The sequence below is a fragment of the Thunnus maccoyii genome, chromosome 9, assembly GCF_910596095.1.
Source record: "Thunnus maccoyii chromosome 9, fThuMac1.1, whole genome shotgun sequence".
Classification (NCBI taxonomy): Eukaryota; Metazoa; Chordata; class Actinopteri; order Scombriformes; family Scombridae; genus Thunnus; species Thunnus maccoyii.
Window position 1 is genome coordinate 17,117,528 of NC_056541.1, and position 107,563 is coordinate 17,225,090.

Consider the following 107,563-nt stretch of genomic DNA (forward strand, 5'->3'; position numbering starts at 1 on the left):
ACAAGGTAATAAAAAGCTTAATGTCTGTCTTTGCAAGCAGGTTGTTATTCGGTGCCACAAAAGTTTTGACGCCACCCATCTGTGCTCTGCTGGTGGGTGAGACACACACACACGCACACACAGACCAGAGAGAACTTGTACAGTCATACAGTGCGTGGTGGAAATTATCATAGTGAGTCATGATGGTAATGATGATGATGAAATGATTTCTCTCTGAATGTGGACCAGTCTGTCGTGATACAATGTAATTAATAAAAAGTGTTATGTCACATCAAAGCTCCTCCAACTGAATATACTGAATGGTTAAGCATAAGTGTGTGTTTGTGTGTGTGTGTGAGTGTGTGTTTGTGTATAAACCGATGAAGTGCTCAGGCATGCTCAGGGCGGTGTGAGAAACAGACAAATATGCTAAATTGAATTGAGTGATAAAATTGGAGTGCTTGAGTGATGCTACGTCTCTCCCATTCTATTAATACCAATATAAATCCAGTGTCTTTTAAGGTGGGAAAAAAAAAAAAAAAAAAAACACTTGCTTGGTTTGCAGATTAGGAGCAGGCTGAGGGGTTTTGCGGGGAACTGTACGAGCAAATTGGACAGGAGAGTACGCCTAAATCCCTGATGTAATTAAGCAACAGCTGAATTAATAAGTTCTTTTTAAACAGAGCTCTGTCTACAATTTATCTTTTAATAAAAACGTCACTGGAAAGGAAATGAGAAATGCACATTGCGGCACAAAATTCACCTTGGTGTAAGAGTGTGTGTTAGAGTGTGTGTGTGTGTGTTTGTTTGTGTGGGTGTGTGGAAGAAGGGAAAGTAACTAGACTCAGCATATACTGTATGTGTGTTTGTGTTTGTATGTGTAAGAGTGAACAGAAAGTGAGTAGTAGTAGTTGTGCCCTTCTTGGTGTACAGTGGAGAATTCCTGTACTCAGCACTTCAACCTCATAAATAACACTGTTAATCAACTGACACACACACACACACACACACACACACACACACACACACACACACACACACACAGTTGTAAGGATGAGGGAGGCTATAAAAGCTGATCTACAGTATGGTGTGTCATGACAGGAAACAAACATAGACGAACCGCTTTCACTCTTGTAAGACTGAGGGGCATCTTGGCGTTTCATCTGGGGAAGTTTTAAATCCAGCTTTGTGACATCACCTCCTTTCCTCTCTGCCTGAAGACAATACCCAACGCCCTTGATCTTAATTAATACATGCTTAACCTCAATATTTGTGGTCTAAAACTGTATTTCAGAAAGAAAAAAAAAGCAGGCCAGCACTTACTGTGTAGTAGGCCCCGACAACCAGAGGACACCACAAAATACAGTATATAAGTAATGTCCTGGAGTCGTATTAATTAAGTGGAACTAATTTGCTTTTTGAGCAATAGTAATTTGCTTTTTTGGCAAGTTGTTCTGGCAGCTTGTAAAGGGTGAGTTTGGGGTTTAGAGAGCCTGTGCTTGACTTAAGTTAACGTCAAAGCTCACTTTACAGTAATTCTGACACTTCAAAACATGGACATACATCTATTTTGCATAACATTTTAAACAAATATATTGTAAAACTTATTGGAGGCATTTCCTCCCTGTCATTTCTTAATTGCATCTGTTAAGACGTCAAGTTTATTCATAAAGCACTTAATCAAGTGTAAATGCAATCGCAACTTACATCCTTTATAGGAAGAGTTGATGCACTCCTACGAAGTCTTATCATAGAAAAGACAGAACAGACCTTCACTGACAGGGATCCCACCTTCAGGATGGTCAACAGCAGGAAAAGAAGGAATAAACATTTACATCTGAAGGAAACAAACCAAACACACAGAATAAACACAATGGCAATGCCCAGTTGGACATCATCAACGCTGACTCGGTCAATATTGTCGTCAACAAGGCCATCACAGGGATGTGAACTCAGCTGGTGCAGAGACATCCAAGAGAGGGATGAAAGGTTATCACAAAGGATGCTGACAATGCTTCACCTGATATGATAGCTGGAGAAAATATTGAAGAAGCAAAAAGCAGACATCATGTTTACTGTAAATGATCTTGGTTGAAGGTGATGCACAGGAGGAAAGGAAACTGTGTGATGCAATACCGGCAGTTAAAGTCCCCCTCCACTCAAAAATGTGTTTTTCTTCTTGGTACTTCAGTTGGATGTTTGAACTTCATTGTGTAGAATGATGTATGTGCAGAATTTGATGTTAGAAGGCTGTTTTCACATTTATCTGCTGAAGGGGGTAAGTTTCTCTGTGCTCATTAAAAATCAAGATTTTTGGAGGCGGGCCTATGAGCAGGATTTGTGACATCATGACTAGTTTGGAGCCAGTTATGGTCCAACACTGAGAAGGGACTTTACAGTAAAGTAGGAGACATCTTGTGTCCAACATTTAAACTTTTGTAATATTCATCAATTTTGGATTTTTCAATGAGGAGATTCATTTTAAGGACTTTAATGAGGTAATTTGGCTTTTTTTTGTACAAAAAACATATAAGACACAAAGTATTATTCCAAGCAGAATATTTTTATATATTTTAAAACATGTGTGGAGGAGATGTTTAATCAATGTGGCCAATCAGTGCACTGATAAGCAGCAGTGACTTTAATCAAAATGTGATCACTGGCAGCCAAGATATTGTCCAATATACTGTAGGCTGAAAAAGGGCAAAAACTGCGGAAAATTTTGAGAAAAAATATTAGGCAGAAATTTCTAATTTTGTCACTGAAATCTAATAGTTCTTTCTTTTAGCTGTGTATTCTGACAACAAAAAGCTTGAAAATGGTACCTTGAGAAGAAGTTCAAAGCCAGACAAAGCCTATCCGATGATTGGTGAAACATCCTAAAGGCTACATACAAAGTCGAGTTACTTTACTGCTGTAAGACATCAGCTGACCATGATGACTGAAACCCTAAGACCCTGACACCTTTCAACATTTTCCAGCCAAGGAAAAACCAAGCCAAGGCTCTATCAAGCATGCCGTACATCAAAGCCTCAATGATGCTGTTACTAACTATAGCCTGTCTCTGCCTTAATACTATATTATTTGCAGTGGCCTCATCCCCAAAGATCCAGAAGCAGCAGAGAAGAGCAAATGTTGCTTGGAGGAAATGTGTGATTATTACAGAAACACAGGCTTACAGAGAAAACACACAACAGAACAATGATTCAGTGGAGACAAAGACGTGGCGAGCCAAAGCTGCTTTGTAATGACGTGGACCAATTAGAGATTTTTAAAGGAATGACAGCCAGTCATTAGTGGTTAATCCCTCGCTGCTGCACCTGGGTGGTGACATCATCACCACCAAAAGAAGGATGTGTTTCCCTATGAATGCGTGCATGTACATGTGAGTGAATTATGGTTGTTTTCAGCTACAAATAGCATTAACAAGCATAATGATGTGCTTTAAATGAACCTTTGTTCCCTTTAAATAGTATTATTTTGTTTTAAAAGAACCCTTACGTTTACTACTCTAACGTGAAAGTGTAAATACATTAAGCGAGAAATGTAATACCACCGGACTATATTTAATCAATGAGGAAAAGTTTTTGATGGACGCATTTGCAAAACATTGACTGACAATGGTTTAACCAACAATATCTACTAGTAGAAAGTGATTAATGGTTTTTATGGTTATGTTTATGCACTTAGTTAAGGACGATGGAGTCTAAAATCTTTCTCTGTTGCTAACCTCAACAAATATTGTTATGCACTTCCAATCCATGTCTTCTTATTGAATGAAGGTTTAAATGAAACCAGATTTTTTTCCTAACCTGAATCAAGTGCTAACGACATGCTGGACTCAGGATGCGAACCAGGATCAAAGGCTAGCAGTGTGTACCCACCATCCATTCAGACCACCTCCCTACTACTAAAAACACAGCACTTCCTTCATTTGAAAAAACAATGCAGCTGAACATAATCATGGCAGTAATTACGTTTACTGCAAAACATCTTTGGCAAGACTTTTGTGAACGATTATTTATTATTATTTAAGTTTTAACAGTACATAACAGAATGCAAACATGAGAGATAAAGTGGAAATTGACAAATAAATTAATAAAAGAAAAGAATCCAAATTGAATAACAGACGCATATCATAAGAAACAGAAATATACAACCAAAAGAAGCAAATAAATAAACAGTAAAAATGTTCTTTGTGAGGAAAGCATGTGTTGGTAATTAAAAAAGTAAAGACCAATTAATTGAAGTACAATTGTCTTAATTTTCCTTGACACACAGCTGCAGTTCGAACATTTTGGGCATTTTTACACTGACACACTGAAAAACACAATTTCCACTGTAATGGACCTTTAAGAAAAAGTGGAAAGAAAAAAAGAAAAAAACACAGCTATTAAAGTAAGAGCTGTATGTTAGTACAACCTAGGAATATAAGCAATAGCATGAGACCAGGTGGATAATGTCTCAAGTTTTGCACCATTAACCTTGGCTGATATCATAGAAGAAGTGCAGCCCAGACTCTATTCAAAGCAATACTCGGTTCAAACCCTTTTGAAACTTTTAACAATAGTCTTTTTGCAGCTGTTGAGGCAGCAAGAATTATTCGTTTCACTACATATGATAATGTAATGTTTGGGTTATGACCAAAAAGCCAGAAGGAATAGAAGATATTTATCAAGTAAATTTACTCACGGTTCAACAACAGAGAGATTTCATGGTTACAGAATCCTAAAACATATGCTTAAAGATTAGGAACACCTGTTGCATAGATCACTATCAGTAAGTTTCATTCTAAATCTGCACTCCAGTGTAAAGTAGACTGATGAGCAACGTTCTTGGAGGAGGAGAAAACATTACTCCATATCTTAGGCCAATCCATTTCAAATCTGAGCTCGTCAAGGTCTCTATCCCAGACCGATGTAACAGGTAGGGGGTTTAATGTTGTGTCTTGAAATCTACCATAGATGAAGGATACAAACCCAGACATAAAAGCAGAGTGAAAAAGTTTTACAATGGGTGGATGCGAAACAGTGGGAGAGTCCCAAGGTACTCCATACGTCTTGAGGGCAGCACAAAGTTCGAGGTAGAAGAACCACAAGGAGCCTGGTAAAGAATAATACTCTTAAGCATCTGCAGAGCTGGATAGGACAGAGTCAACTGATTCAGATGTATACTGGAAAGAGTTTTCTGAAAGAACGCCATCAGCAGAAGATGTTTTCAGCTTCTTATCATCCTCAATTGAAGTGGGCGATGGAGTGGAATTTCATCTTATTTTTGTTTCTTTTAGTCGAGGTATACATTTGATTTCATGTCAGTGCCTTTAAAAAACATAACTCAAGAAACACTGTAGACTGTGTTGTAAAAGTTTGCAGAAGCAAGAGCTGAACTCCTGCTCCACCATGCTGCTCAGTGACATAGATGTTTCTAGTTGGCAAAACTAATTAGAAGTATATAAATATAATTTTGAAGAGACAGTGTTGTTTGCTGTCGGTGCCATATTAGAGAAAAGTTTGCTTTTTCACAGGTTTTGTGTTGGATAGTTTATTTACAGGTTCACGCATGAGGTTGTTGGAAAGCGACAAGACATAATGGCTCTCTTAAGAAAAAAACAAATCTGATTAGAAACAGTTACAAATATTTGGAGCAAATACAAATACAATATTTGGACTAATACAAATGCAGATATGATTACAAACACCTCTGCAGATCCCTCGGATTAATTTCTGTGTATATAATGAGCGGAAAAGCTGCTTTTAATACGCAAGAATGTTCTCTCCCAGAGGACACCATCAAAACAGCAAACACAGAAAAACAGGACAACCTTGTGAACAAGAGCCATATTCCTCATCTTCTGTCTCCTGCTGCTCCTGCAAGAGTTTCCTGTTCCACCGAAACGGAACAGCCAGTGGCTTTATCAAGATTTATGAGCTAAATCATCATTGGAAATATAAGACACTTGTTGGGGCACAAGGGGAGATGGGAGAGGAGGGGGAGCAGGTGTAGAGAGAGCGAGATGGTGCCGGCTGGAGAAGGCGAAGGGAAAATAAAGGAAAGAGGAGACAGAATGAGTAAAAACAAGACAGATAGACAAAGACAAAGAGAGAAAGACAAACACAGAGAGATAGGAGGATTTTGGTAAGAACAGATGTCTAGACTTGATCCAAAAACCATCCTCAGTACTATCTTTTATGCTCCTGCTGTTTTCCTCTCTAAATGTGCTGACATCCCATTTGAAAGCTGTTATCGAGTGAAACACTCTAAAAACAAGCAGAAGTGCAGCAGAGATAAAGGACTGGAGACAAATGGAAAATGAGGTGAATCTCAAAGTCCATCAGCCACAGTTGTTATATTAAACCACCCCTTCAGGTGATGCTCTTATTTGTCTTACTTCAGATATTTTTTTTTTTTCTTCTGCAGGGAGAGAACAATAACACACATGAAAGACAGAGAGCTCAGACAGTAAATAGCACATAAATCATATAGGCTCTATTACACGTTTAGTTGGGTCAAAAGGCTCAGGAGCAGGAGTAAATTAAGCTTTTCAAATGTAGTGCGGCCTGGTATAAGGACTGGAAACTGCTAGCCTGGCTCTGTCTGCAGGAATATAAAAACAACAATTTTTGATTCTAGAGGGAGATATGTGTTACAGATTACAAAAACAGAATTTATTGTGTCACTTTATGAGCATTGAAGCTGTTCGTAGGCAACTTTGGACAGCACCAGGAGAGCTTTTATCGCTGTCAAACTGTGTGTTCAGAGAGAACGCAAATTTTAGAGGCAGTGCGATTGCAATCCGTAAATGGAAAGACGCAAATTCGTCCGAGGTGGCACAAACTGATGCAAATACGTTTTCAAAAAATGTGTGTGTATGGTGCGGCTTTAAGAACCTGCTTCATAAATGTACAGAGGGGAAAAGAAAGAACCGAAGTTTCTGGTGAGTGCAGAGTTCAGTTTCAGTCAAACGGTCCAGGGTGGCGAACATTCACTTCCCTTTCTGTCTGAAGACGCAGTAAGTCTTCATGCTAAGCTAGGCTAACGGCGTCCTGACTCCAACCCTGAACTGAAACAACAACTTACTTACAACTTCTTACCTTGCTGCACTCATGTAGAAGTGTACTCCAGGTTGTGGTCAGTACTCTTTCCATCTGCTAATAATACTCCCCTCCCATCCACAGTGCTCCGTCCTCCACCACATGATCGAGGTCATCAATCGCCATCATCGAGGATTTTCCAATCTCTTAAACGTGTCTCACAGCAGACAAGGAGCGAGGTGAGAGTAACTTCCAGGAGAGCTTAGAGCGAAGAACCACAGGTGTATGCACAAGTTTTTTACCAGTATAACAGCACCAACAATGTAAAAAGTATTCCTTTGAGGTATTATGTACAACAAAGATACAATTTATACATAAAGCACAGACAGTTAACCAAACTCATTTCATCTAATTTGTCAAAATTAACTAATATTTGGGCAGTGCAGTCTGTTTCCATCCCTCATTTAAACCTTAAATCCTAAACCATCTGTCCTATAGGGATTTGCTGAACATTCAATTGAAATGATGTGGAAAAAAAAAACTTTAATCAAAATTCAAACTGTGAAGTGCTTGATAAATGCCAGCCCTCATTATTTTGCAGCCTGTCCCACCTTTAATGAGTTTAGCATCTGTCCACTGAACAACACTATAAAATGACTGCTGAGCTGTGTGCTTCTGCAAATTAGATCAAGTATGTCTGCAACTTAGTTTAGTTTCAGTTAATTCTCAAATCAATTAAAATATAAGTACAATCGTATAAGATATAGTGGAGATATGTGAAATGGGACACCCTGATAAGCTATCTGAAGCTTGAGAATAGGGCCCCAGACACTAAGCAGATAGTATTTAAAATATATGTTTACTAGATCTTAAAAAGTGCATGTATCATACAGTAACATTTACAATAAGTGGAAAGTGGAAAAAACAGTAGAATTTAAATGGATTTCAGTAAGTCTTCAGTACAGTAACTAGTTTAGAAGACCCTTGTTATTAAAGGTATTCAAGCTTTAACATATTCTAGTGGCAACTGCTGCCTTAAGCTCTTTTTGAACACAGATGCAGATAATGACATTTTTATAGTGTTATCAAACTCATTCCACATCTGTGGACCTCTGCAAAACACACTAAAGCTCACACATTTAAGTTTATGTTTCTTACCCTTTGTAAGATCCTTTTTTTCTAGTCTTATATGTATATGAGGGAAGGTAAGTTGGAAAACTTAGAACTGCCTGATTTTCATGTGATTGACTAATGAATTTATGTTAGTGACGCAAACTAAACGAAATCAGTTTCATTTACCCTTTCTGAGATTTTAATGATAACTGCTTATATATTTCCTGTTGTACACAGAGACATGGGATTTTAGAGGTGGCGTAGGATGGCGGTGGTGACAAGGAGAAAGAGATTGTGGGTGGTAACTAAAAAAATGTAAGTAAATCATTTGCTTATAGGTTACAATAAATATACCGATGACAGAAGGACAAAAAAGGGGCAACAAAGAGAGAGAGAGGATGATCAGTCAAATAAAGGACAAATAGCAAAAGAGCAATAATAAGCAGAATGAAACAATGGGTTCAAACCAGGTGCAGACAGTGCAATTGAGCATCAGGAGACAACAAGAGAAAACACTTGGGAGCATGATGCAGAGAGAGCGATTGAGCCAGCAGCAGAAGAGAGCCAGTGAACGAGGGATGGGCTTTTGATGGAGTCTCATCTGGAGTGTTTATGACGAGGCAGCGCCAGCAACGTAATGAGTTGACTGATCAATCTCTCCTCCTTGCCCCGCTGGATCAATAGCACTGTTTTGACATCCTACATTAAGCTCTAACTAATTGCCAGATTGCTAAATGCTTTTAAGAAGGAGGGAAAAAAAACATATCCAGGGCAATCAATAACGCAATCACACCAGTGACTCTCCTGTACTGGCAAGGGAGGAGGGAGGTGCTGGTGTGTGTGTGTGTGTGTCTGTGTGTGTGTTTGTGTGTTAAAGGCCAAACTGTTACCTGGTTCATGAATTGTAGGACGTGTAGATGTATTTTATTTGGTTGTGTGTGGGTGTAATGGTGTTGGGGCAGCTGGGAGTTGTGGTCAGGTGATAAGAGCAGAGCAAAGCGGTGGTGTATTTGGGGTTCGAACCTCGGCGGCCTCAGTGGGACAGTTAGTTGGCTTGGCTCACAGCTCCGTGGCTAAACCGCCAAGACTTTAAACAGTGCTTATTGACAGGGAGATATGAGCGTTAATGGCTTTATCTAATGAAGGCTTTGTGTGAATACATACTGAACAATCTTCAATCTTTACAAAGAAAAACTGTCAAACTACAGAGATATTTTTAGAATTTTACTTAAATAAGCGATCATAACTAGTTTCTGTGGCTCAATGCAATCTCTCATTGAGGGATTCATTCATTTTCCTACTATTTCTACTATGCATATTATAAGATAAATGAGCATCTACAACTGCATTTTCTATTAGAATTAGATCCGTGATTGTATTAGCTTACAAAACAGCTCCCATTACATTTACCAGCACAGCAGTGATTAAAAATATGTTGCTACAAGATATCCACGAACACTCTCCTCTAATGTCATCTTTCCAACTTTTTAGTTTTTGTCTCTTCTGTCTAAAAATGTCTCCCTGATCTGTGATTGTTACATCCATGTTTGGGTTAGCCACAGCTGAACTGGTTGACCAACAAATGTCTTGGGTTTGCAGGAAATGTTCTTAGTTAAAGGGGAACTCCACCCTGATTTTACACATCAAAGTCTGTTTACAGGTGTTGATTTGTACAATTGCATATGTGAAAAAAAAAATTGCATAAATTTGTGGCTGTGCAAAGTCTGATAAATTGCCTCAAGTAACATCGCTGGAGTCAGCATCAGTTGAGGTTTAAGACTACAAGTTTGAAAATGAAAATAATCTGGGAGTATGGAGTTAGAAAGACGTGATATTACCAGACCTTTACAGAAGCCCGCTCCTCATCTTTGCTTGAGGCTAGCAGTTCAAGGCTACATTAGCCATTAGCTAGCAATAATACACCCAAATCTGTAAAGTCGAGTGAATCAAGATGAGTTGCATTGTGGCTAATGCAGGTGCAAGGTTTTGACAAGCAAGAGGAATGTGTGCGATAAAAAACAGAATATCTCTGGTTCTGCTGCATCGATTATCATCTTTAAAAAACAAAAAAAACCCAAAAAGAAACAGCAGTCATGAACTTGACAGTGTTATTATAGGAGCATAATGCTAAATTGGTGCAATATTCTTTTATTGCAGCTAGAAACATCAAATAATCTCTCACTCTACTGGACAACTGCAGCAAGTCAAGGTCAAAATTAACCAGGAAAGTCTTCAAACAGTTAGATTTTTGGATGGATGGATGGTTTGGATAATAATTTTACCATTCACCTTTGTTTTCCCTTCCAAATCAATTTGACCAACGTGGAGGTTTGTTTAAAACCTGTCTGAGCTGTCTGACATCTTTTTGTTGTGTTTCCAAATCAGAGCAATTAACTTGGTGAATACAATTTTACCTTTAGTGATAGACAACATGGCCCAAACTACGAAAATAAATGTTCACGCCCAAAAGACATACATCTCTTCTCCCTTCTCTCTTTGTTTTTAGGACGACTACATGAGGAGTTGATAACACAGAGAGCAATGGGGTGAATCAGCACACAGTTTCTTTTGGCTATGTTTATACATACCTGTATGTGTGTGTGTGTGTGTGTGCTTAAAGGCTGTTTTTGTCCAGGACTAAAGGGGTCAGGGATGCACCGGTTGACGACACTGGATGCCAATATCCTCTTCTTATCCTCCTCCACAAAACAACGGGGGATAAAAACCTTTTTCATGAATTTTTCAGAGAAGCGGTGCTTCTCAGACTGGAGAGCCTCTCCTGTACAGTCGGTTCATGCATTTTTAACAAGGAGAAACACACCGGACAAAATGCCACAGATTTAAAGTGCAGGTATAAGGGTGGCTGACCTGGTGTCTAACTATTTTCACAATTCACATAATCCTTCTCACACAGCCTGTCTGAGGAGCCATTAATCATGAGAGGAATTCAAATGGAAGCCCGAAAGACGAGAACAAAGGACAAAACTGAGGATGCATACATACAGTATGTTCTATTCAGTATAAACAGCTATGAAGGATAAAAGATAATGATCAAAATAGCTATTTGAGAGCATATTGGTTTGGTAAAATTACACGGAAACAGCCAGTGCCTGTAATGATTTCCATGCACTCCCCGACTTGAACTTTAAGCCATGTTGACATTAATTTCAGGGGTGCTGATTGTCAAATACTGAAGCAGATGCTAATTGCATGCAGATGATATCATGATGACAGCGTGATTAGGCACCATGGCTCTAATTGCTAAACAACTTAGTTTGATTTTTTAAATATCACTAATGAAGCGAATCCAAATTTCTATGCCAAAGAATGTATACTGATACATATGCATATAGAGCAGAAACAATTAGTTTATAAACTGATTACTTGACTGAAATCTTGATTTTCAAGCAAAAACACAGACCTTTCACTTGTTCCACCTTCTCCAAAGTAATGGTTTTCTGCTTTTGTCTGTTTTAAATAATTGTAAACTGAATATTTTGGGGTCTTGACAAAACAAGATGTATGGACAAGTCACCATCATTAACTATTATCTGACATTTTATAGACCAAACAATTCAATCTAGTAGCTGAGAAAATAATTTGCAGACTATTCAATAATGAAATGATTCATAAGTTTTAGTCAGATGCATTATTTACCTAAACTTCATATTTTTTAAAATCATTTTTGTGATGTCTTCAGCTCATGTTTTTGCTGCTGCTCTGAGGCAAATTATATTCTTTTGACTGAGAATCAATCACAAATTTTCTCACAACTCCCAGCAGTGAAGCAGCTCCACTGAAACGCCTGAGGGAGAAGTGACTTGCTCAAGGGAACATCAGCGGCAGATGTTGTAAAAGGGATTATAATTTGTCTCTCATCGTCTCCATCCAGAGTTTAAGTCTGGGGATTTCTTTCAGCCTCCACAGGCTCATTTTTATTCTGCGCTCACTCCTCATCTACTCCCTGTTCTTCTTCTCCTTCTCCATTACGTCATCTCCATTTATCCCTCTTCCTCCTCCTCCTCCTCCTCCTCTGGCTCCACCCCTTTCCCTGACTATTCATCACCTCCCCTGCTTCCATATCTCTGCTATTAAAACAACTAAATTATTAAACCTATAGTGATAATCAATCGATACCACTCTTTCTTAGAGGGATAGACCGCTTAATAATTGACTATTCCTGAGGGGACCTCTGCCCTCCGTGAGTGTGTGTGTGTCTTTGTGAGTACGCATGCGTACACCCGGTGAACGGCCCTTTCCATTTGCATTTGTGTGCACCTGCATGTGCTTATTGTTCCCTTTGATTGAGACGAGTGTTATTGAGGTAGACTGGCTCTGATGAGGGTCATGGTGGACTAATTAAACCCTTAACTCTCATTTCTGGAGAAGCAGGAGAAGAAAGCCATCAATGGATATAATTAGAATGACTAAGCCACAGGTGCAAAAGGGCAAACAAACACACTGCATGCTACATCACACGACTCCAGTAGACTCTTATGGAAACAGTTTGGTGATTCATACAGTATATCTTTAAATCATCAAACTTTTATTTCACATATGTAGTATGAGTATGAAGGAATAAAGGAATCCCCGCAGGCATGCACGTCTCTCTGGATATTCCTGCTCTCTTCCTCTGTCTCTCCATCCAAAACTGTTTCTACTGTATATCAACCTCCAACAACACTGTCCTTATTTGACATGTTAGTATGGAAACACAAATCTGACCTGCTTATTAAAGATTGCGCAAGCTACATCTGTTAAGTGAAAACAAACTTTCCAGATCTTGACCCATGACAGATGGAAGTCCTTTATGTGATGGAACTGATTGTATAATTTATCACTGATTGTATCATTTATTTTAATGTGCTGTTTCATTTGCAGCATGTGGTTTTATTGCCTGAGTTTGACCTGTTGAGAGATGAACAACTTTTTTTTTCAGGTGAATAGTTGCTGAGATTTATAGCTTATAAAACTAACTTTTACTTGGCACTTTTGTTGATAAACAACATGCATTCTCATGCTGTTACTATATTTTTTATGGACCTTTCAAATAAACTAAATAAATAAATAATAAATTTTATTATTGTGGACCAAAACTTTCATGTGCAATGGCTTGTAAATAAAGTAATTAAATTATGATCCAACTCTATGGAGACTTAAAATATTCAAAACTAAATGATTCCATAAGAATGTATGAGATAAAAATAAATTAAAAAATCAAAATTTTAATTAAATACAAAAACACCATACAACTGTGAAATAAAACAATACAATACTATAAACTCTGCTCATTATCGTGAATGTCATCCTGCTAATTTTAACAATAACAGAGTTTGTTGCAGGTGATTTTTAGTTCATTAAACCAGTTTTTTATTTCAAAATGTCCCTTTTCCAAAGTCTGTTTCGATTTCACAAAGCCATTTTTCACAACAATCTTTTTATCACATTACGCTACTTATCACTAATCAGTCTTTTTCTTTCAGCCAAGACAAACAGCACCTAAAAACTGTTAGAATTAAAGCTGGAGTGCGGGACTTTTGTCCCCCCCGCCTTTGTCAGTGAGAGTAATTATAAAAACACTGCCGACACGTGATTACGTCATAGGCTCCACAGTAGCCTTCTCCATCGCTACTGTTGCAGCTGTAAAATTGTGGATAAATTGTTTTGAGTGTCACACAGAAATCATTTCACTATCAGAAATTGATCCATTTAGTCCGATGACATTTGGGAATTTTGGAAGTGCTGCATTATTAAATTATTTCATCCACATTCAAGTTAGCAGAGAGCTAAGTGGCCATCACGGGAATGTCAAACCCAACACCAGATTAAAAACTCCAGTATACTGTGAGATACAGAGAGATTTATCTGGCTGTGATAGGTTTAATCAGCATTGTGTGAACTTGTCTGGCAAGGGCTTGAATGTAACAGATGTTCATTTATATGTATAAGTTCCACACTGCAGGTTTAAATGAAAATGAACAATGTTATTGTGAATTTAATAACTATGAGCTGAGTTTTAAAAATGTTGTGAGATTATTTAACACACATTTTATGGTTACATCACATATTTTGTCTGTATTCATTCATATGATTATTTATTTCATGTCTTATTTATTCAACATTGAACATTTTAGGCTTCCATACAGCTCTGGGTGTGTTGTTGTCAGGTTCATGTATTGTATTTCATGTTCAGTGGAGCTTGCTGTATGACACACACCCTGATGTATTTTGGCTACTGAGAGTCTTTGCTCTTAACATTCCAAAGAGCTTTGAAGCCAAGCTCTTTCAGTCAGGAATTCACCCCTCATCCCATCTCTGCCTTCTGCATCGATAACAACTCTCCTGTCAATTGCAACAGCCAAGTACCAGCTGCCTGTCCCAATCCTTAAATTACCTTCTAAATCTTGGAGGAGGGTCACACAACCACTCTTTCTTTGCTGATGGAATTGGAGACTACCTATTACCTTGACACGTGGCTCAACATTCGCTCAGTCAACTTTCGGGGTCATGCAGGAGGTCACATATTTTAGCCTTTGGTGGATTGTAGATGTTTTGATTGGCAGCTAATCGGAGAAGACATAGCATTAGCAGAAATGATATCATGTATCCCCATTGTTTGAAGAAAAACACAGGAGGAAACCATAATGTAACTACAGAACACCCACGTTAAAAAATCTGAAGAAAAAAAAAAACATGTGTTAAGACTTTGAAAAGCTGTTTTTGATTGATGTCAGGTCAGGGATGCTCAGGTCTTAAATAAGCCTGTCTGTCACCTGTCACACACCTGAATTGCCAGCAGTCTCCTTGTTGCAGCCTAACTATTGCCTGTTTAAGATTCCTACATTATCCATCTCTCCTTTGATAATTACCTATGTCAATTGAAGTAAGAGATGCATGTGTGTGCAAAAAAGGCAAAGGATGTTGTGAAAAGTACAATTCTAGGTTGTTTTTTTTTAATTGTTTGCACTAATAATCGACAGTTGACTGTGTTTATACTCAAGATCAAGTAATCATTAATCATTTATGAAATGCAGCGGTTATTCCTCCATAATATAATTTTGTCTAGTGATATGCTGCAAAATCATTCAGAGTATAGAGAACAGATTAAGTAAACACCAAGTTACTTGAATTATAAATTAAATAGCACAAAATAAGGACTCATTTAAAATTTCGGAGGTCTCGTCTGTCACTATTCAGGCATTGGCTTGACAAAATCAATATTATTAAACAATAAACAGCTGCACAACTTAAAGCTTCATTAGAGGATATAAATCAAATCAGACTAGATATGTTGGATATATCAAACAAAAGCGTTGCAGCCTTCAACGGTATAATAATCTGTAATAGTGTCAAGTAAATATAAAACAGGTCAAACCAATCTCCCCAATGGACTTCAGTCTTACTGGTTTTATATAAAATAATACATACACCTTATCTACATGATGGGATAATGTGCGTTGACTATAGCTAATGCTAGTCCAGCTACTGGAAACAGCTGCCCAGCTGGGATAGATGTCCCATGGATGCACAAATCTCTTCTCCTGTGTTCTCCTTTGAGAAAAAATCAGAAACCAAAAGGGAGAAATTTAGATTTTAAATTCTTTGATTTCATGAATGTACCCCCTAGTTTTACATTATTTAAATTAAATACTGTTCTGTCGTGCTGACGTAGCTGGAGTCCTTATTTCAATACAGTGATAACGTGGCGTTCAATCAGCGGCAGAGCAAACAGTCACACTGAGCCTGATAGCATCCTGCTACCCAACACAAGAGCCAGCACATTAAACAGCATGTAAACGTACCTCAAAATGGCACTTTGGTCCAGTTAGATGCTGGTTTGGTTGTTGCTTTTCAAAATCCTGTTAGTGACACATTGTCTGTCCATGACTTGTGGAAATACCTTAAACATGCATTCTCTCTAATGGCCAGCAGGGGGCGACCCCAATGGTTGGAAAAAGAAGTTAGATTGTATGGAAGTCTATGAGAAAATTATGCTACTTCTCACTTGATTTATTACCTCGGTAAAAACTTTCCTAATGAGTTTATGGTCTCAAACACTAGTTTCAAGCCTTCTTTGATACAGCATGATGTTCATTTCGTAAATTATGGTCCCATTTAGAGTAAAATAGACAATAAAGCAGGGTGTGCTTTAGGGCGTGGCTACCTCGTGATTGACAAGTCACTACCACAGCAAAGTTAATTACGTAAAGTAACTGTGGTGTAACTCCAGATTCACAGAGTATAGGCGTAGTTGTCACTATTTTCAAATTCAAGATGGCAACGGTCAAATCGCCAAACTCAAGGCTTCAAAACAGCAGTCCACAAACCAATGAGTGATGTTACAGTGACCACATCCATGTTTATTTTTTTTTACAGTTTATGCTTGTAGCTATAGCAGTATGTTTACTTTGTCTCTGTTCTGTACAATGTAACACCAGTAGCCTGCCAGCTAACTGCAATCAAACAAGACTCCAATATGCCCCCCTCCAGCTGGCTAAGACAAAATTCTGATATTTCCCCGAAGACCTTTTTTCTTCCTTCTAATAATACAGAACTTAACAAAAAGCCTGCATTTAAAAAAACATGATATTTTTGACTGCAAAGAGAGACGATTAAATGTGATTTCAGTTGGACTTGTACATGTGCACAATAGAGAGATGCATACAGTAAAGAGGTAAAACCTCTACACTCATTTCTATGGTGGACGTACATTAACTTACATATTAATTACACTCCTGAGACAGTGTGTGTGCCAGTCTGTCTGTGTGTTTCTCTCTCTAGATCTATCATCACTACTCACTCTCTGTTTCACCACGTTCATTATGTGTACTACTCTGTCTCTCCTCTGGCATCCCGTGAATTCATGAACATGCTGCTTGTCTTTTTATATTGAGTGTGTGTGTGTTTTACGCATTTATCCAAATAGCTTATGTGTATGTGTGTAGTGTGTGTAGTAGGTCAATGTGTTAACCTGAAGGTTATAGGCTGTTCCTGACCTTCCTGGCGTCCATCCATTGACGTCGCCTTGGTCTGGGGTCTGACTGGACGCTGACACAGGACTATCAGAGCTCAGTGTCTCTTCGTCTTTCTTTCCTTTAGTCTTCTCTCTCTTTGACAGAAAGCTGACACAATAGAACTCCTGTCGTTGTTCCCCATTCAACCTTCTAAATGTCCGATTCTTTATCTTCCCATTATTCCCACTCTTTCCTCTCCACATTTTTTTCTGATATTTTTACACATGGATCTCTCTTTTATCCTCTTGTGTTTGTGTAATCAATCTTGCTATATTTTCTTCTGTTGTGCCATTAATTTTCAACAAAATTCTCAAGATTTAAATTAACAGTTGGGTCTTCAATGTGTGTTTGGCACAACACTACGGTTTACTATTGGGAGAGAGAAACATATTTCTTTGAACACACACTAAATTATTGAAAAGACTTTTGCAAGCTGGTCCTACATTTTATATATATTTCCACACTGTACAGAACAGTATGTTTGTTTGTTTTTTTCCATAGTTTGAATTAGAGATGTAATTATCACTGAGGTATTGCATTTCATTCAATCCTGTGTCTTTTTACCTCTGAATCTGATTCTCTCTATAATTGATATGCTGCTCTGGAGCTCCGACATACTTCTCTTTGCAGGAAGACAACACTTGTGCTCCAAAACAGAGAGAGCATTTGATCATCTATCTCCAGAGTTCTGTCTATGGGGCAATATATACTTCCTGTTTCCTGCTTTGTTGGCCAATGATAACCTGATACACCCTGGAGAGGACTGTGGGGGCGGCAAGGGGGGCATTGGGGAAAGGGTTAGATTGGAAAGGAGGGAAGGACGGAAAGAAGTGGACAGGGACAGGGAAATGAAGCAATGCTGTTTTGGGGTTTCAAGTAAAGAAAAGAGTCAACCTATACAGATGAAATCATTAAAACAGTCTCTACTGTGCTGATAAAACACACACATAAGCAGGAGCTAATTTCCACCACAAGAAAAGAAACTAATTTAGATTTTTAGATCCCTTGCTTCACTGTCAGAAGTAAATTATACAGGCATTGTAACTGCTTAGATGTTGTGTCAGTGGGTCTCAGCCACTATCTGTGTCCAACTGCGGAGGACACAATGCTGTTCGTTATTCAATTCTTTTTAATTGGTTTCAAGTCTGCCTCGTTTGCATATGCATGCTAAGAGGGCATCTTATTGGTGGAGAGGTGGGAATGGAAATGGGTTGAAAAGCACCCAGAGAGAGAAGGAGAGCGTTGTATAAAGAACGGCTAAAAGGAGGAATGAATGAACAAACAAAGTGAATAACAGACGGGATGTGAGTAAGTGCTTCTAGAAAAATCAGTCTCTCTGGTTACCATGGCAACGAGAGGTGCAAGTTGGCTTTGCTCCCTACGTAACCAATTATGTGTGTGTGTGTGTGTGTGTGTGTGTGTGTGTGTGTGTGTTAGTGAGTGTGTATCTACTATCTGGCTCTATTGATATGCAAAAGAGAAAGTGGGTCCATGCGAGCTTCTGTGAAATGTTTGCAGGGCATTTGATTTGAACATAGTGTGTTTGCATCTGTTATTTGTGTCAAGCATTGACTGTATATAAAGATGAACGACGCGTCTCCACGTCCTACCACTGTGCAAGTGAAGCCAAAATATCTTGTTTCCAGGAGCTGCCATCTTGCTTGTGTGATGTCATTTGGAGCCAGTCTGTGCAGTAGAGTCGGGTGGTGGGATGTCGAGAAAGGTCTTTCTGCAGTCTTGCAGACCTACACGATACACCCCCCCATGTTGTCACCATAAGGGCATGCTACACGACACACACCCCTGACCCCTAACCATAGACTGTAAAAAATATGGACATAGTCACCGTGAAGTCAACCATTGGTCTATGAACTGCCGTTTTAAAGCCTTGAGTTTAGCCATTTGACCATCACCATCTTAGATTTGACCATCTCCATGTTTGATTTTTGGAGCCAGAAGTGACCATATTTGGACAAGACCATATTTGTCCCATCCGCTAACATGGAGAGAGCAGGATTTATGACCTATACTGCAGCCAGCCACTAGGGGGGGCGATCATGATATTTTGGCTTCACTTTTGGGGATCTGTGATGTTGTCCACCTCAGATAAAGTCAATGGTGTCAAACTGTCTTCTGTCAGTTTATCACCGGCCATAATTTCTGTCTTCTGCACGCACGCACACACACACACACACACACACACACACACACACACACACACACACACACACACACACAGCGAAGAAAATGTTGTGTTCACACTGTTGTGTTCATAGATTGTTTATAAAAACCTGCATGCAGGGGATTTACAGGAACACAATCAGTGGTGGTTATAGTGACAGATACCTGTTACCTTGAAGTTATAGATTTTTATTCCAACCAGTGTCAATTTCTGCATTAATTACAGTGCAGCTAGGCAGAAAGCATTGATTAAAAACACCAGGAATTAGTTGGATCATTGAATGTTTTGATCAGCCATGCTCACCCTGCCATCGACAGGCATTTGACTCCTTTAATGAGAGTAATTGTTAAGTTAAATACATATTAACATATCACATAACTGCCATTTTAGCCTCTTTGCAATTGTTTCCAGTTGATTTTAGAATTGATTTTAAGGCTTTGTTGAAACTTATCTTACTACCTCAGTGATCTCCTTTGAATCTTAACTATATCTTCGCTCTTTATTAATTATATATCATTTTGCCGTTTTTCGTCGTCTAACTAGTCCTAAACAATTTGTCGTATCAACTTCATTTCAATGTCAAATTGTACATCCCCATAAGGAGATGTATGCGATTACTTTTCTCAGCTCTAACATGTTCCATTGATTTTATATATTTTTTAAAGCATTAAAATGTATAATGAAAAGTCAATGGGAGCAATGTTTGAAGGCTCATATCTCAAAAACTAAAAGAGCTAAAGTCTTCAAACTTGATTGACTGGTGGCCAATGTGGAAATACATAACATATTTCAAAATGGGACCTATAGCGCCACCATGTGGTCAGTTATTACGTGTTTTACGTTTTGGCTTATAACTCATAAACCGTGAGGCCTATCCAAACAATTTTTGCACAGTGTATTCCTTGGGTTGTACCAAGTAGACTGATATAGGCCACGCCCATTTGCGCCTAGAATATTTTCTGCTATTTTGAATTTTTTCAAAAACACATTTTTTGCTTCTTTCTTTTGGCACATTTCATCCAATCTTCACCAAACTTGGTACATACTATGTTTAGATGATCCTGAACAGAGCTTTTATCTTCATTTTTTGGTATCACTTACCGCTTGTCTGTAATTGGTTACCAAACTTTTAAGGCGTGGCCCGATGCATTTAACGAGCCATAACGTTTCAATGCTGAATCGAATCGACACCAAATTTGAGAATCTTGCACATATAATGACAGTGCACCATTATGTAAAATTTGATACAATTCTACACACAGGGGGCGCTACTGTAATATTATAACATGATATTTCTACAGTTCTGTAGTCTTCAGTGAAATGAAACTTGGTACACAAGTTCTCCATGTCAATGTGTACAAAATAGTGAAACACGGTGCTAATAGCTCCACCTTGTGGCCATTAGTGAAACACCACCATACTACTTATTAAGTTAAATATCTTTTAAATTCAACAATCCATGGTGACCAAATTCAGCAAAATTATACAAACGGGGATGTTTAAGAAGTGTGTGGTATTTGATACAATTTCACCTGTAGGTGGCACTAAAAAAAATTGAATAATAACTGCTGAAGCAGAAATTTGCAGCAACAGTAGCAATAACAGGAGTGGCAGCAGCCGGCAGCTGGCAGCGGCAGCGGTTTGCAGCTCCCACACGCAATTTCTTTAGAAATTGCAGACTTTTCTAGTATAAACTATTATTGTGGTCTTTCCAAGCATTGTCTCTTTTAACTTTATTGTTTAATTTGTGTCAATTGAACCGCTTCTTTGCTTTGTCCCAATAACATCTTTTATTATATTATTTTGACATATGGTTTTGGGGAGTTGGGTGAAAAAAGCTTTTAAATACAATGAACAGAAGTATTAGCCAGAGATTTTGGTGAATGTAAGTCATTCGTAGTTAGATGTTTTCTAAATTTATTTAGAAACTCATTTATGCATCTTAACTAGATATTGTCTGCACTCTTTTGTAGCATGTGGCAGTTATATTAGTCTTTTTATATTGTTTATGTTTATGTATGTTATGTTGTATTTATTGTTGTAGCTGAAAAAAGAGATTTTAATCTCAATGAGACTTTTAAATGGTTAATTATGAAGGGGAAAATTAAAAAAGAGAGAATGTTTTCTGGTAAAGCACTTTATAACTTAGTTTTGAAACATGCTATACAAACACAGCTTATTATAAGGAAAAACATATTTTAGGATTAGATGAAAATAAATACTGTGGTGGTTGTTGGGGTGAAATACCATGTGTGGGTTTGAATTTGGTACCTTCAGTGTTAGTGGCACCGTTTTTAACCATTCAACCATCTTCAGAACCACTTCTCCCAAAATCAAAATGTGTAACAGCTTATATTGCTTAACCCTTTATCGAGGACTTTTGATGATAAATGACAATGAGATCAAGCACACACACACAGGGTTACTCCAGCCTTGTGTGCTGCTGTGACATGCAGCCTATACACACACGTCTTTGTCAGGCCGTTCTTTGTGGACTTGTACCTTTTCAGAGGAGCCATTCTGTCCCTCAGTGGGACCACCAGTGAGTTAGACAAGCAGCCAAGTCGGACTCTGGCACTAATTGGCTACGCTATTAGAGGCCCACACAGCCACACTTAGACTACAGAAATAAGAGTCAGTGTGAGGATGGAAGCTGGGCACGGTGCCTGCGTGAATGCGTGAGACACAGAGAGACACACAGAGAGAGACGGAGAGAGATTCTAATTAGGGGTCTCTGATGAACATGAGAAACCTACAGAAGCAGTTCAAAACCCTTCACCCTGCAACACACACACAAACACACACACACACACACACACTTTCTGACCAGAGCAGTTAATTGGTTGGTTGGTGCTGGTGTTTGTGGTGGTGGTTGGAGGTGTGTGTGTGTGTGTGTGTTGAGGGTTGTGGGGGGTGGGGTGGGGGGGTTGTCTTTTGTCTGATGCACTTCAGCTGATTGACAGTGGGGACAGGAAGTGAGGGCGTGGGGCTTAGAGAGGAAAAGAGCTTTTCTCAGCGCTGCCTTCCTCAGATTAACATTCTCCTCCACATCTGCAAATTCTTCTCCTCTGCTTTTCTTCCGCTCTTTTTATTCCCTGCCATGTCTTACTCTCCTCCTCCTCCTCCTCCTCCTCTGCATCCTTCTGTCCATTTATATCCATTCAGCATCATACAATATTTCTTTCAAAGACATTTGCGCTGGCTTTTTGTTGCCCCCTTCTCGCCTTGTTCATTTCCTCAGTTGCAAAAGATTAGGTTACATGGGGCACTCAAGCAACAGAGGTACATTGCTAAACAAATGCTTATACAACTGTGCCACTGACATGAGGTGATTGAGTGTCTACTTATGCTCTATTAGCCCAGAAATAAATCAAATCAAACTCAGTGGTTTTTTGGGGTTTTTTTTTACACTTAACCAGGTAGTGGTGCTGATAACGGAGATGTTGCACAGTGTTTCCAGGCCAAATTAACCTGGCTGTTGTAAGGTTCGTGTCATAGTGTTGATAGAAACTCAAAGAAGATAGATTTACCACTACTGATGTCTTCTGTGACAAAAATGCAATCATTTTTTTTAGCCCGCAAGACTTATTAGATTGAGAGCTGCTGCACTTCAAGAGGTTGATTGAGGACAGACTTCCTCAGATTTTTAAGCTTCTCAAACTGTTGTATATATTTAAAACACTTCTTAAAACACAGTGCAGTAGTTTTCCACATCTATATAAGAGGAACCTCTGGTGTTACTTCATGCATTTCCACATACATGATAACATCTAGATAGATAGATAACAGCAAGATAACATCTCGCAGCCTGACAAATCTAATCTGCGGTGAGTCGGTCATAAACAAGCCGTGTCATAGTAACAGTCAGGGATGGGCTGTAAAACTGGCTGCAGCAGGAATATCATTTGTTGTTGCCCACCACAGATCTGAGAACTGATAGGCAGGCAAATAGGTGGAGTCCTTCAAGGCTGCCAGGAGAGGATTACCTGAATAAGTGTACTCTAAAATGACTATAGGCTTTGTTCACATCTTTTAACACTAAAGTTTAAGCACCAGCTGATAAAGGTTTTAGAGAAGAATAAGAATAAAACAAAACAATAAACATTATAATAATAAAAGAATCGCGGCACAATAGAAGAGGAGAGGTGGGTCTTCAGCAGCAGCTTAAAAGTTTCTAGGGTCTGAACAGTTCTTATATGAATAGGTAAGCTGTTCTACAGATTAGAGGCAGCCACCACAAAGACCTGGTCGCCTCTATTTTTGTGCCTGGATCTCAGAACATCAAAGAGCATCTGACTGGACAACCTCAGCGCTTAACTTAAGTATGATGATGCAAGAGTTTTGCTAGATAAGGTGGCGCCAGCCCATTTAAAACCTTAAAAACAAGCAATAAAATCTTAAAATCAATCCTGAAACGGACAGGAAGCCAGTGGAGAGAGGCCAATACCGGTGTTGTGATCATGTTTTCATCTTCCAGTTAGAAGACGAGCAGCTGCATTTTGTACGAACTGCAGACGACATACAAAGAATTACAATAGTCTAACCGAGAAGTTATAAAAGCATGAATCACTCTCAAAATCTTTTGGAGAGAGACAGGGCGTTATCTTGGCTAAAAGTCTTAACTGAAAATCTAGTTTTGAACTGAACTAATCCATTTATCAAATTAGAAGGAGCTGTCAAAAATCACACCAAGATTCTTCACAAAAGATTGGCTAAAGGGCCAAGATAACCATCAGACTCATCCAATAAGTCAGGTCATCCAAACATAATGATCTCAGTCTTATTTTCATTAAGTTTAAATCCATCCAAGTTTTGATATCTTTTACGCAGTTCAGCCAAGGCTCCATTGAATCTTTTTGTTTTTATAGGCAGATAAATTTGTACATCATCAGCAAAACAATGAAAAGTAATATGATGATTCTTGAAAATAAACCCCAAGAGCAGCATATAAAATGAAGAGGAATGTGTTCAAGAAGTGTGTTCAATGTTGATCTAGGAATAAAAAGTTAAAAAGCAAGAAATAATGACAGACATGTTTCTTACTCCCTTCATCTCACTTACACTCTTCCCAGTTATATTTTTCTCACAAGATTACACGGCAACTACAGCCTTAGAATATGAGCAATCAGGGTTTAACCTCAACCCAATTATCTAACATCTAGCATCTAGAAGGGAAATTGAAGGTGAAAAGAAATAAGACTGCTTACAGTTACTAGAGAAGGTTGAGAGGAAAGGTCTTCATGAGGACAAACATGGGCTGCATTTAATGTACAAGCGGTCAAGACTTATTGCAGTCTAAGTGTGACAAAGCACATAATCTCCTGTACTCTACAGTGCAGGTAAAAAACAAACAAACAAACAAACAAAAACAACTACAGCAGACAGTTTACCACATTCACATTTTATTTCCTTTATCTTCACTCTTAGCTTCAATTCTCAGCGTTACAATCAACTTAAAATGGGTTTCTATCTCTGCTTGTTTGCCCCCAAACAAAAATAAAACATAAGTAGCCCAGCATTGTGTTGACATTAACTGCTACGGACTAACATAGATACAACCACAACCACACACACACACTTCTCATATGGTATGGACATTATTTCACATACATTACACACATGTGCCCAGTACAGTGACCTCCCTGGGTTTTTAAGATGTTCATGAGTGACATTTAAAAGGAAGCAGAACCAAGAGAAAGATAGAAAAAGTGTGAATGAAAGAGGTTTTAGAGAGAAGGAGAAAGAGAGAGAAATGATTGGGGAGAGTGAAAGAGAGTGAGAGGGGATAATCAAATTTGAAAGAAGGAGCACACTGTAAGAGCATTAGCTGAGCTGAATAATGGAATAACTTAAACTTGTGCACGCACGCACACACACACACACACACACACCCATACACACACTTGCCTCATATACAAACTGGTTGCATCCCAGAAACAATACTTAATAAATTACAAAATAAAAAAGCCATGCGCTAGCTGCACAAATGCAACAGAAATGTACCATCTCTATAACCAGAGAAAGAAAATAGTTACTCTCAATACAAAGCACCATCTGTTTTTTTTTTTTAATGCATGGGTCTCTTCTAAGCAAATCCACAAAACGTACACACAGACTGGAGAATAAAAAGGAAAAAAGAAAAAGAAAAAAAAATTCCAGTATAATTTTTTAAAACATCACAGCAACATCACCATCAGCTTTGGGCTGGGCTCTGAGAACTTTAAAACTAATGAGGTGATTTAAGTTGAGGTTTGCAAACTGTGACATATAGTGATGTTTCTCTTTGTTTTGTGTGTATAGTGTATATCCAAAGTGCAAAAAGAGTTTTCTGCTCTCTGCAGCTCATGCTTTTTTTTGTTCATCACTGCTATACTTGCTAACATTATAATACTGTCTATCATTAAAAACAATGAAAACACCGACAGTGCGTGTGGATATTTTACATTCCATCTTTATGTTTTACTGCCGCACGTGACCCAAGAAACTCAAACCGGACTGTGTTAGTTTGTGGTGTGTTTATAACTGCATGTCATGTAGTGTACGCGGTTTGTCTTTATAAAGACGTGAACATTCTATATTTATGTGATATAAATAGTTTTGGATAAAGCAAGGCAAACAGCACTTGGACAGACTGGCCATGTGCACTACGGCCGAAGACAGAGGGGTTACAGAGTAGAGGAAGAGAGGTTATAACTCAAATGTAGTTAAATCTGAGGTTGCACTACATAGGATGCTTTGGGTGACCGATGTTAACCCACAGCTGATATAAGATAAGGACATATCTGGTCATCCTGGCATCCCATGTAGACACCACTATCTTGGCTTGTCAGAAAGAAGGAAGGAGGCAGGGAAGGCCCAAAATGACAACAAAAGGAGTAAAAAGTTAAAGTGCAGCACAAGACTAGAGAAAGGGAAGAAAGGAAATATGAAGGCAGGTTGGTTAGATCTTTAAGTTGGTCATTTTGGGAGATCCAGTTTCCCTCAGGCCCCAAAATTTATTAGGGAAAACAGTACCTACACAGGCCACTAGCTCTAACACACTACCACAGCCTAGTCAGATAGCTGTGAAAGATGAGCAAGTGGGCGAGGGTTCAAGTTAAGGATCGGCGGTGCCTGCTGTTTGCTGCTCTGGCTAGCTATGTGAATCTCAGAGGCTATATGGTGTCTGAGGTCAAGGGTTACAGTTCATAGTTCATGAAGGTTATTGTGTGACAGTGATTTTTAGGTGAAAACATTCATTGAATTCCAATCTGTTTCTTACTGAAGGCTTATTTCTGAAGTGAAAGGAGGCAGGTGGAGTATGCACCTTCAGGGGCAGCACAGATGGCTCCAGTGGGCCAACAAAATCAATTTATCTGGGAAAAAAAGCACCCGAATGGTGCCATTTAAGCTACATACCATCATTTAGTGTGTATTTGATAGATTCAGGTGTATCTCTAAGCTATTTACTCACCAGTCTGAGTGAGAAGTGTAGGCTCTAAATGTTTACTATTTCACTGATTTTTTTTTTTAAAATTTAGGATCAGGTAGCAATTCAAGCATTGGCTGATTATATGCTCAAACTGCCTGATATGTACGAGATAAAGACCTCCGCTGTTAGTCCCTGTGATTTGTCTCAGAGTCAGACAGCTGCTCGAGGTGATCAGGATTCTCATGGACTTCGCCGCTGTGCTCGTTCTCAGGTTCGGCGTCCTCATCGTTGCTCTCTGCACTGTAGTCTATTGCCTCCAGAAAGGACGGCTCATCCTCCTCCATCACATAGGTGGTGCAGCAGCTGCTGGATAACAAAATAGAGTATCATTAACATGGGAACCATGGATGACGGACATTTCTCTGTAAGTCAATGATGTGAATAAGGCTGTCACAGCAAAGACTGTGCATCTCCATTAAAGGACAGGTTCACAATTTTTCCAATCTGTCCTAAAACAATATTCAGGTGCATGAGGAATTCATACAAAATGTAGGATTTAGAGCTGCAACGATTAGTTGATAATAGGTGATCGACAGAAAATTAATCTGCAACTATTTTGGCAATTGAATAATCATTTGTCATTTTTTAAGCAAAAATGCCAAAAGCCAGTTTCTCAAATGTGATGATTTCATGCTTTTCTTTGTCATACATGATGGTAAACTGAATATCTTTGAGTTTTTTGGACAGGTGGTCAGACAAAAACAGGGACATCTGAAGATGTCACCTTTGAATTTGTAACAATCATGTTTCACCATTTTATAGACCAAACAATTAATCAAAGAAATAATTGGCAGATTAATTCATATTGAAAATAATTGTTAATTGCAGCCATAGTAGGATTATTATTATTATTATTATTATTATTATTATTATCATCATTGTATTTATTTGGATTCTATATTTGGTTACTTTTTTGATCTGGTGTTTAGATTTAAATGACAAGTTTGTAGTATTGCAATCTGCCATGTTTTGTGTAACTTGAATGTTATAATAGCAAAATGCACAAAACATTTTCTAGATTAAAAATATAATATTTTAAAATCATAATCAAATAGCAGCTGCAATCAAATAGTGATTTTGTGCTCTGACTGGTGAGGCTGTTTTTTTTCCTGTGGGTCTTAATGGTTAAATGGTTGCTGGTTCTTTGAGGTTTTAGTGGCTTTAGTGGGTTTTTAATGGTGTTAATGGTCTGAAATGTGATCCCAGGGAGACAGTCGATCAGGGGGGCTCAGACAATGATCTCCCACCAAGCTCTCCAGTGTGTGAGTGCAAGAAAGAGAGAGAGAGAGAGAGAGAGAGAGAGATTGTGCATCAGTATATGTACAGTAAATGTGTATGTGTGTGATAATGTTTCTGTGTGTGTGTGTGTGTAATGATCTGGATGGACAGACTGTTGTCCAAACAGATAATGAGAGTTGTGAGTAAACGATTACAAGCCATTACAGAAATATCCCATCTCCCCTTTCTTTGGGTTACATTTTCTGTTCCCAACTACTGCAGTCATCTGTACCAATCCACACACAGTATGTACATCAAAACACTGACATTCACATATAGATAAACCTCCACTTCTCCAACCCTTACATAAACACCATCCCTCTCTGTCTTTCCTACACACACACACACACACACACAAATGCACCCATGTCCGTATCCACCCTTTTACACACTCCGAGACACTCACTTATTTGCAGACGCCTCCCAATGGCCACAATATCATTGTTGTGATGACCTATTAAATGGTAAGTGGTACCATACCAAGCCCCACGCATAAAACCATAAACCCTGGATGAGAGCAATCTCAAAGGATGCTCTCGCAAACACAAGCACCAGAACACTTTTGGAGTCCCTTAATGATCAAAGACATGAATGATGAATGAATATATCAATATGAGAGTAGAGCAGGTTATAGTAGGAGAGAGACCAGTAGAGACAGGGAGAGTAAGACACAGACAGAGGTGAGCATTAAGTGGTTTTGAGTATAAAGCCATTCTTCCTAATCAGCTGCTTTAACAAATCTTCGGAGGAAAGAACGCTGATGTTAAAAAAAAAGAAGAAAAAAAAAAGAAAGAAAAACAACTTTGGTGGTCACAGCTTGGGTTTGGCCAAGTTTAATCATTTATTTGCGGTGTTGAAGTGAAGTACAGTGTAATCTGTGTGGACCTCATATATCTGAACAGGGAATTTTAATAGAGGTGATTAAAGCCATGTGGCCATTTGTTAGGATGTAGAAGAGAATAGAGCTGGCTCATGGTTTGAAGCCATTTCTTAAATTATGAAGAATAAAGTCTCAAAATTGACTTCAGTGCCACTACCATTTTTTGAGTAAGTCTTTATTCTAATTTGGTTCAGGACTTTTGAGTTGAAAACCTCCTTATCATCATCCTTTAACTGTTACGTATGTTCAAGGTCCTGGTGATCAGAGGCTTGCTTTCACTGGAAAAGAGGCGGGTGATGACTTCACTACTTTTCCATTTATTGGATTCTTATAAGGTCAGAAGAAAATGAAAAACATATTTGAAGAAGGGCTTAAAAATGAGGAACTTATTAAAAAAAAAAAAAAAAAACCTTATAAAAAAATGTAATAGTCTGATCTAATAGTTTAATTGTTTCGTCTGTAAGTGTCAGAAAATAGGGAAAAATGTTGATCACAATTTCCCAACGCCCAAGAGGACGTCTTCAAATGTCTTATCTTATCCAAACCACAGTCTGAAACACCAAAATATTCAATCTACAGTCATACAAACCAAAGAAAAGCAGCAAATCCTCGTATCGGAGAAGCTAAAAGATTAACACATCAGCACTAATTTAGAAAGGGAAACATTGGCTGATTTTGCAGTTATTATTATTTTTACATATATAGCACAGGGGTCTGTTGGACCCCAACAATGAGGAAATAAATATAAAGTTAATTTTGGTTAGAGTGGGAGTTGTTTATGTGAATGCCAATACAGAGAAAACAGAGAGAGAGAGCAGAGCATTAAGTTGTGAACTCCAAGACAATAATCAAAGTGAAAGCAGTAATGAATCACAGCTGATAGTCTTGGACAAAGCAAAAGATGGGACAGGAAACAAAACGGGGACTATAAACACTGATAAAACTATAGTACTGGTTTAGCTAGGAGCAAGTCCAGTGAGATTTGGGTTTTTCACAGCTTAACAGATTCATGTCTGCCATTTCTTCTCTTCTTTCTCTGATATATTAAAGCTACAAGCGACTGTGCAGAATGGCACTAATCTGTAGGTTTCATGTGCAGTCAAGCCACACGGTACCGTCCTGTACCATCGACTGCACACTGTGGCGCTGAAAAGCCCCACCGTGCAGGTGTAAGCAGTTTCAACAAAAACAGAAATCTTCTGGCTATTTTACGCTCCATCTTAGAGAAATAATGACACTGCTGACAATTATTCATACCCATTCTTCCCTCACTCCAGAGCTTTCATTATATTCATCACACATGATCATTGATAGAATTTCAATGATGCTCGCGGCAGCCCTGCATAAACGCCGGCCTTTATTTGTTTCTTGAGTAGTGCTTCACAGGAGGGCCAGAGTGACAGTCACACCGTTAAGTATTAGTTCCAAAGGGGCATCGTATCTGGCAGTAATGAGGTTGTTTTGTGCAGATAAAAAAAAGAAAAACAAAGTCTGTAACAATTTTACTAATTTCCTGAATAGAATAGAAATTTGTTGAAAGTTGAAAAAACAGATATATGACAGCTGTAGTGTTAGCCTGGCTTCTTGTTTCTATGAGATCACAGACTATATTCCTTAACTGTGCACTGAGGTTTGTTTATGAGCTGTGTTTCTGTAGAGATCACTCTAAAGCAACACTCTCCAATCTCTTCTAAATATGTGTGTTTCTAACCTGGCCACTTTAGTATGTGTCCCAATGATATCGCTCTCCAGATCCAGCAGGTGTTGGTGGTTGCGGAGCCCCGTCAGCCTCTTCAGCCTCAGCAGGGCCACACAGAACTGGGCTCCCATCTCTTCTAGCTCTCTGGTGCCAATCTGAAGACCCTGGAGAGAGCATGGGCAAGGGCATGAAAGAGAAATAAAAAGGGTTTAGCAGAAGAAACTGTCACACATAAAAATGTTCATGACAGCTCAACTTGTATCACAAATACATGTATGAGAGCTCTTCCAATATACAGATATATTCAAAAAAAAAAAATTTTCAAAAGGCCAACATAAACTTTAAAATGGCTGCTGTGGTTTTTTTTTATAGCTGCTCTGGAGCCTGGGGATGGAGCTGCTGTCCATCTTCAAACGCCCCAATTCTCAATGCTGGAAAGCACTTACTGACGAAACATTTCATGTAGGAAGAGGATAATGTATTTCATTTGCAGGAAGCACATATTCAAACACATATGCAATCTCATATGCAACCCTGACAATGTCTCCACAGCACTGTTCAATCATGAAAGTAAATGAACAATTGTGCAAAGACTCTCATACACAGCCGACCCTGACCCCGACCCAATCAAAAAAAAACTTTCTTGTTCCTTTTTCCCCTGAGCAGAGCTAGGAACATCTAAGCTTGGCCTAGCCGCAGCGATATGCAGCCACAATTCAGTAGACATTAGTTCCTGCACATATGGACAAATACTTTTCCACAAATCAGTGGGGGAGCTGTTCAGTGCCAAAATGGCATCACAAGACTGCCTCTGGATTTGTTAGATGTTGATATTGGCAGAATTTAGGAGAAAGGAAATCAGATGGGGTGAAATGACAGAGAGAGAAGAAGAAAGGGAGGTAATGGGGTCAATAGAGAGGATGGGAAAGACAGAGGCAAAGCAAAAGGAGAGAGATGAAAGGACTGCTGTGCCACCTGGTGGACATTTGGAGATCTATGGGGGCACCTCCCTCTCACTTACAGGGGGGTGGACACAATAAAAACATAATATAATGAAATCAGACACATCAAGCAATAAGTGAATGCATCATTTGTGAAGCATAGTGCATAATGTGACTTGTTTGTTGAGATTCTGACGGAAAATAAATTTCTTCTGTTCGAATTTTGGCCCTTTTCTTCGACCCAATTACCTATAACACAAATTATGGCTTATCAGATGTGAACGATAAACACTGTCTTGACTCAATCTCAACAAAAGAACTAACATTAGAAGCTCCACAAAAGGTAGCATTTGATTGCAGGGCATGTTTTTTTGTTTGTCCACACCCTGTAAAAACACACACCTTATATTTGCCCTGGTCACAGCCACAGAGTGTGCTCTCCATTGTATAGCTGCGTTGTACTCCGATCTCTCTCCAAACAACCACGCGGGCGGTAGACTCTTTGGAGCGCTCCACAACAAAACTGCAGCTGCCCATGCTGAAGGCTGGGGCAATCTGGGAGAGGATCTTAGGAAGCGCCTGAAAAACAAGGAAAATGTTTAGGATGTCTGAGGGTGTGCGTGCAGTGCATCGGGAGTGGGGGGGTGGACGACAAAGAACATTTTGTAGTAGGGACAAATAATTGTGTCCAACAAAGACTCACTTATGTATAGAGCAGTTGCTTGGTAAAGCTGCGGTATTGACTGCTGTAATCCAAACTGTTTGCTGAGGGCTTGTAGCCCGAAGCTATGTGTCCACTAGGATACTCTGTATTTCACTGGCCTCTTTATTAGCATTCCTCTCAGAGAAAACTTTTTTTTTTTTTTCATTCCCAAATGCAGAGAGAAACAACACACTGATCTTCACCTGACAAGCTCGACTGATGAATGGAGATAAAAAGGTTTTCTACCACTGTTAAGTAAAATTCAAGGTGAATTATTGAAATTAAAGTCAAACATATATGAGCATGTTTTTCAAATAATCTGTTATTAGGCGAGGAGCAGGAATTGAATTTCAATGCGTATACTGGATACACGCGTACTGATATAACCTGCAATCTCTTGACTGAGGCTTTCCGCCTGAGTATAATTTAATAAAGGTGATCTCATTGAATTCAATGCAATTAATATTCACTGATGTGAGAATAGTAATTTAAAACATAGGAGAAGACAGAGAGTAGTAAGGAGGAGAGTCTGTTCATTTACTTATGTGTGTGTTACAGGCACAGTTTGTGTGTGTGTGCTCACCCTGTATCCAAGGTCCTCCTGTAGGTCACTGGATGTAGCACTGATACTAGACTGCCAGACAGTCTCCTTCACGCTGCAGCCGTACATGAACACATTCTTCTTTCTGGAATGACCGTGGTAGTCGCAAAACACCTGTGTATTCACACACAAAACACAGACACACAAACACAAACGCACACAATTACGTACATAGAAAGTAAGTAGAGGGAGAAAGGAAAGCGTTTATGATGTATTCTGAAAATTTGCCCTCTCTCCTTTTCCAAACTGGTTTACTGAAGCAGTAAATATAATCAATAAAAAATAATATGCTAAAATAATAAATACATAAAATACAATCAGGAGACACTTATCAGGAACAGTTAAAGTGGCTCCAATCAGTTTGTTCATGCCATCATCAATTACAACTAAAATTGTTGAATTTAATATTTAATTGCTGTAATAAATGACACAGTGTCGTGATGACTGTCTGATAGACTCGTGTCAGCGGAAGTATTCCTCAAAAGACATTTTCTGTGTGAACTTTAGGTCTGTTTGCAGAGGAAGACTTGCTGCCTCACTCTGCTTTGTGCCTTTAAGCTGTCACCCTTTTGCACAGTAAACAAATCTTCCACAAAAGGAATATCCCATTATATTAACTTGCTGACACAGTGTAGTACAGAGGCCAGCAGAGGCCGTTGTTTATTGTAACTGCGTTAATGTGTTAAATCTAATGTAGTGATTTATTGACGTGAAATTTAGTGGACTGTGGTGAACATGCAGTCAAATATAATGTGCAGCTGAAAAGGCAAAAATGGAGCCAGCATTAACAAGAAGTTAGGAAAAGATTCTATAGATTTTCTAAATGATGAAGCGTAAGTTATTGATGTCCAGTTAATTAGAGGTCATACCAGTGGTGCCCTTTGTATGTGTGCAAGGTACTGCAGCAGGCTCTTAGTGTGGAAGATGGTGGGGTGGAGCTCAGGATTGGGGTTCTGCCACTGGCGATTCAAATCCTCTCCACTCAGAGAACAACGATGACTACAGCAGAAAGGAGAAGGCGGAGGAGGGGAAGGATACAGAGAAGAGGAGAACAGAGCTAGAGAATCAAGAGTGTGTTTTAATACATGTAAAGCTGTGACCATCGTGCAGGCCCACATTTAGCTGATGTGTAGTCGAAAGCTGTGAATGTGTGTGTTTTCATTTCTGCCCATCTCTCGACTCTTTTTACTCACCTTCCATTTATAACTCCGTCAGGGTTGAGCATGGGGACTATCTTGAAGATGTAGGCCTCTCTAAGGCTGGCTGCCAGTGGACTGGTGCCCATCAGAAACTCCAGTGTGCCCTTCATTACCCAGCTGGCGTTGGTCTCCCCTGGGTGCACTCTGGCCGACAGGAAGATCAATGGACGATTCCCTAAAGAGGGAGAGTACAGTGCCAACGCAAATACAAGAAAAAAAATACAAGAAAAAAAAAGATTCTTCAATTTAAAGTTTTTCACAGTTGAGAAGCAGCATCAGTGAACTACAGAGAACTGTAAACCTATTTAGGAAGAACTGGCATGTCCTGATCCCCCAGGGTTGTTTTCATGTTGTACTATTCTCCTTAATGTTCTTGTGAATATAAGCGAAGAAGACTGTGGATGCAGTTGAAAGCTCTGAAAAGACTATATTAACCTTTAATCTTAAGATTATTTTGTTACATTTAGAGCTACCAAAGGTCAAGAATGAACTTCCAAGATCAAAACAAGATTAGATTTGTCAGGAAGTCTGTTTGTCTAAGATGACAACACACCCGGCTGAAAGCTGCCAGCTGTTTTTAAAAACACATTTTGACACCTACGTGAGTTTTCATAACAATGTGATCATGATTTTGTTGCACAGTCACCAATTTTTCAGGACAACTGAAAGTTTTCTAGGACATTTAAGCCAATTTTGTATAATTTTCATCATTTTCCTCTTAGTTCCAGTACTGATTTAAAGGGAGTCCTCGGTATATAACAAACAAAACATATCAAGCAGTAATAGTATTCTGTCAATCAGTTGTACTATTGTTCAGATTTTAGTTTAAATTTAAAAGCCTGAAGATTAGTTTGTTCCCTTGTAGACATGTCCAGCTGATTCCAGATGGTGGCACCATGATTGGAGAAGCTCAATCAATATTTTTTCCATTTTTTCAAGATGTATGAGAACCCCACAGATGAGACTGTTCTGTGCCAATATGAGCAAAAAAGATATATGCAGACAAACATTAAGGTATACTTACTAAACTGACAGATATGATCATTGGAGTTGGACTCTGGCATGGCGGTGATGGTGAGAAGGGGGCAGCTGTTTCCCCCCAGAGTTTCACACAAAATGTCCTGTCTCAGGTAGATCTGAGGGGTCCTCAGAGCCTCCAGCTTAGACAGGTGCATCTAAGGGGACAATGACAATGACTTCCATTTGAGCCCCATTCCTCTTGAGTTCTCAATACATTATTGTTGCATTGTTATACTGGCTGCTTACTAGGTCACTTGTGACTGAGTAATTCAGACATTGGCCTTTCCTATTGTTGCCTGTATTATAAACAATTTCTGCATAGTCACTCGAGATAAAGGGAGACAAAATGTAATTAGAATAATATAACTATTGACTTTATGAGTGTATAAAAGTTTGAGAGCACAGTAGATATCAGAGCTCATATAGATTACAAAACAGTGGAGTTAATCAAGAGGCAGGTGTCTCTGGGGTCACACTGGGGGTGTGGGAGGTGTAGCAATAGGAGAATAGAGTAATTATTACTGCAGGAACGCATGCAAACGTACAGGATGAAGTACTGCAGCACCAAAACAACAGTTAAACATTCTGTTTAAGAGCATAATAAAAATATTATTACTACATAGTGGGTATCATGAGAATTTATAGGACAGAACAAAAGCACAAAAACTAGACAACATGGTCAAGAGAGTGGATAAAATCTAGAAAAATGTACATTACTAAATGCTAATATTGTCTAGAGCAGTGGTTCTCAAATTTTTTCCACATCAAGGACCCCTAAACTGACACAAATTAGTCGTGCATCTGAAAAGATATTTGCTTTTAGATCTTTCAATACAGAAAGTGTATGAATCCCATGACCAAAATTGTTAAACATTCTGTCACTGTGTCACTTATGGATGGAATTATAGTAAAAATAAATTATTCCTCGTTTTGCTGGGGACCCCTGGAACCCCACTATGAGAACCACTGATCTAAACGACAACAACCCGTGATAATGTAATACTACCTTAAGAGAAGAGTATGTATATGGGTAGTGGTAGGCAAAGTAGCAGACATCATCCTTATGGCTGAAGTTTGTACTGAAGGTCAGTGTATAATAGGACTTCCCTTTCTGACCACCAGCTGCAATGGAGCTCCTGGCAAAATGGTTCCTGTGAGGAAGGACGAACACTTCATGAGAACATGCTTTTTTTTTTTTTTTTAAACTTTTGGTGTTGTTATGTGTCACCCTTTCTCCCATAAAGAATGCTTTTAAAAAAATCGAACAGTGCTAAGTACATTAATGTGATCTCAAAACCACTTCACTTCGGTGGAGCAATCTGTAAAGTACTTTGTAGAGAGTACTTGTCTTATATGTCTTTTACATTTAAACTCCTTCAACTGTAGCTGTAACACACATTCAAATTGTTAATCATGCTTTTCCCATTAATATATCCCCCAGGTGCGGTGCAATCTGAGAACTGGTGAGTCTACTTACTTGTAGTAACAGATGTCTGTTCCTGTTCTGACCCAGCGAGGCCTGCCACTGATCGCTTCCTGCACAGAGTACATCAGCACCTGCATGCCTGCACATAGACACACAGACACACACAGACACACACAGACACACACAAACACACACAAACACACACACAAATGCTAAGAATGTTTGAGACTTTGTCTAATTTAATGTAATAGTTACAAAAAATACAAATTTTCTGTAGCTCAGACAGAGAATGAAAAACTGTGGGTCTTTCTTTTGGTTTTCATCTGATGTTCTGTAATCTCACCGTAGTTGAACTGGCTGTTGGACTTCTCACAGTTGATGATGTTGAAACGATAGGACGTTCCCACACGCATGCCGCTCACTTCAAAGTAGAACCACTGGTGGTAGTGATTACTGTTAATGTCCGAGTTCAGCACGAGGTCATACTCATATCTGGAAAAATACCACAATACCACAACTTTTTATCTTATTTCTAATTTAGGTAAGAGGTTGGTTAAATCTTGCAAGACTACTTCACTACAGCCTTAACTGTTGATACAATTAAAGCTGTTTTATTACAACTCTACATCTAATTTTGGAGCATCTATTAATTCCAGTGCAACTGATGTGACAATAAATGCTTACTTTCTAACTTGAACTGCCTTTCTGAGGTTGCCAGACTCGAACTGAGAGTTGAACTTCAGTGATTCGCCATCATCTTCAATTACAGGACAACTGAAACGCAACACAAAATACAATATTTAGGAGGGACAAATAAGTCATTGCCATTTACGTAAATGCTGAATAATATGAATGATGAGTTGAGCTAATCTGCTTTGCGAATGTCACAGCTTTCAACATTTTCAGAAAAAGGACAAACTATAGTTTTGGTCATTGGGGTAGCACTTTAACAAAAATGCTGAATCACCAGTGAGGGCTTCTTCCTGATAAATGCAATGCTTTACATTAGTAGATCTGATCAGAAGGACTCACCTGGGAATGTCCAGATCATAAACTACTTTATCCAAGATGTCGTTAGGGTGAATCAGCCTCTCAATATCCTGGAATATCTTAGACCTGCGAGGTTAGAAGTGCAGGACAAGCTAATGGTTAACACAAAGGATGGAAAAGATGGTTGACAAATGGAAGTTTTTCCTCCCACCCTGTAGATCACATTCTGTGGCCAAGGCTCACCGACTGCATAGTGACTTTTGATTGTCATGCAGCACTCCAGAATGAGACCACATGATAGCAATTTGTAAATTTATGCAAATAATGCCTGACAATTCTAAAACCTACTTATTAAAAAGGTCTGTCTGGAGCCCTGAAAGTCAAGTTTTAAATAGTGCAGCTAAAAAATCTTGTACAGCTTCAAACTATTCCAAATACAAAATATTTTCACTAAATCTTGTTATATATATATTTTCTGGCATGGAAAAAATGGTAATACATTGTAGTTTATTCCCTTTTTCAGTTTTATTCTCTTCCTTTTAAAGGTTCTATATATAAGAATTGTGAAGCAATTTACATGTATTAATTGTTTTTTTATTGCCAGTGAGTGAACGGGTAACATAACTTAAAAAATGACACCTTCCCCGACTTTCTCAGTTGCCTATATCAGCCTGTGGAATGATTTCTATGTGAGGGACTCTGGACTTTTTGTTCATGAAAATCCAAAGGATGTGAAGTTTTTGCATGCTCCCGAGTGCCTTGCCTCTCTCCCGCTAATGTCAACAAACGACTGGCAACCACAACAAAAACTGTGTTAACTTATCCGACTAGAAACACCCTGCAGATATTGGCTCTCCAGCTCTGTTACCCACCAGGTTGGCTGGTGGCTAGCCGCCTAACCATGCCAGCTACAGTACCTTGTTTTTTTGGAAGTTGAGATGGCTCGCTGCCTCCGTCGACCACCACACATTTCACAACAAAATGGCAGCGTGTTGCTCCCTGGGCCACAGCATGCTGAGCCTACCGGTGCTTAGTAAACACAGTTGGTGGTTTGTGGGTCAGGTCTGAGTGGTTGATTAACGCATATTTTTGCAGGTTGGGTGGTGCGGATTGGCTCTCATAATGCGTCGGGTGGGTGCGGGTATTAAAAAACCCTGACCGCATCACTACTGGCCAGTGGCCACAGCACAGCAGGAGCCTCTGTGTGAGTGTTGGTGTGTGAGCCAGTGTGTGCACGTACAGCAGGGGGGAGGGACTGACTGGTACATTTTTACTCAGAAAAATCATGTTACCATGTGCATCACTAATAATAATAATAATTATGACTCTTATATATAGAACCTTTAAATGCATGATTGCTGATTTACAGCTAACATTACTATAATCTGTATATCTTTTTCAATTTGCACACTTTAAATGGCTTTTGCTAAGAATGTCTCACCTCTGTACACCATAAACTCTCTCAAGAAGGTGTTCTCTAAATGTTGGGGCCACATGGCCAAAGTAATCTGGGTAAGCCACTTCAGCATACTGGGGTACAGAATGTGTTCCCTTCACCATCTCCACGTAAAGGTCAGGGTCATGCAGCGGGAGGAGCAGGGCCGTGTCTGGTACCTCCAAAACTGCTCCTTCCCCTCCCTCATCCTCAGGACCCTCCGAACCACAATCTGAACCCCAGGTACTGCTGCCTCCTCCTCCTCCCACACGACGGTTAGCGATACCTCCCAAAAGCAGAGGAGACTGTATGTGTCTTGTAGCATTGACTGGAGATCCTTCTTGTTTGACTCCTTTTACTTCTTCTGCATTTAGAGGTCCCTCCCCTTCTAGAGAGACACACTCCAACACATGTGCTAGTTCCTGATCTATCCTCTGCCCTTGGGGAGGAGGCCTGCCGAGGGAGGACAAGGTCGAATGTGTTTCTGGGGAAGGAATGTGGGCCTCCTCTTTTTTGTCTTGGTCCTTGGTGAGGTGGATTGTGTCCAGTTCTAAAGGTGTTAGAGGAGCAGGGGGAGTAGGAGGAGTAGGAGCTGGAGCAGAGGGAGGCGGCTGCGTTTGTTGTCCTTTGGTTGGTTTGCAATCCTCCTGAGAGCTTGGTGTGGGGACATGCTTTGGGGACAGGGCTTGAGCTGTGGGCACTATGATTGGCCGAGTGGATCGAGTTGAGGCTGATGATGAGGAGAAGGATGATGATGAGGATGTGGTGGAGGCACTCCTAGAGCATTCAAAGTTATACCCCTGTAAGAATCAGATACACTGATGTAAGATACGTCGATAGTTTTTCTTTTACATGTGGTCGTGTTGTAGACAATGTCTGTTTCATACTTATTTATTCTTACACACAGACACACAAGAATACTGATTGTGCCAAAAAGATTTTATCAGTACACACTATATGTTACCACTTCTTATGCTTATGCTGATAATGAACCAATAGGCTGTAGTCAGCTTGAATTCATATTGGTTTAAATGGATGTTTTGGTACATTTTTCAACAGAAAAATCATGTTACCATGTGCTCAAAATGCTGACCTGGAAGTCTTCAGATAGCTCCAAGAAGAATCGCTCATAGACCCTCAACTCCTCAAAAGGACGGCTAGGGCTCTTTTTGGGATGCAGCTTGTTTAAGTCTGTCTCTATGTCATCATTCTGATGGAAAGGACACAAAGGAGCAAACACATTTGTTTAAATGCAAACTTCAGACAGTGTGTTCTGTGGTTCTGCTCAAGTCTGCTGGTCTGATGATTTTAAGATGGAGGATAAAAGGAAAAAAGAACTACAGCTAATGAGAAAATTGTAAATCTTGTGTAAAAAAAAACCCACCAAAACACACTTATTTTGCATGACTTGAAATCAGCATCAGTATTTTGTGTTTATTCTGGGGGGGATTTTGTAAACCCTGAAAATTTCCTGAGCGGAAAAGTCCCTTTCTTACTCATAATCTGTTCGGACAGAACAGTGTTTTGATTATATCAGTAATGGCCTCGTGTCAGACACTGTTGGCGTGTTTGGCATAGTGTTTGTTTGGCACTAGTTGGTGGTTTGTGGTTGGTGAGTTATGACTGCCCTCTGTTGGAAAGTTAGAGTAGTGCAACTGGACTATATCAATATCAGCTCCAGATAAAATCCTGACACATATAAGTTCAATCATTAAATGACAATCTCTGGAGATTCAATCTTGTATAATGAAAAAGCCCTCAAATATCAGTAACAGAAACATAACGGCTGAGGTTTTTCAACAAATGGTCTACTAATGAATTAATGTCCTTTAGCCGATTAGGGACAATTACATTACGTATATATCACAACTCTGAGTTTGATCTTAAATCTATACTCTTCACTGTTTCTGTTTAACACCTACAACAACGTACAGAGAAAAGACACTCAACATTTTAAAGTTTTTTAAGTAAGTTCAACCCATAATGCATTACCGCAGCGCAATGGTCCTTTTCATCCTCTTCATTCTCAGTGTCATTCTCTGTGTCTGCCTCCATCTCCTCGTTATCGTCACTGTCATCCACCACATCATCCACTGGGTACACACACACACACACACAACTTATTAGGTGAACTGTCCTTAAAACTGACATACCTTACATTTGGCTTTTTTGTCACCCACAAATGTATTATTTCTGTGTAGAACTGACAGATAACCAGTTTAATAGAACTCAGCTGATTTTGCTCACTGAGTTTCATTTCTGTGCCGGGAACAGAGAAAATGTTAACAAAAAGATGTGAGCAGCCATGATCAAGAGATGAGTGAGAGATTTAGAGGACAGAAGAAATGTTGAGTATATTTCTTCAAATACACTGAGCTGGTGATCTCACCGACAAGTTGATGTAACAGCAGTAGCTTACAACGTTTCGCTGTTGTGCACGGCTAGGTTCACTGACACCACTGATATTTTTTGGAAATAATAATAGATTCAGCAATAGGACATTGTGCTGAGGCTGAGGCAGTTACTGGCCAATTATAGCTGTCAAAAAATTATATGCTATATATCACTATGATTTGCTATGATTTTGCACTCCGAAAAAACACAAAGGGGGGAAAATCAATAAACTAAAATATGTGGACACCTACACCATCAAGCAGGATCCCCTGAGCATAGTGCTACATGAACAAGATTTTGATTGGACATTTTTAGTTTCAGATACGATTCAGTGAGGACAAAAGGTGTTATTTCACCAGACTGCCTGTGGACACAATGTAGGAAGCAAATTAGTCGAGTACAGTGCAAGTACACAAGTCTACTAGTGAGCAAGCAAGCACTACATGATGTACACTACACATCGTCAATCCAATGATGTGTTAGTTTAGTGACAGTAGAGTATGAGAGCGAGGCGAATGAGAAAGCAGTACGGAGTGAGTCTATGTATTCTGAGCATGGAGTCGTGTCTTACGTACGTCTTACCCTTCTTTAAGGGCTTGTTGCAGAGCTGATGACTTGGTCTTCCTGTAAGGCACATTGTGTGTAGCAGTGTCAAAAGCATCGCCATTAACAATTTAGTCCGTCTAGCGATTATAAGCACTACTTGTGTGTGTCTGTGTGTGTGTGTATGCAGGATTGGATTTGTATGTTTGTGTCTGTCTACGCTGTGTAATAATCGATGAAGGACGTGCACATACACAGTGATCAGCTGGGGCACACTCTAGTGATGTGTGTGTGTGTGTGTGTGTGTGTGTGTTTCTGTGTATATGTCTGTGTTCTCACCCCCAGGAGGCTGGCTATACAGTTGTGCCACAGGCCCTACAGCAGGAACATGTGGCAGCTGGTAATGGAAGGCTGATTTGATGGTGGGCAGAGGCAGACGGTTCTTAGGAAAACACTTCCTCATGATTAGACTTGAAGTGTTGACCAGAGGATCCAGAGTTCGCACAGGGAGGCACTCCTATGGAGAAAAAAAAAAAAAAAAACACAAGTGGAAAGTAGAGTGTAGGCGAGATTGTGTTTGTGCCTGTGTGCTTTAATTGCTTATCATGTGCATGTAACATTCTCACTCACGGTGGATGAGTTGTAGAGGATCCTCATGCCATCAGCCTCTACGAATGCTTTCCTGCCGAGCTTGATGTTGGTGATGTTCCTGAGGCAGACCAGCAGCCCTTTGCGAATGAGCATGTGGCGATGCCGCGTGTCATTGCGATGCCAATCCAGGTACAGTGCTAATAAGATGGGCACATGGCCGCCATCCACTGCACGGCGAGCGTTAGTTTCTGCATGTGGGAGTGGAAGAAGGAGCAGAGAAAGCAATGAGAAAGAGCATCTTACACCTGTAGCCTTGAATGAGGAGAAGCATGGGAGAGGTAAAAAAGGAAAGCAAAGTATAGCAAGGGGTATGTTGGGGGTCAGGTAATTTGAAATCCATGTTGAATGATCAATTACTGTCTTTTCTTCCAAGGCAGAACAGAAAATCAGTCAGACAGACAAGGGGTTAATAATGATGGAGGTGAGATGAGGCAGAAAGGAGCTTTCCTGCATGGACGATCACTATGCTACACTACATAAGAGTCAAAAGTCAATGCTACAAAGCAAATTACTCACTGGATTTGAGCAATGCTCCCAGTGCGTCCAGAGCTACCCTGTTGATTTAGACACAAGGCAAATGGGTTACATGGTCTGCTGAACAAACGTCAATGACAAATGTTAAAAAAAAACTCTGTCAAAAAGAGATCAAGGAGATATAGCTTGTAGATGTCACTAGTTTGTTATTACACAACATTCATGCTGACCCATTAACGGAGTCAACTGCTTACTTGAGTAGGCTGGTGTTCTTCTTGCTGTACGGCGCAACAATCTTGAGCATAAGTTCCACCACTCCATTCTTGCCCATTGAAATAGCATTCACCGCTTTACAGACAAATAAATGAGGAGATATCAGGCAAAAGTAAAAAAATAAACATCCAATATCACCTACTGGGTAACAACACCAGTATATATTTACAGGATTTTTACCAATTTGCTGTCTGCAGTACCATTAAAATAGTATTTTTGGATAATGACCTGCTTGAACTCAAAGAGAGAAAGGTGACATTTTGAGAAGTATAGAGTATTTCAAAGTTTAAAATGACTTACAGTTGGCAGAGTAAACCCTGAGAACCTGCAGACAGGGCAGAAGCAGCTTGGCATTTTGTAGGTTCTGTTTTACTAAGTTGACTGTGACGTTCAGAGCCCCGCTCAGACGTGCCTTCACTCCAAACTTTCTGTCTGAAAACACAGAGGTTCAAAGGTCAGTATGATTTCCAACCTTTTTTTTTGCAAAACATCAAATAACAATGCAGTTTTATCAACATAGACCTGACTTAATCTGATATTCTGAACATATAACATAGCAAAACAATTAGAAAAGACATGAAAGCAAACATACATACAGACATTAAATCTACCTTTTGGGCCAACTTTGGCCAGCAGTGAATGAAGCTGCAGCATGAGTTCCTCACTGGGAGGCAAATCTTTACTGGCAGTGATCAGAATCTGGAATAATATTCCCGTTCCTCCTTTGGACACAAATACTCCCACCCTTCGACCTCTGCCTAACACAGAAAACAACCAATAAAAAAAACATTAGATGTGAGAAAACATAGATGAAATGGGGTCAGAATAACTGGGTCAGTAGAAAGTATGGGTAGCCAGGAATTTGCAATGGAAATTAGAGAAAACACAAACAGTAACATATTGCTACATTATCAGTCCCACCTGAAGTTATTATTTATTTCACATCACTATTAACTAGAATTGCAAATTGAGTCACACAAGCCATTAGAATATGTTTACCACTCCTCTACAGTGGTTAAATTAGCAAATGACAAGTGCCCACCAGGTGATTATCCAGCAAAGGAGTAAATATTGCAATCAGCTCTCAAAATCAGGATATGACATTCTACTCACCCACAGTCATCAGTTCACTGAGAATGCACAGGATGTTCAGGGTCGTCTGGACATCTCGGGTATTCTGTCAAAGTCACACACAATACAATTAACAATATACATTGTTGGTTACAAAATGTGTGCAGTTGCCTCACAATCAAACACACTGATCAATCTGACATCAGTAGCAGCTGTTCATACAAATGCTTTTTCTATTTCTTTGCATGCCATGTGAAACAAAGAGCTTATTCTGGCAAAGCTCGCAACATGGATGTCTATATGATCAAGAAGACGCCTCAAAGGGAAGGAAATACATCTTATAAAGAACTGACTGTTTCATATTTTGTGCAAATTATCCTAAAAATACAAAGTAGATACAAAATCCTAATAATTACAGCACATGCATGCAATGATTTGAGTGCCTTTTTGCCCTCAGATGAGCCTCTTAGGCTGTTCACTGCCCTCAAAAAGCTCCACCTGGAGTTTGACTGTCTCCAGATGAGTTAGGAAAAATACTGTGTGGGTTTTAAGCGTTGCTATGTACAGAACTGCACCACCATGGAAAGTTGTGTTGATGAGTGGGCTCACCTCCAGTGAAGCCAGGATAACCTCCATGCCACTGGAGCCTTTGGACATCACCTCCTTTCCACTCTTCTCTGTAACACATGAGGTAAAAGCATCAGAAATGTGAAGATAAACATGCATCTGTGCAGAACTTCTCACACAAGCGTAGTGAGGTCTGTTCTTGGTACTGCAAGTTGTCCTGCACTGTCCACTGTGCATGGCTGTCTGTATCTATTGCATCAGAGGAACACATTGTTACATTGTGTCAAACGTTAGTTTCTGCACATATGAGCTTTGCCATTCTCCTCTTGCAAACTGTCCTTGTCAACAACATGTGAAGTAAAAAGATTTCTCTACAACCTATTCTGCCTGTTTTAGCTTCCTTTCAACACTTCCGCACTTCTTTAAACCATACCCTTTGTTTGCCCTGTAATTTAGGAGCTGACAGATTCCTGTCCTCTTTGAAGAGGTGTCAGTGAGTGGTCCTGTCCTGTACTTCCATGAAGCAAATGCAACCTCTCCAAACACAAACACAAACACAAGATGGGAACAGACACTGAATTCCTTCAACCTTTTCAAAAATGTCCTCTTGAGACCAACAGCAAAGTTTATAGATAAGAGGACAAAAAATATTTTCTAAAAAAATAAACAAAATCTAGAAAGGCCAGATAGAAATACAAACACACTGTCAGATATTTTCCATGGCAAGAAACTCCTGCAATGTGCTCAGTTCATATCAAATAACCTAGCTGGAAAGTTGCATCACTTGAAGTTGATCTTACACACGTATAGGTTTTGAGTGTCTGGCGTTACTGATTAGGGGCACACTTTGACGGTGCAGGTGCAGGTGAATATGGAAGTGAAAAGTTTTAAGTATTGATTCTTCACGATTTCTGAACTTTCACCGTAAAAGCATGCGAAAGTTCAATTATAGACCAGAAACACAACTGATGTGTGTACACACGCCCACATTTTCCACAAACACACTCGCACAACTATGTGCATGGGTGTGTGAACACATACACACATGTCAGAGACTTGGAGAGCAGTAAACCTGTAACACATTTCTGTCATGCCAGACTTTTTAAAGCTCTTCAAAACAGAATGGCATTTCAACACTAATCATCAAAAACAAAACAAGGAGAGGATACCCAAAGAAGCATTACTGAAAAATATTTAATAATAATGATAAGTAATGATTATTTGCTGCAATTCTAACCATTTTCATATTGGGCATTTAGAGTGTGCATGAATAGTGCTTAAAAAATTACAGCTTAATTCAGAGTGACAAAAAAGTAGAAATCACCATTCAAAAGTTAAGAAGATCTGCACAATAACCATTAGATTGTAATAACTGTAGTGATAATTTAACTCATTACCCATCACTTATTACTTTTCTTGTGATTGCAGCTATTAGTCAACTAAGGCTGATTGCTAAAAAGGGCTGCACATAAATAACAGAGCTGTAGCATAGAGCTGTTCTAATTTCCACTCCCAGTCCTCACCTGACCCGAGGAAAATAAAATATCTGAAATATTTAAAACAAAAAGTGCCCCTTGAATTTGCATGGATTTTCACAAAAAAGCATTATCTCTATTTTCGACAAGTTAAATATAGCCTACCTCAAGCTATTCTTGTATCTTTCATCATTTTGAATCCTACCTGGTGAGTCCGGGTAGACCACAGATTGAGAGTATTTCCTGGTGTAGCGGTGCTCCATTTCATAGGTAAATAACTCAAAGTTTATCAGAGCCTTTTTTCCAAATTCCCAACTTCTTTGCCTTTGGAGACCCAAAACTGTGCAATGATTGTCTGCAGTGTGAATCTAAACGTTTGACTGTTTGATAATCTACATGAAACCAAAAGGCAAATCACTCTCAAATATTTCACTGGTATTCCTCTGTCCTTCTGAGACTAGTTCATCTACTCCATCTTCCAGCTCCAAAACACTGAGCTACGAGGGCAGGACTCTATGAACCTAGTAATCAGCACCTCCCCTAGCACGCCACCAGAAACTAAACCACCAAACTGATAACTGTATACCTCTCATGCCTGCTCTGCTCTTTCTCTTGCCTCTCCCTTTCTCCTACACAGCACTGGGTGGAAAAACTAGAGCTGCCATACTCCAAAATGAAAACCGACACTGAATTTCTGATAGCACATGAGAGTGAAAAAAAGAGAAACGCTGCCTCTAAAACTGAACTGATTCTCCACTAAACTAAGCCAAAACACAATTCTTTTGTATCTTTTATTTTATCTTTTCATCAGATGAAGATCCACCCACAACTCGTGACTTTCCTTTCTTTCCATCATCCTTGTTCTTTCTCTTGATATCCCTCGACTGCCCACTAACCTCCAAAGACTCTGAACATGAGACAGTACAGCAAAGCCCCTCCTGGGGTGTAAAATTACTGCGAAGGGTCATAGACCCCCCGCTTCAGCCTAAACGTCAAACTCATACACATCTCAAGTTGAGGCTGCAGACAGAGTGTGACATACAGCCGAGCAGCTGATGAGAGAGGAACAGCTGATATATCATGATTGAAAGGGTCACAGACAGAAGCCTTTCCACTGTGCCCATCAGTCATGATGGATTAACCGCTAGTTTCCTTTGAAGGGGGAGGAAGGAATGGATTGTAGGAAGAGGAATGACGAAATTCAGGAAAAGTGAGAGGGAAGCAATTCAAAGCACAATGTTTAGGATGCCTCTAGGCTCAAAATACAACGTAATTATTCAACAGAATTCTTCATTCACACTGTAGCTTCCACTACAGATTGACTCAAGTGATTATAAGTGCCCTTTAAAAAAATCCACACTGAAAATGCTTTAGTGCCACTACCTTGAGTCTAAGTTCATCTATGAGCGACAACTATAAGTATGGAGTTTGTAGTTTAACATCCTCATGGGGAAACATACAGTTCTTGTAGCAAACATTTTCCTGCTGAATAACTGCTGAGTTCCAGCAGTTATTCTTCCTTTGAGTAAAAAATAACTACTCAATGGACTTTGATTAATGAGTAAGTCTGTAACTAACAATTACTTTCATTACTGATTATTCTGTCAATTATTTGATTATTCTTTCCATTAACCCTTCCAGTTCCAGCCTAACGTCGACATGTGTCTCACAATCTGTCAACATATCAATAGTTATGATCCTTATGAGCAAAATTAGCTATCATACTTGGTTGTGATTCCTCCCGTATTGTTATTGGATCCAAGCAACAAATATGCATAACAGTTTGGTTGTGTCCCATTCTCATTAATGGGGGCTTTAAAGAGTTTACTAAACAGTGCCTGTGTTATTTTATTGGTTATAATGCTTTAGTAAGTTATTCACATCATAGGTGTTGAGCCTTGAGCCCTGTGAAGTCAAAGAGATTACTGTAGTGACATGGATTGACTTGAGTAAAAGTTACTCTGAGTAAATGTTTGTTATTGTACTTTTACAGCTATGAGCCTGTTCTGAGCCCATCATTTCTTTTAGCTACACCAACAAGCTTGCATATTTCCCTGATTAGTTGGATTACTGTTCTGCAAATGAGCCATCATATTTGACACTTCAAGAATTCTAAGAATATGCATTTTTATCAAAGAATGTAATGCAGTTTTTGGCCTGAGATTGAAAGGAGTAATTAATCAATGAATAAAATAGTAAAAACGCGAAGTAACAATGTCCCACAGTACAAGGTGACATATTTAAATTGTTTGTTTTGTCTGACCAACAATCCAGAACCCAAAGATTTTCAATTTACAATTATAATAACCTGAGAAAAGCAGCAACCTCACATTTCATAGGTTGGGACCAGAGAAAGTTTTGTATTTTTCCTCGACTATTTACTTAAAAGATTCTCAAAAGTGTTAAAAATTTTCAGTCAGTTGACTAATCAATTAATTGACTAACTGATCTAGCACTAGATGTCACTTGTATCAAAGATTTTTAATCATCCCAGCAGAGAGGCACCCTGTTAACACACTCATGTTTCAGTCTGTTCTACACAGTGATGCGAAACAATGCCTTCTTCTGCTATGAGATCTTCTTGTTCGCTCTCCTTTCAAAAGAGTAATCAGAGAACCAGTTCAGGGGACACTCTGTCAATCCATCCACACGTTGACTACCGGTGCTCTGACCCATCTCTATTTACACAGCAACTGCACTGGACACGTTTTCAGTAAGCCCCTCCAGCAAACTACGATTGCAAATTCTACCAATCTCTACAATATTTGCAGGCTTGCAATTTTGCAAAATTCCTGCAATTTCTCTGCATTAAAAGGTGATACTAGAAGATGCTGACATTCAGTTCAATTCAATTCAGTTTTATTTATATAGCGCCAAATCATAACAAAAGTCATCTCAGAGCAGGTCTAGACCATACTCTTAAATTTACTGAAACCCAACAATTCCCCCGTGAGCAAGCACTTGGCAACAGCAGCAAGGAAAAACTCCCCTTTAACGGGAAGAAACCTCAAGCAGAACCGGGCTCTAGGTGGGCAGCCATCTGCTTTGACCGGTTGGGTTGAGAGAGAAAGAAAGAGGGGGAGGGCATCAATATATCATTATAAATTTAATGTCCATACCTTGTGATGAGAATGAAAGACAATTGCAATGAGTCCATCAATATCCTCTATTTTCTATTGATATTGTGTGCAACCAGGTCGGATTCACAGAGATTTGTTTAAGCCATTACGGCACAAAGTAAGCCTTTCCAAACAAAACTTGCTTTATTAACTCCTCATTTACAGTTAGGAAGGCTCTTCAACCTCTCCTCTCATCATCAAAACAAACTCCAAGCCATTGACTGGAAAAAACGGCAAAACAGGAAGCGGTGGGGTTTATGGGAAATTTGGCCTTATCATGAGAATCAGGCTACCAAAGGGGGGAAAAAAATTGCAACTTTTTTATGCATAAGTTTACGGCTTAATTACATTTTAACAGGCAAATTATTTTAAAAAATTCATCTCCCATACACTTGTCATGAAAGGGGAGATTAGCTACAGAGACCAAAACTGTTTTTTGTACCAGGCTGTAAACATGTTTATTTCTGCTGTAAAGTTGGGTGTTTTAACATGGGAGTCTACGGGGATTGACTCGCTTTTGGAGCCTCAAGTGGCCATTCAAGAAACTGCATATAAATTATAAATTAATATAAATCATATAAAACTTTGCATCACAATTTTTGAGAAAAGCCACTGCAAAATCAAGCATTTTTGATCGCAACAATCACAAAGAAACTCTGCAAAATCCTGGAGGGACTGTTCAGTTTATTAATCAACTCGACCAGACTAGCTTAAGCTTTGCACCAAGACACTTTAAATCAACATGCTGACTATGTGTAAGTTTTTGTGCTGAATGCCAGTTAGGTTAGCCAATAATATAAATCACAAGACCTGAAATGATTATTGCTTTGACCAAACACTGTGATGGAGTATATGGGTGCTGGTCATGCCACATTTATTGGAGATGTGTGGAGGTGAAGTTTTAGTGTCTATCTAACTTTCTATTGTATTATATATTGCATATATGATGGCAAAACAAACCAAGAGAGCCTTTTTATCCATAAATCCACCTTATTGTTTTAGAAAATGTATTATAATCCATGAGCATAATGCAGAAATTGTATCACACTTAGTTAAAGATATCACTGCTTTGTCTATGGACAAATAATTCATTAACTTAGGCTAATGTCTATTGTTGCAGTTTGAAAACAGGAGATTGCAGGTTATTTTGTGCGTGTGTGTCGGTGGTTTGCTCTCACCTTGTGTCTGTATGAGATGAAGTATCTTTGCAGTGACCTGTCGTGCCATCTCAGCATCCCTCCCCATGGCCTCTCCATTCATCCTCTCCAGTTGACCCAGGAGCATGAGTACCCTGGAGTTACTGGGGACACTGGCAACACATATACAGACACACATGGTACCTTTAGAGAGAATTTATGTAACAGGATGATTTTAATTCTAAATGAATTCCTGTATAGGTATTTGGACAAAGGATAATAAATAAGGAAGTTGCACATTTAAGTCCATGTGGAGGGAACGGAGATCAGTCTGAGCAACATGATGCATCATTTACAATACAATGAGTGGATGCTATAACGCATGAGCTACAAAACATGTGCTCTTTGTCTAGGACTGTAAGAGAACAATGAGTCAGTGTTATCATACAAGTGTTTCAAAGTAGTTCAGACTGAGAGACAAACATATAGCACGTGCTAAGAAGTCATATTTAGTCAAATGTTTTATTTATAGAAACATCCAACAAAAAAAAACAGTCCTCTCTGTAAAAAAGCACACTGTTAAGATGATGGCAGACCATGTTTAAACACAGCTGAAGTTCCCCTTTATGAACTCTGTTCCATTATTCATTACAAAACTGACTGTTAAGGCTGTCTCCTTCTGCTTCACTACTTGTGGGATAGTGACCCATCCTATAAAATTAGCTCAGTGGCGGTCAGCTGGAAACACGAGGTTAGAGGTCAGTTGTTGGTACAGCAACGGCAAACATGGGGGGAAGAGAATGAAAACTCTGTGATTGTACCCAGTGGAGCGGAGTTTCTCCTATGTCCTTATAAAGACACATAAATAAGGAGAGAGGGGAGGCCAAGGAGAGACAGAAAAAGAAAAACGGAAAAATGTAAAGAATGATGAAAAAAGTGATGCAAGCATGAACAAAGTAAAACACTGAGAGAGAGGTACAGCCTAAACAAACACATTGCATCAGTCACATAGATGAACAGAGATTAACTACAGAATGAACAAAGTATAAATATTGACAGTTGATAGGACAAATACACTGAGAGGTTTTTCCAAGTCTATTGGCTCTGCATTTATGACAAGTGTTATTACTTTAGTCATCATGACAAGTACTTAAGGATGTTTTAAGCAAGACGATGTAATTATCTGCACACAGTGCTGTGTTGCAGGAACACATTCTCTCAACAGAAACACTAGTGCAAAGGGAGTTAAAAGTTAAAATATTGCAAGAGCATAATCCCTTCAAAGAGGGTGGAGAGAGAGAGAGAGAGAGAGAGAGAGAGAGAGAGAGAGAGAGAGAGAGAGAGAGAGAGAGAGAGAGAGAGAATTATTGTATATTTGCATTGCAAAATATTGTTAACATGGTTGTTGTTTTTGAACTATAATGTTAACATAATGCTTTATTGTTTGTATGTTAAAACCTGTTTGCCCTGATTGTATTACCTTATACAATGTGCTTTGGCAATACTGTACTTCAATATGGTCATGCCAATAAAGCCTCATTGAATTGAGAGAGAGAGAAAGAGAGAGAGAGAGACCAGATGGTTGTGACAGAGGACATCCTGCATGTGTCTGTATGCATATGAAATTGCATTTGTTTTCTGCTGAATGGTAAATCAACTCACCCTTTCTCTGTGGCCATTTTGGGTTTGTTCATTTTTACTACATCAACATTTCATGTCGTCTGCAAGAGAGAGAAAATAAAGACAAAAAAAAAAAGCACAAGCGTAAACATGCTGTACAATTTTAGAAATGAGTATAATCAACCTTTGCTCTGTGTGCCAAATGAAATCCAAGTGAACTCACTCTGTTTTAGTCTCAGGCTTTAGTCAGCCCTGCAGCTATGCCAAAATCAGATGTCAAGAAATCCAAACTAGCTGTGAATGTGTGGGTCTGCCCATCTGTGTAAGCCAGGGTGTACCCTGCCCAGCAGTGGGTGCTGAGATAGACTGCAGCAACAGATAAATGGCTCATATCCACTGTACCAGGACACAACTACAATCAGATACCTCCTGACTGATTTAAAGAAAACAAAGGGGGCTACCCTACATGTTGTAGATCTCAGATGTCTAGAAACAAAAGAGCTGCATACAAGGTAATTTGAACACGAGGTTTAGAAAGGAATACAGCAGCATTCAGCAAGAAAGCGCAGCAAGTGACATAAGCAACAGTTTAATGCATTACATAATTACATGTCTTCCAACAGTTTTAGATTAGGTCAGACAAGTGAATACAGGAGCATTTATGAGCTGAGGTAAAGAGAAATAAAAGCAAAAACACAGCAGTCATATTTAAAGCTATCAATTCAGTACACAGCTACTAGCACCAGATAAAAAAATACAAGTTTGTTTATATAGCATTTTTACAATGATAAAATTTTATAATGAAAGTGATGATATTAAAACGATTTAACCCAAAAATAAAAAATAAAAAAAACGCTAGAAACAGCACCTCACAACAGAAAGATGTTTCCAATTTAAAATAAAGCTTTCAATTAAGCAATTTAAATCTGAGCTTAGCTGCTCAGTAAAGCTTTTCCAAAACCCTGCAGGCTCTCCCTAGACAGGTACAACCAGATGACCGCATCTGAGGAATTTAAGGTAACGCCGTAGATAAGATGTCAGACCACAATGAGCCTTCATTGTGTTAGGAATAATCTATTTGATGTTATCTTCAAAACTGTAAATTGCCAGGGGTCATGTTGTGGAGGCCAGCTTAAACAGGACAGATGGTAAGTTAGCCTGTCTCCTTCCACAAACCACAATCCTAAATCCATTTAAGAAAGGCGGCAGCTACAGTCATAACGGGAATTTAGTGTATGCTATTGTTAGCTAAGTAAAAAGCAAGCCAAGACTATTTTATTTGCTAAGTTAGGTAACCTAGCTGAGGCTGGTGCCCGCTGCACCTGCTGGACTAGTCACTCATTAGTTAACGGCCGCCTGTCTGCGACAAGAGCAGGCTAGCTAAGGGCTAACAGTGCAGCTAAATAAAGAGTAACTAGGTGACGTTAGCTACAGCAGACGGTCTCTATAATACTTACAAGACAGAGGATTTTGCAAACCTGCATGGAAAGGAGCTGTCGTCCTGTTTAGGGTGGACCAAATTCTGGGTAAGGGGGTCTGCTACTGTCTGAAACGCCCTGATGATGTTGTGATGAGATCAGCCCCAACTGTCACAAAGCATCGCGAGAATATGTTTCTCCCCGAGGTTTTAGGCACACAAAAGACGAGATTTACAGCCTCAGTGTAAAGTAAATGCACCCTAGACTTCTTCACCAAATTCAACACTAATATTGTTGTACTGCCACATTGGCAGGATTTTAAACTGTAAGCCTTTTAGTGGGGCTAGTAAGAACTGTCTTTTTTTAATTTTCTTTATCTACAGTCCAAAAAATGTTAAAGGTCCTCTTCTGACATGTTTTAAGACATATAAAAACACTCTGCTTTGAATAATAATTTGTGTCTGACGTGTTTTTCCAAAAAAAAAAAGTTAATTCACCTGGTTAGAATTTTTCACAATGGCATATACTCCTTCCTCCTTATTAAAAAATTCAGAATCTCTGAATGTCATTTTCAGAAGTTTAACTGCTGGACACAAGATGTCTCCTACTTCACTGTAAAGTCCATTCTCAGTGTATGTTCACTGGAGGATTCAAGGTTCCACATTACATTTGTGAAAGTTGAATATTGAACCAGGGTTGGCATCCAAAATAGTTCAATCCTGCTCAAAGGTACACCCCTGTAACTTAGATTTTCAAAGAACACAGAGAAACTTTCCACCTTCAGCAGGTGAATGCAAAAACAGCCTTGTAGTGTCAAACTCTACACATACATCATTCTGCATGAAGCTCAAACATCCAACTGTAGGAACAAGAAGAAAAACATATTTTTGAATGGACAGGGGCTTTAACCATTGTGAATTAAAATTATAATCAAGTCTTGTAACAGGAAATACAAAATATACGGACAAGGACAATGACAATAAAATAAAATAAGAGAGCAATAACGATATATTACAATAAATAAATGCAATTCTAAATGTTTTCAAAAATGTAATTATGATAATCAATTGTACTGATGAATGATTTTTTCAACAGTATATATACTCTTTTGCTTTTGAAGAGATTTTACAGAGTTCAAAAAATATGTCAAATCATGAAAGAACAGGGACGATAATAGTAATCTCTTGAAAAATAACATTTGTGAACAAAAAAATCAGCTATTATAATCATCACATTAACAATAAATTCAACTTTAGGGTCTTTACATTGAAAATATATTATAGCATCTTTAACAGAAAGTTTAAAATTATGTTTATGATAGAAATGATAACTAAGTTACAGTTGAAAAAGAGATGAGTGAGTGATTCATTTACATTTTTACAAAGAGTAAAGTTGGCATCTCCATCAGCAAAACAGGAAACAAAAACTTTACTGGGGTATATGTTATATAGGATTATTAATAGCCTTATGTAAGAACTACATTTTTTCATTACTTTATTCACAGAAAGCGTCACTTACAACATGTGTGACGTTAATACAGTAACAGAAAACAATTAGGCATCATAATGAAATAAAGATAACATAACAGAACATAAGAGAACATGACTTCACTTTTGATTTGTTGATACAGTCAACATGTTAACATCACAAAGGTAAATAATAATAATAATAATAATAATAATAATAATAATAATAATAATAATAATAATAATAATAATAAATAAATAAATAAATAAATAGAAAAATAACTTAACAGAAAAGGTAGGCAATTTTTTTTCTTAAAAAAAACCTTGCAGCACTCTAACTGTATGTTCACATTTCTTATTCTTTATAAGTTGGAAAAACATTTTCTAAATTCAATCATGAAAAATGCAAATAATGGGCGAGACCTTGAGAACTTGGATTTATGGATGTGAAATGTTCCCAGTATAATTAATGAACTGACAGTACGTTGAACTTTCTGGTTTTGTTTTCATAGTATAATATTACATCCCTGGCTTCCATCTTAATTGAATGGTTGGCTTGAGTGTCAAAATAATCCTTTTTTTTTTTTTTTTCCAGAATCCTGATGTATACTGACATTCATAAAATAGACGTTTATTCGTGTCTTCTTCAATTTTACAAAAAATCACCTTTGTTATTGATATCCACAAATCTTGGGACATATTTGTTGCGGGGATATATAATATGCACAATTTTATTATGTACTACTACTCAATTTGTTGAGGATGACACATTTATATAGATGTAAGGACTACTTCTTTTTTTTTAGACGCAAGGACTACATATTTTTTAATGTAAAACTACATGTCCCAGGTTGGCGGTGGCCTATGTCGTCACATTTGTGCGCCTTACACTCTACAGTCTTCGAAGAGATCTTCATTAGCTGCATGGTTAATACACAATAGTACGGTATGTTCCCATTTTCAGCTAAAATATTGCTTTCTAACAACAATATTTGTATTTTTGGGTATATCATTAAATTGAACGACCTGTTTAACTGACGAAGTTCAGACGTTGTGTACAGGAAATGTCCACTGTTGGGCAATATTAGCTTGTTAGCACACGATATTATGAGCTAATTTAACGTTAGAGAGCTTTAACTTGTCTGATGCGCCTCACATCTTTTAATAAGTTGCATGAGTAATCTGAACTTCACCCTTTATTTGTCTTCTTGTATGTTGTTCTAACCTTTCATAAGCAATTGTAAGAAACAGTGTAGTGTATAGGTTGCATCATTGCGTTGCTATTGATGATAAATGAGCAGACAGTGTGGACTGTTACTCTTTTTTATTTGTTTGACATTGTAAGTACTCTCTCAAGTAAACGCCTCACAATACCAGATTGAAGGATATGCATCAATATCTTTTTAAGCCGTAATTATATTACCTGTAAGTCGTTTAAGTACATACAATTTTGCTGGATGTTTTCATTGTGGTCATTTTAATTTAATAGTAAACCGACCCTGATTGCAGTATGCCTGCTACCTTTTAGGTTACTAAGTAAAAAAAAAGTAAAAATGTAATTCAGAATCTCAGGTAGATGTTCTATAAACATTATAAAGCAAATACATCTCAATACATCAGTTATTTATGCTGCATATATGGTATAAATCTAAAGGGATCTGTACAAATAATTAATGTAAAAAGGATAGGTGTAGGCTAATAAGCTTCAGCCTACACCTTTTCAGTCAGCATAAACTTGCTTTGGTTTGTCACTGCTTCAAAAGTAATGATTTATTTTTGTTTATTTATGATTTATTTATATGTATGTATGATTTTCACCTTATATGTTCCTGCGACCGACCAGCACCTGTCTGAAAATACTGGCTGTGCATGGGGAGTTCTGTCCTTTTATTTATATGTATATTTGAGACTGTAAATTCAGTCATGCAGACATGGGATTAGATTTTTCTAAACTCCCCCTTAGCTGTCAAAGTACTGACATGTTCTTGGTTTAGAAGGTTAAGACTTTGCAGTACACACAAGCAAGCAATTTACACCATTTTATGCTCCAACTTAAGCTTCTCAAGACAGTTCACAGACCATGATAGCATGATGATAATCCTTTACTTCACCATTGTCCTTGATATTAATGAACTGTACTTCCTTTGGATGCAGAAGTCAAGTATGAACATTAATGTGTAAAAGTTATTAAGAATATGCAGCAACCTGGAGGATATAAGCAAGAAGCTAAATTTATGACCGAGGCTTAAAAATGTTATGACACTGGTCTACAGTGGACTATTACAACACCCATGGCTGCTCAGTGTACATATAGATATAACCTAAACCTGTGACCTGACTGTACCTATTGCACTGTGTGTTCAAAGCCAACTAACCTTTGGAGTATCCGGTGGAGAAGGTGAAGAATTGTTGTAAATGGTTGTGTGAATGTGTATTTTTCAGTGCACAATTCATACAGTAAATATTTAAAGACAGTGTCTGATACACAATGTCCAATGCCACTAGACCAGAGGCTCTTCATGAAGTCACATAGTGCAAATATGTGTTTTCCCATAGACGTTTCATGCTGTGGACAGTTTGATTTGTAAAACCACCGATTTTATTAATAAAATTATGATGGCTACATTACATTTAAGTGTGCCAGCTTCAGGGTCCCACTCTTGTTCATGGTGACTCGTTTGTTCATGTCATTAGTTAAACCTGTGCTTTCACTGCTATGATAAATCAAAAAGTCTGATGAAAGAAAAGTCTGTTGAAAGCCAGTGTACAAAAATATGTCAATTTTATGTTGTCTGGATCACTGCCTTGTGTCTGGCAAATTTGCTCATGACATATTTGATATCCAGGTCCCTCAGATCCTCTGATCACTTACTTCTCTCTGTTCCACGTTCTCGGTCAAAATCAAAAGGTGACCAAGCTTTTTCCATTGCTGCTCCCAGACGGTCAGATCTTCCAGATCCATCACCACTTTTAAATCCCAGTTTATAGAATCACTTTTGCAATATATTTTAACCCTCTGTCCTGGTTTCTTTGTGTTTGTCTTTAGCAGTCAACATGGTGATGAAGTCATCAGTTGAGGATGATGATGCTGGCTGGGGGCTGGGCATCCCAGAAAAGATGAAGAACAATGCCAACTGGGTTGATATTACGCATGAATTCAAGGGTGCATGCAAAGGTACAGACTCTGAAAGCGATTGTGTGTGAGTTGCATGTGCAGTTACTGTATGAAAGAGACCGACTTGTTCCTCCTCTTCTTTGTGCTTTAACTTTGTTTTTTATTCATGCAGAATTGAACCTTGGGGAGCTGCTTCATGACAAGCTGTGAGTATGACACAGTACTTTTTGCAGACTGACTCTTGAAAGGGTCAGTTCAATAAAATGGCTCTCTAAAACATATCTTTCCGCTTAGTGAGAGGAGTCAGCTTTCCCCCCTTAAAATATATTTTACCGCTGGTTTCAGTGTCCCAAAGTGGAGATCCTGTTTAAACAGTTTTACAGCATTGACAAGAAAAAATATTTGCACTAAAACACACAATCATGTGATTTTTTTTTTGGCATAAACTCATTTGAATTTAAGCATATTGACATCTGCATCAGCTATTGAACCAATCCACAAATATCATCCAAAAGCCAAAATATGTTCAACCCTTATAAACACACACTTATACTAAACTTTCTGCTGTGGTGGCAGGTTCGGCCTGTTTGAGGCCATGTCAGCCATAGAGATGATGGATCCTAAGATGGATGCAGGAATGATTGGAAACCAGGTCAACAGGAAAGTGCTCAACTTTGAACAAGCTATCAAGGTACAGTACTGCTGACTTCCAGCTGCTGGACAATGCAAAGAATGAATTACCTGGTATTAAGACACAGAACCTAATTTTCTGTTGTACAGCTCAACATTTTAATAATTGTCATGATCAGTTGTATTTGGGGTTTTATTGTTGTTGTTTTTTTTTCTTTCATCGTAACAGTAAATTTTTCCCTTTTAGGAAGGTGCTATCAAGGTGAAAGACCTTAGTCTTCCTGAACTCATCGGGATCATAGACACATGTTTCTGCTGTTTGGTGAGTTTCAATCTCCCAACCAATGAATCTCCTTTCTCAGCCAATAAATGCGAAGAAGCATGTCATCATACATGTTAACATACACTGTTGGTTTTTCTGTATAATATATGAATCTAGAGTTTTGAATTTGAGTATCCTTTCTCCATAAGTTTGTCAAAGAAAATAACTATTTCTATAAATTCAGGACAGCACTTGGCTCATTGAAGCCCATTGAATTTTAGATCAGCTCCACCGTGGAAAATCCAGTCATCATGTTTGTGTGTGTTTTTGTATATTTGCCCACGTACAGATCACGTGGCTGGAGGGCCACTCCCTGGCGCAGACTGTGTTCACCTGTCTTTATGTCCATAACCCCGACCTGATTGAGGAGCCAGCCCTCAAAGCCTTTGCCCTGGGCATCCTGAAGGTGTGTGACATCGCCCGAGAGAAAGTCAACAAGGCTGCTGTGTTCGAGGAGGTACGCATCTTTTACAGTTTGTTTGTGTTTGTGTGTGTGTTTGTGTGGGTGGGTGGGTGCATCTGTCGTACTGTTCAAATCTGAAAAAGGCCACATTAGGATTGCTGGGAGATGCACATGATTACAGTATTTAAATAGGGAACAGGTATACATTTTTTTTCTAAATGATGTTTCTGCTCTGCCTGTTGGTGTGCTGTTGAAGACTCAGTGTTGTATTTGTATGAATTATGATGTGCTTTATATTTTTCTGTAGGAGGATTTCCAGGCCATGACCTATGGCTTCAAGATGGCTAATAATGTAACAGACCTGCGGGTGACAGGTACAAGTACAGTACTGTGATAATTCATTAAGTCTGCAGGTTTACAAAAACTCTGGACAACTGAAGCCATTACTAATGAATACAAAGATTTTTGATGTCCTCTCTCTCTCTCGTGTTCAACTGAACAGGTATGCTGAAAGATGTGGAGGATGAGTTACAGAGGAAAGTTAAGGTAACTGTTCTTGACCATTTTAAGCTATATTTTTTGCCTTTACACTGTTGTTGATAGCAAAGCTGCTGCTGAGCCATTACATTGTCTCTTGGTTTCTTTCTTACTCCTTCAGAGCACACGCAGTCGACAAGGTGAGCAGCGAGATCCGGAGGTTGAGCTAGAGGTAAGTCGGGTAATCCCTCCATGTCTATGCCGCAAATTGTGTTTTTTCTTAGTTATATGGGAATGCTTCTACATTAGCATTTAGACCATCTGAAACCTAAAAACTAGTGTAGCCACATACAGTATTTGTTTGTGACAAATGTGCTAGCAAGTTCCTAGCCTAGTATCCCCACATTTCTGTCATAAAGAAACTAAATCCTCAGTCGTCCTTGTCAGTCTCTGGCTGTTGTAATTTCATCTCCTGCCGGTCAGAGTGTGGGATTGATACGACCTTTAGAGACTCTCCTCTGGAATTTCCAGCCGTTTCATTAAAGCAGTAATAATAAAGGAAGGAAAAAAGCAGACTCCAAAAATGGACTTCTTCTGGGTGGTCAAAACAAAAATAAAATGTAGCCTTTGTTGTTTCTTGTGTCTTGTGGAGCCTCAAAGACTTGTTAGGAAATGTCTATTTATAGGTTTGCATGCCATGTGTGTGCCTTTAATGTCCTTATATGCTCTTTTTTCCCAGCATCAGCAGTTCTTGGCACTTTTCAATAGAATCAAGTTCACACGACTTCTGTTGACTGCACTGATCGCCTTTACCAAGAAAGAGGTAATACACATACAAACACACACAGTATGAGACAGCGGCAGAAGTCTTGACTGCTTAACAGCTTTTAAAGCTTGTTTCTACTTAATACTATGAGAAGCTTCCATGAAAGCATCTAAAGTTAAATCGGTAATTGTCTTACTTGTGTATGTGTGTGTTTTTGTTTATGTTTTGTCTGAATCAGACCAGCTCGGTGGGTGAGGCCCAGAAGCTTGTGGCTCAGGCTGCTGACCTCTTATCAGCCATTCATTCCAGTATTCAGCACGGCATTCAGTCACAGAATGACACCACTAAAGGAGGTAACACGTTCTCTCTCTCTCTCACACACACACACACACACACACACACACACACATAACCACCCTTCAACCATTTAGTCAAGCACATACCTTGGCTCAGTACGGATTTACAAACTAGCAGTTGTAAACACACAGACACACATACTGCACATGCTTAGAGTTCATTGTGGAAAAAAGTTAGTAGATCTAAATAAAAGAAAGTATGGCGCATACATTATATGCATTCCTGCTCTCCAGCCATCCAATGAAGTAGTTGCTGTAGCAACCCAGACCGTTACAATACAGTAAACACTAAATGTACTTCCTTGACTTCAACAAATTTCCATAAACTGTTCTGAAAAAGCCTGTTACAAACTTTTTATCTCACTTTACTCCATCACATTTGGCTGATTAGCTGATTAGGGAAGATGAGTTCATAATTTAGAATATGACCGGTGTTAACTTTGATTTTTTTTCTATGTATGCTGCAGATCACCCTATCATGATGGGCTTTGAACCCCTGGTCAACCAGAGACTGCTGCCACCTACCTTTCCTCGCTACGCCAAGATCATTAAGAGGGAGGACATGGTGGCCTATTTTGGCAAACTCATAGAGCGCATCAAGACTGTTTGTGATGTGATCAACACCACCAATTTACACGGCATACTGGTGAATACAAATATTTAGAAACAGATATACACAGAGAAGTACATTTCCTAGCCTTGAACTGATAGAAAATATAAAAGATGAAGACACTAATGTTGACTTGAACATTGTGTTTGTGGTTTTACTAGGACTTCTTCTGTGAATTCAGTGAACAGTCTCCCTGCGTGCTTTCTAGATCTCTACTTCAGGTGAGTTAATGGTTGTCGTTCAGATTCACAAAGCTGGAGAGACACTGTTTTGGCTGTCTGATGCCTATAACCCTTGATTATATACAGTGCTGCTTGAAAGTTTGTGAACCCTTTAGAATTTTCTGTATTTCTGCATAAATATGACCTAAAATGTGATCAGATATTTACACAAGTCTTAAAACTAGATAAAGTGAACCTAATTAAACAAATGAGACAAAAAAATAAACTTTTTCATTTATTTATTGAGGAAAATTATCCAATTTTACATATTTGTGTGAGGCAAAAGTATGTGAACCATTGCTTTCAGTAACTGATGTGACGCCCTTTTGCAGTAAAAACCAAAAGTTTCCGGTTACTGTTTATCAGCCCTGCACATCAGCTTGGAGGAATTTTAGCCAATTCCTCCTTAATTAACTTAACAGTTTCAACTCAGGGATGTTGGTGGGCTTCTTTGCATGAACTACATGCCTCAGGTCCTTCCACAGCATTTCTGTAGGATTAAGGTCAGGACTTTGACTCGGCCATTCCAAAACATTATCTTTCTTCTGCTCTACCCATTCTTTGGTAGAACGACTTGTGTGTTTGGGGTCATTGTCTTACTGCATGACCCACGTTCTGCTTCAGTTCACAGACAGATACCTTGACATTTTCCTGTAGAATTTGCTGGTACAACTCAGAACTCATCGCTCCATCAATGATTGCAAGCTGTCCTGGTTCAGGGGCAGCAAAGCAGCCCAAACCGTGATACTACCACCAGCATGTTTCACAGATGGGTTAAGGTTCTTATGCTGGAATGCAGCGTTTGCTCATCGCCTAACATAACGCTTCTCATTCAAGCCAAAAAGTTTGATTTTGGTCTCATCCATCAACAGAACATTTTTCCAATCGCCTTCTGGCTTATCCATGTGGTCATGAGCAAACCGTAGACGGCAGCAATGATTGTTTTGGAGAAAAGTGGCTTTTTCCTTGCAACTCTGCCATGCACACCATTGATGTTCAATGTTCTCCTGATGGTGGACTCATGAACATTGACTGTAGCCACTGCAAGAGAGACCTTTAGTTTCCTAGACGTTACCCTGGGGTCCTTTGTGGCCTTCTGGACTATTACATGCCCGCTCTGGGGTGATCTTTGTTGTTTGACCATTCCTGGGGAGGGTAACAATGGTGTTGGATGTTTTCAATTTGTACACAATCTGCCTGACAATCGACTGGTGGAGTCCAAACTCTTTAGAAATGGTTTTTAACCCTTTCCAGCTTGATGAGCATCAACAACTCTTCCTCTAAGGTCCTCAGAAATCTCCTTTGTCTGAGCCATGACACACTTCCACAAACCTGTTTTGTGAAGCTCAGAGTTTGACAGTGAAGACCCAGATTTCTCCTCTTTAAATAAGGCAGGGTCTCCCAGACTCACACTTGATTGTCATCCCATTGATTGAAACACCCAACTCTAATTTCCCCTTCAAATGAATTGATAATCCTAGAAGTTCACATACTTTTGCCATGCACAAATATGTAACATTGAATCATTTTCCTCAATAAATAAACAAACAAGTGTAAGGTTTTTGTCTCATTCGTTTAACTGATGTTTATCTAGTTTTAGGACTTGAATGGAAATCTGATCACGTTTTAGGTCATATTTATGCAGAAATAGAGCAAACTCTAAAGGGTTCACAAACTTTCAAGCAGCACAAACCTGTGTTGTGAAGCTCAGATATATATATATATATATATATATATATATATATATATATATATATATATATATATATATATATATATATATATATATATTTATATATATATATATATATTTATATATATATGCAGTCATTAACAAAAAACAGTTTAAGTAAAATTGTGTTTCAGACAATATTATACAATATCAATATAAAACCCAGTATGATAACTAACAGATTGTTTTCCTGAACCCAGACAACGTTCCTGATAGATAATAAGAAAGTGTTCGGCACCCACCTGATGCAGGACATGATTAAAGATGCTCTCAGATACTTTGTCAGCCCACCTGTCCTCTCTTACAAGTAAGTGTGACATTGGTTAAATCACTAAATCCTAACTGGTGAACCTTATCTTGAGCTTAAGCTTACTCTGTGTGTGTGTGTGTGTGTGTGTATGTGTGTGTGTGTGTGTGTGTGTGTGTGTGTGTGTGTGTGTGTGTGTGTGTGTGTGTGTGTGTGTGTGTGCGCACGTGCGTGCTCGTGCATGCACTTGTTCCTCTCCAGGTGTTGTCTGTTCAACAACCACCAGGCTAAAGACTACATTGACTCCTTTGTCACACACTGCTCCAGGGTATGTTACTTTTACTGTTCAATTATAGTCTGCACATCTGATGCATTCCAATACTGCAGTCTAGGGCTGCCACTAACGATTATTTTCATTATCAATTAATCTGTCGATTATTTTCTCGATTAATTGATTAGTTGTTTGGTCTATAAAATGTCAGAAAATGGTGAAACATGGTGATTACGTTTTCCAAAGACCAAGGTGACGTCCTCAAATGTCCTTTTTTGTCCCGACCAACAGTCCACAACCCAGAGATATTCAGTTTACTGTCATAGAAGATTAAAGAAACCAGAAAATATTCACAGAGAACAAAAGGGACTGGAGCGCATTGATTAATTCATTGCCTTTAATTATGTCTGTTTGCACAATTAAAGGCTATGAATTAATCACTGTGCTCCAGTCTTTTTTGTTCTCTGAAAGTCTGCTGTCCTCGAAGTGAGAAGCACCTGATTCAGCTGCATTTTGCATCTCATTTTTGGAAGATACGTGTACAATGTTTCAACCAGAAGATGTTCACATTTGAGAAGTTGGAATCAGAGACTTTGGACATATTTTCTTAAAAAATGACTCCAGACAATTAATCGATTATCAAAATAGTTGGTCATTAATTTAATAGTTGACAACTTATCAACTAATTGTTGAAGATCTACCTCAGTCGCCCAGAGCACTTTACTGGATGCTTTCTCTTCAGCATAAGTTTGCTGAATAGTTTAGGAGAAGACATAGAAAAATGTTTCATCAGGATAGTTTGATGAGAGCTGTGTTTTCTAGTGAGATGAAGGAAATTCTTCCATCAACCCTTTATATGAATTTAACAAGTGATGAAGCTATCTTGGTGTCTTCTGACTGTGTGTTTATACTGTGTGTGTGTGTGTGTGTGTGTGTGTGTGTTTGCTTGTTAATTCTCCCTACAGCCATTCTGCAGTCTGATCCAGATCCATGGACATAACCGAGCTCGACAGCGAGACAAGCTGGGTCACATTCTTGAAGAGTTTGCCACACTGCAGGATGAGGTTAACTGCAGCATTTTCTTATGTTGTATTCCTCCTTTTTTACTATGTTTAAGCACAACACCACCACTTATGCATTTTTTGCCACACAAGTTAGATAATGATCAGGAAGTTTTAGTCACATATTGACTTATTCAAAGCACCTTATCTTCTTACTGTGGGTTTTTCCTCAACCATTCTCAGGGCCGTTGTGATTTTATCAATAATGACCCAACGACTACTAAGTTCTGCCTCTGTATGTGGTCCTGCAGGCAGAGAAGGTGGATGCAGCACTGCATAGCTTGCTGATGAAACTTGAGCCTCAGCGACAGCATCTTGCCTGTCTTGGCACCTGGATCCTCTACCATAACCTGAGGATCATGATCCAGTACCTGCTGAGTGGCTTTGAACTGGAGCTTTACAGCATGCATGAATACTACTACATCTACTGGTAAAGCACACACACTGTTATATGTTGCAGGTTGTCACTGGCTCACTATTATGACTCATAAAATCAGATCTATCTATGATAATAATAAACTTTATTTATATACCACTTTTCTTAACAATGTTACAAAGTGCTTCACAAAAAGGAAATAAAACCAGGCAAGGCCAATAAAATGAGAATAAGGCCAAGGACATGAGCACAGAGAAAGAAAAGACAATAAAATAAATAGATCAAATAAATAAGAACATATATCAAACATTTCCAAAAGCTTTCACAAAGACAAAAGTTTTAAGAAGAGATTTAAAAGAAGCTTGAGCATTAGTGTGTCTGAGTTCAGTAAGCAGACATCCATACTGTGGGCGCTAGCCAGTGTAGCAAGGCAAGCACAGGGGTAATGTGATCATGCCTCTTTGTCTCGGTAAGAAGTCGAGCAGCAGTGTTTTGTACCAATTGGAGATGGTGGAGGGAGCCTTTGCTGATACCCAAGGAAAGTGCGTAGCAATAATCAAGCCGAGAACAGATAAAAGCATGTACAACTTTTTGTAAATCAGCAATTGATAAAAATGGCTTAATTTTAGAGATAATCTTGAGCTGAAAGAAACATGACTGGACAACACAGGTTAGCATCAAGGTTAGCGTCAAAACAGAGGTTAGCATCACATATAACCCCTAGATTCCTAGCAGACTGCTTAATATTATTTGATAGATCACCAAGATTAGCACCAAAAGATCTTATGGAATTTGGGGGACTGAACAGGATGACCTCAGACTTATCATCATTAAATTTAAAGAAATTTTGGGACATCCAGCACTTAATATCAGAGAGGCAAGTTGTAAGATTTGCTAGGCTGCTAGGATCTTTGGGTTTTAATGGCATGTATAACTAAGTGTCGTCAGCATAAAAATGGTAAAGCACATCATGATACTGAATAACCTGGCCAAGAGGCAGCAAGAGCTGTCTCGGTGCTATGAAGTTCTCTAAAACCAGACTGGCAACAGTTAAAAACACTATTATCATTCATAAAAGATATCAGTTGGGATTAAATTATTTTCTCCAGAACCGAGATTGTTTTGTAGTTAAGGACGGGGGTCCAAATTAGGTTTTTTAGCAACAAATGAATAATAACATGCTTAACACTGTTTGTAAAAGAATGAGGAGCCAGAGAATTGTTAAAAAAATGCATAATAACAGGACTAACAGTGGAAGATACCTCCTTTGTCTGAGATGCAGGAGGAGGAGTTCATATGGGAGGCTGTACTCTCTTAGCACTGAAATTGTTATGGGTTGTAACTGGGAAAAAGAGGCAGAATTAACACGAGAAATAGAATGCAAGGGTCAGGCTGGATTTGGGATCTAATATTCTCCACTTCATTTACAAAATGAGCAAGAAATTTATCAGACACCTCAACATCAGGTACAGAAAAAGAAGTGGAGGGACCATTAATAACAGAATCAATTACCCTAAAGAGAACTTTTGGATTGTGGTGATTTCTAGATTTCAATTCAGAGAAATAGACCTACAGCATGAATGGGTGCGTGTGTGTCCATTTATGACTGCAGGTACCTGTCAGAGTTCCTTTACGCATGGCTGATGTCCACTCTGAGCAGAGCAGACTCCTCTCAGATGGCAGAGGAGCGGATTCTGGAGGAGCAGCTGAAAGGACGCAGCAGCAAAAAGACCAAGAAGAAGAAGAAAGGTACAGTCTACTGCAGTCTCCGTGGTTGAGGTGGATTCTTCTCTGTGTATGAACACAGCATGTTGGCCAATGTCTGAAAAGACACTGTATAATTTCTATGTGGAAGTATTATCCTTCTGTAGGTGCGATGAGCCATTATTGATGTTATGTTTGGGTTTACTCTGCAGTTCGCCCTCTAAGCAAAGAGATCACCATGAGTCAAGCATACCAGAACATGTGTGCTGGCATGTACAAGGTAGGACACCAGTACAGACGCACTTTGACTCTTTTTCTACCCTATTTGACACATATTGAGGTATAATCCATCATCTCTCTGACCCTGTCTGTCTCCTAAGACCATGGTAGCACTGGATATGGACGGGAAGGTGCGTAAGCCTCAGTTTGAGCTCGACAGCGAGCAGGTTCGCTATGAGCATCGCTTCGCCCCCTTCAACAGTGTGGTCACCCCCCCACCTGTGCACTACATCCAGTTCAAGGTACTGTTTGTCTGTGTGGGTGGAATTTATCTAGCAGGGACTTCACATTTTCTGTTTATCCCATCATGTTTGTTTTTTCTTCTCCGCACTCCACTTTTCTCTGTTTTTCTGCTCTTTCTGACTCTTTGTCTACTCCAGGAGATGTCCGATCTGAAGAAGTACAATCCTCCACCAGGCTCCGCGGACCTCTACCTGGCAGCCAGCAAACATTTCCAGCAGGCCAAGCTCATTCTAGAAAATGTGCCCAGCCCAGACCCAGAGGTCAGGAAATTTAACAATTATAAAATAAATTCCTGCTCTATAAAGATCATAGATTTACATGAACTTATTGCTGAGGTACAGGCGCAACACACATACTACAGAAAAATGTAAGACACAACCAAAAAACCTGACACCATAGATAGACGTGCCTTCAAATGCCATACTAGCCCTTACACTGACGATCAAATTTGAATGCAACTCACATCCCAATGCAACACGACATGCTAAATATTATTTCCATTATAAATGGCCTGTATGAGGAATAAATGCAAAACCATTACAGAGTATGTCTAAAAAAATCATTACACACATATGCCAAATGAGGCAAGCCCAATAATGACTGTTGCAAGCAACCATTTCAACAGCTGAATGATCACAGCACACCAGGTGAAGTGATGTGATGATATAAGAAATAGCAGAAAGAGACAATGTATTGCAATGCGTAAGCTATTAGAAATAATGGTTGTTTTGTTGTTCTCCTTTTCAGAAACAGAAATTAAATGAATGAAAACAGAATAGCGATTTGAGTTTCATTTCAAAATCCATAAATGAAAAGACATTTTTCGTTTTCCTGGTCAGAAACAGCAGAAACAACATTTATAAAGGGCTTGATTTTCCTTCTTACCTTTTGTAAAGCAGAAAATAAAATAGTTAACTAATGTATGAACTGTAGAATATGGAGATGCACTTGTTCCACACAGGAGGGTGGATTAATAAAATGGTCTTTGAACATATTTTCTATCAGCAATAAAGTGTATCTACTACTGTTATTACCGTAATAACAACAGCGCCCCCCTGCTCTCCCTCTCCCTCTCCCTCTCTCTCTCTCTCTCTCTCTCTATCTCTCTATCTCTCTATCTCTCTCTCTCTCTGCTGAAAGACATACAGCAGCGGCTACTTCCTCCCAATGGGGGGGTCACACAACAGTTTCTGCTGTATTGCACCAACCTAAGAAGCTCTTACCTTCTCTCACGTCTTCGGATATCAATAACCAGTTATTAATGCTTTTTAACAGGTGACTCGTATACTGAAAGTGGCCAAACCCAACATTGTAGTTATGAAGCTCCTGGCCGGAGGGCACAAGAAGGAGACCAAGGTAACATAATACACACATTCACGTGATTATCATTATTTTCCATGTAATGTAATATTTACATTATAGTGTGTAAATTTAAATGTAATCCAAGCCACATGGTGTCAGTGGTTCCTCATGAGTTTCCAGTTTCCAATTCTGAAATGGATATTTTATATGTAGAAGAGTGTGTTGTTTGCATATGGCTGGTGTTTAATTGACAACAATTGTGATTATTGTAATTTCGGTGTCTTTTGGAGTAAAAAATGTCAAATTTCTGCATCTCTAGGTTCTCCCAGAGTTTGACTTCACAGCTCACAAGTACTTCCCCGTGGTCAAGATTATCTGATTCTGCTCTGCGCCACTGGCTGGTATGAACGTCTCATCAACCATAAAGACCATACTTTCACCTGAACAAGTGTGCAATGACCCTGATCCAGTCGCCCTAACTGTAACGTCGTGTAAAGGACCGTTTGATACACCCGACTCTTTCTACACCCGAATGAGAGATGTGACACATGAAACCCGACCAGAGAACTCACAACTGGACCTTAAATGAGTGACAATATCCACATCTTCATCTGTGAAAGTCTTTTTGTGTGTATGTGTGTGTGTGTCAGAGACAAGCCAAGGTGCTTTTGTGCAAAGAACTGGCCAATGGTATTTTTTATAAGTTGCCTCCAGAACAATCTTGTGAAGGCTTGAAAAGACTTGCTGTAATGATAATGGGTGCATATCATTAAATAATATGAAAAAATTAACCTTTCTATGCATCTGCTTATCTGAATGGGAATAAGCTTGAAAAAGCCACCTTGTTATACCTCAGATGAACAAATTCACTTGAATATTAGATTGCAGTCAGTCTGTGCTGTGAAACCTTGGCAGGACAATCTGCATAACTTATTTTATTGTCTGAACTTTAAGATTTTAGTGATCCAAAATTGATAGCTAACAGCCATGGGGGAGATACCTTCCAGGCCTCAAAAATAATCCAACAATCCCAGAAGACAGAAAGCTGCAACGATCACGCATCTCTGCAACAATTACATTTTTTTATTGTGATATTAATGTTCATTTCTGTCATTAAATTTCTTATTGGAAAAGAATTCCACATGTTGTCAGTGTTTTTAAGACAATAAAATCTGTTAAGAACTCCCTAATTTGAAATGAAAAGATCTACACTTAATGATTGTTTCAGTTTCATACACTTTGCGTTGGAAAGGTACATTTTGAGGAAATAGTCCTGCTTCACTTGGCTATTTCTGTGAAAAGGATCAAAGAAATGTAAAGCCATGTAAACATCTCTAAAAAAAAATACGTTTTAGTTGACACAGACAATCAGATTTTATTTAGTATTTTACATTTCCTAGAGTGTTGATGTAAAACTGATTCAAATTAAACCAACTTATGATATAATAGATACCTCATTGTACCAGAGGCAATGTGAAGCAGCAGTGCAGCCTTGTGGGGTTTTTATTACATTGCACATTAAAATAAATCAATCAAATCAATGTGTATCCATGATCCTGTTGTTAAAACGAACTAGTTAATTAATTCAGTACCAGTTAATATAGCCTGCGCTTCCAAACCCTACATAACCAACTGCATTATCACTTCTCAAAACTTGATATGCATGCAGTGATGGAGACAGAGACAGAGTAGCAAGTAGAAAACCTTGATCCCGACCCCGACCACGTTACACTAAACAGCTGATCTGCGGCGTAATACATTACTACGGTTGAGAAAATGTAGTGCCAAAGGAAAGGGCTGTCTGAAGGCAAGGTAAAGCGGTGAAAATATTCTAAATATAGCGTACACTTAAAGGGATATCGATTTTTTTTAGGTGGCTAAAATACGTTTTGCTGCTGGCCTCGTCCACAGCAGTACAGAGCTAAGTTTACTCCTGTCTGCGTCTCCAAACTGGAGGGATGCAACTCAGATAGAGAAACAATAGTTCATTTGTTTTTTCACTGTGATCATTCGAATTTAATTTGGACAGATATGCAAAACTTTATAAATAGAAAAACTGGTACTTATGTACAGATGAATGTATTTGATGTTGATGTTATATTTTATGTTCAGTGGGTTGGATAGTAATATCAACTATATAATTCAGCTTCTGATCATTCTTGGTAATTTCCACATCCACAATTTGAAAAGGTCTGGCTCCAAACCAACCATTGTTGAACTCAAACAGTATGGCACTTTAATCGAATATGTGAAGAACAAAAAAAGCTACAAAGACTTTCAGTATTTTAAAGGAAGTACATTTTATTTGAACTCTAAAAGGACTCACAATGAATAGACTTTGGACTCTTCTGGCTTGTACAAATTGTTATTTTACCTCCGTGTCGTAAGTAAAAAAAGTTTTTTACTACAGGTAATACACTGACTATGGATACCTCATACACTTAAAAAAATACAAACTATTCCTTTAACATATGTACATTTAATACACAGAATCTATACTGAAGTACTGGGTGCATTAAAAAGCAGTGGGAGACTTTTTATTAGGGTTTTTACTGTGAGTGGTGTGTTAATGGTGTAGATTTACATACTGAGGTCTTATATAGTAAATAGTGTTAGAGTACAAGGAGAAAGTGATGCACTATGTTGTATATACAATATATGGCTGTAGCCACAACTACAGTATAGTGGAGACACAGGTCGGCTTCATGTTATCTGCCTTATCAAACCCTTGTGGATATCTAACATTTGACATTCAAATGTGCTTCAAAGAATTGACAGATAACACATGAACCGTGGGAGATCACATCTTTTTATTCATAGGAAAAAAAATTGGTTTTACCAACTGCACACTGGGAGGAGAATAGTTATAACATGGTAATATCCGAATCGTATTTTTCATATCAATCATACATTGAAAAAGAAGAGAAAGAGATATTTGGATTACAGATATCCTAATTGCACTTTAAAATGTTTTGTTTGCTTCCAATTATAAAATGTTTTATCAACACAATATTGAGTACAAAACTAGTTGGCATAAAATTAAGTAGATTTGACAAGTAATAATACTTATAAATGAAAAAATATGAGAATTGATATTTACTTTTAAAGTCCATTTGTGATCCCGGTCTTAACCTGTGAGGTTTACTCATGAATGTGTGCGCATGGTGTCTTCAATCCACTTGAGGTAGTGACAGGTATCCAGCATTACAATCGGGTTTGCACACTTATCAACAGGGTTGCTGACAATGATCCCATACAAGAGATCATTATACTCCACAGCTGTACCTGCATCGCCCTGGAAGAGAGACATCAGAGGTGTGATCAGTTTACATTTGTGATGGCATAAAAATGAACAAAAGAAATAAAAAATATAAAACTGTCTGCTTACAAAGCAGGCCTCCACGCCGGGTTGAAAGGCACACATGGTGGTAGATTCGTCACTGTAGTACTTTCCACCAGGTTTATCATTTTCACCACATGCAGCAATCATTGTTCTGGCACAGCTCAGCTTTCTGCTGGATTTGGCCTCTGAGGGTTCAAAACAAAACATCAGATTAAGTGAATTCTATATTCAAAAGGCAGAACTGGATCTAGTATCTTGGTGCTGCTCACTTTTCATGTTGGCCGTTGTTGCTCCCCAGCCTCCAACTTCAACCTGCTGTTTCAGCTTGGGCCTCTCACACTCATGGTGAGGAAGGGGGATGGTGGGATGTTCAGGGGACACATCCTTGTTCAGTTTTATGAGCATGATGTCATGAATACGCCCTTCTTCGTCTTTGAAAGATAACTGTTGTTTATCCGCAATTTCTTGCTCAGTTCCTAGGCTGTTTCGTTTAAGGAATTCCTTAGCTTTTTTCCATTTTGACACATTTAAGCCAAACTTCAGTTTCACAAGCCTGCAAAAAACAAGAGAAGAACTTGTTGTCTGGGGATTGACACAGATTGAGGCCAGTTTTCCGTCATTATAAAATACATCACAGCTGCATCATGTGGGATGCTGGATGTTTCTTACTGTCCTGCACAGTGAGAAGCAGTGATGACCCAGCGGGTGTTGAGCAGAGCTCCTCCACAGCGCTTGTCCCCTTGGACAGAATGTATCTCGACATGGTACTGCCTCTCGCTGCGACAGCTCTTACCCCCAACAATCCTCTTCACAATGGCCCCTGATGCAGCACCTGACATACGGAAGAAGAGCAGATAACGGCGTACTTCAGTGCATCTCTCAGACAATGACACAGAAGATAAAATAACTTCTTCCTAAGCATTGAAAAATGTTTTAAAATAAAAATCTGAATGAAGTGTAGTTGGAGGAGGAAAAATTCACCAGCAAGCAGCAGAATAAGAGCAAAACAGCTCTTCATGATGGTCCCTTAGGGTGTGGATCACTCTGTACGGTTCACTGGCTGATGCTTCATCTTTTTATATCAAGTATCAGACTCAGTTTTTTTTTTTATTGGCTGCTGCTGTGGACAAAATGTGTGTTTCAAAGCCATAGGTGGCCATCAGCACACTCCCCTCAGCCCTTTAATCACATACCTTATATGGCAAATGCAACTGTTAGGGTGGAGTAGAGGTTTAGGACTGTAGGGAAGGACACTTACATTTTTTTACATTTACATTTTTTTTTTTTTACACCAATACCACAAATGACAGGTCAGAGCACTTTTCCATCCACATGGAAGCACTGTACAAAAAGGGGCAAAGTCAACTAGCCTATTTTTTTTTAATAAAGCTGAGATCCTTTAACATCCACAGGCGGCCTCTACCATGCACCTTCTGCCAGCGCTCTGTTCTTTGGCGTGGTGAGCTGGGGGGGAGGGTGCTCTCACAGCAGACAGGAACTGAATAAACAAACTGATCAGGAAGGCGAGCTCCGTCATTGGGACTGAACTGGACAGGATTCAGCAGGTTGCAGAGGTGAAAATGCTCTCAAAGCTGAACTCAATACTGAACAATCCTACACACCCACTTCATGCCCTGGAGGTGGCATCAGACTGTTTAATGTGCACAAATAATTACTGTGGTGTATTGACAGTATAATATTGTATACTGTGTATTTATGTGTATATGTGTGTACATATATTTATATATGTACATTTAGGTATGCATGTGTATATATGTTTATATGTGTATGTATTTTTTTCATTTTATATCTTTTTAGATAATACAAGTCACATATTGCACACTGTGTATACTACATGTTTTTATTGCTTTATTAGTACAATTTAGTACAAAGCTTCAATTAACTCCTTCAGTTAGCCATTCATTTGGCTGAATGAGAATTTGTTTTATAAGACATCAAATTGATGGTAGCTACAAACAAGACATTTATTTTATTCAGAACTTGTAATTTTAGTTAATATTGTATGTTTTTCAAATTAAACACTATTTACAATAGCATGTCAAGGTGTTGTTTAACATGTTACACTAAATAGATTGGTACCATTGTATACTGTTAATACTGTACTGTAGATAAATAAGTCTGGAGTCCTTTTTGCATTATACTTAAGTCAGATGACTTATGTATTAATGAGATGAGTATTTGATGTTTTACAGAGTTTCCATTTAAATGATGGTAAATGATTTGCTATTTATATTTAGCAAGTACAGTCTCGCATGAAATATGAGCATCTTTTGCTGTTTCTTTATCATTCATACGGCATTTGAGGTGACATGATCTTGAAGAATATCAGTAATTAATGAAGGTGAAAACGTAGCCTTGCAAAACTTTGGTGTGGGGCTGCTTCCTGGACATTTGTGTCAGTTAAACATCAGTCCATTTCTTTTATCTATGTGGGAAAATATAACTATAACCAGAATTACTAAAATTTCAAAGGATTTCACACTTAAACTGATGAAACATGTTACTGACAGTTTACTTGAAATCACAACTACATACGGTATGTTAACTGTGACTGTAATACATGTGTAATTAAAAGCTGTATATGCCATTGAAGTCCTTTTCATTTCACTTTATGTAGAAACATGTCAATGTCAAAACCTTCATCACAGTTTTATATTAAATATTCATTTGCTCTCCTCAGAATTCTATCTTTGAATGCGGGCAATCGTAGTATTTTAAATATTCTTATATGCTTTATCAACTTCAACAAGAGGACTGAATATCTGTGGAGATAGCTATAGCTATAAAAATGCTTTGACACCAAATACAGTCATCCTCAGATATCACTTCCCATTTGACTACACATTGTTTTCGTATTTGTTTATCTGTTCAAATACATCTTAAAACATGATGGCCAGTGTAGTAATTGTTTTACACTGCTATTACTTCCATATATTGTGTATACTACAATAACTGATCACAAAAAAACAGTTACACCAAACAAAAGAAACACATGTCTCGATAGTGGTAATAAAAACAATCTTTATTTTCTATCATCAATAAAGCCTATTTATTTAAACCTTTCAAATTTGTTCAGCAGTTCAGAATGAAATAAAATAAAAATCAACAACAAAAAACATTCATCCAATTTATAAAATCATAAAACATTTTCTCTCCAGGTACAGATACTTTTTACATAATTAGGCAAACAAAGCTTTCTGACCAAACAAAGCAGAGGTTGTCCACACTTTGAGGTGTCAGACACAGTAACCCACAATAACTAACAGCAACTCTGAAAACAAAATGACATAACAGAAAAAATCCCATCTCAGAACGCCTCCTGCAAGATCTACAGACAACAAACAAAAAGGCAGACATAAAGTGAGAATCCATGTTCCCTACTGTAAACAGGAGTGCTGATGTTGACTCTGAGCTGTCAGGGCACGGCAAGCGAAAGATAATACCTCACAAACTCTCCTGCATGTCCATTATAACAACCAAAGCATTTTGTAAACCCCCCCAAAAAACAAAAAAACTTATTTTAAATCCCAGTCAAGTTCTGAGTTTCCAAGACATGAAACAACATGCTGGTCTTACAAGGAAAAGAATATGAAATCATGGTCTACAGTGTAGCATCTCATTTTACATTTTGATGGAAAATTAAAAGTTGTAAAAAATGTTCTCAAAAAAGCATGATAAAGTTTTGATGACACCTGTATAGTGTGATGCTAATAATGCTCCTCTTGATTCTCTTAACTTAAATAAAAATACACACTGTACTGTATATTCTTTATGTGCAGCATCGCTGAGGTTACTGTATGTCATTATGTTGAGAGACATTTTCAAACCCAAGATTTTTTTTATTTTTTTTTATGGCTGCGTCTTTACATGAAAGGAACATTTCTAAATGTCTTCAGCATTTTATTATTTTAGACACATTTTGCTAAAATGCAACATATGTTGAAAAAACCTCAAGATAGTGACTAAAATATAAAACAGGTCATGTGGGATTTCATGATGGATATGGAGGCAGCTAAGCGTTCAACATTGGGGTTGAAGAGGCGGGAAAACAGGTTTGTACATAATCAAATTTAACTTCTCTCTTGCACACCTGTCTTAGTAACAGCCAAGAACTGAACTGTTTACACAGTATGACACACCCTTTGTGTTTTAAGCACCTATTGTATTTAATCACACAGAGGATATTTCAGTTAGTCAAATAACAGCACTCTACAAAGATAACTTTTGACTACATTGTGTAATATTGGACTGCTGATTAGAAGCTGAAGCTTCATGGAAATCATGACCACAACCTAGTCCAATGAAAAGTCCAATTCACCACTTCTACATATAGCAGCATACCTGGAAAATAATATAAATCATCCGTCCTGTACAGACTGTATAAAACACAAGGCAACGAAATATCTTGCCACAAATTAACACTTTTTTTGTTATTTCTGATGCCTAATATTAGTTTGTTTGAGCTCATCCATACAATTTCCAGTCTAGTGCAGTTTTAAATTGAACAGACTGATTTAGATTTTAGCACAGCTGCTGAATAGTTCACATCTACTGGATTGCAAGTGCTTTGAGGAAATGTCTTTCATAAAGTTACAGCAATTCTCACAGCCAGCCTTACTTATTACAGCACTTTTTGGCAACATGGGACTCAAAAGAGGTTGCCGTTTTCCATTTTACTTGGTTCAGCATCATAATCACACAACTGGACTCCGTAGTTTAACAAGCATTTCAGCATATTTCCTTCATTTGTTGCTGTTATGCAAATCTTCATTTGCACTCACTCACTCACACTTTTTATAGACCAGAAGGTTCTGGCCACAGATCCACAATCAGCATCCTTTCTATGAGACTCTGTCCAGAAATAACTTAAGGCTGTGTTTAAGATGCTGTCGAACCTCAGTGAGAGAAGAGGCATGAGCTGCAGAGCCCTCTGATGGAGCAGTTCTGTCACTGGGATCATAACCCTATAAGGGTCTGCACATAATCATCCTTTAGATTGCATTTAAGTTACAGTCATTACGGAGTGAACATAAACAACACATCAAACGACATAAAATCTAGAGATTTCCAGGCATGTTGAGATGTAACATTTTCAATCCAACTGGTGTCTTGAGATGTCTTAAGTTGCGTTTGCCATTCCTCAAAGAGTACAAAAAACTAAGAAGGTGGAATGAAAGCACTATAGAAGTAGCGAGCACTTTCATGATCACCTATTGATTAACACCTACTGAAATGAATTTGAGCACAGTCACCAGAATAACAGCATTTCAGGGGGTTTATGGGTGCAGTGAAACACATGTTTGTGAAAAGAGAAAAAGCACGTGTGTACATGCTTGGCAGACATTTGCATATTACAGTCTTTTTTTGTGGCTCTTTGAGAATATTGTGAATTCTTTATGAAGTTGTAACTATTCTTACTTCAATACAGAACACTTAAAAGATCCCAACTTATAAAATATTTGACTTCATGTAATAAAACCAAATGTATAACTTCCAATCAAGATGAAAAGTAAAAGATATCCCAGGGAGCAAATGGAATAAACCACAGCTCTTCCATAAAGATAAATTCAGTTTGGCTTTGTTTTATGTGAGTTTGAAGGGCTGTTTTAACCTGTACGACAGGGCTGTTGTGTTGAAGTGTAAAGCAGGTCCTTGTTCCTAATGTGCTACGCGGGGATCCTTCTTCAACTTCAGCACTGAAAGAAAAATTCAATATCCTGTGAACACCACAAGCAAATGAATTTGTCCCAATCGACTGAGTCATTTCATAATAGTGCTGCCGATAAAAAGTCCTTTTCTGATATCTATATCTTTTATTGGAAGTAGAAATTAAGTGATTTTTAAAGATTACTATGTGTGATATGTTGAGTCAACATTATTATAATATATTAACCTAAAGAACAAGAAAACGAGTCGAGGTCAGTGAGGAAGACATCAGTGTGTGTTTCAGTGTATACCTTAAATTTGAGCGAGCTCAGCTTGTTTGTCTGCTTCAAACTCGCCTTCGTTCTCATCATCTCCATTATAGTCAGCCAGCTCCTCCTCCATGTCCTTATCTACCAAACAGTGCAATGTGGTTATTAACACGTTCAACACACACACACACACTTTTGTTATACAGACACACATACCTATATTTTCAACCCGTTTGCTCTGTTGCTGTTTGTCCAAATCGACTCCGCCCACTACTTGTTCGTCTGCGTCGTAATCTTCTGGCTCATCAAGTTTCTGACCAGTAGTAGTCTCAACTGCCTTCCCCTGGCCAATCAGCATGCCTTCCATCCTGGGGTCTGCTTCTGGAGACAGGACCAAATTATTGTTTGATTTCATAAAAATAACACAACCTCTTCACTAGAACTGCAACAATTAGTTGATTAGATGACGACTATAAAATTAATCTCCTGTTTTGATAATTAATCGTGTTGAGTCATCTTTAAGGAAAAAAAAAAAGTCCAAATTCTGATTCCAGCTTCTCAAATATGAGTATTTTTAGTTTCTTCTGTCTTCCAGAATATCTTTGGGTTGTGGACTGTTGTAGACAAAACAAGACATTTGAGGACGTCACCTTAGGCTTTAGGAAACATAATTTTTCATAATTTTCTAACATTTTATGGACTATATAACTAATCGAATAATTGAGAAAATAATCAACAGATTAATCAATACTGCAAATAATCGTTAGTCTGATCTTCACTGAGAATGCCTGGATAGGAATAACTGACTCACTGCTTTCAGTGAACTAAGTGATGGTTTCTCACCTTCTGTCTGAGTGCCCTCTTCATGGGCATCCATCACCTCTGTCTCTTTATCCTCAGTCAGATTCTTCGTCAAAAGTTTACTGGTCTCTGTCTCTGTCTCACCCTCCTCTGTTTTATCAGCTCCCTCTAGTGGTAGCACAACTTCCTGTTTGATTGCAGTAGCTGAGGGAACAGACTGGGACTCTTTTTGTGAGGGACCCTTTGCAGGAAGAAGGTCCGCTGGGTCATCCGGACCTGTGAAACAACAAAACAGAAAGCGGGCTTACAGCAGGAGCATCCAAAAAAAGAAAAGAACATGAGGGTATACACTTGTTTTCCTGAGCCAACTCTTTTACCTTTGTCCACTATGATCTCATTGGTCAGTAGTTCAGGTGTTTCATTTCCTTTGGGCTGAGAGATGCTTGGTGTGTGACTCTCAGCAGTTGCTGTCTTCACTGCGTCAAGCCCAGTCATTTCTTGTCCCTCTTTTACTGCATTTTCCTGCTGAGGAGTCATCATGTACCACATCATATACCACATTTCTTAACGTCATTAAAAGAGCAGCTGGGTGGATGTTAACTATAAAAGCAGGAAAATTCAAAGGCAGTCAAAGCTATTAAACCTCATATCATTCACTTAATGACCAGAAATACAGAAGCCCTGCAGGAAAAGTAGGCTTTTCCTTTTCTTTTTGATTGTGCTCATAAACAGGTGCCCCAGCACAATAGGTTACAATGACCAAAGGATTAGAAATGGGCTTATATAGCCAATACTGATTACTTTTTAAAATAGATTGATCAGCCATGGCCCATCACTGTTTCCACTGTGAAACGGGAAAGTCAAATCACCTGTGTAGAGACACCAGAGGGAAGGACGAGCTTCTCCATTTTCTTCTGAACTTCAAGTTTAGCAGCTGCCACTCTCTCATCACACAGCTCCTTCTGAGACAGGACCTGGGAGTGACAGTGTGTCCTACATGTGTGTGCGGACACAGACAGACACACACAAACATGTTAACTAGGAATGACAGGAAATATATTCACTAGACTGAGGCAATTTATAGTGGCAATAGCAGTACATATAGATGTGATACACACATACACGCACACACAGTATATATATTTATGTGAGGACTAATTTTCTTACATGTCATAAGTGAGTTTGTTGTTAAGGGTGTTGATGTTGCCTTGGCAACTCTGCAGCTCCTTTTGAAGCTTCCCGAGGTCATCGCTTAGCTGATTCAACTGACCTACAAACACACGAGACATTCATTTTAGTGGCTCAGTGCCACAAAAGAATAGAATTCACATATTTTATTTTGTGCATCTGCACATAATATGTATTCTAAAGAGCTCTGTTAGCTGTTAAACTGCAAAGCAATATTTGAGAAATAAAGTTGAAAGGTTAACAGTTACCTTTGAGTTCCTGTATGGTTTTGGTACTGGAGGAAATATTCTGCTGCAGTGTGCCCTGTAAACCAAAACACAGCAACTGTCAATATTCACATTTGCTTACAGTTTGTATCAAGTCAATATTTTTTTTCCATTGCCCTCAAATTTTCCTGGTAGCCATGGTTTCCAACGGCGGTGACAGTTTATTGTGCGATTTGTCCCACCCATTGGTGTTTGAGCGCACCTTCTCTTGGCTGCAGGTGTTCTGAGCTCCTTCCAGCTGTCTCTTGTAGAGGCTTTCTATGTGACTGATCTGCTCCTTCTGTCTCTGGATCTCGTCCTGGAACTCATTCTTCTTCATCTCTGCTACTCCTCGCTCCGCTGCTCCACGGCGCACCTGGCCCTCCAACTCATAGAGCTTAGTCTGTATCAGAAACATAAAGGGTCTGAGGTTAGTTCAAGGTATTTTGCTTTTTTGGGGGTCATTAATGTGTGCTTAACTCATATTTAGACAGAGGATGACACAGGTAGGGATAACAACAACAATCTGACCGTGAAGTGAACATAAAAAAATGTGTAACGCAATATAAAAACACTGAAACTGTGTTTTGGGAGTTTGTTCTTTGTGTTAGATATATCCCAAGACAGTAAAAACTACCAACAAAAGAGTCAGAAATGTTTGTACAAAACAGTAGAAATGTTTGATTGGGCCTCAGATCTCTTCCTTTTCAACAGGCAGTTAAGCAAGCTCCTATGGTAAGTCAGTTGCTTACAATGACTTGCATTAAAGAAAGTGTTCAGAATAAATGCAAATCGTTATTGAGAAAGATATAAAAGGAAGTTACATAACCTAAATAAGATGTTTCACAACCAACACTCTGTAAAGAACTGTAAACACCAACATTTTAATCACATACTGGTAGATAGTAGCTGACTGAACTGAATGGTAATGATTGCCAACACTGAACACTTGTAACTACATTCAGCTTCTGATAAATGTGGGGCCACAACTAATGATTATCATCATTATTGATTAATCTGTTGGTTATTTGCTCGATTAATTGATTTGTTGTTTGGTCTATAAAACGTCAGAAAATGGTGAAACATGTCGATCACTGTGCTCCAAAGTCCAACGTGACGTCCTCAAATGTCTCATTTGTCCTGAACAACAGTTACACAAACGTATTCAGTTTACTGTCATTGATGACTAAAGAAACCTGAAAAATATTCAGAGTTGGGAAGCTGAAATCTGAGAATTTTGACATTAAACAAACAAAAAAAAGACACAAAACAATTAATTGATTATCCGAATAGCTGGCAGTTTATTTAATAGTTATAGTTAGCAACTAATTGATTAATTGACTAATCATTACAGTTCTAGATGAATAAGGTTTAGTCCAGAGCACAAAGTAGCCTTTAAATAACTGAAAAAAAGATTCACTGTATGTTTTGATAATTACCGATACTGAATAATTTGAGGTTTTACTGCAGTTTTTTCGGTTTTGGTGTAAAAATGGTGATATTTGCACTGTTCACAATTGTAAGAAATTTAGAAAAAGCACATGCAGATGAACCTACCTGTAGCTCCAGGTTGCGGGAGCTGGACACCCAGTAGTTAAAGCCCAGAACCAGGATACAGGCAATCAGGGCTCCAATCATTAGAGGGGGTGATCTTCCTCCACGACGTCCGTTTCCCAGCCCACCCATAGCTGTCTACAGACTGGAGACACACAAACCGTAGCCAGGGTCAGCACACTTTCCAGTAATAAGTAATAAGTACAATAAGTACTATTTGAAATACTACAGGTGTAAGCTAAAAAGCAAAAAAGAAAAATAACAGGCAGGTCTGCTGTGATCCAGAAATGTCAATAAATGCCAGTTTTATAAAATATATTAATATTTTGGGAAGGCATGTAAAAGCAGTAAACTACTGCTAAATCCACTGTCACACTAATCATGTCCTTGGTTTATCTAGTATCTTAAACCTGACATTTTGTTTATATGTGCAGAAAAATGAAGACCTCTTTTAAAAGAGCATTTATGACTCATAACCGTGCCTTGTACTGCCAGATACGGGAAGCAGCAAAAGGTCTCAGTTTGTTCCTAAAAGTGATGAGTCAGTTTAACTGTCTGCAGGATGCTGAGAAAGCACACACAGGTACTGAATAACAACAGCTTTTCAACCATTAGATCCAAAGCCTGTGCTGCTCTCACTGCACCGAGACAGCGTCATACTGTCCAGTGGTGGCAACTCATACAGCACATGTAACTAATATGCCCAAAACCCTCCCTGCCTTTTCCGTGCCTGGGTCCTTTCAAATATAAACCATCACACCACATGAACCTGGTGCAAAGAACTATTTAGATTGGCAGACTGTAATCTACTTCTGTAAACAATTTCATGAACTTCTCTCATGAGCTAAACTACAAACAGACTTGACGGTAGAAAAATTAGGCCTGAACTGTGGTTATAGATCAAATACCACTAACAGCTAATACTGAAAATCTGGTGTGATTTACCTGAGTGAGGAGAGAGTGGTGAAATGCACTAACTAGTGAAAGAAAGTAACTAAGTACATTAACTCAAGTACTGTAATTTAGTACAATTTTGAGGTACTTATACTTTACTTGAGTATTTCCATTTGATGCTACTTTATACTTCCACTCCACTACATGTCAGAGGGAAATATTTTACTTTCTACTCCACTACATTTATTTGACAGCTTTAGTTACTTTTCAGATGAAGATTTGACACAATGGATAATATAACAAGCTTTTAAAATACAACACAGTGTTAAAGATTAAACCAGTGGTTTACAACCTTTTTGGCTTTTGACATCTAACAAAAAGCAGTGTGTAGTCGGGGTCACATTTCAGATGTCTATCAGTTGTTAACAGCTCCACCAAATAGTGATTTTTCCCTCTAAACTTCTCACATCGTTTCATTTCAATAAATGTTCAAATGATCCAATATTTCACAAAAAAAAACAAAGATTAGAGAGAAAAGTCCAAAAACTGAAAACAAATTTGTGTATAAGAACGTTGTTTTTTATTCTTTCCTCTCCCATTAATCATCTCACGACCCCTCAGATTTATCTGGTGACCCTTTAGAGGGGCCCGAACCCTAGGACGGGAAGCACTGAACTAAACTAGCTCACTGTATATAAAGTACGTAAACTCCAGCAGCTACAACAGTAACATGCTTCCTACACACGGACGCTTCAGTATTATTAATCTAATGATGTCATATATAACAATATATCAGTCAAAGGGACCAAACCACGACTTTTACTGCAATACTTTAACTACATTTTGCTGCTAATACTTATTCAGGACTTTTATTTGTAATGAAGTATTTTTACATTGCTGTATTGGTACTTTTATTTAAGTAAAGGATCTGACTGGCACTAACCTGATGACACTGATATTAACGTGGAGACATTATTGTCTCTACTGTAATAGTCTGTAACACAGCAGCAGCAGTATACAGTAGTATACAGTATGTAGGTGTACAGGCTGGCCATGGGGAGTCAGCCAGCTCAAGATGACAAACAGCCCGATGAGCAACTCCGGTACCAAATCACAGCCCAGGCCTGGAATAAGGTTATACCTGTTAAGTAATCGTAACCAGAGTGCAAACATTATATTGCAAACGGTACCTGTCAAAACAACACTGCTAGCCAAAATGAAAGGTTTCGTAAAACCGTTAAGTTATTCTGGTCAGGAACGAGTCGGGTAGTTGCAACGCGAAATTTTCTGTTAACTGTGATCACACACACTTGGTAAATCTGTAACGTTAGAAGATATAACATTACAGTATAATCTATCAATAATTTGACAAGCCGTCAAATAAATGTGGCGAACTGAATAATTGATACACGAGTCACCGCTACAAGCAACCAGCGTTGCCACTCTGCGTTGCTAGCTAACGCTAACTACAACCATTAGCTACGTAGTCTGTCCCCGTTTGCCGCACATTAACTTACCCCGCAGACCCCACAATCACAAAACAGGAACTAAATGTCGGGCTGTGTTGACTCGGTGATATCCGATGATATTTGACAGTCTGGTGGCGTTTCTCCGTCAACAGCGCATTACCAGTTGGCCGTTAGCTGTTGTCCATTATGGCCATACAAACAGCCGAGCCCCTGTGTGCAAGGTTCCTTGACTGGGTGTCCCTGGCTGCGAGTCAAAGTGCTGCCTTTCTGTGCTGTGGGAAAAATGCGCGTTACGCTACAGAGCAGTGTAGTGTTTCAAAATATATCTAGAAGATTCATTTAAAAGTTAGATAATAACACCCTAACCCTTTCTGTTACAGAGTTGATGTTATTACTTGAAACTAAAAGCATTTGATTTTTCGAGTCGTCAGCTACAGATTACGGATTTATAGTTTACGAAGAGTTTCGAAGGCACCACGGACAAAACAAACTAGACAAAACAGAAGCCAAATTAGTTAAAATTTGCCCATCAGTAAACTTGTTGAACCACTATGTCCTTAATAATTAGTCAGAATATATGCATTACTATTTTAGTCTAGAGACGTGTTGTCTGTAAATAATTATAAGGATGAAGAGTACCAACAGATGACTGCGAAAGACAGATATAACCACTCAGTCAGTTTTTACTTGTCATTTAGTCTTACTTAAAACAAGGTTATATTTAACCTTTTATGATACAAAGGAACATGCAACAGTTGAAGAGATTTATGAGACATTATGTTTGTATATGTACTGGTGTATTACATTTAAGTAATTAATAATCAAACAGAAAATAAACTGAATGGGTAAAACGATGACATTTTAATGCTTTATCATAGTGGACACACAACTGCACTCTTAAGCTACATTACAAAAAGTCACATTGTTTAGCCAGTATAATTCATATACAGTCCAAAAACAGAAAATGTCAGACAACAGGCTGTTCTTCCTTCCCTTCCCTAATGTATCTTCCCTTTTAGTACTGTTTTAATTTTGTTGTTTCAGGCACAGTGATCTATTTAATTCAAAGATAAAATCAAACAATAGAATTCCATAAATATCATGTGTGTCTGTTCACAGTTAATGCAGATAACTATGCTGCTATGCATAACTATTTATGTTTTTTGTCCATCAGTCTGCTAATAAAACAAACAATTGCTCAGAAAATAATATTAAAAACACATTTCAAAAGAGTTGGCTGTGTACAAACAGGTTGAGGCTTTGAACAATGAACCTCCCTTTACAGTTACTGATCTCTATATAAACCCCTTAAAAATTACCTGGGATATAAAACCCTTTACTAAGAGTTAATGTTTTCACTCTCAATCATTTCCTGATTGCATGTCCATGTTTGAGATACCTCATCATTCTCTTTATTTCCTTTATTTTCCTGAGATATGCTCGCACAAGAGGATGTACATATTTAGTCCTTTTTTAAAAAATTTCCATCATGTGTGAGCTTCTTGCTTTGCCTCCTCTTCTTCTGTGTGTCAAACACCATCAAAGATTCCAGTTTGAGAGGGTGACAGAGACAGGTAACGTCCTCCTGTGTATCTACAAACATAGAGAGACAGAGTAAGAGACTGAGGTTGCCTGTTTGACATAGAAAGCTCTAGCTCTGTAGGCCATATTATTATTAAACTTCAATTAAACAATATCTTCAATTTAATTCGCAAAAATTAACATACCGTCTGTTTGGTGAATCTTCATCACTGGAATCGTCTAGCAGTAAACGTGTCTGCTGCTCGTCCGTCTCTCTATCTCTCCTAGTGACCATGATACCTGAAAAGAACAAAGAACAATATACAATATACAGTGTGCAGTATACTGTAAGCAAACAGACATTCAGTGTTTGTTTGGTCATGGTAATAAATGAGCCTCATCTACAACGGTTACAGGAAATGGTCCGTGGGTCCTTGTTAAAGGGTTAAAGTCTGCAGATTCTGGAAATATACATGGAGACTGCCATTTATCTTATTTGTTGGACAACAGATTGGTCCTGCTTACATTTGTTTTTGTGACTGGTAGATGTTTCATTAGCATGTAGGATAACTTGCTTTGACTTCGGTCTTTCACAAAGGTGGAAACTGAGAATAAATTTCTATGGAAGCACATAACACAGAGTCAGTAGGTGGTGCTTATCCTAAAGTAACCCGACCAACTATCTACTGTGAGTGAGTGGGATGCCCTCTGGCTAAAATAGCAGATATTAAGTTTCCTGCATAGGACAGTGGTCAACTATCTATAAACGAACTCTTAAAATAAAATATGAAATCAAACTGTCCATTAAAACCCTGTTGGAAATGCTTTATCCTTTTAGTTTCAGTAGCAACAAAGTTCTATGTTATATGTTCTGGATGATTTTTATCCCTACCATTCCTCTTGATCTCTGTGACAGGGCTGTTCTGGTTATCATTTAACTCTGTATAACCAGGTCTGGTCCGCCCTGTGGCTCCCTGGGCTCCATACCGCTCCCTCCACGCCTGAAATAGAAAACAAAACACACATAAATATCAAGAACTAGTCAGACAACAGGTTGGTTGGGATTTTTTTGTTTGTTTCTTAGAAAATTGTGATATTTAAAATTGTAAAATACCATGTTTTAAAATATATTTAAAAAATCTGCTTTGAATAGTAATATGTGTCTGATATGGGTTTTTTCCCCCCAAAAATTTAATTACCACGTTAAAATCCTTAAAATAACATCTGCTCTTTCTCCTTCATTGAAAGATCCAGAATCTATGATGGCGCGAATATTTTTCATTTCGAATGTTTAAGTGCTGAATGAAAGAAGTCCATTCTCAGTGTACATATGTGCACTGGAGGCTTCACGTTCCCACATCATGTTTGCTAGTTGCTTCCAGACTAGCTACAGTGTGATGTTGCAAATCACGCTCGTAGGTACATGTATTAAACTCAGATTTAAGGTGAGCACAGAGAAACTTTCATCTTTCAGCAGCTGTCTAGCGTCAGACTCTGCACATACATCATCTTGCACAGTGAAGCTAAAAACATCACAGTCGAGGGACAAAGTGCAAAGCAGATTTTTGTGTAGAGGGTGACTTAAACAGAATACAAATTTCTAACCAATCTTCGATTTTCTGCATCCTCTGTTTTCTGTCGTTTCCTCCTTTCTGCAAAAAAAAGAGCAACATTGTAATGTATATTATTAAATAGCGTGTGCACACACAAAATATAGTGAGAACAATTCACTTAATATAAATTACTTTCACATGTACAACTACTTAATTTCTACTGAGAGGTGAAGAAATACATTAAAGTAAAGTAAAAGAGTGAGACAGTGAATGAGAAAAACAACCTGCTGTCTGATGTCTGAAATTATTTGGCTCATTTATAGAAAAGTAAATAAAAGAGCCAAACAGACACTGCACCTTTGAACAGAAACATTAGAAATAGTGATTAAATGAAACTACCTCTTCTGATGAGTTCCTTTCCTTCATCCACAAGGTCGGAGGTCAATTCATCGTCAGTAATGTACTGATGGAAGCCCACGAGGTTCAAACAGCGAGAGCCCAAACTACAAACCCAAACGCACACACCATTGCAAAAACACAGTAAATTCTTCATGTGCGACATAAAGAAGATTCATCTATTAAAGGTTACTCTGAGCAGATAACTTCTAGTGTAATACTGTAAATCTGTTGTCAAACAAATATGAATCATATCCATCAATCAATCACATTGATCATATTAAAGAGGAATGATACATGAGTATAATCCTACTTGATACACATAATGAAATAAACTGAAAAATACAATATTCTAACATTTTGCAGAAATTGTGACATATGCTTGTATTATAATAATAAATAACATTAATATGAATTAAGTATTACATTTATTGCACGTCACATTTAATTTTTGCACTTCACTCTTTAACATATTTCATGCACTTCATTTCTTTCTCCATAGCACAGTCCATTCTTTGTACGTGTGCATACTTGGCTGATAAAAAAACTGATTCTGAAAATGAATTGATGAACAATGTTTCCTTTGTCTTACTTGCAGAAAGTGGCAAAGCAGAGCAGCAATATCAGCATGGGATAATAAATATAGAACCCATCAGACATGAAAGACAGCAGATGCATAGATCCCATGATCTGATAGAGAGAAACAAACAGAAGATTGATCATTTCCTTTACTTCACTGCACAGAGGATATGACACATCAACATATCATATTTTTGTGATCATATGATGTAAAATGTCCCAAAAGCCTCTAATCTGGGTGTAATGCCTGTATGTACAGTGTGAGTGTGCATTACTACATGTTTGTTGGTGTGAATGCCTGTGTACGTGCTGATATGTGCATTTGTGAACGTGTGTGTGTGTGTGTGTGTGTGTGTGTAACCAACAGAGGTATAGGATGTCTGTATTCTGTCCTGGTGTGAGATGGCCGAGTCCATGTGAATCAGGCCCAGAAAGTTAAGGCACAAAGGAGGAGTCAGACGACAAAACAACCTGAGCAGAAAAAAACAACAACAAAGAAGCAACCCGATATCATACCACAGAAATGTAACACGGTGTGCACAGAGTAGACTGAAATGTGCTTCCTCTTTTGAAACTTTGACCTTTTACACTGGTTACAACAGTTCACTTTCACTTTGATGCTGAGGTTTAAGCTGATGTGTACATTTATTGTATTATTATATCTGTGTTTCACAATATCATGCCTTTTACACCTTTAATGTGAAATAAATATATTTCTGAGCATATAAGGAACATACATGCCGCTGAACTGCAGGCTGTAAGCATCAGTCTGGTGATGTGGAACCAGGTAATAGTAGTTGAATACTCGTATCCTGAACACTGTGGAGTAGACACACACACACAGGAAGAAGATAGTGACAAAGCACGCCATCTGGTGGAGAGAAACAAAACAACAGGTAGACAGAGTAGACAGGTTAGCCAGTTCAACAGCGTTTGAATCGATTCAATATTGTTGAGTCTATATATTTTTTGTTCACAGCAAATAAAATTACTAAACTTAGGCTTCTTTGGTGTGCCTCATTGTGTGCCTCACTTAATACATGCCTCATACCTCTATACAAATGTAGTTGTATTGTTTTTCAGCCATCTGAATAAAGACGGCAAAGAGGGACAGGACTGGGTGTGTGCTGAAGAAAGTGCACTCGGACCAGACCACTGCTGCAGAGAAGAGACAAAGGAGGACTGCCAGCAGCTTGTAGAAGCCCCGCCTGAACACACACTCCCAGTACCACTCTGAGGATGACACACACATACACACGCATCAGTAAATACAAATGACAGTCAAAGGACAAGGTTCTCTGTCGTAATGTAGGGGTGTAAAAAATGTTACAAAACTATATGTTCGAGCAGAAGTACCTTAACTTTTTACTTCAGCACAGAATTTCAGTAAATACACTTTCCATCTGTGATTTTAAGATGTAGGTGCTGACTGAACTCACCTACTGTAGGAGTGTAGATGAACCTACGGATCCAGCCGTGGTGTTGTGCTGAAGAGGAGCTGTGGATGAATTGGCGGACCGGGCTGCTCTGACTCTTAGCTACGTCTTCAAGATGTAAAGCCTGGTCTAACACCACTGACCACTGAACCTGGGTCTGACCGTGCCTCTGCACTGCAGAGATCACCTGAAACACATATCCAACAGCAGCACATGATACTTAATTCAAATTTCAATGAGCTACCGTATTTTTTTTGCAGAATTTCCTTTAAAATGACAGTGTTATGTTGAAAATAGTAATTACTTTTTTATGAAGGTTAACTAGGCTTCTTTTAGTGGGAAGGCCATTCTGTTCATCACTAGAGCTTTCCACGTCTCTCCCCATCTCTTCTTGGTACTCAGTAGGACACTGAAATGAAATGACATTAAAATGAAAACTGTCCCCCACAAACTAACTGTAAAAACTTTAAAGCTGTCATTAAACTTAATCTAATGATCGAACGGCCTCATCCATTTCTTACCTTTGTCAAAATGGTGTCCACACACTTCCTGAAAGAGTGGTTGTACCTGACAGATTTATTGACAGCTGCCACCTCCTGATGATGAAAAATATTTTTGTTCTTGTTAAAGTAGAAATTAAAGGCAAAAAATGCAGGAGATAAGTTGATTTTCTTCTGTAGAAAATGTTGCTGTTCAAATATTCTCTAAGAACTACGCTTTCTGATTCAGCACCTGTTGGAATCCAAACTCCTAATGCTTGTACAGCACAAACTTATTTGAAAAACCCATCAATATTAACCCAGGATTGGTGCAAAGTGAGGGAGCATCTACAGCTACACATCTTTCCATCCTCCCACCTCCATAACATCTGCTAAGTTCTCCTCAGCCGCTGCCTTCTCAGTGGCCATTTTTGCTGTCTTGAAGTAGGTCTTGGCCAGCAGGTGACCATGGCAAGATGAGAGCCAATAGGAACGTGGGATTTCCACCAAGCCGTAGCCTAGCAACAGCACCAGAAGGAAGAGACCCCAGGTGTTGGCAGCTGTAATGCCGATTGTCTGGAGCTCTGTCCTGAACAAGTTTTACAAAGAGAGATCAATACACAGGCATAATGTCATCTTAGGAAACAAACCCGTGTACCATTGTCTCAATCGATTTCCTATTCTGAAACGAAAATCGGAAAATGAAAAACGGGTTGTTTTTTTTTAAAAAAAAGGTTTTGTCACTCAATTTGAAAAAAAAGATATAAAAGCATTCTCTAATCTGAAATAGAATTTATAGAAAAAGGCTCGAAATTCTGTTTTTTTCATTTGCAAGTTTCATTTTTCTTGATAAGGAGCCTCCTATCTAGGTTAATATTAACCCTTCAACATTATTAACAACAGCTACAACATTGACAGTTCAGTTATACGCAGACTGTACGTAGAATGGCCCACAGAGAACAATATGCGTGGTAATCTCCCAACTATTTTATTAAACTTAAATCGTTTATCCGTGTCCATTTCATTTCTCAAACTCTAAACTTTTCCAGCTTCAAACATGAATTGGCTGCAAAATAATCGCACATCCTCTGTTAATATATCACATCCACTAATCTGTCAACAGCAGCCTAATCCTGTGGCCAAATGATCAATCAAAGCTATTCTGTACTTGGTCCTACAACAGCTCATATTGAGGACTCTACCTACCTACTTTAAAAGTTGATAGTGGTGTGTTGTCGGCTTAAAATTTCATATGAGAGTTTTCTTCCACTGTTGCACTAATAAAAATGTGGAATAGGTCCGACAATGCACAGTCCATTATTGATAGTTTGGTTGGAATTACGCTTACTGATAAAAGCTGCTTACAATAATCAACTTAAAATAATTATCTTCTCAGGGGGAAAATTTCTGTTGTAGCCTACATATTAACAGAACATAAGCTATGGTTTTAGAAATATTAACTAAATATAATAAATGTCCTCACATGGCCAGAGATCCTATTGATAGCCAGTAGTTGCCTACAATAGCCTAATCACCCTATAATCACAGTTAACTTAATCTCATCAGACTGATCTGCCAAAACGGAAAGATCCAACCATTAAAAATACCAATCCCTGGCCATAGAATAAGTAAATCAGATATAATGTATCCTAGTTTTTTCATCACTGTTATGTTAGGATGGCAAGAAAGGAGTGTAGAATAGAGAGCTGGGGACCAAACACTCATAGGTTTCACTCAGCACCTTTACTTAAAACAAAACCCTATTACAGGATACTAGCTGTATCTGTCCACCAGGTGGCAGTGATGTACCATAACACAACTCAGCTAACACTACATCCCCCTTTCTATGTTGTACTGTACAGTCAAATAACTGTCTTTAGGAAGATATTTGTTTAACTTAACGCTCTTACATTTTCTTTATATTCATTTTTGTTAGATTATCAGTCTTTTATAATAGTCCTCCTGCTGCTGTTACCTTGTTTCAACTTGAACAAACAATATCTCATTTTCAATAGAAAAATACTCTAGATTTTTTTTTCCCATTCAGCAAAATAGTATTTTAACTCAACTTTATATGAAACATGTTCAGCTAAACTAGTATCCAATATCAAAGTCCTTCAGGCACCTCAGAGGATGGATAAGCACTTTAAAGCCATGTTGACAATACAATAGCTAGTCTACAGGCAAATGGAGCAGAGAAGAACGCTTGGATCCTGCCTGTCAGGCGCCTCCAGAGTGCGCACTGAAACGCCAAACCACTGAGCGCTGTCAGTCACTGGCGTTTCTGTTGCGGTCTGCGGTTGCCTTTAGTCATCTTGACAGTGGAAAATAAATGCTCATACATAGCAGTGAAGGCATCGAAGGCAACGCAAATTTCATTGCGAGGATATTAGGCATAACCTTCACTGCCTTTCTATGTGCTGTAAGAACCTTACAGATCATCTGCTTTTGCGTTGTAGCCTCTCCATCCATTTCTGTGGCACAAGGAGCACGCACAACGCTCAACGCTTTGTGAGCTCGATGTCTGCTTGTGCATCATCCCCTTCCTAACTTGCATCTTGTCTTGAATTAACTACTGGAGGAGAGCAGATCCATTCTGCAGTCAGAATCCTTGTTGCATAACCTCTCTCAACTGTATTCTTATTATTTGGGTTGTATTATCTAACCAGTGATGTAAAGAAGAGATTTTAAAGAAACTAAATAATTACACTTGATTAATAAACTTGATACTGGTTCACAGTGTGTGTGTGTGTGTGTGTGTGTGTGTGGTGTGTGTGGTGTGTGTGGGGCAAGCATTAACTTGGTTTGAACAAACCACCCCTCAGTGCCGACACCTGCTACTACTCTGGCTAAAAATCGTAGATAAAATTACTGACAATGAATGCTTGCGGTTCACCTTTTTATAACAAAGATAATTTAAAATCGCCCCAATTTTGCATTTTGTGGTAATGGAGACTGGATTTTTTGTGTTTGACTCACTGTATGAAAATCCGTAATAAGGAAACAACACAAAATTCTATTTTCAGGACAAAATTAAATGGAAAACAGCTATTTTCATTTTTAAAACGTTGTTACAAATATTGATCATTTAATAAAGCCCCATTTTTCATTTTCCAATTTTCATTTCAGATTAGGAAATCGATTGAGACAAAGGTACAGGGATTAAAACACAGTACAACAAGTCACAAATGTTGTTTTCTTTGAGGTTAAGTTTGTGTTGACTGTGTCATCTCATGAATTACAGTATGGCTGACTTACCATGTGAGTTTCCACTGTGGGTGAGCAGCCACGTAGATGAGCAGGGAGATGAATATAAGGAGGTAGGTGCCATAGTAGATGGCATTTTCAATGAGAGCTGTTTTAATCTTTCCAACTTTGGAAAAAGCTCCTGACTGTGCATAAGACTGCATGAAGGGCAACAGCAGCCTATCCAAAAAAACAATCAAGCACAAACATAGAGAAGAGTAAATATACCAAAACACAATACAGCAGTTATAGTCAAGGTTTAAGTAAGTAAGTGACTGTGAGTAAGAGCAGGATCTCACCAAGTAAGAAACTGAGAAGTCCAATATACAACTCTCCAGAACACTGGTAGGACGCCGTCTGGTATATAACTCCATGGCTCTTCACACGCCTTTGGTACACTGTCACAAACATATGCACACACAGAAGAAGAAGTTAGCAGAAGCTTTGCCATATGGTTGGATTTATCAGCTGTGGTACTATAAAAGACAAACATTAAATGCAATGTCCTCTGACATCATATGACTAATGACAAAACTGTGTAATAACAATCATTTGAATTGTAGCAGAGTACATAGCTGTTTACCAAAGTGTATTTCTGGATACCACCACTTGGTGTCAGCAAAGTCAGAAATATACTTATGGTCAGTTCACCAAATTACAGAAAAATCTCACTACTATGAAAACAGTTCACAGCCAGGTCTTTGGATCAGAGTGCCAGGGACAAAACTTTGACAATAGAGAATTGGGATAACCGGCCCTTTAAGTTATATGTTGTAAGTCTAAATCCTTGAGAATGTTTTCCAAACTAGTCTGCAAAACCAGTGAGGAAATGCTTTCATCATCATCACTCTACTGAACTGGACTTGACAGTGATTGTATTATAATAAAATTGAGCAATTAATCCCACATAATCACAGACTGTTTCTGTCAGCAGAAAAACCTTTGTATGAAGCACTTAAAGTAATGAAATGATTGGCACTGACACTGATAACAGCTACTCTATGTATCACGTCATTCCTTTAGTTAGTCTTGTCAGTTGGCTTATGATTAATGTCATTAATTGTTTAATAAATTCACTGTCATTTAACTGCAACAAATATTCAAAGAGGACTTGAGTTTATAATACAAGAATCAAGAGACTAAAGCCTACAGCAAACGTTATACCATAAAATACACAGTTTTTATGTTTAAAACACTGGGATAAATCAAAAATATCATCAGGAAGTAAGAGATGAACAAATAAGACACAGAGTGCTGCTTTGTGTGTCAATATCTGCAGTTTAGGTTAGAACTGTCCAACTTATGTGCAGCTCAGATGTTCATAACATAACACCATACCAAAACAAAGGTTTGTTTTCATACTTTACTTATCATGTGGCTGGCTGAGGAATCTTGAAGCTAGCAAACAGTGGCTTTAGCGCCGATAAATGAAACTGCCTTATTTACCTTAAAGTTGGATAAAGAGATGAGCTGGCTCCTGTCTGATTAGTGTGTCTTGCTGGAGTTACAGAAGAAGGGTGGTGTTCATGGTCAAGAATACATTGCTTGTAGATAGTCTGAAAGAATTGACACCGGCAAAAACACTCAACTCACATGATAAAGAACAGATGAGTTGCCAGAGGCAAGAGCAGTGTAAATAAACATGCAGCTCAACCTCATTCACACACAGCTTAATGTAAAAACACACTCACTCATATCCTCTTTTAAACATGAGCAACTCTGGTTAACATGGCTAAAATGAACTTTGTCTTCAGATACACATCAAACAACTTTTCGTACCGCGCTGACATCGAATGGTAAGATGAAGACGATGAGGAAGCAGAGGTACCAGGATAGCAGCGTCCCTAACAGGACCAACCGCTGCTGCCTCCGCAAATCTCCATAGCGCTGGAGGAGGTAGAGGGCCAAGAAGAAGACGACTACAACCACAACAGCCAGCGAAGCACCACTCATAGTGATGACTGAACTGACAGATGTCAAGGACTCATGGTGACAGACTGGATGGGGCAAGAGACGGAGAGAGAGATAAACAGGGAGGAACTCATTGGACAAACTGATTGGTTATCAGCTCTTATCTGCTGGATAAATGGGAGAGACAGTATCACCTGAGCACTGGCAGAATACATCTAAGGAGCAACTAAGGAGGTGAGGAATGGGAGAGCATGGACAAATCAGGGATAAAAGCACAGAGACAGAAATAAATGAGGGTAAAAAGTGAGACAAATGTAGAGAAAAAGCATGTGTCTTTTAAAGCTTAAATGGCCATAGCATTGGTTGTGTATGTTTTACTACAAATCTAGTACACTTTACATTACAGCTAATCATTCTGCAAACCACACTTTCTGTTTCTTTCTGCACAACATAAATCTATAGACAGACTCTCGAAACTTGCTTGAGTTGTGTAATCCACTGTAGTGACCATTGGATCTGCATTCATTTCTGTCAAAGTCACATTATAGTTATAAGATAAGGCAGTATTTTTCACATCTACCTGCATTTAAAATGCTGTCCCACAACATAACTTTGCCAACAATTAATGCAGACTTACTGTGGTGGATTTCAAAGTACAAGCTAATTTCAAGCAAGAATATTACTGATATTCATGAGGTAAAGAAATGAATGGAAACTAAAGGCTGTCTAGAATGATAAAGAATGATGATAAAGAAGTTTATATCCAAAAACCTAACACTGAATAACATTTGAAAACGGTGTGCAAAACACTATATGTTCCTTTAATAGCATACTTGGAAGTTTAAACAATATCAAATATCTTTAATAGTGGTTTCCACAAACATTCAGAGGACTTAGTTATATTATTGTAATACTTTGCTAACAGTACTTTTACTTGTCAGATTATCAAAGTAATACTTTTCTGTTTTTTCTAACAGGTATAAATGTAATATAGCTTTTTATTGAAGACTGCTCTCATTCTTTTTACTTCCAAGAGTTGACTTGAGACCACTAATGTTAATTATTTTCACAATTCCTGCTCTTCGTTGGGCGTCGTGGTCAATTAACTTCTATGACAACATAGCGGTTATTTAAGCTAGTCTGTGTTTACGTTATATCGTACGTTACGTGGTCTCAGATTGTTGATATCCTCCAGCCCAGATTTTCTAAAAATTTCACATATAATAACAACATTCAGAGCTGAAGTGAACCTTTACCTTTTCCGCCTCTTCTCTCCGGCTGAAGATTGTAAACCTATAAACTGTCTGTATTTACAGTCACATCGTGTTCCTCAGACGTTAAGTCTGACAACTGTACACAACCTTTGAAACTACATTACGTCACGACCGTTAAGCGTGCTTTCTGTGAACCAGCAGGGAATTCTGGATATTGTAGGCGATGTTCCAAACCGGAAACCAGGCTTTGGCACCCATCCATGTTGGCACTCCCCCAACTGACGTATTCCAGTGGATGCATGCATAGTCTATGCAACGATGTATGGCAAAATATTATGAAATTAAAACGTACATTTCAATCAATTAAAAAACAACAACAACAGGCCTATATAGTCATAAATTCAAAACACGCTACGAAAAGAGACAGAAAAATATCATTTTAAAGGAATATGTATGATAAAAAAAAAAATTCAATGCATTTCAATAAAAGGAGATGAACTCAAGCGTGTATTTATGATTTGGACTGTGTAGTTTGTACATATTGTATATTGTGCGCATACCTTTTTGGTTAATCTGTTTTGGATATTTACTTACTTTTTCAAGCTGTTTATTTGTTTATTTTATAGGATAGGAAGACAATACAAAAAATATAGTGGCAATAGTTGTGGTGACCATACTAGATGTTCCTTAAGCCACAAAAGATTTTCTATACATATAAAACTCTATATACACAAACTTCAAGCACTGTATAATTCAATTTAATTGTCTGAGGATAAAGGCTGTCATATGCTGTACAGATTGTAAAGCCCTCTGAGAAAAATAAAATGTGATTTTGGGCTATATAACTGAAATTGATTGACTTGACACCATCTGTTCCAGTATTTTCACCAGTCTTTCAGCAGGACCCTAATGCGTTTTTTAAAAAAAAAAAAAGCTGCTACAGCAATGACAGGGATGTATATAAATCTTTTGTTAGACTGAAATAGTGTCAGTTCACATCAGCATATGTTTTATCAAACTGGCATCATTTATATGATGAGTACAAGGGGTATTTGAGAAATTTAGATTCAAATATTAAAACATTTAAAGAAACAATCATGCAGTTTTCAGGTTTATATTATTATGTTTTATCATCTAAAATAGATTCACACACACACTCACACACACACACACACACACACACACACATTAACACACATTAACATACATTCATTAAATCCCAGCTTTTTAATCTTGTAGGTCAGATAATTGATTTGCACAGACTTTCAGATGCCTGGTAAACTCAGTTGCCTGTAGATGTAAACTGCAGAGAACTGTTGTCTTGAAGAATCTCTGCTCTAGCAATGTGCTTGCAGTCAGTCCAAAACCAATAAAAAAACAATCATGCTGCGACATACTTTTTACCCGATAAAAATGTCTGATCTTGTACAGTTTTTATCAGCAACTGTTTGCATTCATTTAGTGTCACACATTGACTTAGAACATTCAGTTTATTACTGCTGGCTGCAACTGCAGTTTCACTGGAGAAATTACAATTTACAATAAGCTCTTAGCTCCAAACGAAATAATTGAGAATAATACAATGCATCACAACAGCAGTACAATAGATCTAAATTGGATTGTTAACAAGCCAAAACAATCAAGCTTTCATATGAATCATTTATGAAATTAATGTATAGATGTGATGCCATGGAGGCAAGCTGTTTAAGCTTACATTTTCCCTAAAATGAATCAAAAAGGGGTGGTGTGACAGTGCTGTCACTGTTTCTGTCACTCTTAAATGTCCACTGTGTCTTAAAGCAGAGGCAAAGTGGACACTCCTAAAATTCATTGGTTGTGGTGGAAAGCTTTGGTTTTCCCTTTGAGTCTAAATGAGTTCCTGCCAGCAAAGTTGAAAAATGTTTGAGAGACATGCAGAAAAAGGCAACAAAAGATGGAAAACATCTTTAATCCATTTTAGATGTGGTCGAACATCCACACATATGGCTCGTCAGAAGAAAGCGGGCCCAGTAAGTTGAAGCACACACCTCTATGTTCCAGTAAAAAGTCCATCTGGCCAAACAGGTCCAGACATAAATGTTCCACCAGAATCAGACAAATAGACCAGTCTTCAACTGCTGTGGACACACCCAGCGCATCCATCCAAACTGACCCAAAAATGTCCAGAGATTCCGGCCAATCCTCTAGAAAATCGTCCATCAGCTCCATCTGGTTTAAAAGCTCTTTAAGGTTCACATAAAAACAAATAAGTCCTTTACTCTTCACAGAATTAAGCTCAGTGTAGAGAACTAGTCCATTCCTGCTGGCAGTGTCGGACCCTTTGCAGCCTCTGATTGCTCAGATTGTCACATTACTCCTCTCTGTTCCTCTGCCTCCGTCTTGTTTCTGCAGTGCTCGGTTAATTGCCCTGATCCAAACACTTAGAGTGCAGATAAAACCTGGCAGCATTGGCAGGTGCTTAGTGAGGCCATCTGTCAGCCTATATTCTCACCATAACCCTCTCTCTCTCTCTCTCTCTCTCTCTCTCTCTCTCTCTCTCTCTCTCTCTCTCTCTCTCTCTCTCTCTCTCTCTCTCTCTCTCTCTCTCACTCTTGGATTAGCGTAACAAGCTGTATGGTCACTCAGTCCATAATCATTTCCGCAGTATTCTCATCGATAAACCTGTGAAAGTGAGACTCAGTCCCTTGCTTATTGCAGAATACAGACTGATCCTGTTTTTTAGATCATTACTCTGCGTCATTACTGAATTGAGCCTTTATTTTTACCCTCTGTGGACACCTACAGTCACACTTTACACACCGAACACACAGACAGAGATACGGGTCATATTAACATACAGGAAAATATTGTCTCCATTTAAGAAAACCTGCTGGAAGGTGGCACTGAAAATGTTACTTTTATTATTAACTTTACAGTTAGGTAAACTGTTACTAACAGGAGTGGTGGCACTGAATTTAGTGTTACTTTTTTATTTTACAGTTGTCACCACTAGATGGAGGTAATGATTTTGACCTTAAATGTGATTACACAGTTCAGCAAGGAGGTAAATTTGTGAAAAAAAAAAAAAAAATGAGGCAGATAACGCAGATCACCAGATGGAACACCTTCTTAGCAATTATAGAAGACTTTCAAGTTTCAATTTTATCTAATTTCTAGTAGCGGAAATGAAATTTCTTTCAGGACCAGGTTATAAAAACAGACAAATCGGTCTATCCTGAAGTCAAGTCAATTTTTATTTATGTAGACAGCTTTATGTGGTGATATCGCCAATAACACATTTGCCTCAAGGGGCTTTACAATCTGTACATCAAACAACATCCTCTATCCTTAGACCTCTATCCTCAATTCCAGTTTGGAAAAACCTCACCCAAAATAAACTTTAACGGGGGGAAAAACATGCTTTGATAGACAATAACTTTTATGAAAGCATATCATCCATCACAACTAAACAATACTTGAATGCAAAAAAGTAAAATAATTTGCTTGTTATTCATCTTAAGGACAGCTCAGACACACAGAACTCAGAGATGGTGAGAGTGAAACCATCCTTGATAAAATGAGATACTAGCCGTCTCTCCTTCGTGCTATTGTCTTCTCTTGTTGTTTCTACTGTCATTTATCACTTTAATCCTTTATTTATAGATGAGATGAGCCTCTTTGGCTAGTTGTTTACTACACAAAAAAGAGGGGTGTCATGTTTTATTCTTTGAGGAGAGAATGCAACCTCAAACACATTTTTACAAAGACTCGGTCAGGTTTCTGGTCACTCCCCTTGGCACCAGAGGGCACAGATTATACTTGGGAACCCTAAACCTTGTACCAAAACCTTGAGCTATCTGAAATACACTGTACTGCATATATTTTAGGTTTAGTTACAGTCCTTTCAGAAATATATGTTTGTTTTTTTAAATTTTGTGCTGCAATTATGTTTTTCTGTTGTTTTTGTCATGTAGTTGTCTACAAATTAGTTTTTAAGGAGGAATTAAAGCACACACATTTAGACTTGTCAAAGCACGGGTGTGACTAATTATGTAACTGATGTAACTTATGTCACTTATGTAACTTTCATTTACGTGCAACACACTTTATTTTATGGGTGTGTCATTTTGTAAGAACTTATTATGAAGATGCCCTGAATGAACAATGTAATCTGGTATTCATTATAGGGGAAATAGACAGGAGACAGAAGGTTTTGGTTATTTTATTGTATTTTTTTATTTAGAGTTTCATGAGTTGTGATGAGACTTTAAGCCACTTTCAGAGGAATTTTCTTGAAGGAGCTACTCCATTTAGGGAGGTGTGGGGGTCGGGGGGAACTTTATAAACCTCAGTATTTCTAAGATCCTGGCTATGACCATGTTCACAAGCAACGACTGGCTCTATTTTTATCTTACAACTCAGTTATCAGATACTCCTGTGATGACAAAAATTGGATTTCTGGAGTTCTGGATTTAATGAGGTTACATGGTGAATTAAGTTAGTTTGGTCACAAAGTGTTGTGACGAAGCAAAACTTCAGTTTATTTTCTGCATCAGGTTGACCCTCATTTCAAAGTCTGGATCCGTCATTTTCTCTGGTATTAAATTTTGCCTCTCTTCTCTTGTGATCACAACATTATTATCTTCTTTTTCTCATGATAATCAGTTAAATGGCATGAAAGTGTGTGTGTCTCCACTTTGTCACAGTGTTGTACATGAGAGAGAAGGCAAATGTGATCATGTATTAATACAGATGAGATCAGTGAAGAACTGAAATTCACACCTACTCCAGTAACATGCAGACTCCTTGAAAGCAAGGAAGAGAAGCTGCACTCTCATGACTCTGATATAATCTCTATTTTTAATGCTATGCTCTTGAAGAAGGCAACGTGTACCGAAACATTGAAAAGTTAATGAGTGTACAAATTTCCCCTCCTTCATTGGATGATTAGTCAACCAGTGAAATTATTAAGATATGACACAGATATTACAACTACAATTAGTCACCTAATTGTCATAAGTTTGAAAAAACAATAATGATATATATACTATAATGATATCATGATAATGACATAATTGTGTTGTGGTCCCAAAATACAAGCTGAAGTCATTTTGAGATAACACACACTTCTGAACCTATTTCTTAGATTCTTATATCTGAATAAGTTTCCTTGCATGCTATAAAATGCTTCATCTTAAATTTCACAGAAGACAATTGACCATTTGACATTTATAAGTATTAGAACAGTGCAGAACAGGTGTCACCCAAAAAGCAAAGACACAGGTGAATTAATTTCAGGTAATTCACACCTCACGGGGCAATCAGATGACAGCCAATAGAGTTCTGGCACTCCAAGGAAAAGTGTTGAGACTGGCACACTATAAAATGTCTACCAGATATTCAAATGTCCATGAAAACTCATCATGTATTTCACCCATTTCTTTTTTTTTTCTTTAGGGTGTCTCATTATGTTCTTTGCTCACACATCAGAAGGGATTCATTGTGAACAGGGGAAGTTTGTTTTCCTGTGTGGCCAACTGCTTCTGAGCTCATGCTGCTACAGTTACTAAGTGTCTAGACTTCCTCTGTCTCTTCCGCCTCCTTTACTCACTCTCATTCACTGCCCACTCTCTCTCTCTGGCTTAGAGTTCAGCTCTTGTCCTCTTACCCATGTTTTTAGCATCTGCTCTACTACACCCCCGCCATCCCCACGCCATCCGCCACCATCACTCCCATCCTTCTCCACGTCCAGACGACGAGCCACTGGGAGCCCGTCCAGGGTGGCCTCATTCAGATCAGTGAGAAATCGTCTCCCATCGTGCTCATTGAACAACAGCTACGAGTGCAGCGAGACTCCTGGGTTTGAAGTCTGTATCATATGATCCATGGGAAACCCTTGTGCACAATGATGCCAGCGAACAATGTGGCCCCAGTTCTGTGTGTCCCCAGAGGGCCACTGTAGACTACAGATCTTATAACCTGTCCTGGATACATCACCCCCCTGGGACTGGACCACTCCCATTTGAGACGACTGGCCTGGTAGAGCAACCTGAGCCAGCTAGAGTTACACACAGTCAGTGGTGCTGAGATTGAGGGCATGGCCTGTGTGTGTTTGCGTTTACCATATGTGTGTATAAGAGAGAGTTTGTGAGCCCAGGTCTTTCATAGTAAGCCTATAGGTTGCTGATGACATCATGTACTGTAGTTACATGGTAGCAGCTATAATGAGGTGACAATCCCCAACCACCAGCCTCATTTTCTTCACTGTCTAAACAGAAAACTTCCTAAAGCCCTCTCTCCAAATGTTTATGTAATTTGATGCAGGATGGCAACAGCATGCAACCACTGCTTCCTCTTTTCGGAAGGCTAAAACAAAACATGAAGCCCATTTTCTATATTTAATGTTTTCTTCAGCATGTTTTTCATCATCTGATTCTCCTCTTTGATCATTTTACACTAAATCCCAGCAGAACATGTGATACCATTAAAGGCACATGGCTCCTATAGTAAACAATTAATGAACAGATCATCACATCAGGATGGAAAAACATAAACCCATTTTGTTCCACATTCCTCCTGTAATCTGTTTAATAGGACTGAGACCACATTTCTTTCTCAAGTATTCGAGGGAGGCACAGCAGTAGCCTAAACCCACTGATCATTACGCAAGGGCAGAGAAATTGCTTGATGGCAGGAAGGGTGAGAGAAGATGATGTAGTAAAACTGGTGAGAAACTTTAAACAAAACTGATTTTTAAAAAATCCGATCGCGCATCATTTCTGTGACTTATCCTTTTGTGTGATGGTGAGTTGGATCAATGGATAGACAGACTGGGAGAATGTTGCAGTGGTTTACCCATAACCACAACATGCTTAACCCCAATCCTACCCCTAATCTTAACCAAAAACAAACTTATAACCTCCTCGTGGGGGACCAGCCTTTTGTCCCTAAATGGGGGTTGAGTCCCCATAATGTCTGAACAGATATTAGTTCCCTCAGTGTGAGTAACACCAGTACATACAAACATACTCCAAAGGCAACACATTTTCCACCCAGCATCCATGGCAATGTGTCACATTCACCTGTTTCTCTGTTGTTTTTGTCAGTTTTACAGCAGGATCTCTGATTCTTCTTTTCTTCCTTTCTTCAGTTTATAAGTTCTGCTCTTCTGCTGACCCCATGAGCCGATCCCTTTACTTTGCTTGCTGAAGACAAAGGACTCTGTTGTCTGTTGTTGCTTGTTGGGATAGCTGTGTGACAGATGCCATGTGGGTCGCTGCGGTGAGGGAGAAGAATGGTGGGGTCCTGATTTAAAGCTTTCCAGATGAGCTGAGGTTTAATCATGGGAAAGCTAGGGAATTGGCCTGTCAGGATTGGTGGCAGAAACACAATGTTCAGACAGGATCTTGCAATATTTTTCCTGGAAATGTTCTGCATTCATTAGAAATAAGAAAATCTGTTTCACTTTTTGTAAATAATGATCAGAGACTCATGCGGTGAAGCACTGACATTTTCACATTAGATATTTCAGATACACATACACAGAGCAATGTCCTCTCCTGACCAAATCAGATTAAAGATTAGATTAGTGCAGTTAATGAACTACTTTCATGTGATTTAGTTTGCTTTGAGAGAGAAGAAATGCCTCCTTGCTACAACATTTGTGCAAGAAACATCCTCCTGTTATTCACTAAAGAAATAATTAGTAACAATTGATGGACAAATGATTTTCCAGATTGAATCATAGCAACAAGACCCTTGTTAGACATGCTGAGGCAAAAATATTTACTTCATGAACAGCACCAAATGTCATTATAATGAACAGCAGCAGAGGACATCTGCATGGAGATCTAGAAAAATAAAGACATGTAGGAAGCAAAACATTTATTTTCATAAATGGACCACACTTATAACAGCACTTTCCAACCATTTGTAGGATGAAGCGCCATACAGTGCCTCTCACTTACTTAGCCTCAACTGGAGCAATTTGGGGTTCAGTGTCTTGTTCAAGGACATTTTGACATGTGGCCGAAAATCAGAAAAATTTCACACCCCTTCTCCGTAAAAATTAAAATCACATACAGTCACATGATAAGTTAACACACTGTTGAAGCAGCATGTCTAAATATGTATGCATCAACCTTTGTTTGCTAATAAAGCATATCGAACACAACTCTATTATAGTGTATCTATGCACTGCAGGCTTGTTTGTATTGGCATATTTTTACCGCTTTTATTGTTGATTGTATTTTCAATGCTTTTATTCGTAATATTTGTGCTTCCAACTTTTTGCCTGCCCGGGGACAACAGATGAAAATGAGCCTTTCTGGCTAACTCTGGCATATTTTCAGAAATGTCATTAATATGTACTGTCCCTGACAAATAAAGTAATAAAATAAAATAAATAAATAGTGAGTTGAGTCCAATATAAAGGCAACAGTCTTAGGAAAGGACAATGGATGTCCAGCCTCATTTCATCAGTGTTTCTTTGTGTAAATAAAAATGTCATAGCAGCAGTGATCTAGTGGGATTTGCAGCCCTGACAAGACAGCCAACGGTAATGATAGCTGTGCACTAATAAGCCAGTGACTCAGTCAGAACCTCAGACTAAAGTGTTGAAAGGAGCTGTTCAGTGTTTCTGAGGCCCAGGGGATGACGGAGGAAGATCATGGATCATCACAGTACAGGCTCTTCTTCCCTGCAATTCAGGTGTTAATTGCCTGTTTGTTCAACCCCGATGATGGTTATCTAAGTATCTCTGAGGAACAATGATTTCACCAACAACTCAGCGCTTTTCATTGCTGCTCCATGGTATTATGAATAATGATTACATTACAAGAGTAGCAGGCCTAAATATTTGCTCTTTGCTTGCAAACATCTTGATCTGAAGTGTCCTCATACATGCTTGTTTGCTCAGACTCACAGTGCTGGTTTAGATTTAGCAGATGATCCAGTACCCCACTTTTTAGACCAAATACCACTTTGGAAACGTTTTTTTCTTCTCTTTACTGGGGGTATTTCTTTAATCAAATGTCCTTTTGGTTGTTAGCTTTCTTCCATTTGAAAGCCTTTTTATATCTGTACCAGACAGCTATGACAGCATTATTTATTAAAGCTATGACATTGACAAATCAAGTGGAATCATAAATACCATCTTTTAAGATTGACTTTGTAAGAGAGATGAAAGTTATGAGGCCAGTTACATAGTTTCATGATTTAAAGGGACAAAATTAAAAATAAAACTTATTTTTACCCTAAAACTCCATCCAAATATTTTCAGCGTGATTGTCCAGATTTGGATAAATTGGTTGATGCGACATTTGATTTGTAGTGATCAAAGTGGCCAAAGATTAATTTGAAACATTCATTGGCAATTTACCTTTTAAAACAGACTGATACACTTACTATGATATATGTTTTTATTTGGATCTACCATTTAATTGAGATCTAAGTCCTGCTACCAACAGTTTATCAACTCACAAAGGGACAATTTTAAACTGTCCCATTGTGATGAAATAAGCCTCAGACCTCAGCCAATCCAAACTATCTGGATGGATACTTAAAATTCTGGGTGAGAGGAAAAATATTTCACTGAGATCTCGAGTGAACAGTCCCTTTCATCTATACTGTCACTATGTTCAAAACGCTCTGTAAAATATGTTGGCCCTTTTGTTTAAAAAAACATTCTTCTGCTTTCTAGAAGTATACAGGAAACATGCCAGATTCTGGTGTTATATAATTTCACCAAGGTCATATAAAGCATGACGCACAGTGTGTGTGTGTGCAGTCCAGCTACTCCTCATGTTGTGGGGAGGTAAATCTGTTTACACAGTCGTGTTGTGGGGACTCACCTCCCTTATGGGGACAAAAAGCAAGTCCGCTTAGTGTAAAACATTAATTTTAGGGTGGAAACTTGGATTAAAGTTAAAGTTAGTTTAAGGTTATGGTAAGGTTAGTGTTAGGGTTAGGGTTAGGCATGCGGTGGTTATGGTAAAGGTTAGGATAAGTCTCCATGCAGGAAATGAATGCAAGTTAATGTAATGTCCTCTGAGGTGATGGAAACACGACTGCGTGTGTGTAGACTGACTGCTGAAACATTTCACAACAAACATCTCTGCCAAACATGGATTCCCTTGGTATGAGTCAGAAAGGATGCCTTCAACCCTGCCTCTCTCACTTAACTCTATCATTCACTTTTTTCCAGACACATTCACACACACACACAGACAAACACACACACACACACACACATATCCATACATACACACCCTCAGTGTTAATCACATCCCACACGCCAAAGTGTGAATTCCTGAATTTCGCTACCAGAATACCTCCTGGTCAACAGCCTGCTTGTGCTTGTATAATCCTCCCTGGAGCTGTTTTGGTTTTAAACCACTGTGTAGGTAGATGTTGTGTCTTTATTGTGTAACAAACTGTCACAGTAGCATGGTAGTCAGCTCATGAAATGCCAACCCCGACAAACTTTAGACATGTGTCAGTGTTCTCACAGATTGTTTCTTTCATAACCAAAAGTT

The 107,563-nt window shown here is 38.5% G+C and overlaps 5 protein-coding genes across 11 annotated transcripts; 1 reads left to right on the plus strand and 4 right to left on the minus strand.

The window, feature by feature from the left end:
- Positions 1-24,701: 24,701 nt before the first annotated feature.
- Positions 24,702-53,882, minus strand: agtpbp1 (ATP/GTP binding carboxypeptidase 1). 3 transcript variants are annotated; one of them, XM_042420772.1, is made up of 26 exons: positions 53,764-53,882; positions 52,328-52,386; positions 50,708-50,838; positions 44,978-45,045; positions 44,411-44,474; positions 43,909-44,055; positions 43,598-43,729; positions 43,279-43,372; positions 43,067-43,104; positions 42,530-42,738; positions 42,239-42,416; positions 40,955-41,055; positions 40,056-40,172; positions 38,969-39,762; positions 37,570-37,653; positions 37,222-37,311; positions 36,881-37,029; positions 36,589-36,676; positions 36,118-36,262; positions 35,116-35,266; positions 34,086-34,266; positions 33,762-33,891; positions 32,875-33,006; positions 31,991-32,167; positions 30,660-30,811; positions 24,702-27,093 (listed from the first exon to the last, which is right to left on the minus strand). In XM_042420772.1, the coding sequence occupies exons 2-26, from the start codon at positions 52,357-52,359 to the stop codon at positions 26,916-26,918; spliced, it is 3,762 nt and encodes a 1,253-aa protein (XP_042276706.1). In that variant the 5' UTR covers positions 52,360-52,386; positions 53,764-53,882; the 3' UTR covers positions 24,702-26,915. The 3 variants fall into 3 exon arrangements, with proteins under 3 accessions (XP_042276706.1, XP_042276704.1, XP_042276705.1); XM_042420770.1 differs by having other exon boundaries at positions 24,702-27,096; XM_042420771.1 differs by having other exon boundaries at positions 24,702-27,096; positions 53,743-53,882.
- naa35 (N-alpha-acetyltransferase 35, NatC auxiliary subunit) lies at positions 53,279-70,420 on the plus strand. 3 transcript variants are annotated; one of them, XM_042420775.1, is made up of 23 exons: positions 53,279-53,302; positions 58,216-58,344; positions 58,457-58,490; positions 58,861-58,975; positions 59,162-59,236; positions 59,526-59,693; positions 59,947-60,013; positions 60,142-60,185; positions 60,298-60,348; positions 60,856-60,939; positions 61,121-61,235; positions 61,706-61,884; positions 62,010-62,069; positions 64,002-64,108; positions 64,310-64,376; positions 65,285-65,383; positions 65,632-65,810; positions 67,369-67,505; positions 67,673-67,740; positions 67,841-67,981; positions 68,120-68,242; positions 69,258-69,338; positions 69,604-70,420. In XM_042420775.1, the coding sequence occupies exons 2-23, from the start codon at positions 58,224-58,226 to the stop codon at positions 69,661-69,663; spliced, it is 2,175 nt and encodes a 724-aa protein (XP_042276709.1). In that variant the 5' UTR covers positions 53,279-53,302; positions 58,216-58,223; the 3' UTR covers positions 69,664-70,420. The 3 variants fall into 3 exon arrangements, with proteins under 3 accessions (XP_042276709.1, XP_042276708.1, XP_042276707.1); XM_042420774.1 differs by lacking the exon at positions 53,279-53,302 and adding an exon at positions 56,026-56,115; XM_042420773.1 differs by lacking the exon at positions 53,279-53,302 and adding an exon at positions 58,054-58,077.
- An 894-nt stretch (positions 70,421-71,314) lies between these two features.
- On the minus strand, positions 71,315-73,615 carry LOC121904393 (kallikrein-7-like). Of its 2 annotated transcripts, XM_042422121.1 has the most exons (4): positions 73,297-73,615; positions 72,897-73,180; positions 72,673-72,812; positions 71,315-72,579 (listed from the first exon to the last, which is right to left on the minus strand). In XM_042422121.1, exons 1-4 carry the CDS (start codon positions 73,464-73,466, stop codon positions 72,430-72,432), a joined length of 744 nt encoding a protein of 247 aa, XP_042278055.1. In that variant the 5' UTR covers positions 73,467-73,615; the 3' UTR covers positions 71,315-72,429. The 2 variants fall into 2 exon arrangements, with proteins under 2 accessions (XP_042278055.1, XP_042278054.1); XM_042422120.1 differs by having other exon boundaries at positions 71,315-72,812.
- Positions 73,616-75,649: 2,034 nt separating this feature from the next.
- golm1 (golgi membrane protein 1) lies at positions 75,650-84,966 on the minus strand. Of its 2 annotated transcripts, none has more exons than XM_042421344.1 (11): positions 84,763-84,966; positions 82,355-82,496; positions 81,021-81,200; positions 80,801-80,855; positions 80,532-80,634; positions 80,234-80,357; positions 79,742-79,886; positions 79,407-79,640; positions 78,780-78,944; positions 78,606-78,704; positions 75,650-78,344 (listed from the first exon to the last, which is right to left on the minus strand). In XM_042421344.1, the coding sequence occupies exons 2-10, from the start codon at positions 82,481-82,483 to the stop codon at positions 78,607-78,609; spliced, it is 1,233 nt and encodes a 410-aa protein (XP_042277278.1). In that variant the 5' UTR covers positions 82,484-82,496; positions 84,763-84,966; the 3' UTR covers positions 75,650-78,344; position 78,606. The 2 variants fall into 2 exon arrangements, with proteins under 2 accessions (XP_042277278.1, XP_042277277.1); XM_042421343.1 differs by having other exon boundaries at positions 79,742-79,889.
- A 1,226-nt stretch (positions 84,967-86,192) lies between these two features.
- On the minus strand, positions 86,193-97,241 carry lmbrd2a (LMBR1 domain containing 2a). Its single transcript, XM_042421342.1, has 18 exons — positions 97,092-97,241; positions 95,704-95,921; positions 95,371-95,480; positions 94,224-94,322; positions 93,937-94,104; positions 91,057-91,267; positions 90,721-90,795; positions 90,504-90,608; positions 90,203-90,386; positions 89,815-89,996; positions 89,501-89,634; positions 89,129-89,234; positions 88,777-88,874; positions 88,188-88,291; positions 87,841-87,887; positions 87,128-87,236; positions 86,442-86,535; positions 86,193-86,307 (listed from the first exon to the last, which is right to left on the minus strand). Exons 2-18 carry the CDS (start codon positions 95,875-95,877, stop codon positions 86,244-86,246), a joined length of 2,064 nt encoding a protein of 687 aa, XP_042277276.1. The 5' UTR covers positions 95,878-95,921; positions 97,092-97,241; the 3' UTR covers positions 86,193-86,243.
- Between the last annotated feature and the right edge of the window lie 10,322 nt (positions 97,242-107,563).

What these genes read in the sequence shown, in the direction of transcription:
- agtpbp1 (XM_042420770.1), bottom strand. Translation starts at nt 52,359, where the DNA reads ATGAACAAACCCAAAATGGCCACAGAGAAAGG. An exon ending in GTATAGCCAGCCTCCTGGGG is followed by an intron (nt 41,056 to 42,238) that starts GTGAGAACACAG and finishes GTGTGTACCCAG; the next exon opens with TGGATGATGTGGTGGATGAC. An exon ending in AGCTATCTGAAGACTTCCAG is followed by an intron (nt 39,763 to 40,055) that starts GTCAGCATTTTG and finishes TGATTCTTACAG; the next exon opens with GGGTATAACTTTGAATGCTC.
- naa35 (XM_042420775.1), top strand. Translation starts at nt 58,224, where the DNA reads ATGGTGATGAAGTCATCAGTTGAGGATGATGATGCTGGCTGGGGGCTG. An exon ending in ACACATGTTTCTGCTGTTTG is followed by an intron (nt 59,237 to 59,525) that starts GTGAGTTTCAAT and finishes GCCCACGTACAG; the next exon opens with ATCACGTGGCTGGAGGGCCA. An exon ending in TGCACTACATCCAGTTCAAG is followed by an intron (nt 67,982 to 68,119) that starts GTACTGTTTGTC and finishes TGTCTACTCCAG; the next exon opens with GAGATGTCCGATCTGAAGAA.
- LOC121904393 (XM_042422120.1), bottom strand. Translation starts at nt 73,466, where the DNA reads ATGTCAGGTGCTGCATCAGGGGCCATTGTGAAGAGGATTGTTGGGGGT. An exon ending in GCTTCTCACTGTGCAGGACA is followed by an intron (nt 73,181 to 73,296) that starts GTAAGAAACATC and finishes TGTTTTTTGCAG; the next exon opens with GCTTGTGAAACTGAAGTTTG. An exon ending in AACAACGGCCAACATGAAAA is followed by an intron (nt 72,813 to 72,896) that starts GTGAGCAGCACC and finishes TTGAACCCTCAG; the next exon opens with AGGCCAAATCCAGCAGAAAG.
- golm1 (XM_042421343.1), bottom strand. Translation starts at nt 82,483, where the DNA reads ATGGGTGGGCTGGGAAACGGACGTCGTGGAGGAAGATCACCCCCTCTA. An exon ending in CCCGCAACCTGGAGCTACAG is followed by an intron (nt 81,201 to 82,354) that starts GTAGGTTCATCT and finishes TTTCTGATACAG; the next exon opens with ACTAAGCTCTATGAGTTGGA. An exon ending in CAAACGGGTTGAAAATATAG is followed by an intron (nt 78,705 to 78,779) that starts GTATGTGTGTCT and finishes ACTGTTTGGTAG; the next exon opens with ATAAGGACATGGAGGAGGAG.
- lmbrd2a (XM_042421342.1), bottom strand. Translation starts at nt 95,877, where the DNA reads ATGAGTGGTGCTTCGCTGGCTGTTGTGGTTGTAGTCGTCTTCTTCTTG. An exon ending in CCACAGTGGAAACTCACATG is followed by an intron (nt 91,268 to 93,936) that starts GTAAGTCAGCCA and finishes AAACTTGTTCAG; the next exon opens with GACAGAGCTCCAGACAATCG. An exon ending in TACAGACATCCTATACCTCT is followed by an intron (nt 88,875 to 89,128) that starts GTTGGTTACACA and finishes TCTCTCTATCAG; the next exon opens with ATCATGGGATCTATGCATCT.